This window comes from Danio rerio, chromosome 2 (assembly GCF_049306965.1).
Source record: "Danio rerio strain Tuebingen ecotype United States chromosome 2, GRCz12tu, whole genome shotgun sequence".
NCBI classification, from domain to species: Eukaryota; Metazoa; Chordata; class Actinopteri; order Cypriniformes; family Danionidae; genus Danio; species Danio rerio.
Genome location: NC_133177.1, coordinates 26,022,081 through 26,134,261, shown reverse-complemented (window position 1 = coordinate 26,134,261; position 112,181 = coordinate 26,022,081). Strand labels below are relative to the sequence as shown.

General features: G+C 36.0%; 3 protein-coding genes across 19 annotated transcripts; all 3 read right to left on the bottom strand.

Annotated features, from left to right (window-relative positions):
• Positions 1 to 4,149: 4,149 nt before the first annotated feature.
• On the bottom strand, positions 4,150 to 10,451 carry rab6bb (RAB6B, member RAS oncogene family b). Its single transcript, NM_001013467.1, is given in 8 exon segments — positions 4,150 to 4,490; positions 6,632 to 6,698; positions 6,910 to 7,003; positions 7,115 to 7,226; positions 7,419 to 7,524; positions 7,619 to 7,672; positions 7,766 to 7,824; positions 10,243 to 10,451. Coding segments are annotated over 8 exon segments (627 nt in total). The 5' UTR covers positions 10,313 to 10,451; the 3' UTR covers positions 4,150 to 4,425.
• A 2,126-nt stretch (positions 10,452 to 12,577) lies between these two features.
• espnlb (espin like b) lies at positions 12,578 to 40,632 on the bottom strand. Of its 8 annotated transcripts, none has more exons than XM_073925346.1 (10): positions 40,307 to 40,632; positions 39,838 to 40,028; positions 34,503 to 34,689; positions 32,175 to 32,357; positions 31,910 to 32,041; positions 17,683 to 17,793; positions 17,459 to 17,594; positions 17,238 to 17,362; positions 15,077 to 15,250; positions 12,578 to 14,983 (listed from the first exon to the last, which is right to left on the bottom strand). In XM_073925346.1, the coding sequence occupies exons 1-10, from the start codon at positions 40,598 to 40,600 to the stop codon at positions 13,496 to 13,498; spliced, it is 3,021 nt and encodes a 1,006-aa protein (XP_073781447.1). In that variant the 5' UTR covers positions 40,601 to 40,632; the 3' UTR covers positions 12,578 to 13,495. The 8 variants fall into 8 exon arrangements, with proteins under 8 accessions (XP_073781447.1, XP_017207109.1, XP_073781453.1 ...); XM_017351620.3 differs by having other exon boundaries at positions 17,459 to 17,591; XM_073925352.1 differs by having other exon boundaries at positions 17,683 to 17,790.
• A 3,002-nt stretch (positions 40,633 to 43,634) lies between these two features.
• Positions 43,635 to 111,775, bottom strand: kif1ab (kinesin family member 1Ab). Of its 10 annotated transcripts, XM_021467188.3 has the most exons (49): positions 111,663 to 111,775; positions 103,560 to 103,749; positions 98,765 to 98,838; positions 98,472 to 98,651; positions 98,316 to 98,381; positions 98,059 to 98,237; positions 95,445 to 95,556; positions 95,164 to 95,241; positions 95,005 to 95,070; positions 94,402 to 94,419; positions 94,238 to 94,316; positions 94,066 to 94,144; positions 91,491 to 91,633; positions 91,275 to 91,313; positions 89,287 to 89,420; positions 89,114 to 89,193; positions 88,951 to 89,026; positions 88,104 to 88,183; positions 87,166 to 87,356; positions 86,909 to 87,089; positions 85,722 to 85,794; positions 84,678 to 84,771; positions 84,397 to 84,545; positions 84,110 to 84,288; positions 81,468 to 81,605; positions 78,728 to 79,030; positions 74,661 to 74,779; positions 72,874 to 72,959; positions 72,626 to 72,761; positions 72,273 to 72,447; positions 71,105 to 71,195; positions 70,890 to 71,008; positions 64,075 to 64,130; positions 63,886 to 63,994; positions 63,692 to 63,758; positions 61,270 to 61,354; positions 61,042 to 61,147; positions 60,668 to 60,691; positions 60,406 to 60,520; positions 58,817 to 58,950; positions 57,744 to 57,805; positions 57,167 to 57,312; positions 56,872 to 57,057; positions 55,929 to 56,000; positions 55,515 to 55,630; positions 52,970 to 53,083; positions 49,788 to 49,980; positions 49,585 to 49,703; positions 43,635 to 47,544 (listed from the first exon to the last, which is right to left on the bottom strand). In XM_021467188.3, the coding sequence occupies exons 2-49, from the start codon at positions 103,663 to 103,665 to the stop codon at positions 47,502 to 47,504; spliced, it is 5,370 nt and encodes a 1,789-aa protein (XP_021322863.1). In that variant the 5' UTR covers positions 103,666 to 103,749; positions 111,663 to 111,775; the 3' UTR covers positions 43,635 to 47,501. The 10 variants fall into 10 exon arrangements, with proteins under 10 accessions (XP_021322863.1, XP_073781431.1, XP_073781437.1 ...); XM_073925330.1 differs by lacking the exon at positions 78,728 to 79,030; XM_073925336.1 differs by lacking the exon at positions 78,728 to 79,030 and having other exon boundaries at positions 55,956 to 56,000.
• Positions 111,776 to 112,181: the final 406 nt, after the last annotated feature.

Below are 112,181 nucleotides of genomic sequence, written 5' to 3'. Positions count from 1 at the left end.
CCATCATTTTCTTCCCCTTATTGTGATTCTAACCTGCAAGATATTTCCACTGTAATGATAAAGAATCATGGCATGTTTTTTAGTTTGTCTGTGTGTGCCCCTTTTGTGTGTACCTTGTAAACCTCAAGTTGTTAACATTATTTATACTGAATAGTATTTGCTGCTTGAAATCATGGTATCAAATGTTCTTTAATTGCTGAAGCTTTAATAATGATATTGTATAACCACAATATTGACTTAAGCTGCATTTTTTAAACGTTTAACAGATTTGATAATAAAAAAATGAATTTCTTTACTGTATATAAATGTTTAAAAAAGATTTGACAGCAAAAGCATTATGAAATGCCATGCAACACTTTACATTAAGGTCTCATTAGTAAATTTTAGTCAAGACTCAGAAAAAACTTGTTTATTATTAAAAACTTGTTTATTATATTTACTATGTTAATATTAGTTTACAAACACAGCACACATTTTTACAAATTTTTATTATTATTATTATTATTAACTCGATTTACAGTAAAAAATGAATCAATATAAAGTTTATCATTAACTGTTTGTGACCTTTTTTTTAAATGTATGTTATCAGATTCCTTAGAATCTATCTAAATTTTTTGTAATCAAATACTATGAGATTTAATAAGTAAAAAGAAATGAATATTCAATAAATATATCTATCTGTAGTAAAGGCCAGATTTAATTATTAAATTAGTTAAATTCTATGAGATTGGATTACTTAATATCCAGGGGCAAAATTGACGCAGTTTTTTATTAATACATTGGATTTAATACATTGGATTTATTAATATAACTACATAAACTACCGGTCAAATGTTTGAGGGTTTTTTTTCATGTTTTTTTATTTTTTTTAAAGAAAATTAATCTGTACTTTAAGGCAGCATTTATTAAATGCAAAAAAAAAATTAAATAAGTGTTAATTATTGATACAAATTTTGAGTAACTGCTTTCCTATTGTATGTCATTTCAAATTAAATTATTACTCCAATCATTATTGCTTTTATTACTATTACCATTAATTAATTAAAATATTTATATTAAAATTTGATTTCTGAAGGATCATGTGACTCTGAAGACTTTAGTAATGAAGCTGAAAATTCATATTTAAAATCACTGGAATAAATGATTAAATTAAGTTATTTTAATGTGCAGTAACATCTTACTATTTTACAATTTGTACAGTATTTTGATTAAATAAATGCATCTTTGGTGAGCAGGACAAGTTTATTTAAAAGCATTTAAAAATCCTATTGACTCCAAACTTTTGACCGGTAGTATACATCTTGTTCTTATTGGTTTCATTTATGTTTAACTTACAAATATCGATCACATGGAATTTATTAGCTCAATTATGAAAAGTATGGACTCCAAATGGATGGAAATATTGACATATTGACATATATTGAAATATTGAAATATTGACATTGAAATTACATAATTGTGTCACTTTCTCTTCGCTGATAAGATATACAGTCAGGTACACAATGTTCCTGTGTGACTCCAGGCGATACTTCCATGTTTCTTACCACCTCAATCTCGATTTTGCTTTTAAAATGGCGGCCGCGTGAAATCAGTCTATGGTCTGAGTCCCAGCTGGGCCAGGCGGCATTTCTGTGTGGAGTTTGCATGCTGCTTGTGAGTGTTCTCACGGAACACAATCTCACAGAAATTTGTAAGTTTTTGATTTAATGGCTAATTCGTATGAATTTGTACGATCTCATTCATACAACTTAGTATGATTTCCTTATCCCTTTTGGGTTTAGGGGTGGGTTTGGGTGCCACGCCTCGTTTTTACAATCTGAACAAATTTCTATGAATTACAATTATGAGTAACGTTTCCTCATGAGATCAGGCTGGAATGTTTGCACAGTATAGCTGAATTGAGTAAAAAACTGGCCTACATAATGAATGAATGTGTGTCAATGAGGTGTATTTGTTGCCTTTGCTTGTTTGTTAGAATTTGCTCTAAATTAAGCAGTTGAAGTTTTAAATATGATTTATGAATAGTATTAATTGTGTCAAATGATATTTGAATAAATGTTTTTGTGTACAGTATATCTGACCATTCTGTTCATTTTGATAATGGTACGATCGCTTTAATATAAGGGCCAGGTTTTGTTTAGTTTGAGAGTTGTTGTGTTTTGGTTTGTTGCCAAGAGGTTTTTTTTGTTTTTTTTTCTCCTCAGTTTCAAAAAAGTGTTTAGAAAAAATCCGGACATACACAAAAATATGGCTAAACGCAATATCACATATAAATATCACATTAGTACAAAGTGTGGTATTAAGACATGAATTTTATTGATTTTTTTTCAGACAGATGTCATGCTCATAAATGTCCTTACAGAGTGAATAAAGAGCCAACTACACTGCTCTACACAACCCTACGGCAACAACTTTGACAGATTCAATCCCATCCCGCAATCAGCGGCGACTTCCTGTTATCACACACAACCTTCCTCTTCTGCAACTCAGACTGCTGTGAACTGGCTAGATGGCGTGAACACGACTATTTAATCACCAATCAACATCATAAATCCGTCAGCTGTCTGGCCGACCGGTCTGTGACCACCTCTCAGTAACGTATGTGTTCTCAAGGTAGCCATACAATGAAAGCTTTGCATTGTGATGCCACAATAACAGAAGGCACAACTAGTGTACAAAAAGTGAAAGATGACAAAGCAAAGGCTAAACAGAGGCTTGAGAAATGTGAAAGATGACATACTTCGTGCCCCATCAATGCAAAACCTCCCCGCAATGAATATCAGCGGCTTTCTTCCAACACCAAACAATTCAGTCACAGTTTTTCCTCATGTCCAGTTTTCTTTGAATTAATAGAGTTATTGGCACCAGAAAGAAACTCGCACTAACGTTAAATATATTATAAATACCTAATATTTCCTAAATGAATCTCTATACAATCTGTGGTGTTAATCAGTGCATTTATGTAAACAATTCAAATCTAAAACAACAAAGAAAACTTTAAATATTAAAGATACTATGTTTCTCCAGAGGTTTGTAAACAACTCACATTTCTTGAACGTACTGTTGCGATAAAAGCAGAAGTGGACTTCAGGCGGGTACATTCTCTCAGCTCAGTGCTGTTTTAATAAAAAGGTCTTCGTGGATTCTCTGAGATGAAAGTGTTCACTTACAGCTAACGTTTTCAATCTTAATCTACACATCCATTCGACATGTGCGGGAGACTATGAGAGCTTCACTACATAGCATATATGACGTGGATACGACAATCATTTGTCTCTTTCCTTACTTCAGGATGTGGTGAACCAAACGTTTCCTTGCCATAACCCAGAACAAAGTGCATGTATTTGAAATGAAAATCTGTTGTTTCCTAAGGCTCACCTCAAACGAATGATCTCATTCTAACTGGATGCAAATAAATAATATCTTGAAAAAAATAGTTAAATCAACCCACATGTCTATAGGGTTTTATCAGGAGTGATAATGGATGAGTAAAACCGTATAAGGCAACAGCAAAATGCCCAAATCAAAAGTAATACTACCAGTGTATGGCTACAGGTAAGATCGAGAAAATAAAAGTGAAGCCCTTGTCGTATTGAAAAAAGAAGAAGAAGGAAACAGAAACGTTTGTACAGGTAAACATAAACCACCACTAAATGATGAATGTTCACAATAATATAAATACTATATACAATACAGTACCGCCTGGCGGATCTTAAGTGTATACATGAAGCTAGCAGGAAAATCCATTGGTACTTTGCAACAGTGCCGCGGCACTTTAAAGGTTAGCCGGGTTAATACACACACCTCTGGTGGAGGCCGGTACTGGATTAGCATGTAGAATGTACTGTATACACAGACCCACACTAAGACTTTAAACAGACTTCTCTCTTTTTTTTTTTTTTTTGAGTTTTTTTGTTTCATCATTAATTCGGAGATCTTCGTTTCATTACTATTAATGTGTTTGGACCAGAAGGACATGACAGATTCTAAAAGTTGTCTCACATGCATGCTATAGACGAAAGACAGTTACTCTGCCGTCCGCCTCAAATCTTAAACATATTTTTTTTTTTTTGTGAAGGCATCATTTAGTGCTTTTTTTTGTAATGTACAAAAATACAAAACATAACAACCCATAACTCACTCTGAATGTTTTTTTTTTTTTTTGGCCGAAGATGGTACACATGCCACTTCCCGTCTTATATGAATCTGTAAGCTAGTCACTTTGATTTACTTATGATATTATTTTGGCAATTGAACAGACAGTGTTGACTTTTTTTTTGTTCTTGCAACTGAGGAGTATAATTTTAGACCCATTCAGAGAGATGTAAAAAGCCTATATCCGATCATAAAGTTCAACTGGACGTGGACCCATAGGAAGCAACAGAACAAGCGTGTGGTGTTAATGAAGGTCCAAACCACTTTCTACTAACAGGAGCAGCCGCTTTCAGTGGCCGGAGGATCCGGCTGTTTGTCCAGCTTAATGTCAATCACTGGGAGAGAGTTGTGTGTCAAGGAAATCAAAAAAATTGTGTACAGTATGTATCATTAAATTACATCCAGTTGAAGTCAGAATTTTTAGTCCCCCTGTTTATTTTTTCCCCAGTTTCAGTTTAACGGAGAGAAGGTTTTTTCAACACATTTCTAAACATAATAGTTTTAATAACTCATCTCTAATAATGGATTTATTTTATCTTTGTCATGATGACAGTAAATAATATTTGACTAGATATTTTTTCAAGACACTTCTATACAGCTTAAAGAGACATTTAGAGGCTTAACTAGGTTAATTAGGTTAACTAGGCAGGTTAGGGTTTTAGGCAAGTTATTGTATAACGATGGTTTGTTTCGTAGACTGTCAGAAAAAAATGTAGCTTAAATGGGATAATAATTTTGACCTTAAAATGGTTTTTAAAAAAATGTAAACTTTTAGCTTTTATTCTATTTTTTAGCTTTTATTCTATTCTATTTTCTAGCTTTTATTCTAGCTGAAATAAAACAAATGACTTTCTCCAGAAGAAAAAGATATTATCAGACATACCGTGAAAATGTCCTTGCTCTGTTAAACATCATTTAAAAAATATTTTAAAAAGAAAAACAAAAATTCAAAGAGGGGCTAATAATTCTGACTTCGCCTGTATAAAGCGCAGCTTTATCAATATTGGTTCCTATTAAAACCATTATTGGGATCATTTGAATGAGTGATTTGTAAACTAGAGACTCACTCTGATCAGATCATTTGAAGCAATGAATAATTAACTGGAAACACATTCTGACCAGAGTCTTTAAATGAGTAAATTATTAACTAGAGCAGAGATGCCCAAACTAGGGCCTGCAGGCCAAAGTTGGCCCATGGTAACCTTTGAATTGACCTATCTGAGAAGCGAGTGAAAACGACAGGCATTAATTTATTTATATAGATTTAACAGATATTGATTTTACTGGTAAGCTGCAAAACAAGCTAACTGAAATCAAATGTGGTAAATGAATGAGATTTTTTGTTTTATATGTAAATAAAGTCAAGTACAGTGCAAAATACATTGGCAACTTGACTAGTGTATACAGCATTAAACTCCATTGTGTTATAACATACATTTCTTTATATTGTTATAAATTCATTATAAGATATAATGCATTAGGTAGAACGATCAATTTAATGTTAGCTATTTATTTTTAAGTATTATTAAATAAATTAGGAAATGATGGCAACTTTAATGCAATATAGTTTGCTATATTTACCTTCAGCCCACAACTCTCAAACAAGTTTAGTTTTTGGCCCATCATAGAAAAATGTTTGGGCACCTCTGAACTAAAGACTCAATCAACAGATTTTATTAGTATAAAAATATATATTATAAGCAGATTTGAATGAATTTATAAATGTTAAAACTAATACTAATAAATACTGCACATATATTGATGACTGTTAGTTAATTTCAACTAAGGCTGACAATTATAACCTCATTGTAAAATGGCTTACTTTTGTCTCTGCATCTTAAGTTGGAAAATAACACATACAGTAACTCTTTTAACCATCATAGATTCATTTTGAAAACGTAGCCTTATATACATTTCTGGAGATCGAGAATTATGTAGCCAGAATTACATATGTAGCCAGACTGAATTTTATCTTTAAAACGAACGCTATGGGGTTTGAGTCCGGAGAAGAACGGTTCTAGAAAACAGGTAAGACAAGCCAAAAAATCGAATAAACAAGTAAATAACAGGATAAGAATGAGGTCAAATCTGAAAACGTGGTAAAAATTAGGCAAGAGCTTTTCTTTTTCAGCATTGCTTTTTAAAACTGTTGGTTTGCTTTAGGAACGTGGGTGGGCAGGTCAATCTGTGCTTTTGAAAACACTATTGGTTGGTTTGGGAAAGGAGGAGGGTGAGTCAGTCGATTGTTCAGTCAGTCAGTTGAAAGTGGCCTCTGATGGATTTACGCAAGAAGAGCGGGCGCGAATGGCACTCAAGAGAAAAATCTGAGAAAAGCATACACAGCAGTGCTAAGACAAAAACTGCAAAAAAAAAACATAGCTCCTGGAATGTATTTGGCACTCTCCAGAAATGTATATAGTGGTACATTTTCAGAATGAGCATGGGTTGCTTTTAAGTGTCAAGCAGTAAAGGATACTTCCTTCTTTGTTATTATCATCCAAGCTCTCCATACCAGGCAAAGCAGCGGCCACTCGCCGAAACAACTGTTAAACAAAACAGAGAAAAAATATAATCAGACCAAGACTTTTTTTTCCAGAGTACCGCTAACGCCCTATGGGCAACAGCTCAGTGGCTAAATCAAATCTTTTTAGAGCTTTTCATGTGTCATGTTTCAGGGCACGAGCTCGATTAAATTACTCTATTGGATCAAGTCCATTTGCCATCGAGCCGACAACGTAGCGCTTTTAGACTCACCTGTTTAACATTACTGCCGGTCTTTGCACTAGTCTCGATAAACATCACATTCAACTCTTTGGCCCGCTGCTCCCCCTCCTCTATAGTGATTTGCCTATCAGAGCAAATATCATCATTATTTGTTACAATTTTGTGTACATTGTGTAACATATATAACTTAAAATAAATACTAAAAATATTATGTTAAAATTACAAATGACTCCACCTCTTTTCCTCTAGATCTGTTTTATTGCCCACCAGCATGATAATGACATCACTTCCCCTCTCTGTTCTGACATCATCAATCCATTTAGAGGTTAGCTGGAATGAATTGATATCTGGGGAAGAGAAGGAAAAATCTTACTCTAATTGGAGCCTGAGGCGCTTTGTTAAATGCACATTTCCATAACTGAAACATGAAAGCTGTATGTGTGTGTGTGTGTGTGTGTGTGTGTGTGTGTGTGTGTGTGTGTGTGTGTGTGTGTGTGTGTGTATGTTTGTGTGTGTGTGTGTGTGTGTGTGTGGCTTACTTGTGATATCATACACCACCACAGCCACTGTGGAGTCTCTAATGTAGCTCGGGATAAGACTCCTAAAACGCTCCTGCCCTGCAGTGTCCCATAGCTGTAACCTCACCTGCAAAAATACACAAGACATTATAATAACTGCGGACATGTAATGTAAACTAAACAAAATGCAGCTGAATATAATTAGTTAAAGGGCTTCTTACAGTTCGGTCCTCCAGATACATGGTTTTTGATAAAAAGTCAATGCCAATAGTTGCCTGTGATGGTAAAGCGATTGATAGTAAGATTAAAACATGAACAATCATAGCTGAAAAACTATATAGCGTCTGCACTGAAATACAATATTATACCTGATAAGTGTTGTCAAAACTGTCATACATGAACCTTGTTATCAGCGATGTCTTCCCAACTGTAAAATAAACCAACACAAAACAGGAAATCACATGCACTGAAGTGACTAATGACTTGTTTGTCCTGACACAACCCTAAACATTAAAATCTAGTCATTGAATTAATTTTCCTAGTACTGGGTTGCAGCTGGAAGGGCAACCGCTAGGTAAAACAAATGCTTGATAAGTTGGGACTTGATGAATAAACCCAGCAGGCACAAAACATCATAAGACGTTATTATTAGGTTAGATTTAGATTGTGTCAGGTAACCAAAATTCAACGTCTAACCAGCGTCTAAGGACAACGTTATTTTGACGTCAAATAACGTTGATATTTGGTTAATTTTAGGTTGTGTTGGAAAGTGACCAAAATCCAGCGTCTGATAGATGTCATAGTGGTAACATCCACCCAACATCAAGGTGTAACATGATTAGACGTTGATATTTGGTTGATTTTTGGTTGATTTTAGGTTGGACGTTGGACATTGACGTCGGCCTGACGTTGGGTGCTGACGTCAACCCGATTTTCATTTCCAAACAAAATCCAACATTTTCATGACTTTGGGGTACGTTGGGGTACAACGTCAGAATATGACATCATGTAGATGTCATGTGCCTGCAGGGAAGGCACTAAGCCGAAGGAAAATGACTGAATAAATAATTGAATTACTCTACCCTACAGCAAAACATCCTCAAAACAAAGCACAATCTCAACTTGCGTCCTTCATAAAGCAGCATGTTTTCTCACAGGATCACATCACACAGGGAATGTCATTGGAGTTCACTGTCATTAAATGGTGTGAAAATGCAGCAGTGCATGAAGTCACTGTGACAGCAAAATTTCTGAGGACATATTTCACACACTAGAGGACTTCTCTGTTCAGGTCGGTCTGGTCGGGCCTGTTTGTCAGGCTGAGACGAGATACTAAAATCATCAATTGCCACTATGCTGATAGTTATGCTGGAGCTCATAGAACGAGAGGGAATAATAGTGCCATTCTTCTGCGGCTTCACTGAAAGGACGATGGTTGTTCTGCTGATGTCTTGAAACAAGATCATACAAATCTGACCAGCAGTGAACTTCAGTACCATGGACAGCAGAACACAAGTGGTCTTCTGACTTTAAAAGGGACAGTTCACTTAAACTGTCCTCGCTTCCTCATTCCCATATTGCTCCAAACCTGTATGTCTTCATTTCTCAAGTCATTATGTGGAAAAAAAAAAACGTGGATAAAGAGTGAAACTGCCATTCCAACATCTCGTTTTGTGTTTCACAAAACATGAAAAGACTAAAACTATCTATTAATTATTTATTTTGAGCAAGGAATATTTTTTAGCAGATAGCCTCCATATGACCATATTTTATTTGCAATGGTTTTATGATTTCAATTGGATGAAGGTGTGTGCTGTTGGAGCATTTAGGTAATTTCGGTAATATAGTCTTAAATCTAATTAAAAATGATTCAAATGACAAATATAATACTGTTATACTGTATTAAAGGCCTTCTTACTGACTGGCTCTCCACATTCTCTATACAAACAAACATTGAATAGTCAAGACATAACCACTGTATTACAAGCTATAAGCATTACTATGTAATGTACAGCAAATATATGCATACTCCAGACGAAATATATCTCCAGGACACGTGAACTTAACGGTGACGCCATGCTTAGTGTTATTATTTTCCACGTTTGCATGTCCAGTCACCAAATGACAGACATGATCTGTAATGCCCGTCTCATTACATCTTCACAAACAACGACAGTGCCACTCATTAGACCATCATCATCCAGCAAAATGAACAAACCACGATATGCATTGCCATTTCTAGACTGATCTTACGAATGCTCAAGGAAAGATGCGTGAGGTTTTTATTTTTGCTCGGCTGAAGAATCCCACAGACACTGACTGCCAACCTGGGTGTGTCTCCAGTAGACACACGGGAAATGCAAAGCCTCTGCGCCTTTCTGTTTCGTGACACACTGAATCACTGGATGTTTACAGAAAGGTATATATAAATAAAGCTATTTCAATCTCTTTCGACTGAATAGCCTTACATATATCATTCGTTTTGAGTGATTTACAATGCGCTAGAAGAAGAACGATCAATAATATTATCAGACCTCCTGCCTCCACTGGAAAATGCAAGTGACAATCACAACAGAGTTGTTGAAAGAACGATTATATGACGTTATATTCACAGATGGGTGTTCGGTAGTGTAATGACGCGGCATAGCTATACATTTTCATGACTAATCAAAAATTAAACGAATGCAACCGACTTGTTTGACGGGGAGCGTTAACATCGCTTGAAATAACACCACGAACAAACACAAACACAAGAAGGCTCGACAACATACTAATGTACTTCATGCATGTGTTGAAAGGTGAATGGGTTCGTCTAAACCCAGTCGTGGCAAACCCAAATACTCACCGCTTTGCTCCCCTAAAAAAACAAGTTTGAATTTCCGTAAAGGGTTCCCAAAGTCACTTCCCATGGACATGATTGCTTTAATGACAAAGTTGTTATGGATTAATATGTACAGGTGGCACCAGTCTTGCGAGAATGCAGATGGATAATCTTCGGTCGCGAATCGATGGATATTGCAGTACTGCTCCGCGATGTCAATTCTCCGGCTCAGTGCGCATGCGCAGCGGCGGCGATACGCCCGTCTGATATCACTACTGTGTTTACGGAAACGTCCCTCGTAAACTCTGCTCGCGCACTAAACCGCAGGCCACGCATCCGTGCACAAATGTTTGCATGTCGAAGTGCAACACATTTTTTTATGTACTTTAAACGCCTTTTTGTGTCTTTTGCAGATAATTGAAGACTGCGTCTAGACTTAGCTTTCAGTATGTGTACAAGTGAGTAGGCTACATGACATGAATTATAATTGAAAGGAAGGTTTTGAACAAAATGTTGCAAACCCTTAATGCACATATAGGAAGGCAAAATACATTAAACTTAAATTACTTTCTACGTTAGACTAAATAACAGTAATATATAATAACAAATATTACCCCTGGTAATTTATTGTAGCTAGCAAAAATTATATACAGTAATTTAATATAGAAGCATAAAATATTAAACCTGGTCGTTTAATATAGAATTACAAATCGTATACACAGTATTAATAATAAAAGCATGAATATTGAACCTGGTCATTTATTGTATTAAAAATTGCAGTAGTTCATATAAAGCATAAAATAATGAGAATGGTTTTATCTACTGGGTTTGCCTTTGTAGGGTAAGTAAACTATATATATATATTTTTGTGTGTGTGTGTGTGTGTGTGTGTATAGCTGTCTTTTAACATTTAATTAAATGATATTACCTTGTAATTACAATTACATTCTATGCACCGAATATTTGTGTTGAGATCATAGTACCCTGAAAACTTCAGTGCATGTAATATACCCTGACAAGTCCATTTGCCTGCAGATTTCTCTGACATTCTCAACATCACACACACACAAAAAACATCCTTCTTGTTTGGTTGTATACCGCTGAATGATGCTCTCTGGATATAGCAACACATTACACAAAGGAGGAAGTGAGTCTGTTGTCAGAAAGGATATAAATACATAAATAAATGTTTACTTACTGTACTGTAATTAGACATGAGCCAGTATAGGATTCTGCCGGAATTATATCCTTAGGTAAAAAGGTCACGGTTCGACGGTATTGTAATTACTGCTCTAAAATAAGTTCTTTTTAAATGTCCGGGTAAAAAACAACAACCCTTTCCCTCTTTGAAAACAAAATAAATTTGATTTCGGGAAACATTTACAATATTTTGGAGCAGTAAACATGTTAGGCTAAATAATTAAAATAAACCAATGACTTCTGCTAGCTTAATTTGTCAAAAAACAGATTTCTTTACAGTTTAAAATGGCTTCTTTGGATATATTTTATGCTGGAGATACTGTTGTCCTAAAAAGCATAAGCATAAATAAAAAAATAATCTTACACATACCATAAGAAGGGTAAAATTTTGGCGGTTTTAAAACCTTTACTTTTCCAAACCGTGGTATACCTTGAAAACGGTTATAGTTCCATGCCTAGTTGTAATACATATGTGCAGAAACACTATGTAACTTAGCATATATGTGTGCTTGGAACTATACTATTGACTAGCTGTTATTGAATGAGTGTAAAAATGACAACATACAGCATTGTAAAAAAAAAAAACAGGACACTCAAATGTTTGTACTTTTTCTATATCGGTTTTGTACTGTATCAGAACTTTAATATCCATGAAGTATTTTTTTTTTTATCATTTCAGCAGTTTGATATCAAATAAGAGAGTGCCATTTTCAGGCCAAGAGATTGCATTAGCATCCCAGAGCAAAAGTAATTTCCTTAGCTTGAGTTAAGGTTTCCTTGTTTGTGTATTCTGTCACCAAGCTCGCTGAAGACATTACTCCCAATATATCTTGCTTCGTAAATGTATTAAGTGATTTGCTGCTTCTGTATACAATAGATATCTTATCCCAAGTGTATGTGCATTGTTCTTCTCGTTTGGACTATACGGTGTAGCGTTTCTGTTATATAAAGAGTGTTATACTCAATCCTATACATGTTTTATCAGTCCCTCAGGGTGGTCTGAACACCCCTGCTGGATACACTCACACACACACACGTGCACACACACACATGCATCCACACACATACACAGCTGTAAATGTATTTGAAGTACTGTAGAACTTTAAAGGAAGTTTATGAAAAGGTAGGAGAAGACTCAAAAGTGATTATTCTCATTAAATAGCACTTTCCAAACATCGGTTTATTTATACAAGAAAGGGCAGGCATCAAAATTTGTGGAACACACATAGCTGTAAACATTTTTGGCCAGATTCCTAACAGGTAATCATGGTATTTCTTTATGGTATGTTTTGCCTGACACAAAGTTGACGTTAGTTTATCTGTATTCAAAATGCTTTAAAATAATTAGAAATTATTTTGTATTCACAATAATTGCCTGTTTCTCAATTCCAAGAAAGCAGAGAACGCACTTGCGTTCTTGTGGAGACAGGTCTTGCCAAGTTACCTCGAAAGAAAGAACTCAGGAGACTGCGAGAACACAGAAAGCATCCTGTGAGAAATGAAATGCTGAGTTCTTCCTGATAGTCTCATGACCTTCATGCACATTTAACAGGAAAATTACATTACAGCATTCATACAGCGATTTATTGTTGTGTTTTTTTTTCTTTTTCAATGTATATAACATGCACAAAACCCTTACAAATATACTTTACACAATACAAATAAAACAGGTTTTAATACGAATTTCAACAAATAAACACCCTTAATGTGTTTATGCCTTTATTAAGATTTTCATGGTGATGTTTACTTTCACCATTTCATTTAGGGAAACTCCTGAGGTAAATAAGTTATAACTCTAACTCTAAGCTTTAATAATAAATCCATATAAAATGCTGCGCTTCCCTACTTTTTTATGTAGTCGCAATGCCTCTGGGTGCATCTTCGATATCAAGAACACATTTGGGAACTTTTATGCGTTCTTACGGTCTTGGGTTTTGGAACTGAACTTTGGCAGTTGATGATGACGTTACATGACAAAACATGTGGACGCAAAATTGCTGAAGAACGCATATTAAGAAAAGGCCATTATCTCAAATGCATTGTGCTCTAATGCACCATATAAACCAATTCAAAAAACTCAAAAATTAAACAACTCTGCTTCTTTCTCCTTCCAGAAGGTGAAACTTCGGTCAATGTATTTGCAAATTTCATCATTGTTAAACATTGAGAAATCATTGCTTCCGTCTCCATTGAGATGTCCTTCATCGTTTGGTGTGACATTCTCAATAATCACTTGTGGTACTGCATGGGAATCATTCACAGGCTCTTTAGAAATCCCACTTTCTTTTTTCCCAAAATATTGTGTTTTGATGTCCTCAAAACCATCTTTCCACTCACGTCTCCCAGCCTCAATGTCCCTGAGGACGGCCCGATGGAAGTCTCGGACCCTCTCCCAGGGAAAATTCCCAACGTGGTCAAACACCTCAAAGCACAGCAGGTGTCTCATCTTGCGCTCCTCAGCTGTGAGGTCCTGTTCGAGAATGTGAAAATAACCAAGCATGAACAGGTCAAGAGTCAGGCTGTCGTAAGCAACCGGAGCACCATCCACTCGAGGAAGGAACTGCTCGGGCGAATAGGTGACTCGCTTTCTCTGGAGACTCCGGATCTGTCGTGATGGGACGCCTGAGGTGACCCGTTTCCAGTTGCCAATCATCTTATCTATTGCAGTTCTTTGCCTATAGAGATGATACAGTGATCTTGTTCCTGGCTTTGAGACTGGAGCTGTTATTCCTTCTCCTGTAAGAGTGCCAAGCTCCTGTTTCATCTTGGCCCGCAGTGATATTGCATATGCAGACCTTTTCCAGTGGCTCAAAAACAAGACAACGATACGCTCCTTCCGCAAGCAGGTGGTCTCCATCACTTTTGCTGCATCTCTGCTTGGTGCCTGTTGGCATTTTATGGCACTGTCATGAAGGTGATTTATGTCGGTGCTCTGGATTGTCCCCATGGGCTGCTCACATCCATTTGTCGATGTAGACAGCTTTTGCTGCCTTGTGTCGCATGTGTTGTTTAAAAGCCCGGAAAATGGGTAGATGTTTCCTATTTGACTCTCAAAGTTGGACCTCAGGTTTCTGACAGAAACTCCTGACTGCTGGATCTCCAGTTCCACTTTCTGCCTTCGTCCTCGGATTGAACTTTGCCTCTCCGGCTGGTATGTAAAAACCGAAGCCAGATCTTTGTTTGGCATCTTACAGATCCCATCCTCACCGCTTGTTTCTGAGAGATTTGTCAGAAGCAAAGACATGCTCTTTACTATATTTGAGATACGGTTGTACCACACAGGAAGAGGCAGAGATTCCTCCATGTTTGGGAGCTGGGGGCACTGGGTGTTGACAGTGATATTCACGATGGGAGCAGGAAGGATGGCCCTGAGCTCTTCAGCCAGCCGGGCAAGCTCTAGTTCATAGGCCTGGCATCGCTTTTGAAGGGAGATTGTTTCAATCTGTCCCTCCAAGTAGACCAGGTCATCCTCAGTGAGCAGCTCTCCAAAGGGGCCCAAAATGACATTGTGGACTTGGGAATACCTCCAGCCATCCACCTCAATGTGTTTGCCGCTGATTTCCTGCTGTAGATGAAATTGTTGTTATTGTCTGATTGTATGAGTGTAAATATAGTAGAGATTATACAGATTAATGTGAGAGAGGTTTGACTGGTTTACTTTTTTGCTGTGGTCATCTTCATCCTGAAGTCGAGCCTGAAGCTTGCGCACCATAACTTGCCTCTTCCATTCAGCAATGGGCCTGCCGTTCTCATCATGAGTCGGGATCAGAGAATCAATGTCAGCAAGATTTGCCTCCAGTGTCACAAGTGGACCAATGTCGTTCTCTCCCTTCTGCGAACAGATTCATACAATTACATTTTCATGCAAGACTCATGCAAACAACTCTACTGTATCAGCAGTGGGAACTAAGCATTCTGTAACTAAGTAATTTTCCTCAGAAATTGTAATTTACTAAGTAGTTTTATAAATGTGTACTTTTACTTTCCCTTGAGTAGATTTTTAGTGCAGTATCTGTACTTTTACTCCACTACTTTCCTTCAACCTGCAGCCGCTACTTTATTATTTCTTGTTTATGGGGATTAGAAAAATTAGAAAAATCAGTTCTGTGATTCTTGTCCAATCAAATTACACATATAAGTAAAGAGGTAACTGGCATCATACTAAATTACCTCAAGACATGGGTGATTTATAATAGCAACAAACTGTTTGGAAGCATTAAAAGTGTTTAAAAAGATGTCCAAACAATTTACACGCATTGGCCCGGAGACTGTTTAGATGCATGTCACTGATGAGAAGATGATGGATGTTTACTGTATGATGATCTAAATGGCCTTAAACACCCAGCAGACACAAGACGTCTACATGATGTCAGATTGACGTTGGGCTCCAGTGTCTTGGGGACGTTGCATTTTGTTTGGAAAGGAAAATCGGGTTGATGTCAGAACCCAACGCCAGGCCGATGTCGGTGTCCAACGTCCTACCTAAAATCAACCAAATATCAACGTCTATTGATGTTACAGCTTGATGTTGTGTGGGCGTTACCACTATGATGTCTATCAGACATTAGATTTTGGTTGCCATACATGATGAATTAATGTCATTATTTGACATCAATATGACGTTGGTTTAAGATGTTGGCTCGACATTAGATTTTGGTCGCTTTCTAACACAACCAAATGTCAACATCATCTGATGTCATTATTGGACATCAAAATAACGTCATTAGATGCTGGCTAGACATTGAGTTTTGGTCACCTGACATCACAACCTAAATCTAACCTAATATTAATGTCTTATGATGTTGTGTGCCTGCTGGGCAATAACTAAATGCACTACAGAAGGTTACGTTTACACACAAATTATAAGTTATTGCATCTACTTTTCACAGTGTAATACTCACTACTCTTCAGTACTAGAAAGGTCTTTTTACTCATAGTTTGAGTAATATTTAGAACAGATAATCGGTACTCTACTTGCACAAGATTTTTAGGCAAGTAATGGTACTTTTACTTAAGCATGAATTTCACTACTCTTTCCACCACTTTGTATCAGTACCTTATCTCAAGTGCAAATTAAAAGATTTACTTTTAGTGAACATGCTGTAAAAGAGTCATTTTCAAGAACATGTCATATGTGTGCATTTATAATGCCACTTATTAAGAGCTCAAGTTAACATCAAGGATATATATTTGTGTATCTTTAATTTAATTAAAATTTTTTTAAGTTGCTTAATATATTTACTTCAGCTTTCTCAAAAATAAACATTCATGATCTTTAGGTTCATGCAGACTTTAAGTTTTTATACAGCACATTTAAAATGTGGTTCTTTCTAGAACCATTTAATAAAAAGGTTCTGCTATATTTACAAGCCAAATAAACCTAATTTGGTACTGTTTTAGTACTGTTTAGACATGGGTTAAGCAAAGTCAGTCCTGGAGGGCCGGTGTCCTGCAGAGTTTACCTCCATCTGTAATCAAACACACCTGCCTAAAGATTTCTATTGATCTTGAAGACACTACTTGACATGTTTAGGTGTGTTTGATTAGCATTCAAGCAAAACTCTGCAGGACACCGACCCTCCAGGTCTCAGTTTGGCCACCCCTGGTTTAGACCCACTTTTCTTTTCAGTCTGAATTACTCATTCTGGAATTCTAGTGTTAACAGTCCTTTGATTCAGAGGCTGAGCATGTCATTACAATCAAATGACAGATTATGATGAAACATATCTACTTTGGAAAAACGTGCACTATAAGAACGTAAAAGTAATTAATATTGTGTGATTTGATATTGACGTTTTCATGTTGATGTTATCGCATACCTGTACATTTGTTTGTCCAGTGAAGACCGCTGTGATTCCTGCTTGTCTCATGGACCTCATGGACTTATGAGATAACATGGCCTCTTCTTCCTCAAGGTGCTTCCTCATGTTGAATGAAGTTACAACTGTAAACCAAACACAGATACACATTTCCTTTGGATTAAGGAAATCTCACAATCGATCTGTGAAGGTTTCGGATCAACATTGTCATGCACTCATACCTGTAGAGGCCACTTGCATGTGCTGAATGGTTCCAGCTCCAGCTTTCTTAGCCTGCGATGAATCCAATAATGTAGATGAAGTTTCCAGACATGCTGGAGAAGGACGAGGCTGAGGGGAAACTTCATTCACCGGCTGCTAGGAACACCAAAACAGCCCACGCCATTAAGAGCAAGTGTGTCCTGTCATGTTTGCTTGATATCAATTTAAAATTAAAAATTATCACCTTGCAGATTTCCATCTTGCTTTTATGTTTCAAGTCCTCAATGTCCTGGTAGGGGTCGGCTGTGCTAAACAAGGTCCTTTCTTCCTCTATAAGAACAATGTCTGGAGACTGCTGGAGTAAAAAGAGAATGCAGTGTTTTTTTTTTACATCATTTTTTACGTCATTTTTACATCATACACATTTTTTTTTTTCACAGTGAGTGATGCAAAATGCAGTGATTGAACTAGGTATTGCACTTCTGGATCAAAACACCTGCAAACGCAGGTTGCCAGATTGATGTGAGTATGCCTGACTATCGAGCCTAAATGCTGATTTTAATCGTGTTCTAAATAGAAGCAAAGGCAAGCAATAGAAGGATTTTTTTTGTCCTAACCAACACCTGAAGTTTATATTTTAGAAATGGCTTCTATTTTTGCAGCTGAACAACAGAAAACTGACAATGATAACCTTAGTTACACCTCATGTGCTTTATTCAGTGTTAAATGCTAATAATGTAAGTTTGAATGACATTTTACATGACATTTGTTGCCATGCTACTAATAGCAGCAGCAGATCAGATCTTGAAAAAAAAAAAAAAAACTGTTTTAAATTGAACTTTAGAACTCTGAAATAATGCAAACCATCACATATCAGTGATTCAGCATGCACATTTAATGATGTTAAAGAGGTTTAATATGTATTAATTAGATTATAAAGCTTACTATTTCACGAGTGAGTGCATATCATGTGCTTCTGAATGGGTGGATTTAAATTTCTGTTGTGTTTCGTCTGGTGCAAACAGCCAAATTGCTCATTCACGAGTTCACACTTGCATTCGTTTAAGTATAAAGTATATTTGGCGTGCTGTCCGGGGGGAGGGCTCTGAGCTCGAGGAGACACCCAAACTCGAGCTACTCCCCTTATCAGGAACAAAGAGGAATCGGTATTCGAGCGAAGTGTCTAGCCCGGCCCCAGAACGCTCCCCCCGGGAATTCGATGCAAGAGGTGAGGTGACGGGGTGGTGGAGGGATGCTAAAGTCGTGAGATGCTGCAGGTAAGACAGCTTTGGTAAATATAGGGGTTTGTTTAATCACTGATTTGGTAATGGGTTGATTGTCGATGACGTGTTCGATACTGAAACTTCTGCGCATGCTCCTCCCGAAATTTGTTTACAAACATCACTCAGTGCAAATCTCGTCTTGTAGCATGTTGTTAGGGGACACAATGGTGTTGCAATGTAACCTGCTCTCCTAATGTTTGAGTTCATAATATTTATATTATTTGCTGATTAATAACTTCATGTAGAAAACTGCCTCTCATTTTGGAGTCTGCTACTCTCCACCAGCATTACAGTCATGCATACTTTGAGAGCCTTTCCGAATGAATGAATGAAATAAACGATTTTCCACCAAGGCAACAAGGGGTGCTGAAATATAATTGGCTAAAATGGCATTGGGGGGTTAAATCAGGGGTACTCAAACTTTTCAACCTGTGACCCCTAAAATAACAACTCCAGTGACTCGCAACCCCCACTATGCTCGGAGGGGGTTATGAGCATACAACTATTGCACACAATAGTGCACTACAGCAATAAGAACTATATAAACATAAGCATATTGGCAACACAAAAAGTGCAACAGTCTTACCACCATATCTTTTTTATAATCATTATTCATTTGTTTAATTTATTATTAACTTCACTTAATGAGAATAGTGAGCACAATGTTTTGTTACAAAACTATTCTTGCTTTAATATTAAAGGCACTTGGAGATCATCCTCCTTGTTCAGTCGTAGCCATAAATATGTGAGTGCCATAAAGGTGTCAAAGTTTCATATTATACAAAATCAATCTGCTGCAACTAACGCTATTGCTGTGATGTTAATCTAGCATAATAACCCCAGGGGTTGCAAATAACATATAATAATTGATAAAATGATCATTCTAATAGTTTAATAAAATATGTGAGATTTTTGGAAATCACCAAGCGACCCCTGCTCATTGTCTCGCGACCCCCAGGGAGTCCCGAACCCCTCCTTTGAGAACCACTGGGTTAAATGACCAAACCAAAGACAGATGTTTCAGCACATAACACAGACATTTTCAAAGCAGAATATCTGACTTTAGCATTGATTTTTTTAGACAAACAAGAATGTTCACTTAGCATGTTTCTTTATTATCTGCAAACATATTAATGTATTTTTATGCTTAAGAAGAGGCTCCTTTAAAGTACCATGTACACCCTGATCTGTTTTGAAGCCCCCTGTGAGGTGAAAAAAGTCATGAGAAAAGTGAAAGAGGAGCTCCGACTGTTTAGTATAGCAGACCTCCCAGTTAGTTAGCAAAGGAAAACTGCCTATAGAGTTCAGTCATCTGATCGGACGGTTCAAATGACCCATACCTGCAACTGCAGTGATTGACCTCTTATAGCCACTTGTGGACTCTGATCTTGCTTTCAAAGTTAGCTGACTATCGATTGTAAAATGGACTGTTTTATAGGTAATCTTGTTCTGCTGGTTTAATGTATGGTCGTAAGAAAGTAGCAGTTAAAAATGCATTAATTTATAATAAATGAAAAAATGCTGGGTTCCACACAATTTCGACATGTTGTTCCAACACAAATTGATTAAATTAACTTAATCATTCATTCATTTATTCATTTTTTTTTGTTTTCTGGTTAGTCCATTTATTAATTAGGGGTCGCCACAGCGGAATGAACCGCCAAGTTAACATAATCTTTTTTTTTTTACAAATTTCAGTGGACCAAACATAAAACATTTAAATAAGTCGTTTGAACAAGCAGGAAAATAAAAATAAAAATTGACTGATTAAATAGTTAACAAGTATAGATACAATATTTTATTCAAAATAAATGCTGTTCTTTGGAACTTTCTCCTGATTAATGAATCCTGAAAATATGCGCACATGGACAGAGGGAAAAAAAAGATAAAGTGTGAAGGTACTGTAGCAAATGTGTATAAATTTATATGATTTCATTTGTATAAAACCATGAACATTTTTAAAGGAGGCGTGCCTCCAAACTCCTGCCCTAAACCTACTCCTCATTGGGGATATGTAAATCATACTAAAGAATATGAATGAAATGGTAGAAATTAATACAACTAAAAAAATTACCTAAAAGCAACTAAATCAAAAGTTTAGATTGGTATAACCATGTTTAGCACTCATAATAAAACAGCAAATTAATGAAAAAAGGTGTCATGTTTTCAGACACTTTTATATTAATTTAGATGACAACATAATACCAATGTTTTAACTTCAGAAGAGTAAAAAGTTAACCAATATTTGGTGGAATAACCCAGAATATTTTATTTGTTTTTCTGACCAGTTGGCATGTTTGAGAAAAACAAATACTGTTAATGAAAATGTATTTGATATCTAGAAGAAATGTCATCAGACCTTTATAAAACACTACAAATGTTAATATTTAACTCAAACACATACTAAGCTGTCCAGCAAATCCTGAAAATTTTTAAGCAGTCTTGTAATTTTATCCATGGCGTTGTTAAATACAAAACAAGTAACCATATGTTATAGATTACACATTAGCTTCACTGTTAAAAGTTTCCTGTAGAATCTAAAGTAACTTGCTGGCAGCAGTTCACCAGTAACTTACTTTAAATCAGTTGCTACAGCTGCATTTATCTTGTTGTATATGTATTTGCAGAATTGCACGTATACATTTACTGTAAAATAAACAATAATTTTCACAATGCAACATTAAAATATTAATAGATATTTTTGTAATTTACAAAAACTGTGTTTAATATGTGTAATAAATGTATAATAAAAATGACATGACCAGATGTTTTAGCTTTTCTTTTTTCATGAGAAACTTTCTCTCTAATTTTCACTATTAAACAAAAACTTATTTTTATATTCTCAAAATTTTAATCCAACATTCATTTTAGATCTTCTAACAATAATCACAGAGAATGACCATGAAAAAGCATGTAGAAGCAAAACTTGCTATAGGTCACTTTTTAGTCATCCTACAAATTTGACATCATGCAGCAAAGTCATGAAAAGCTCCACAATTACCACAAACAAAGAACGGTTCTTACATAACAGCTGACTCTCAATGATTTTTTTAAATAGAAAAAAACAGATAAACAATGCTTATGTTATGTTATTGTAAGCAATCTGAAATAACTTACAGTCGTCCGGTCAGGTTTTCAGAAGTGAGTGTAAAATGAGAGCAAGCAGAATCACATCCGTGCTCCAGCCATCAGTGCCAAAAGCTTAAGTCACACTAACTGTCAGCTCAGACAGGAGGTCTTCATAGTAAAGTATGAATAATTCACTATTGGGATTAGGTGAACTGTTGTTTTTTTACAACTTTAAAGGTCTGAACGCTGCCACATGTTACTCAGCACACATTTAAACCTGTGTGTGCATGTTTGTGACGAACACAAACTTAAAGTGCTGAGCAGTAACTGCGCAAGTAATTTTACTTCACTGCTGTACTTAATTACATATTTTAAGTATCTGTACACAGTAAAAATGCTGGCTTCCACACAATTGATTTGTGTTGGGACATGGTGAAGGAAAGTTAACTTTTTTTTTTTTTTTTTACAAATTTAAGTGAACTGAACATAAAGAATAAAGCTGTCCGAAAATAGCTCAAGAATTGTCTTGTTTCAGCTCATTTTAGTTTGAACAAACAAAAAACGTCATGTTTAAGAGTGTACTTTTGCAGAGTATTGTTATTATTTTAGGAAACTTTTACTTTACAACATTCCAAAATAAAATATTGTACCTTTCAACTTTATGAATAGAGTAAAAAGTTATTTTGAAGGGGAGAAATAGGTGTCTAATTCATGAAAAAAACTAATTGGATAAGTTAACCTGTTAAAATGATTCACAAATTGCACTGAACAATTCATTTATAAATTAGACTTATATCTGTGAATGAGTTAACAGCTTATTGATTCAAATGAGTCTCCAGGAAATGATTAACTGATTCAAATAATGTATTATTTATAAACGTGATGTTTGTGCAAAACTTATGGAAGCGTACGTTCGACCCTTCCCACACAAAGGTTGCAAGAAACAAACCAGAAGTGAGAATGTGCACTGCTGTTAGACTTAACTAGTAAACATATTTAACTTAAAGATTGGGTTAAATATTTCCCAGAGATGGATTGCAGCTGGAAGGGCATCCACTGCGTAAAACATATGGATAAGTTGGTGGTTCATTCCGCTGTGGCAACCCCTGATTAATAAAAGGACTGAGCTGAAAAGAAAATGAATGAATTAATGAATGAATTGGGTTAATTAAACAACTTTGAATCATCTTGTGAGCCATAATCATTAATAAATAAATCACAATTTATTCTGGCTATGTTCACATCTATATTTTATAAAATAAATCCCAATTCAGAGTGAGTCTTAGAGTAAAAAAACTCACTTATTCAAATGATCTATTGAGAGTGAGTCTCCAGTAATTGATTCACTGATTTTACAAGCTTTATACACTTCATGTTTCTACTGGAGAAACTGTTTTGAGGTATCTGTAGAGTAGTCTTACCCAAGAGCTTAATTTGCGTTATTCGTACACAACTGCAAATTAATATAATGAAATGTTTCTATAATATAATGACAGGTACGACAGGAATTACTTTCATTGTACATTGTCCCCATTTTTCAAAAGGCTCATCAATCATTCAGAAGTTTTTTTAGTTCAAGAGTTCACACTTAGCTGATGACTGATTATAAACCTTGTTTGGCATGCTGTCCCGAGAGAGAGCCCTGAGCTCATAAGATCCTCGAGCCTGGGGCTCCCACCCGTTTGCAAGGCGAGAGGGGAGTTTGAGCTCAGGTAGATCTTAAGACCTCCCCTGCTAACAGCTATGAACAGATATTGATTGCTCTTAAAAGATAACTACTTACTAGGAGCATGTCTATGGTGCCGATTTGGATGAGTCAGTTAACTTAAGTTGCATGTTTTTTGACAGGGGGAGGAAACCAGGGAACCCGGGGGATACCCCCGTGAGGACGGGGAGAACGTGAAAACTGTATAGAAACATTGGCTGGCTTGGTAAGGACTAGAACTAGTTATGTTCTTGCTGTGAGGCAACAGTGCTAACCACTGGGCCACCGTGCCACCCATCTAGGAAAGGAGGAGGATTTGGGGTGGAAGGGGGGATTCTTCAAAACGAAGATGGCTGTCATATGGAACTTAGGGTGTTTATAGTGGCCTAGGAATCGTCTGATCGGTGAATCATAAATTGAATAATGCAAATAATGCCAGTAATCATAAGCACGTCATCCTCTCGAAATTAGTTTATTAATAAACTTCACGAAGTAAAACTGCACTACTTCCTATGGGGGTTGTGTTTAGGGGTTCGGGTAGACAAATATATTTTGTGTAGTATAAAACAAGTGAAAAACCTATGAAACGTCCTCAAAGTTCACACACAAAAAACTGTGTGTGCGTTTTAGTCACTAAAAACTGTGCTGCTCTGAATGTCTTGTAATGTTGTTAGAGAACGATTTTAATTCCACTGAGGGGCAAAGATCACAGAACAGGGCTTGATGGCAAATCGATATGGTGTGTGAACAGACAGTTCTAATCTCTGAGGCGTCACATTAGTTTTAAAGCGTAACTAATTTGCTGTTACGCAAATTTAAATGAGCTGCACTTAACTCCTCAGTGTCACGGGCACCAGAAGCGAGCGAGGAACGCAGAGGTCAACACACATCACTTACACACACCATTACGTATGCAGGACCAACAGATCCGATCACACTTCACGCACATTCTGTTTGTTGTTATGTAATACAGCTAAACTGCCTCATCCAATCTTTTCATTTGCTAGCATTTCATGTTGAATTTACAATATTATATTCATTTGTTTTCTTTTCGGCTTAGTCCCTTTATTAATTTGGGGTCACCACAGTGGAATGAACCGACAACTTATTCAGCATATGTTTTATGCAGCAGATGCCCTTCCAGCTGCTGATCCATCACTGGGAAACATCCATACACACTCATTTACACACATACACCCAATTCACCTATACCACATGTCTTAGGTCTTGAGGGGGAAACCGGAGCACCCGGAGGAAACCCACGCCAACACGGGGAGAACAAAGAAATGCCAACTGACCCAGCCGAGGCTCGAACCAGTGACCTTCTTGCTGTGAGTCGATTGTGCTACCCACTGCACCACCATGACACGCACATTATTATATATTATATTATTTTATATTATTATCATTACATATAATTGTCATTAGTCTGCTTTTATCTTCGATCACGATATGCATTCACCGTAGTATGGTTTCAATATGCTTCTGTGATGTCAAAACATTATTCCCATCCAGGATTAAATACATTTTTCACCAAAATCTTGTAATGATGATGGGAGATGGAGTCGGACCACACAAAGTCTTCTCCAGCACATCCCAAAGATTCTCAATAGGGTTCAGGTGTGGGCTCTGGTGGCCAATCCATATGTAAAAAGGATCTCTCATGCTCCCTGAAATACTCTTGACAAATATATTCTAATGACACTCAGAGTATGTAATCTTGGCCGTGCCATTAGGGAAGCAAAAAATGTATGGATTGGCCTGGTCATTCAGTATATTTAGTAAGTCAGCTGAACTCATATTTGGGGCACATAACATTGCTGAATCTAGATCAGTTGCAGCATCCGCAATCACAGCACTGGCCCCACAGGCTTGTATGACAGGCACTACAGATGATCTGTTGTTTTTTTATGTGGTTTTCTTAAGGCTTACACAGATGTTTAGTCTCAATCCCTTGGACAATAATGCATTGGACAGGTCTTAACACAGTTTTAGTGGTTTTTAGCAATCTCCTTAGCTTGCTTGAGGCATGTGAGTAATTTGATTCTTTTAAAACATCTTTTCCATGACCACAAGAAGTTCAGACATGGTTGTTTAGGAAATGAGAAGCTATTCTCTGCATCAGTTAGGGTTAAATAACTTGTTTCCACATGAAACATAATAATCCATCATGCAGTAATAATCCAATGGAGGCCTGTTACCTATTCGCTTGGTTAAATACAGTAGGTGTTATATTATATTATATTATATTATATTATATTATATTATATTATATTATATTATATTATATTATATTATATTATATTATATTATATTAAATTATATTATATATTTGTTTAATTATATTTGTTTAATTAGAAAAAGCCCCCTTATTCACTTATTTCTGAAACTTGTTGTTGATTTTTCAAATATGCATATTAAAACTGCCAGTTCTAGTTTGCATTAAGTCTGCCCTTTCCTTTATTAGTTTTCTGTGCTGCTAATTAAACTGATCTTATGTAATTACTCCTCCAGTAAACAATAATTATTGTCAAGATCCCCGCAGCACAGCACACACTCTCCTTAGGGGAGACCTGACACACACAAAACCAGCTGTCAGATCTGATCACAAACAAACCGAACTTCAACACACACAGACTGAACAGCGATTCTCTCTCTCAGTGACTTCGTACTGGATTAACTGAGCACAACCGAGTAAAACGGCCACTGACTGCGATTATGTGCCTCTGTCACCTGAGTCAGGGGATCTTGTATCCTTTTGGCCCCTGGGGCTCTGGAGCTCACACTGAGAGGGCCACGAGTGATAGTTGATCGGCTCTTCATGAGCCAACCAGACAGTACTTAGTGTCTTGCTAATTAGCTTGTCCCAGCATAACGTTTTAATACGCTGTCGTAGTTATGCTATCAAAAGAAAGGATGACGCTTGCATACTTTCCACTTCATTTATTAAACAGTGACGTATGTGATGCCCCTCTAGTGATGGAGGGACAGAAAAAAGTGAGCGCTAAAATACTTCTCTAATATTAGTACACTTGCTAAATATGAGCCAAGACAGTGAACGGGAAAAAAAAAAGTTTTCATTGTTTAACCTGAATTGTTTTGTTTATTTATAGATATTTAAATGTAATAAAGTATATATATATATATTATATATATATATATATATATATATATATATATATATATATATATATATATATATATATATATATATATATATATATACACACACACACTTTATTACAATATATCTTTTATTACATTTAATTATCTATAAATAAACAAAACAATTCAAATATATATATATACATATATATATATATATATATATATATATATATATATATATATATATATATATATATATATATATATATAGGCAAATTTCTAATCAGCCAATCACATGGCAGCATTTAGGCTTGTGGGTTATTTAAGTGATTTTAAACGTGCCATTATTGTTGGTGCCAGATCTACTGGGATTTTCCGTCACAAACATCTCTACACTCTAAGAAAAAAAGGTACACGGTAGTACAAATAATGTTACTTGGGGAACAGTTTTGAACCTTTGTAAAAGTTGTACCTTATATGGTACAGAAAATAACTCTTATGATACTGTTCTGTACCTTTTATGGTACAACTAAAACGAAAGTACAAAATTGTTCTCATATAAAAAGTACATAAGTGTCGGACAACTCCTCCTTTATTACAATATCTATGAAAATAAATGTGACTGAAAAGGCAAAGTGATTTTATGAGTAATTTCCATATTAAAACATGAATCATCATTTAACAGTATAAAAAGAAACATATAAACATTATCAATTAAGTTCTATATTACAATAATACAAACAAATTGTAAAAAATAAAACTATAGTTATTGTAAACTAAGCATTTAAGGCATTTTAATTAAATGTTTGGTAAGCATTTTTAACGATGTTACTGTAGGTACAAAGTGTCTTGTCACTGTGTTGTTACCTTTATGGATCAGATTTGTATTTTTGATGAAGGCACAATATTGTATCTGCAGGTTTTAAAAAAACAAAGGTTCGTTTGATTTCCCATGCTGCAAATTATGTCCTTAAAGGTACAAACAGCAATGGTACAAATTTATTTCTTTGTCTCAAAGTAGAATTCTGTTCCATAAAAAAGGTACTACCCCAGAGACAAGGGTTTGTACCTTCTTTGGTACAACATTGTACCATTTTTTTCAGAGAGAATCATCTCATAAAGCGCAAATCATCTCAGGTTTCTTGAACATGACATTGAGTTTACTTTACTTAAATGGCCTCCACAGTTGCCAGATCTCAATCCAATAGAGCACCTTTGGGATGTGGTGAAACGGGAGATTTGCATCTGACAAATCTGCAGCAACTGCGTGATGCTATCATGTCAATATGGACCAAAATCTCTGAGGAATATTTCCAGAACCTTTTTGAATTTGTGCCTCGAAGGATAAAGGCAGTTCTGAAGGCAAAAGAGGGTTCAGCCTGGCTCGAATAAAGTCGTAATAAAGTGGCTGGTGAGCGCATATATACTGCTGTATATAAATAAACAGAATAATAAATAATATAATAATAATATATTAAATGATAAACAGACAGTATATATAGATATACTATGTAAAAACTGTTATTTTTAAATGTGAATAATCATAAATAAACAATTCCCAGCAATAGCTAAATTTCTAATTAATAACAAAACACGTGCAAACACAACAAATAAAAAAAATCAAAACAAATATTTGTTTAATATATAACAGTTATTGGCATCGTTATGAATCCTTACTCGTATTCAGTATTGTACACCTATTACCAGTGAGACTCCTGCTTTGCATTCTCCACACCACCAGAGGGAGCTATCACCCGAATTTTCTGGTACAATTAAGACTACAGTCACATACCTGGACTGATTACACACCCAGTTGCAACACATTACTGACTCACATATAAAAACCACACACAGACAGAGTCAGCACCATGTTTTGATTCGCCACAGTGATCATTACTGAGCAATTTATCTTTTGTTTATTTTTGTATTTTAACCTGTGTTAAACTGTCTGATTGTTTGCTTCCTAGCCCGACACCTTTGCCTGTTTTTTGGATGTTGATATTTGCTGCCTGCCTCAACCTTTCGATGTACTAAGATTTATGATTCTGATATCAGCCTGATATCATAGTTGTAGTTGGAAATAAATTTAATGAATCCTTACTCCTCTGACTTTTCATCACATCATGAGACTAGAACAGAAAATTGTTCAGATCTCATTTAAATATTGAACGTAAATATGAGAAAACACATTGGCTAAAGTCACTCAGTCATTCATTACCATGTTTCTATTAATGCTGGGTTACTTTAAAAAGTTATTAATTACTACTTAAATATTTCAAATTGTATTTTTATTATTTTTCTAATTTCTTTGTCTGAAAACTAACTTAATTACTTGACTCAACACTTCAAAAATGAAATGTCAACACATAGACAATATAGCCTAAGTGAAACTTTTAATTTCTTAAATTAGAGTAAAACATAGCATTTTAGCTTAATTTAAACAGCTGCTGCTAAACACTTCAAAAAAGTTAAACATTGTATGACTCAAAACACAAAACAAAACGTTTCAAATGACACTATATTGAAATATTTTGATAACAATTTGCAGTAAGGTTGTATTAGTTATTTAATGCAGTAGTTAACATGATCTAATGGTGAACAGTGACTTTGTTCAGCACTGCATAATCATTGTAATGTTTACTCATATTCTAATCCATCTTCACAGTAAAAGCTTAATTAGTTAATGTTGCTTGCACAATAATGTTGCTTGTTACTTGCACAAAGGCTACACCAAGGGCGTTGCTAGACATAAAGCTCTACTGGGGAGCAGTACCTCCTCAAAAAAACTGTGTGTGTGTGTGTGTGTGTGTGTGTGTATATATATATATATATATATATATATATATATATATATATATATATATATATATATATATATATATATATATACACGCCGAAAAAGTTGCCGATTCATTCCGCTGTGGCAACACCTGATATATGAGGGACTAAGCCGAAGGAAAATGAATGAATACAAATACCCATATATATATATATATATATATATATATATATATATATATATATATATATATATATATATATATATATATATATATATATATATATATATATATATATATATATATATATATATATATATACACCTTTGAAAATACATTTTCATTTATCTATGATTTTCTTATTTTAAACTGTCATGTCGTTTTTATTTCATTTTAGTCTGCTAGAGTTAGGTTCTAATATATATTTTTTTATTTTTGTTAGTTTTAATTTGTTCAGCCTTTTTTGCAATAAAAATATTTCTAATAATTCTAACAGTAATTATTCAAATAATTCTAATGATTAATATATATTTTTTTAACAACTAAATTAATAAACAAAATACAAACAAATAAATATGAATTATTCAAGTAAATACAGTATTGCAATAAATAAAAATGCACTTATGTAACTTAATAGAAAATTTTTGCAACTAAATAATATCTACATATATTTAGCAGTGTATATATATACTGCATATATAACAGTATAAATTGAGACTTTACATAAGAAAACAGACTCTTACTAGGATATTTAATGGTCCATGGCATCTAAACAATGTAAATCCTCTGTCTTGAACAACAATAACCGAATATTAAGAATTAAAAAAAGATTGACATCATCAAAACCTCATTAGGCACTCGTGACCCTCATCAAAATCTCAGTCCAACCACAAAACCGAATTATGCAAACCTGGATTATCACACCACACACACTGACCTGTGCTGTATTATATATATTCTAAAACAAAAAACATATATATTTATAAATAAATGGCAGGACTAGGACTATAGTTATAGTATACAATTATTATTCAAAAATAAATAACAGAAAATAATCCTAAATGTAATAAATATATTAATGTATTTGACAATGGATTATATCACACGACTTAACAATCTGTTAAGCAATACTAAATCTTTGTTAATGTACAGTAAACTTACAAATATAGTAACATGTTAATCAATGCACTAATTAACATGAACAAATAACAAACTCAGGTTCACCACACAATCCAGACATTGTTCATTATTTGTTCTTGTAACTTTCTTCAAAAGAACAAATAATCATGTGTAAACACGTTTACCCTCAGCAGACGTGTATCAAATTATATTTAGTTATAATCACTGAGGTGTCACGATGACTCAGTGGTTAGCACTATCCCTCACAGCAAGAAGGTCGCTGGTTTGAGCCCCAGTTAGGCCAGTTAACATTTCTGTGAGAAGTTTGCATATTCTTCCTGTGTTTGCGTGGGTTTCCTCCCGGTGCTCCAGTTTCCCTCACAGTCCAAAGACATGCGATATAGGTGAATGGAAATGTAGTGTATGAGTGTGTGTGAATGTGAGAGTGTATGGGTGTTTCCCAGTACTGGGTTGCAGCTGGAAGGGCTGCATACAACTTATGCTGGATAAGTTGGCGATTCATTCCATTGTGGCAACCTCTAATGAATAAAGGGACTAAGCCAAAGGAAATCAGTACAATCAGTAATCCAGCCTTCTGAATAGGTCATTCCTGGGGAGAATATCCTGTCTTGTGTCTGATAAATAATAAAGAGCTTCATCAGCTGGGATGTTTCTCTTGGCCTTGGTGTGTTTTTCTATTTTTATTTTTAATTTTTTCTAAAAGCACTTAAAATGTGTTCGCTTTTGTCTATTTTCTAGCATGAGTCAGCCAACACAAGCTACTATTTTATAATCTGAAATATGTGAATGTTTCCCAATAGAGGGCAGTAAGAGTTTGCTATGCTATCATAAGATGGAGCATTAACAAAACAAGCAGTATTTATGGGTATAAAACATCTGGGTAAATGCACTTAAAGGGAAGTATTACAAATATTGAGTGTGAAAAGTGTTTTACCTTCTATTATAAATATGACTTTTAGTATGGAAAGTATAGATCTATTAACCATAATGTACATTTATTTTTTTCTCTGTGCTTTTTCTTTTATTATTATTATTATTATTTATTCATTATTTTACTATTAAATGAGAAAATGTCTCCCCTTTTTTATGCAATTTCACATGCAATTAAAATTAATTACAATTATTTTATTTTAATTAACAAAATTATTAATTGTTCTGTGAAATGTATTTTTTATATTATATTTATAATATTATATTTTTCTTTAGGCGAAATAATTCCTTATTTCTTTTAGTTTAGCTAGAATAGCTCTTGCTAGACCTGGAGATCAGATAAATGGATTCAGAAATGGTAAAACCCGACTATTTACCTCTCAAGAGTTGTAAAATAAGCATTTTTTTTTAGGTGGAGTGTTTTTTTAGTTCTGAAAAAAGTACTGATTATCTTACTTGAGCTCCAGCATCACGCAGGAAGTTGGCACAGTCATGATAGCCATTGTATTCTGCCAGGTGGAGTGCAGTAAACCCGTCAGAGTCTCTCTCCAGCGGACTGATGTGATTATTCAGCAGCACTCGACAGCACTGAGGGAACCACACATTACAGCTGTCATTCAAGCCTTCAGTCAAAGCACATCAGTCACTACTTAAACTCTATAATCATGTGAATGGCCTTGATAAGCATTAGTGATTTGTGAACAAGGAATAAAGCAAAAACCTCCAGCTCTCCATTTTCTGCTGCATCATGCAGAGGCGTCCCGCCCCAGTGGTCCTTCAAAACCTTTACCCCCATCAGTAAAAGACGCTCAACGATGCGATGGTGGCCCTCGCTAGCAGCAAAGTGTAGTGCTGTGGCTCCATTCTTATCCTGACAGGACAGATCCAGGTCTGTGAACGAGGCCTAAAGATCCATATCAGAGACAGAAACAGATAAACTCTTAAAGGGATAAAAATTGTAAATTGTTAAATGTTTAAATAATCATGTTCCAATGCTCCAGATTTAATCTATAGGCATCAAACCTCTCACAGAGTCACACGAGCTAACTGCTAATGGTGACTGTCCTGTTCCAAAGTGTTAGACCTCTTTTTTCAGTCAATCTGTTTTCTCTGTTAAGGGAACCAACTTGTGAAATGATTTACCTGTTAGCCTAACATTGGAAAGTAATATAAATATTTTTGTGGTGTTCTAAAAATTTGGTTTAAAACCAAACAGTTACTTTAAAACAGCAGTGTTTACACAAATACAGTGCATCTGGGAAGTCTTCATAGCACTTCAGTTTTTCCATATTTTTTATGATACAGCCTTATTCCAAAATTGATTAAATTCATTTATTTCCTCAAATTCTGTACACAATACCGAATACATGACAAAGTGGAAAAAGAGTTTTTGAAATTGTTGCAAATTTATTAAAAATTAAAAAGCTGAAAAAAAATCACATGTACAGAAGTATTCTCAGTCTTTGCTCAATACTTTGTTGATGTACCTTTGGCAGCAATTACAGCCCCAAGACTTTTTGAATATGATGCCACAAGCTTGGCACACCTGTCTTTGGGAATTTTGCCCATTCCTCTTTGCAGTACCTCTCAAGCTCTATCAAGTTAGATGGGAAGTGGTGTACAGTTATTTTCGGATCTCTACAGAGATGTTCAATAGGATTTAGGTCTGAGCTCTGGCTGGGCCACTCAACGACATTCACAGAGTTGTTGTGAAGCCACTCCATTGTTTTTTTGGCAGTGTGCTTTGGGTCATTGTCCTGCTGGAAGATGAACCGTCGCCCCAGTCTGAGGTCAAGAGCACTCTGAAGCAAATTTTTATTTAGGATGTCTCTGTACATTGCTGTATTTGTCTTTCCCTCTATCCTGACAGTTCCTGCTTCTGAAAAACATCCCCACAGCAGTTGCTGCCACCACCATGCTTTACTGTAGAGATGGTATTAGCCTAGTAATGAGCGGTGATTGGTTTTCTCCAAACGTAATGCCTGGCATTTACTCCATCAGACCAGAGAATTTAGTTTCTTATGGTCTGAGAGTCCTTCAGATAACTTTTTAACAAATTCCAGTCGGGATGCTATGTGCCCTTTGCTAAGGAGTGGCTTCTGTCTTGCCACTCTACCATACAGGGCTGATTGGCCGATTGCTGCACAGATGGTTGTCCTTCTGTAAGGTTCTCCTTTCTCCACAGAAGAAAACTGGAGCTCAGACGTAGTAAACATCGGGTTATTGATGACCTCCCTGACTAAGGCTCTTCTCTATAAAGGCTCGTCTAAATAAATAAATAGTTCACCCAAAAAAACAACAAAAAGGAAGGTAAACTGAACAATTTTGGAAAAACTGATTTTTTAAATTATTCCTACTACATTATAAATAAATGCAGGGCTCCACACAATCCATTTATGTTGTCCCAACACAAAATGATTAAGTTAACTAAACAAATATAAATAGATTGAACATAAAACAATTAAGTTGTCCCCCCATAATTCAATAATTGTGTTGTTTCAGCTCATTTTAAATAAGCAACTTGAACAGCAGCAAAAATCTTTGTTTTGTGTATAGATGGCAGTGACTGTTTTTTTCCAACAATCTTTAGAATATCTTGTTTTTATTTAAAAAGAAGAAAAAAATCATAAAAGTTTAGAACCACTCGAGTGTAAGTAAACAGTGAGATAAAAATTTTTTTTTTTAATTCTCAGATTACGTCGGTCTGTCTGATGTATTGGGCCTGGTTAACATAACATCACCACACCCCTCTAGTTTTGACAACAAACAAAAATGGTGAAGAGGAGGAGTCGTTAGGTTGTAATAACTCACCCTTTTCCCAATCTTTCTGAATGAAATGCCTAATCTACTACATCCAATCAGCTCATAATAGAAATAATAAGCCACGCCCACTGTTTTCTTATTTAATATTCAATTTCTCTAGTAACTGCATTACAATACAGAAAAAAAACAGTCGCAGCTTCTAATTCATGCAGACTCTAACACTCAAATATATTCAATAACACTAGAGGGAAATCATCAGAGAGCGAGTGTAGCTGCTGAAACTCACCAGCCAGACCACCAGTGCGTAGTGTCCCATGTGGGCAGCCGCATGTAACACACTCATGCCATCTTTGGCCTGAACATGGACGTTGGCACCACAGTCTTTCACCAGGTATTCGACCACATGCAGATGCCCCTCCTGACAGGCCAAATACAGTGGAGTGGCTCCGGTTCCTGTCTGACAGTCCACACACCTGCATTCAAAATACAAATCAAGACCATATTAAAAAGTTAGGACACCATATGAAATTCCAAATTTTTATCAGTGCAAATACAAATTAGATTATCTTTGGCAGATTTAAAAATTTGGAAAATAAAACCTCAGGTGAACAACAACGTACACAAATCGGTTACTTTATTAGGTACAGCTTACTAGAGCTGGTTGGACCTCCTTTTGCCTTCAGAACTGCCTCAATTCTTCATGACATAGATTCAACAAGGTACTGGAAATATTCCTCAGAGATTTTGCTCCATATTGACATGATAGCATCACGCAGTTGCTGCAGATTTGTCGGCTGCACATCCATGATGCAAATCTCCCGTTCCACCACATCCCAAAGGTGCTCTATTGGATTGAGTTCTGGTGACTATGGAGGCCATTTGAGTACAGTGATCTCATTGTCATGTTCAAAAAACCAGTCTGAGAGGATTTGTGCTTTATGACACGGAACGTTATTCTGCTGGAGGTAACCTTCAGAAGATGGGCACACTGTGGTCATAAAGGGATGGTCATGGTCAGTAACAATACTCAGGTAGGCTGTGGCTTTGACACGATGTTCAGTTGGTACTAATGGACCCAAAGTGTGCCAAGAAAATATCCCCCACACCATTACACCACCAGCACCAGCCTAAACTGTTAATACAAGGCAGGATGGATCCATGCTTTCATGTTGTTGATGCCAAATTCTGACCCTACCATCTGAATGTCGCAGTAGAAATCGAGGCTCATCAGACCAGGCAACGTTTTTTTCAATCTTCTATTGTCCAACATTGGTGAGCCTGTGTGAATTGTAGCCTCAGTTTCTTGTTCTTAGCTGACAGGAGTGGCATCCAGAGTGGTCTTCTGCTGCTGTAGCCCATCTGCCTCAAGGTTGGACGTGTTGTGCGTTTAGAGATGCTCTTCTGCATACCTTGTTGTAAAGACTGGTTATTTGGTTTACTGTTGCCTTTCTATCAACTTAACCCATTCTCCTCTGACCTCTGGCATCAACAAGACACTTGTGCCCACAGAACTGCCGCTCACTGGATATTTTCTTTTTTCAGACCATTCTCTGTAAACCCTAGAGATGGTTGTGTGCCAAAGACTATAGAATACACCAGACGTGACACTCATATGGTTTTTAATGGGGAAAAGAGTAACAGTCAATATGGTGAATAAAGCCCTGCCTTCTAGGAAAGGAGCTAATTATCAATAGCTTATTTTATTGGTGACTCCTAGTATGAAAATTATTTGTAAGCTAGACAAGCAATTTTTCCAGAATTTGATGCTTCCTCATTCAAACAGAATGCCTGAGCATACTGCCCGAAAGGCAATTCAAAGATGACTGTTGAGTCAAATGACTTACCTTAAATCACAGGTGTCAAACTCAGTTCCTGGAGGGCCGCAGCTCTGCACAGTTTAGTTCCAACCCTAATTAAACACACCTGATCAAGCTAATTGAGTTTTTCAGGTTTGTTTGAAACCTACACATATGTATGTTGGAGTTGGGTTGGAACTAAACTGTGCAGGGCTGTGGTCTTCCACGAACTGACACCTCTGCCTTATAGGGACTTTTGGGTGTGTGTTAATGCAATTCCCAACCAGCAGCTAAAGCTTAGCTAAAATTGGGTTATTCAACAGGACAATGATCCCAAGCACGCCAGCAAATCTACAATAGAACTGAAGCTGAAAAATAAATTAACTAGTTGTTACAATAGTCTAAAGCTTGTCCTGACTGCATTTGCTAAATTGGAATGGGAAGAGGTAACCACAGTTTTTTTTTCTCACTATTTATGTTGTGCGTTATGTGTGTGATGTGGTATATACTCTATAGTGTAAATCTATTACGCTGCACAGCAAAAAATGGGGCACTAAATTTGCAGTAACTTAAACATCAAAAAAATGAATTCCAGAATGATCTGAGAGACTGAGAAGCTCATAATTAAAAATTATTACTTTAAGTCAGTACTGCTAAAGTGAATGCATCTGAATGCATCCGAATCATAGTGTGTCCTATCCCTGCAGGGACCTTGTTGTCAAAACACATACAAAAACATGTCCAAAATGCAAATAGATTTGATGTTAGTTGACCATCTTGATGTCAAAACAACTTCAAATTGACATTAACGTTGGCATCAAAAACATGCCAAAAACCAAACGATTTTGGCTGTTAGTTCAGTCAGATACATAGACATTATTTGCATATACGGTAAAAGTAGCTATTAAGAGGAATAAGCTCTGCTGCATCATTAAGTATGAATTGGTGTGTGCAGATGTACAGTAAACACACACAAAGGTGGTGACATGTGGTAGGCAAGAGGCTCCTCATGTATTATAGAGTATGGAGCCCAGATGGTGGGCTTGACATGTGTCAGATGACCTTTCCCCAGCCTCCCCGAAGAACACAAGCTCAAGAAATGGCAACGTGACTCTTAGCTGCTGCCTGTGTGTAATCATGACTCATGGTTTGGTAAACACATAAACACACACTACAGTCACACGAGCACATGGGAGCATCTAACAATAGAAAACCAAACTAAATTAGATGTTTCACTACAATAGAGGGCCTCTAGCAAACAGTTTCACAAATATTGTAGCTTTTCCAGGAAGGAGTAGCCAAGTAGTGACAGCATTACTGTATGAAACAGTCCAGTTTCTATGGAGGACATAATGCAAAGGTTTGTCAAAATATAGCATAAAGTGTACAAATGAATGAGCATTAATTATGTGATATTATGTAAAGGTCAAATTTATCAGCTACTAAGACATTATGATATAAAACATAGAAATTATTGATATCAGCGCAGCACAAAATATAAAAAATATATCATTATCTCAATAACAGTACTATCACTATGATTTGTATTGTAGCAAGGCGTGATTATTACATTTATTTTACGTGCCAAGCAGATGGGGCCTTATCTTCTTACCCGCCTGTCCAATAGGGGAACCTAGAGCTGAAAATAAATACTAATGGTGGGAGTAGAGACAAGAGAGAATAAAATGACAATAGCCAATAGGAGTCAGAATATCTTCAACCATTCATAGTGTTTTAATGTTTACATCTTTTTTTTTTTACCTAAACTACATTTTAATTAAATCAGAAACAAATATATAACCTGGTTAGTTTAGTATGATCATTCCATAATTAAAAAAGATTATAAATATTGGATTTATGTGGAGCACGTGAAATTTCACAAGAAATAACGCAAATGCTCAGCAACAATATTGCACACATCATATTTTCCCTATATTTTTGTTTCCCTAATAGAAATTGAATCAATTATGAGATAAAATGAAATTCTGAGATATTAAATCAATGTTGAGATAAAATTTTACATTTTGGTTAAAATACTATGGCTTATTTCTGACTAAGAATCTGTTCTAAGTAAAAAGGAATATTTTTTGTATTATTTTTGTCTCTTTTTTTTGCTTTTTATTAACAATTGTATTTGTATTACTTAAGGTGATATTAACTAAAATTATTCTCATGTGTTTGTATGTTTTGCATACTAATGAAGCATTTTTGCAGAAGTGGATAAATCTGATAGAAATGCAAATAGAGGACTGGAGAATAATTGACAAGTGACAAATTTCCCTAGACTCCCACCTGTTAATATCAGCTGCCTATATGAGTCAGATAATAAAAAATTGTTGCACACCTCCTGAATGTAACTCTTGCATTGCACTGAAGATTACAGAATTCTGTGAATTGAATTATTAATTTGTATCTAATAAATTACTAAGATTTTTGACATTGAAGAAAACCTTCTCCTGATCTTTTTTATTGAACACGCATCAAATTGAATAAATATTCCAACAAATCTCAAAATCTGTTTATGTTTATATAAATATTTATACAACTGTTCAGTCTGGTTCTTGAATTTGATTGGCTGATAGCCGTGCAATAATCTGCAAATAACAACATAATGCACTGTTGAAGCTTTTTCAGTCGAGAATGTAGTAGTTTAGATTACTACGATGCGGTTTATTTATAAGGATAGTGCCTATGTTAAATATTTATAAATTCAGAACATCGGATTCAGTGCTTCAGCTGCCATCAGCCTGTCTGAGCAGACCAAAGAAAGTGACGGTTGACAGTCCGCCACAAGATGACGACAGAAACCGCAAAATAAGTCCGTGAGGGTGAAAACCAGCATTTTCTCAGCGTTTCTTTCAAACTACAGCAGAGCAAATCATTATAAATCAGGTAAGTGACATTCTAAGTCGATCTCTCTCTTTTGTATGCTGTATTGCTGTATTTATACAACAGAAACTGGTAGTGTTTGCTTTGCTCTGGCTTTTTCAGGGTTAATTACTGTGAAATCCTGATTGCAACAGAGAAATACTGGGAAATCTCTGTAGACTGATGGCATTTCATGCCGTTCAGCCTTATATTCTTAAATTGTCAGCAAAATCACCTGTTTTGTCATGACTTTAGACATTACGCTAGAGAATCATTCAAACATTAGCTCTAAACTGACATTTGAGAAGTAGCAACGGTTTCTGCTGTTCTGCCATCAGCTGCACATGTGAATGAATGGCGGAAGAAAGTAGTTCCTAATACAAAAGGGTTTTTGAGACTCTCTGTGTTTGATTTTTTTTTAATATACACAATTATGCCATCAAACTGTTGTATAAACACACTGGTGGGGACACTAAATAATAAAATTACTGGTGGGGACACTAAGTACGCCTGCCACCAGTGCTGATATACAGCCACATGGCACAGCTACTCATGTGATATTGCTCATATATACATAACAAGATATAAATACATATCACGATATCCCAAATGCCTTAATTTTCTTATTTTTATTCATTTCACAAAAAGCTTAAAATAGTGCTTTAAAAAAGTAAAATAAAGTAGATGCTAATGGTCTAATCCTATTCAGTGATCTATGCTAAGCTAAGCTAAATGTGCTCCTGCCAGACACGGAGTTTCCCTGAATGGATTCAAAACCGGTAAAACTCAACTGTTTAACTCCAGGAGACTTATAAAATGAGAGCTCATTTCCAAAAACAATATTCCTTTAGGGACAGTGGCCCTCCAGAATTGAATGGTCTTATCCCGATTCTAACTTGATCAGACTAAATTAAACTTGTAGTGTGAAATGTACTTATGAATGAGTGCGAGCCTCACCGTGGAGAGCTGGACATGAGCATTTTGAGGGAAGTGAGGTCTCCGCTGGCTGCAGCGTAATGTACAGGTCGAGCTCCGCAGTCGGTCTCTGCCTCTGTGTTACCACCTTCAAACAGCAGCCACTGCACTGCCTCCGCATGGCCAAACCTGGCAGCCAGATGCAGAGCAGTCGCCCCCTCGCCATCACGATCCTGTAGGCCAAAGCAAAGACACATGTCAGCCTGCAATACCCAGTTTGAATAGCTCTGAATTATGAGCATAGTAAGTAGCACATCACAATGACCTTTCGATACCATGATGAGCTATTATGCTGTCAGTGATATTAATAAAAGAGATGCTTCTTTGCTTACAGTGTCCATCCATCATCGATGACCTGTGTAATTGACAGTGACACAGCAGACCGTACTCAAGAATGTCATCAATTCAGCTGTCAAATGAAATTTTTCTCTCGATATGTCACACCGCTCACCTCAATCCCACACGTCTCCTGTTTCAGCAGCCACTGCAGCTCTCGGATATGCCCGGTGGCAGCAGCATCATGGGCAGCTGTTGCTCCGTTCTTCGTTCGGGTGTTGCATTGGAAATAACCTTCATGTACCAGAAACTCCAAGCAGTCCAGTTGTCCATTTCGGGCAGCATGATGTACAGGTGAGGCTCCTTGGGCATCAGTGATAGTTGGACTGAGGCATCCAGACACATGCAGGGCCCTCAGAGCCTCCACATCCCCCTCTCGAGCGGCCTGAATGGCTTTATGTAGAACCATGTTAGACCTAGAATGGTCAGAAAAAAAGTGGCAGGGGTCCTTGGGCTGCACCCAGCTTTCTGTCTCTCTTGCTCGCTCTCTAAAAAGATACCTGAGCTTGCTGACAGATGCGCATGGGAGAGATGAAGGGGGTGGATAAGCACCGAGCCAGAAATGTAACGAGAGCCTTCATGCGAAAATATACATCTGCTGTTATTCCCAGATCCAGTAACAATGTATTACTTTGAAAAGTTAGAAAGAGAATGGTAGATATTTTCAACTAAAATGCCTAATTGATGTTCTCAAATGATTTAAGAATTATTCATTTATTCATTTTCTTTTCGGCTCAGTTCCTTTATTAATCAGGGGTCGCCACAGCGGAATGAACTGCCAGCTTATCCAGCATATGTTTTACCCAACGGATGCCCTTTCAGCTGCAACCCAGCACTGGATAACATCCATACACTGTTGCATTCACATTCATTCTCTTTGGCCAATTTAGCTTATTCAATTCACCGATAGCGCATGTCTTTGGACTGTGGGAGAAACTGGACCACCCGGAGGAAACCTGGGAGAACATGCAAACTCCACACAGAAATCCCAACTGACCCAGCCGGTTCTTGCTGTGAGGTGACATCGCTACCCACAGCACCACCGATGTAGGTATAATCGTGTTTTAAATTGATGATTAAATTGCTGATTTAGAAGGTGATTTACTTCTTTACTGAGTAAGCACTAAATACAGTACAGTAAGAGGTTTGATTGCAGATCTGTTACAACTCATTTTAAATAACTATTGTACATCATATAGATCTAAGATATCTAAATCGGGACTCACAAGCCAAATTTTGGCCTAGCTTTTTTTTTTAAAGAGGTTTAGAGGTTTTCTTTTTATTATTCATTGGTTTACATGGATTCTTGAACTAGCTTTGGATTTGAAACATGGTGTGAACATAGCATGTACAATTTGGCAAGTTTTACCCCAGCAAATATTTTTTTAAAAAAGATGTCTAATAGAGATCTAAACTTACAGTAGACATCCTAGTGAATTTCAAATTGATGCCTAACAATATTACACAAACAGACCAGACAAATGTAGCCTTACTTTTGCCAAGGTGTCTGTTTGGATGTCAATTAGAGATCTTTTAATGCACGCACACAAAATTCTTGCTGGAATGCCCAACCATCCTAAATTAGTTTATTTTCATGGTCTACTTTAGATGTTCTGTTAACTTTGCAAGTGCATATCTAACATATTATATTATATATATTAACATACTAACTCAAACTGACAGTGCATTCTGCAATATTCCACAAACAGTACCCTATAATGACAATGTGGAAGAAGTTTGTTTGAAATCTTGGCAGATTTAAAAGCTCAGGAGCATCCTTTTTTCCACTGATCATCGTTAAGATGTTTCTGCAACTTGAAATTGTCCGCTTGTGGTTAATTCAGTTTAATGGACATGATTTGAAAATGCACAAATCTGTCTCTACACAGTTTCACATTTACAGAGCATATCAAGTCAAGCCATGAAGTACAAGCAGTTCTCTGTAGAGACAGGATTGTATCAAGGCAACTATCTTTGCGGAAATCCACCAATCAGACCTCCTCTGTAAAAGGCCTGTATTGAAAACAAAAATCACTGATCTGATGAAGCCAAGATTGACCACCTGGCCAATATTCAATTAAATTCATCTTTATTTCTATAGCGCATTTACAATGTAGATTGTGTCAAAGCAGCTTAGCATAGAAATTCTAGTAAATTGAAAATGTGTCAGTCCAGTTTTCAGAGTTGAAGTTTAGTTTAGTTCATTTTAGCGTGGTTTAATTTACACTGATGAAAGTCCAAACACTGAAGAGCAAATCCATTGATGCGCAGCTCCACAAGCCAAAACCAAGAGAGCCAGTGGTGACAGCGGCGAGGAAAAAACTTCACCAATTGACGAAGTGAAAAAACAAAAACAAAAACATTACTACAGTAAAGCATGATGGTGGCAGCATCATGCTGCGGGATGTTTTTCAATGGAAAAACTGAGAAACAAGTCAGTATTAAGGGAAAAGCGAATGCAGTAATGTACAGATGAATGTAGTGATGTACATTATAGCTTCAGAGCTCTCTGGACCTCAGATTGTGGTGACGGTTCATCTTTTAGTCAAAATAACAAAGTGGTGGCTATGGGACACCTTTCTGAATGTCGTTGAGTGGCCCAGCCCGAGCCCAGACCTAAACCCAATTGATTGGGGAATGCCATTCCCCATCAAACCTAAAAGAACTTTACATGTACTGAAAAAGAGAATGGGGGAAACTGCCAGTTTGATCCAAGCTCGAAGCAGGTTGGGTGGTGTAGGACAGGCAGAGTTACATTGGTGCCATGACGTGGATGGGAGTGAGGTTTAGGGGGGTGAGTGTAGCAGAGGCCAGCAATGAAGTACTGTGCAGGTAAACCTCACTCCTCTAAACCAGAAAAGGTGCTCTAGCGACAGACGCTAGAGGCCATGGTCTTTAGCTTCCTTGTTAGAGCAACCAACTCCCATGCGGAGAGTAACCGGTTTGATCCCAGCCTGGAGTGGATTTGGTTTTGTAGGACCGGTGGGGTTACATTGGTGCCGTGACCCGGATGGGAATTAGGTTGGTGGGGTGTAACAGAGGTCAGCTAGTAAAGTGCTGTGCTATATATATATATATATACAAACTTCATTCATGTTGTCTTTACTGGATATTCTTCTTATAGTTTTAAGAAAAATTAAAGACTTTTAAAGAACATGAAACAAATGGCTCACTGAAAAACATGTAGAATTCAATCAATCATGCACTTGCAAAAAAAAAAAAAAAAAGTAACATGAAAATAAAGTTTTAGCTGCTTTAGAGTATTAATTACCATATAGTTGCAGAGTTACTGCTAAGTTAAACTGCTTATGATCAAAACCTGAAATTTCGTGCATCACAATTTGCTAAGTTTACTCTTACTAATGCCATCCAACATGCAGGCGATTTTTCTTCAGCACAAGAGTTTTAACTGAAACCACAAAGAAAAGAAGTCGAGACTCAAGAACATTGCGCGTATTTCACATTTATTTCACACCTGACAAAGTGTTAAGTGTCCACAGACATTAGAAGACACAGTTCCAACACTCAAAGAACTTGAGCACTGAATACACTACAGCCCATTCATTATGGTATAAAGTGGTTACTGCTGTGTGCTAGACCACAGTTGGGTTTATATACAGAGCAAATCAACAGAAATATAGAAGCAATTACAGTAGGTACACTTAGTTTATATTGACGTCCTTTTTTAAATCTGAAATATTCATATGGATGAAAGATGTTCGTTGGAAAAGATGTATGGCGAGTGGCAACACAAAGAGTGAAAGAGAGAAAAAGAGTCACATTATCAACTACAAACCCTAAAAATCTCATTTATCTGCATTATATATGTACTGTAGGTTGACAAAGTCCTGGTAAATGCTTTGTTTTTTTAGGGCACGTGTCAATGCGAACACTACATGCTCATAGTCGACTGTGATCCTTCAGTTCAGTAAAATAATACGACTGAATCTATTATTTTCTTGTAAATGCTACTCTTATACTTTAAGGAGGTAAATGAGATACATTTCATTTAAAAGCTGAATAAATATGTACAGCATGCTATCATATACATAGCATTGTCAAAAGACAGAAATGGATTTTAAAACATCAGGGCACTGGGAGGTATGACTGTCAACGTTAATGTCCAAAACTGAAAGATTTCTCCTTAAATTACATTTCAGATCCATGTTCAGAGTGAGAGTCTTCTACTGCTGCATATGAAGAAACCAAAGTTGAGAGGTAAACAAACACCACAACTGCTGAAATGTCTTAGAAAGTACGCTCATTATTAAATATCACTGCTTTGTTTGTGCTCTTTGGGTTGGCTGGCCCATTGCACATAACACCAATCCTCAATCAGCATGAGCAACATGCTAAACGGCTGACTGACCAATAGCATGAGCTCAAATCAAACCAAGTAAGAGATTTATGAATTCAGCAGCAAATGGTGCTTTTCTATACTTACTGTAGGTCTTTATACAGTAGTTACACAGCAAAGAGTAATGAAAACAGGTCTATTTCAATACGCTGAGACATCTCTCTAAAAAAGTTTACCTATTATATAGGGAGACACAAAACGTTTGGTAAAAGACTTCTTGTTATATGTAACTGGATCTTCTCTAACACTACATCATCTCATTGCCATCTCACAAGGAAAACACCATGTTGGAGGACTGAATACAGAGTTTATATTGTAACATGTAGAAATGGTTTGGAATTACTTAAATATAGCAGCTACATTGAGGAACTACACTCTTCAAAATAAAAGTTCAGCAGGAGGCCATTTTGGATTCCTGTAAATTCTGTGTGAAGCAGACGTTGGTGAGACTTTTATTTCAGCATATTGATGTACTTCCAGCTGAAACGGAATCTGCTTGTTAAGTGTGACGTCACGCAAAGTGGCTTCCGGGTCTATGCGCAATATCAAACTGTATCAAATGGTAATAATAAACGTTTACTAAGCCAGCGGTTCCCAACAGGGGGGTCCCGGCCCACAAGGGGGCCTCAGTGAGCTTTGTGGGGGGTCGTATCATATTTAAAAACCTCTTAGCAGTGTGCAATTAGGAGAATGATCATGTTGCTTTAGCTCATTTTATTCCCTAACTCAGTGGTCCTCAACCATCAGTCGGTGGATCAATTGGCACCGGACTCCACAAGAAATCATTAACTGAACAATCTTTTATTTTGAAAAAATGACCGTATTCTCTCGTTTACATTTTCGGTCCGTTTAGCACCCAAATTTAACCCAAAAGCAGCAAAATGAGTAAGCAACAGACATCTTTGGAAAGTTTCTTTGCCAAAGGGGAAAAGGCCAAGTGAAGAAACTGCCAAGGAATGGATCTGCAACCCATTTGTCAACAAATCAGGTGAATTCAGCATGTTTGTGCAAGAAGATCAACTGATGGAGATCACAAATGACGGCGGCCTTTCAGGGGCGGTTCACATTTTTCGTATTTCTAGAGTTTGTACAAGTTTGTTTTTTTCCAATGGAGGTGCGCGGCTGAGATATTTTACTTTAAATACCATGTAAAGGACTTATTATTTACCATAAAAGTGAAATTACTGAACCTACACACAGGAGTCTAATAAAAGTGCAAACAGCGTTTAGGTTTTGGTATCTGAACACTTCATGTGTATATCCAGGCAATGGGTTATATGCACACAGACTTTTAATTTTAGCCAGCCAGCATAAGTGCTTCCAGTAAAGTCTTTCCATTAGAAAATGGCCACATTTAAGGTCTAATTTCTTTAAAAATCAGTGATCTTCACTGCCTGATTGATAAACGATATTAAGTGGGCCTCAGACCAGACAAGAAGCACAGCATTAAATTTCATTTGCCCCGCCATGTGTTTAAAGTATGATAAAAAATGGTTTATTTTACCCCAATATTTTACCCCAATATTTTTAAAGGAGTTTCTGTGCTCGCCTGCTGATCCTGACACCGCTAGCACAGTCTTCCATCTCGTTTTGCGCTTGAACAACTAAATGAATGCTTAAGTCTATTTAACTGAATGCATTGTAATAACATTACAAAATCGAAGCTGGAAAAGAAACCTTATGAAGCGGAAAATATTCACATTATGCTTCATCAGTGGCTGAAAAACACTTGCTGTGCATATAACCCATTTACGTCATTCTGAACTCAGAGCCATCATTCTGAACAGCAGGTCAAATATTGTACACTTACTTTTTGGCTCAAACTGATTATATTTTAGGGTGAACTTACATAAAACTTTATTTTGAAGAGTGTAGATGCAGATTTTCTGAACCTAAACCTCCAGCATTTCAAATGACATCTTTATTAATTCAAAAGTTTAAAATGTACTCTGATGTATGTGTTAAGTGTAAGTTCAGCATCAAAGCGTACTAATTTTGTGCGTGAAAATAAGCAGATGAAAAGTAATAAATAAATAAAAAACCACCAAATAAGCTGATTCTCTTAGCAGCAGAGCTCTTGTGCAAACGAATCAAAACACATCTGCTAAATAAAGCTCATTATCAAAAGTGCAAGGTGAGAAATTATTTTTGTAGCGTACTACAAATAGTGGACTCATGTTTATAAAACATACAATGCTTAATAAATAAGTGTAACGTAAAAGATGTAATGTAAAAAAAGACATTACTAATGGAAATTAAAACACAATTAAACCTCTGTAAATGGCAGATGGTTTTTGATGAAACATTAGACAGTTACCTCTTTCAGTCTAAAATCCATCACCATGTCCACTGCATAAAAGGCCATCTGCAAATTAGCTCCCTTCAAAAAGTATAATGATCAAAACCAAGAGGCAACAACCGAGCCAGGTAAAAGCACTTGAAATCTACTCTGCAGAAGCACACACACAAACAGATCATTGAGTCGCATTTACAAATGAATGAATGACTTTAAAGGGATAGTTCACCCAAAAATGTACATCTACACACTATTTACTCACACTTAAAAGACAAAAGAAGATATTATTAAGAATGTTTTGTATTTATTTTTCCCTCAAACATCTTCTTTTATGTTCAAGGGTGACGTTTTTAGGTGAACTGTTCCTTTAAGAGTGGGGTTTTGTGTCTAAGAAGCTGTTTTGCCATTCTAGCTATGTGAGTGGGAAGTGCAGTATATTTCGATAGTATATTATGAACGTACACTAAATAGGGCCTGACACACACACATAAACTCACACTCACAGTCTGTGGTTGGCATGGACAGACGGGCAGGGCAGGCAAGAGGCAGCTGTGATGACATGGGGATTGGGCACTTATGATCACATGACCTAATTACACCACAACGGCCTGTTAGCTATCTGTTTATGGATTGAGCCAGAGGGAGAAAAAAACAGGTTCACATCCTCATCTGTCCTGATTTTCTTCTGGAAAGCTTAGACCTGTGGGTAAAAAGAAAGAGGTTTGGTCAACTTTTGTGTGAATACGTTCTACAGTATAACTTATATAACATACAGCAGGGAAAATAAGAACTAACATGTCATGTCTTTTCCTGAACTACTAAAATGTATTTAATACTTTATATAAAAGGCTTTATTGGTGATGACAGCTTAAAGTGGACTCTGTAAAAATCTTGATGGTTCTGTGGGTCTCGTCTATCAAATCTGATTTTTAATTTGTATTTTATATTGGATTTAAGTCAGTTGATTGACTGGGCCATTCTACAGCTTGATTTTCTTTCTCTGAAAGAATTTGAAAATTTCCTTGGCTGTTTTGGATCATTGTTTTGCTAAAATGACCACTCTGGTTTCATATTCTTCATTCTAATAATGTGAATGTTGGACTGAAGCACCTAATATTTATTTACAATGATAAAGGGCAGGGTGTTGCTGAATAAGTACTAAGAGATTTCAGCTGCTGTCTGGGCTTTCGCTGCTTTTCTACACCTCCCTTTCTTTGCATGTTTAATATTTTTTTTCCTGCTTTAGGTTATTTAATTACACATAACTTCATTTGTAAACTAATTTATAAAGTTTTCTTTGCATATATGGATTTCTTTAGTTATTACCAACATTCGGGGAAATTTTCAAGTCAACAGCACGTTTAGAAATATGTTTTCTGAGAAAAATAGTGACATGTTCAATACTTATTTTCCCCGCTCTATGTTGTCATGAATTATTGATCAAATATTTTTACAGTGCTTGTTTCAGACATTTTGGTGCAATTGATTGTATTACAGGAAATTACATAAGTGACAACTCTGTAGTGGCTGAATTGTCTTTTATAGTTACATGAACAGACAAGAAAACCAATCTTATTATATCCTCTTGAAAAGAGACATTTTTATCTAATCAGCTGTTTGAACGAATCAGCTAACAAGCCATGTATTTTTTATTGCCACCACGTTATTATAATAGATTGTCATATTCAAACACTTGTGAGAAAAAGAAAAAAAAGATAAATTTCATCTTATGTATATGTACTGCATATTATACTGTATATGTCATAGGTATAAAGTAATGTGTGCTTATGTTTTTTGTGTTTTTTATCTATTTTACATTAAGCATTGTGTACTATTAGATATCTTAATTTCCTTCGCTATTATTAATGTAGCGGACTAACAATCAATCTGGACATGAAGAACGTTGGTACATCCTTTGAGGGCATCTTAAGTATAGGATTTCTGCAGGTTTCTTCAAGTCAAATTTAAGGCTTTTTTAGACCCTTTAAGACCATTATGAATGAAATTTTAGATAGTGCTAAACACTAAGGTGTTTTTCCTATTTCTGTAATAGGATATATATATATATATATATATATATATATATATATATATATATATATATATATATATATATATATATATATATATATATATATATATATATTAAAAGAAAAGGTTTTAACATGGATTATTTGTTATTGTGTGTTGGCTCGATTGGGTAGCTTTTCTTGAAAATAGGAAAATTAAGACCTGTTTACATTATTTAAGATTTAACACTTTTTTTTAGCAAATTTAAGACTTTTTAAGGCCTACATTTTTATTTTTGAAATTTAGGACATTTTAAGAATTTTTACAGTGCTCAGAATATATAAGTACAGTACTTAAGTAAAATGAAAAATTAAAAATTTTGCTGAAATTTTGTAGGTTGTAATTTATTTTTGCAATATTTTGTTTGACTTTTATTGTATTATGACTTTTATTGTATTGTATTATTTATCTTTTCATTTCTTAATATGTTTGGTGACTAAAATATTATTTTAATAAATAAATCTTTTTAATAAATCTGTTTTGTTTAAATGCACCAAAAACCATTGCCTATATTCACTGAGAAATGGAAAAAATATTCATTTTCAAAATAGGGTGTACTCAATTATGCTGAGCACTGTACAACCCCGCAGATATCCTGTAAATAAGACAGCTGCATATTCAATAAATCCTGCACTACAAAACCTACAAATTCAAAATTGATTTGGCATACCTGATAGTTCCTGCCAGCAGTGGGTTGAACGCGTACAGCCAGTCATGCATCTCTTTGTCATTTGTGGCCTGGAGGAGGATGTTGCGGTGCTCAGTGCACACTGTGAAAGTGTTAGGAGCCTGAAAACAAAACAACGCTTGTGTTTACAACTACAGCAGACCACGTTACGCAGTAGTTGTGTGTATAATGTGAATGTGTCTTACCCTCATCAAGGTGTGATGATCTTCGCTGTACTCCACCTGAGCGGAGGACAGGTTGATGATGGCTCGCTCCACATAGTCTCTCTCGCTGCGGTACAGGTAAACGTACGGCCGCCGCACAACAATGTACCGCTTCACCCAGCCACTGGTGTGAGGCTCCAGAAAGTGCAGATAACCTTTCTTTGACACAATGGGGCTGTTTGCATAGGAAAATTACATATATTACATTATTTACGGTACAGGGCAATCCGTTTCAATCAGGATTTTGAAAGTTTTCACAGTAGTGAGTCTGCTCAGCATAATTACATTTAAAAGAACACTCCACTTAAAAATATATAAATAATAATTTCTATAGGCTTATTTTACCCCTTATGAATGTTTTCAGCTGACCTCTGAGTCTAGCTGGAGCACTTTTAACTTAGCATAGATCACTGAATCGTAATTTTCATGGAGCAACCATTGAGATATTTGTGAAAGATATAAACATATTTATAGAACATTTTTACTTTGGTGCAGATACTGAATGTATCTATTTGTTCTGGACAGATGGAAGAAATTGCACCTGCTTCAGCCATGGTACAGCAGGTAAAGCTCCCTGATAATTACAGAATGGAGTATTGACCTTACTCCTTCACATACTTCCAGATTCAGCCAGTCTCATTCACTTCTATTTACTTTAAACTGTAAAAAAAACAGCTCATTATGCTGCTTAATGTTACAAATCTGTATTTTCTTATATGTTATTTATGTATTATCATGAACACAATTGTTTGTAGCGTAAGTAGTTAAACCGTTTTCTGCCTGGTAATACCCCCCCCCCCCCCCAAATGTAAATGAAACGTTATTTCTAAAACAAAGATGATAGTTTAGTTCTGAGTTGCAGAGTAAGATTAATAGTTCCAATCCATATCAACCTAGAAAATAGCTAATTTAGATGATGTAACTACAGAAGGGTCAAGTTTTAGTAAAAGTATCTAAACTGTTTGGTAATATTTGAACGAGATGCTAATAGTCTAATCTAATTCAGTGATCTATGCTAAGCTAAAGCAATAGTGCTCCTGCCAAACCCGAGAAGAGAAATTATTAGCTGAAATTATTGCTTAACTCTAGATGACTTGTAATTGAGCCTATTTTCAAAAATAATTTTAGTGTTTAAGTGTCTTTAGTGCTGCTTTTTAAAAAGTTTTTTAGCTGTATAGTTTTGGATTTTAGCTGTATAGGTTATGGATTTTATACTGACACCTAGTGGTGCAGACCAAGGGTGTCGCTAGACCCCACTTACTGGGGCACATGCCACAGTAAAAATCACCTGTGCCCCAGTAAATTTTTTGCAGTTAACGTTACATGTGTAGAAAGTGTATTAATCAAGAGTAGTAATCCAAAGATGTTATTCTATATGTGCAACCAAATCACCACTTGCGAAAGAATGTAGTTTAATTGAAAAAAAACTGACATATGCAGAAAAACATTTAGGGGCTTAAGTGGTTGAGAGGGGCCCGTGCCCCAGTAGAGTTTTATGTCTAGAAACACCCCTGGTTGGACGCAACTTTACATAAACTGTACCCTTGTACAAAAGCACTGATAGGCCAAAACATTACGATCTTAGATATATTTGATTAGCTCGTAACGAGGCAAAATATTAGAGTCTTAAAAAATAAGCAGTTCTCATATTCAACGTGTTGACTCCGGGTGAAATAGACAGGAGTAAATATTTGAGTGACTTTGCCAAAGGTTAAATTGTTATATTAATTGTGCAAGCAAAAGTGTCGAAAATGGACAGTAAATATATCCAATACTGTTTACATGATGATGGTTTATACATATTTTTTTAAAAGTAAAAATTAATTTAATGCATCTCAAAATTAATGTAAATACTATACACATACAGGCCATAGCCAGTGGCGGTTTGGGTGGTTCAGAAGACTTAGCCCTTACTGACAAAATGTCCAGAATTTGTCCCGTATATGAGCTCATTTGTCCTATTTTGACTGCCATGCTAACATAAATAGTGAAAATTACCCATCGAAAAAGGCTTTAAGATCAAGCAGAATCCTATCCAAGCAGAACAAATATTTTCATTTTACAATCTGCCATAAGAGAAGTCTTCTTTCGCTACTGTATTGTTTTTAAACAGAGAAATGATTTAACAGGTAACTTTATTGCTAAATCTTGGACATTATTCCTGAAACAAAAAATGAGCAATGAAAAGGTGTGAAGCACCAAAAGCGGCCCATATTGTAATTGATTTGAACACTATTTTGGTTATTATTGTTATGCTTAAATTTTCAAAGGTACTTTTTTACAAGAGAGGCAAGAAAAATCTGTGAAGCTTTACATTATTATTATTATTATTATTATTATGTTTTAATTATTTTTCTATTCAAATGGACAAATTGCGATGTTAAATGGGCTACAGTTAAATGTTAAATGGGCTACAGATTTTAATTCTAACTTTATAAGATTCATATTTATTTCTAATGATATATGATTGATAAATTTGTACTATTTCATATTTCTTTATTATAAATCTTTAGGAAATATTTTTGGTATATCAAATGTGTGTGGTTAAGATGACTATCCGGCAAGCTGATGCAGATAACAAAAATGCATAAATGTACTTATTAAATCTCATAATTAAATAAAAATGTGGTGAATTTTTTAGATAAAAGGATCATTCCTTTTACCAGGCTGGCTACGGCCTGACATACTGTGAGTACAGTTGGATTTTTGCAACTATTTGTATTTTGCAGTAAATTATTTATCCACAAGGTGGCAATGGTGCTTTCAGGTTGCTGACTGACAAGAAAGTCAAAGGAAAATGTTACTAATAAACTGATTGGAATCCCACAGAGATAACAGATGCCAAATAATGCAAGTAATAATGTAAAGAGGTTATAAAAGTACCATGGTTTTTACTAATCTATAATGAAAGAATGAAAATAATGTTTATATGTGTTATAATGCATAACTAGAAATTGTGGACAGTTTTTACATCAGAAGGGGTGTTGAAAATTGTCACAATGTTATTGTGTTTGACTGAATTATACTTTGAACAAAAAAGTGAAATTAGCTATCCTTTGAAAGACTGTGTGTGCATAAAAACAAAGAATAATTTGCCCTTTAATGTCCAAGTGTGTTAGGTGATGATGTCATTTCTAAAACAGTGTTTCCGGGTGCTGCAGTACCTGACACGAATCTCCTGGATATTGGGGATGAAGGTGCAGGTCCTTGGTTTTCTCTCAATAGGACTGAATGGATCGAGATCAGGGCTAGAAGCACCAGAGTTAGCCTCAGCACCTCTGAAAAAAATATCCACACAGAAAAGGAGTGTTAGAAACCAATAATGTGATGTATAGAGACTGAAAGTGTAGACTGATTCTCAAAAAACTAATAGGTTTCAGAGATAAGGCTAGTCCTAGACTAAATTGCACATTTAAGCTGTCTAAACTGAGAAAAACTTACTGTGACATATCTTAAAATAAGTCAATGACATTGTTTTGTCTCAAGAGGCACACAAACCCACAAGCAGTATACTATAAATGTACTATTTCTGAGTAAAATATGCTCTTTAATAACTCTAGCTTATGCCAAATTATCCCCAGTGGAAAAAAGCTAAGTACACTTACAGCATAAACCTAGAAGGCTACTTGTTATCTATCTTGTCAGATTGTCCTACCTCCCATTCAAAAAGTAAGAAGCACATGTTGATGATGCAATATGCCACCCATCAGATTTTGCTACCAGTGTAAATTTTAATGTGGAGAAGTGTGATATGAAGCTGTAATATCGCCCTAACCTACCTTATCCCTAACCTCAACCTCAGTACCATTTAAATACAGTGTTAGTAGCACTGTAATCTTATAGGTAGGATAAAATATTAGGACACCGGCATTGGCAATGATTGTTGGTCAGAGAGTATTTGTATGTTTACTACTGTTTGTGCATTTGGAGGTGTTAAATGCAGAGCCCAGGTTCTGAGTATGGGACGCCATGCTTGGTGAGGGGGCCACATGTCATGACTTCTTTCCTTCCTTCACAAACTAATTATTTACTAAAGTGAACTGCTAGTGTACTCAAAAGTTGACTTGTAGTACAAATAAAAAAACATAATTGCTGACTATTTAAGCACATATAATTTACTAAAGTTACACCGGTTTCACACCGCAAGCGTGAGCGGCACGTGAGCAGTGCATAAGTGTATCTACAACATTACTGCAGTGGCAGACTCATGATTGTATTTACACAATGTTTGAGCATGCTTGTAGCTTGTGATGACCCCAGCGACTCCAAAACATAAAGGTTTTTGTAAATCTACAATTAAAACCTGTAACCTACTTTAACCTACATATAAAAAGCTATACATTTTTTTCCTAATTTGTAAATTATTAATCTGAAAGAAATTTTATGTAATACTGTTTATTATACATTTACCATAAAGTGAATGTACAGAATTCTCAACCACTGCAAGATGTAAAGTGAACTCAACTGATTTTGCGAGGGTATACAAAAGATTTAAAAAATTATATTTTGCTTTCCCCTCTTTTATTTTTTTTCACCATAAAACTGAGCTGTAAAGCAGCTTATGCCATTTTTGGCCATTTTGTATTTGCCATACTAGCACTCAAACTTAAGAATTAAAAACATGTATACAATGCATCTTCTGCAGCCTACATTTATTAAATAATCTAATTGTCTTATGACAAAATGACTTTCTGCTTATTCTGTGTATTTTGTACTTGTTTTGTGTATTTATAGAACTTTTTGTATGAAATCATATTATTTTGGCCATCACAAGGGTGCTGTCACTTTGTTTGAGAGTGAGTAGCAAAATGAGACTCTATTAGGCGCCAAACTGTTGCTCCCGGTATGACCACTAATTTATTGACATACACGCCAAAGGAAATATACACTGCTCACAAACCTCTCACACTCAGAGGTGTAAAATCCGCTTTATACTTATAGCATACTTCAATACATTTTAAGTCAGAATTATTAGCCCCCTGTTTATTTTCCCCCTAATTTCTGTTTAACGGAGAGAATATTTTTTTCAACACATTTCTAAACATAATAATTTTAATATCTAATTTCTAATAACTGATTTATTTTATCTTTGCTATGATGACAGTAAATAATATTTGACTAGATCTTTTTCAAGACATTTCTATACAGCTTAAATTGACATTTATAGGCTTAACTAGGTTAATTACGTTAACTAGGCAAGTTATTGTACTGTATAAAGATGGTTTGTTCTGTAGACTATCGAAAAAATATAGCTTAAAGGGGCTAATAATTTTGTCCATAAAGTGGTGTTTAAAAAATTAAAAACTGCTTTTATTCTAGCTGAAATAAAACAAATAAGACTTTCTATAGAAGAAAAAAAAATTATCAGACATACTGTGAAAATTTCCTTGCTCTGTTAAACATCATTTGGGAAATATTTAAAAAAGAAAAAAAAATCAAAGGGGGCTAATAATTCTGACTTTAACTGTATATACTTTTACATACTAAAAATGGGGCCAATTAAGTCCTACTTACAAGTATAATAGTTGTACATCAATGTTAGTATACTTACTACATTAAGCATACTTAATTATATACTTAAGTGTACTTCATACAGTGAATTTAGTGTAGTATGTATTCTTAGTACTTAGTAAAAGTAACTTAGTAAGTGTACATTTATTTCGAAAGGGTCAGCAGGAAGGAGCCTGGCTGTGTTGTAAATGCACTAACCTGAGGTCTGTGCTGTAGTGACCGTCCAGCAGTGATGGGCAGGTGGAGGAGGGCGTCAGAGAGCTTAGAGGTGAAGTAACACTGTCTCTTAAAAGAGACGCGGAAATCTCTGACAGCTAAAACAAAGAACACCACCAGATGATGAAGCTAGCAATAGATTAAAAAATCTCATCCATCAAATTGCAGAAAATGCCATGCTTACCAATGCCAAGCAATAACAGTACTACACTAATCATGCTGCTCTACCCTACATGACTGAATTAGAGAAGTGGACAGAGATTTTTTATGCCACTTTACATGGCACAAGAAATGACACTGAGAGAGACATAGAAAGAAAGAGAGAGTGACATCTGGTCTGCATGGGCGAGAGAATGAGGCAAGGCCTGGGTGAACACTAGTGCAGTAAAGGCTCACCTTGCTCTCACTGAGACTGCTGCTCACCTGGCTGTACTGCCTGTTGAAGGTGTGCATGAGCAGTCGCACACACTGAAGAGACAAAACACAATAAAGGACATTAAGTAAACACACTGAATTTTTAACATTTCAGAGTTATGAGTTATGTTTAATATTATAGCACAGTGATTAAAGTAATTGACTAAAGCTGAACGAGGCAAGATTTTAACACAGGGACATGAATTACAAGATTTGAAAAACAAGGATGACAATTAAATGAACGAGGAATTGTAATTAACAAATAAATATATTGTATTCATTATAAAATAAAAAAATAAAATAAGTCATTGATATACTTCATTAAAATATAAATGTGATTCCGGGACTTTTATTTTAATTTTTTTTTTGAAAATTAAATTAAATAAAAAATTTAATAAAATAAAATATAAAAATGTAATTTAATTAAAATTCAATTCAATACAATTAAATTAAATTCAAATTAAATTCAAATTATATATATATATATATATATATATATATATATATATATATATATATATATATATATATATATATATATTAATTAAATTAAATTGAAATAAAATAAAATAAAACATAAAATTATAATTTCATTTAATTAAAATATAAAACTTGTATTTAATTCAAATTAAATTCAATAAAAAATAAATTAAAATAAACGTAATTTAAAATTAAATTAAATGATAATTTAATTTAATTAAAATATAATATAAAAATTTACTTTAATTAAAATAAATAAAATAAAATAAAATAAAATAAAATTAAATTAAATTGTTATGAAATGTTTTGTGTAACTGTCTTGAAAATTAGTGTAATCTTCATAAGGAACTATTTCACCTTCATAAATGAAATCACTGAAATTACTGGAGTAATAAATAATCTTTAGTAATGTGACATGTTGTGGATATATGCAGCAGATATTCACCTTGGCAGCCAGCTCCCTCTGCCTCTCATTGGGACTGTCCAGACCCAGACTCATTACTGGGCTGATCATGGGGCTGTTGGCCTTCGGCGAGTCCAACAGATCTTTGCCATAGAAAGAGTCCTGTCCCAGCAGCAGAGACGCTTCCAGTTTTTCTCTCAGCAAAAGATAGTGCCTAGTCTTCTCAACCTGTAAACAAACAAACAAACAAACAAACACTTCCCCATCATTTACTGAAAACAAGTCACATTATCCCTAATATAAAAGGCATTTAACATCAAAAAGAACCATATTTGACCTCTTGTAGGAGGCTAAGTTTCTCCAGCTCCCACTGGTGGTCCAGGATGAGGCTGTCGCTGCGGGGTCTCCACCCTGCCAGGTTCTCCTCACCACGCACATACGCCACTGAGGTGTCCAGCACCCGTCTGCGCCTCCTCTGCATACCTGCACCATCACAGTCAATGAGGAACAACAAAGTCAATCACATATAAAGATTTACAGTTGAAAGTTAAAATTGCTTGCTTCCTGTGAATTTTTTTTTTCAAGTATTTCTCAAAGATGTTTAGTAGAGCAAGGAATTTTTCACAGTATTTCCTATAATATTTTTTTTCTTCTGGAGAAAGTCTTATCTGTTTTATTTCAGTTAGAATAAAATCAAATGTTATTTTTTTAAAACCATTTTAAGGTCAATATTACTGGCCCTCTTAAGAAATATTTTTCAATTGTTTACAGAACAAACTATTATGCTTAGAAATGTGTTAAAAAAAATCTTCTTACTGTTAAACAGAAATTAGGTAAAAAATATACTATAAAATTCAGACTTCAACTTTAAATGTGCCTAAAAATAAGGTAATTTGTAAAATAGTATAACTTACCAGGACTTCCGATGTCAGCCAAATGGCAGAGGCTTAATTCATACACTCCAGTCACACAGTTACTGAAAAACAAAAGAGCAATGGTGAGTTTAACAATCTATTTCACTTCACTACTGCAATTATAATTCAAGCAGAAAACTGTCTGCAGATGACTCTGAAGAATTTCAGGTACATTTCATTTATTTTCCATTCAATTTCCTTAAATTGGAATGATAAACAAAACAATATATAATTGACATTAAATGAATCTGTCATTAATACATTTGATAGCTAACATTTCATAGTTACTAATTGTTGTTCAAATTATTGTTAAACTAAAACTAACACCACTGACAATAACAGCGTTATCCACTATTTTGAGTTTTAGCTCGAGATGCTAACCTCAAATCTGAGATACCATATGGCATGTCTAAAACTAAACAGTATACATTTTCATCATATTGTTGTTAAAAAGTGAATGAGAAATTAACTGAAATGTCACAGTAGAATCATTAAAAAATAACTACTTGAAAATGTATTTAAGTTAAAATGAAAGTTACAACTGAATTTAGAAATAGTTTTGAAACAAATCTTTGCACTTAACAAACAAATTTAAACATGTAGGCCTGATGGATGTCTTCAGTGGAGTAAGTTTCCATCGTTTCCTTATCCAAGAAAGTAAAGGAGTAAAGTAAAGAGAAAGTAAAGAGGCAGAATGGAGGAGGCTCGTTCTTTATCCTTGTGCTGCATATGGTCTAGTTAACTGTTTTCTTGCTTCAGTTTTTCCACTTACAAAGTCCACCATGTTTATAGCAAATGCGCCATGATGTGACGCAACTGACTTTTAAAGGGAATGTGAGATGAGACTCTGATTGGTTTAATGCACGTTATGCTTAAAAGACAGGCTTTGTGCCGGGGCGCAAAGCAAATTTTTCCATCCTTAAAATAGCAAATGTGGATTCGGACATGCCCTTAATGCTTTTGCGATATGCAATTTAGACTTTGCGAAAGTCTAAATCTTTTGCTGAAATACTAGAAACACCCAGACATAAAGTCTTCAACATGGCAAAGGAAGGCCAGCAATGTTTCCTTACCTCTCTAATGGCCTAAAGGCACCAGTGCTGAAAAGGTTTCGAATGGATCGAGATGCAGGCAGTTTAGCATCTCTGGAGTAGAACACCATGCAGAAATCCTTAGTGACCACAGTGGGCTGAGTGCAGTTCTCCATCTAGACAACACAAAAATAAGTTCATGCCGCATCTTATTTCCTGTGATGAAAATTTCTGAAGTGCAACCATATCTTAAATGCAGGAGTGAATACTCAAATGTATTGCTTTTGTGATTACCAACAAAGACTCACTCTTGAAATTGCTATGAATGACGCTGTGGTGACAAATGCCACATTCTTTGCCATCTTGTGCATTTTGCCTCCTCTTTTTTTAGTCCAAAGTAATATTAAAGTAATCAATGATTCAATAAATTTGATTTGATGACTCAAAGCTGCTTCAGATGTTACAATGTTTATTGAGCATCTTTTGAGTTGTGGTTTGGGTCGGTACAATATACATAAAGCAATCAAGTTTGAATTATTAAATAAGACAGGTGAAAACTATGATATATTGGCTTGTAGCTCATATTGGTTTCTAGAAAGACATTTTTCTATTTGCAAAACCTGGTTGGGTTTGTAAAAAAATAAAAGTTAAACAAAATATTAGTGCTGTTATACGAGTAATCGCAAGTAATCACATTCAAAATATTTGTATTATGTATATTTATATATCATTTGTATTAGATAAAAATATTTAATTTATAAAAATAAATTAACATTTTCTCAAACACATACAGTTGAAGTCAGAATTAATAGCCCCCCTGAATTATTCGCCCCCGTTTATTTTTTCCCCAATTTCTGTTTAACAGAGGGAAGATTTTTCAACACATTTCTAAACATAATAGTTTTAATAACTCATTTCTAATAACTGATTTATTTTATCTTTGACATGATGACAGTAAATAAAATTTTGCTAGATATTTTTCAAGACACTTCTATGCAGTTTAACGGCTTAACTAGATTTGCTAGGTTACATAGCCAGGTTAAGGTAATTATGCAGGTTACTGCATAATGATAGTTTGTTCTGTAGATTAACAAAAAAATAAATAAATAGCTTAACTAAGACTTCCCCCAAAAGGAAAACAATTATCAGACATACTGTGAAAATGTCCTTGCTCTGTTAAACATCATTTGGAATATATTTAAAAAAGATTAAAAAAACAAAACAAAGGGAGGCCAATAATTCTGACTTCAAGTGTACATGATGTACAGTGTGTGTGTGTGTGTGTGTGTGTGTGTGTGTGTGTGTGTGTGTGTGTGTAAATTGTATTTTGGATGCAATTAATCGTGATTACTCTTTTTGACGGCACTAAATATAATAAGTGATTAAAGTTGCATTGTATACAATGGTTAACGAATTTCTTTTAAGATAAAAGGCTCCAAATTGCAATGATACCCTTTTTGAATCATGGCCATAAGCAACTATAATCAGCATGAATCTAAATATAGTTAAAGCTAAACTTGTGATTGTGTAGTGTAAATAAACCATGATTAGTTTATATTACTTTAATGTAGTTCCAACATCTGCCACATTGATTAAATCAAACAACTTGAGGATGGAACAGTTTTCCTCACCTCCAGGTAGGCGGAGAGAGTGATGTAAATTTTCTCTCCATATGGAGTGACACGGTTGAGCAGGAGAGAGTTGTGCATCGAAGAGTCCCATGCTGCCTCGAAGCGGTAGAATGTCCTGAAAAGTAGTAAACAGCTTACAATTAAATTTGTGAGTATATATACTGTAAATATTTTAATCTTTTTGAATCCCTAAGATGGGTCACAACGAGAAAATTATACACAAAACAATTCTGTATTCTGAAAAAGAAAAAAAAAAACATACCTATGGTCACTTCCCAATGACACTCTGACAGGAAACAATAAAGACATTCTCGTGTTAGTGGGTTAAAATTGTTAGTTATGGTTATTAACAAACATTTTAAGTTATTAATTGACATTTATGCTAAATTTTATACAGCAGTTTATTTAAATACTGTAATGTAACCCCATCTATGCAAAAATGGATTAAAATATTTATGTTTTAACCACATTGTAATTAGTACAATATTATATATATATATATATATATATATATATATATATATATATATATATATATATATATATATATATATATATAATTAGCAATATTTTAAAAATTATCACAAAATTAAAACATAAACATGACAGATCTTTCTTAACATTTCAGAGGTGTACCTATCATCATAAGTCGGCCGTATGTAGTTTGAAGACAGGATGTTGAGGGACAGGATGTTGGGGTCGATGATAGTCTCATCCGCCTCGGGTGTGTTACGGATGCGCCCTAAAAAATGGAAGTAATGCTAAGTCAGCTGAAACTCTACCTGAATATTTGTCATTACATCTCCTTTTGTCCTCTGAGCTTCTGATAAGCTTTGAGAGAGAAAGAGAGGAAGAAAATCTAACCTATGACAAGTTCTTTAACTTCTTTCCACTCAATATCATTGCCGGTTTCATGGGCGATAGTGACTGTAATTCTCCTTTGGATGCCCTATGGAAAAAATAAGGTTAACTCACTTTTTTCGACAGAAAGGAATACTTTTGCTCACAAAGCCTGTTTAAAGTATATGTAAAGTGAGAGTAAAAACATGTATTATTGTTTCGGTATGCTCACACAAGAATACTAGGAAGAAAGATTAATGTTATAGCAGCTAATAAATCAGTGTCCAAAGACCGTAGCAGGATAATGTAACAGTGAATAGCAAAAACATTACAAATGATGATGACAAACAGAACAGATAAAAAAAAAATACTAAGTGACAAAAGAAACACCCTAACTAGATAACTAACTAGATAAAAAGGAGGAAAGCTGCTGAATAAAATGAAAATTAAATCAAAACTGGTAAATATTTTAGAAAAAATTTAATTTGAATTAATTAATCAAAAAATCCTTTACAACAATCCTGAAACATATCACTAAATATTGTGTATGGTTTGGAATATTAATGCTGAAATTTTAGCAGGCTGTAAAATATCTGTTAACAGATGCCCACTGTTTGTAATTTTTAGGAGTTTTCCATTTATTTTTGTTTATTAATCCATGTATATGCTTTTCCATTTTCTATTTATTTACCTCGATCTCAGCTATGACAAATTTTGAGGATGAAAAATTAAGTCTGCAGTTTACCAAGGTGACTTTTATTGATATTTTTAGTAGACTGAAACAATATATTGTAGTATTCACTGGCCACTTTATTACATACACTTGTCCAAATTTCTTATCAGCAATCACATGGCAGCAACTCAGTGCATTTAGGCATGTAGGCATGGTCAAGACGATCTGTTGCAGTTTAAACTGAGCATCAGAATGGTGGAGAAAGATGATTGAAGTGACTTTGAATGTGGCATGGTTGTTGGTGACAGATAGCCTGTTCTGAGTATTTTAGACACTGCTGATCTACTGAGATTTTCACACAACAACTATGTCTAGGGTATACAGAGAATGGTCTGAAAAAGAGAAAATATCCAGTAAGTGGCAGTACTGTGAGTGCAAATGCCTTGTTGATGCCAGAGGTCAGAGAAGAATGGCTAGACTGGTTCCAGCTGATGGAAATGCAACAGTAGCTCAAATAACCTATCGTTACAGCCAAGGTATTCAGAAGAGCATCTCTGAACTCACAACACGTCCAACCTTGAGACAGATAGGCTACAACAGCAGAAGACCACACCGGGTGCCACTCCTCTCAGCTAAGAACAAGAAACTGAGGCTACAATTTGCACAGGCTCACCAAAACTAGACAATAAAAGAAGGAAATGAAAAAACGTTGCCTGATCTAATGAGTCTCGATTTCTACTGCGACATTCAGATGGTAGGGTCAGAATTTGGCCTCAACAACTTGAAAACATGGATCCATCCTGCCTTGTATCAATGGTTCAGGCTGCTGGTGGTGGTGTAATGGTGTGGGGGATATTTTTTGGCACACTTTGGGCCCATTACTAACAACTGCGCATCAGGTCAACGCCACAGCCAACCTGAGTATTGTTACTGACCATGTCCATCCCTTTATGACCACAGTGTGCCCATCTTCTGATGTCTACTTCCAGCAGGATAACACGCCATGTCATAAAGCATGAATCATCTCAGACTGGTTTCTTGAACATGACAATGAGATCACTGTACTCAAATGGCCTCCAGAGTAACCAGAGCTCAATCCAATAGAACACCTTTGGGACGTGGTGAAACGAAAAATTCGCATCATGGATAGGAAGACGACAAATCTGCAGCAACTGCCTGTTGATAGCTTGTCAATAAGGGCTAAAATCTTTGAGGAATATTTCCAGTACCTTGTGGAATTTATGCCATGAAGGATTAAGGCAGTTCTGAAGACAAAGTGGGGTCCAACTCACTAATAGTAAGGTGTACCTAATAAAGTAGCCGGTGAGTGTATATACAGTATGTAGAATAAAATCTATATAGTAACAGAAAAGTGCCAGCACTGCTTTTTTGTAGCATCATTTACATGACCAACACAAACTATACTGTTTCAAACAACTCAAATTTATCGATAAAACATGTCAGAGTAAAGATCAAGCTCTCATAATGCAATTTAAGAAGGTAAATAAACAGAATAACAAGCTCGAGGCAAATGCTAACAAAACAGGTATTTTTAAAAAAGCAAACATACATTACATTCTAACATAATTAAATGCAAAACAGCTCCTTTTAACTAAAATTTCACTGTATGTGTTTTATTATTGGTGAGTCTGTAATACTTCTTTTAAAGATACAGTATTACCAAATCTTTCCAACCCCAAAACTTTGAAAGGTATAGATATAATATGTCAGTATTACCATAAACTAGGAACAGAAGGATGGATTTATGTGTACCTGGTGCAACAGGAATGTACCATGGCAGGGCATTCCACCCCTGTGATCAACAACAGCAGGGATGTAACTGAAGAAGGACACAAACAGGTACAAGGGTTACATTATATATGAATAACCAGCCATACATGCAGACTTCAATGAGTAACTCACTGGACACTGATATACCACAAGCCATGAGTTCATCAGATACTCACTCCCCGTTGGCCTCCAGCTCACAGATCTCAAAGAAAGCCATAAGGTCATATTTGCAGTGGCAGGGGCCTGCGGTGGAGCGGGCGAGCGTGCTCAGTTTGGTGGCGGGCACTAGGGGGAGACAGACGTGATTTTATATACCCAGACAGACCAACAGAAATATACATGAAATAAAAAAAAACTCAGCTCACCTGGCTTTGACAAAGGCATAACCCTGGGAAACTGCCTTCTCATAGGACGTAATGAACTAGGAGAGGAAACATGTAGTTATATAAACTATTTAATGAGGTAATGAGGTGATTTTTTTTTACAAAATTAAATAGAAGAGAACACACAATTTGTAAAAAGTAGCTTAAAGTTGCCAAAAGTAGCTGTAATGTAGGTAAAATGTTCCTATAATGAAAATCTGGATATACACTCAAACATTGTTTAGATACACTCGAATAACTATACAATACTAATGTATAGAACATACATTATATACACAAAAAAAACTACAAATGTGCTGAGTCAACGCAATTCTTGAGGTTTTTTTAAGATGATAATTTAAATGTTTTATGTTCAATCCACTTAAATTTATAAAAACAATTAAGTTAACTTAATTGAATTGTATTGGGACAGCATTTTTTGACAGTATACCAAGGAAAAGCATGGAAATGCCATTTCCTGAGGCTCACTTTTTTTTCCTCATTCTCATGTAACCCCTACGAGTGTAAAATCCCAGTGGAAAAACATTCCATTAGAAACAAAACAAAACACACAGTTACGTTGCACATATGTTTCATCATTAATATGTTGAAATAATACAAATTTCCCCTTGTTTATCTAAGTTTATATTAAACGATATTAAAACGAGATCAAATAGTTCTCGAGAGCTCCCCTGAGGTAAAGGAAGAAAGGAGGAGAAGTGGTGGATGGGGGATTACTTCGGAAAATGAAGATAAGGAAGTCATTTTTAGCTGGGCTACTTAAAGTGAGTTAGGATCAATCTAACTAGTTGAATTAATCTAAACAAACTAGTGATTGTAGATGAGAGACCAGCTGCGGTCAATCATATCACATGCTCCTCTCGAAATTAGTTGGTGAAACTTCACTTCAAGAGTTCATACTTAAATATTGTTTGGCAAATGATAGAAGGTTTGGCATGCTGTCTCGGGAGAAAACCCTGAGCTCTGAGATAATTGAGCCCGGGGCTCCAGCCTGGTCGATTAAGCATGTAAGGGGAGTATGAGATCAGGTAGTTCTCGAGAGCTCCCCAAAATGCTTAATGACTTAGGACAGGTCAAAGAAACTCCCCAAAAGGCAAGGGGAGAGAGCTGAGTGATACTCAGAGCTGGAAGGAAGAAAGAAGGTTAAATGGCTGGGTCATGCCCTCTTTTGGGAAGTCGATGTGGCTGGATAATGCCCCCGCCCTTGAGAGTATGATGTGGCTGAATTGAGCCCACACCCTTGGGCACTGGAATTAGGGTCTGCTGGTGAGGGTCTTCTGGGCCTCTTTGAGATGATTGTAGCTAAGGCTAATGTGGGATTTAAAGATGTCGAAAGACCACCTTCCAAGTGTTTGTATGTGCTGTTGTGATAATCCTTTGTGTGGTGCTGTGGTGGTGGCTCCGATTCTAAATGAGTGGCCTGAATGGTGGAGGACTGCTTTTAAGTGTTTCGTAACCAAAAACATGTAACTGGGGGGTTTCTGTCATCTATGAAAAGAGGGGAGAGGGGACTGAAACTAAAGACTATAGAATACACAAGACAAGTCACTCCTAAACTTTCGAATGGGAAAAAGTGTAACTGTCAATATGGCGAATGAACCCCCGCCTTGTAGTACAGGAGCCAATCAGTGATCACTATATGGTGAATAAAACCCACCTTCTAGTACAGGAGCCAATTAGCGATCGCTATAGACTAGGGCTGCACGATACATCGTTTCAGCATCGAAATCGCGATGTGCGCATCCGCGATAGTCACATCGCAGGAGGGTGCGATGCAAAAAAAAATAATTATATATATAGGCTATATGTATTATGGGTGGAGCAGAACCCGAATACGGTATTCGGATAAGCACGAATAGCTTGTTTTTTACCAATACTTATTTCGAACAAATACTTGAAGAATGATTTGTGTTCGGGGAACAAGAAAAACATTATATCAAAAAGCTGCGTTTCCTCATGAGACCGCAGTGCATGCCCGCATGAGTGAGTGAGTGAGTGAGACGTTCAGGAGTCGGAGGCGGGGTGGGGCCGGGGAAAAAAGGTGACTGAAGCATGCTGCTGTTCCACAACAGCAACAGAGAAGGCTTGGCAGAGCGAAAAATACTGCATTACTATTTTTAATGATATATATTTATGAATGATTTATAATTTTTTTTTTTCATCATACTAAAATAACACGTGACAGAAGTTCACTCAAAAGTGAAAGTTCTTTCTGTCATTAATTACTAACACTCCTGTCATTACTACTTTCAGAACATAAATTTTAATATTTTACCATATGAAAATGCAATGCGGTTATGAAAATTGTGAAATTAAAGCAATAGTGCAGAGATCTGGTCCCCGCGTCAGGTCAGGGTGCACCTGTAAACTTTCAAACAAAGACGCGGAGGTGCACTAAACTCACACGGGAAAGAACTGGGCATTCAATTCATGTTTTAGTTAAATAATTCTTTAAATACAGCTCTCTTGATCCTCGAAAGGGGAAAAATGCAAAAGAAATTTGTCGTTAAATTAATTTTAGCAGAGACGCAACTGCCTGTCATTTTCACATTCGTTTTTCAGTTAGGGATTAGGTCTATTAACCTAATAACAATGTTTTGTTGGACACTGTAGTCTACACAATAATCAATATTATAATTTATTATATACATTATTATTAAAACTAAACTATACAATTGATAAAATAAAACCCTTTTTATTGTTTAATTGCTTTCATTTTGACACCGCTAACAGTTGTAATAAAAAACATCACATTATGCAGAAGTTAAAAATACCTTTTGAGTTTAAAGATGATCAGCCTGCCAAGTCAAGTTTACACTGTCATAAATGAAATAGGTAGCATGATTGAAGGGGATTTGCCCAGCACACAACCTCTCGCTGCAGGTAAGCTGAATGATAATCTTTAAAAATATATATGCAATACAAAACTTTTAACATTTATGTTTTTTTTTTTAATAAAAAGAAAAGAAATCAGGAGAGTAAAATATAATTTAAACCACTGGTCTGGCGCTGATACTTTACTGTTTGTAGCGAGAAGAAGAAAAAAAAGCAGAAAAAAAGCACCGTCTCCCCAGATGAAAATCTGGGGATTTTTTTTAGAAAAGATCATGACATTGTGAGGCGTTTATCATACAACGCAGTTCACAATCATTCATATTAACTAATGTTAATTCTCTCTAGACTTTGTTTTAGGGCTTGTTCTTGTCGGCGCAATAGCCTCGGCTTATTGCACGTACGAATCCGATTGTGAAGAATGATTAAGCGCTTGCATTTTTCATTGCATCCTTTTCGCAAGTTATTTATCTATTTATTTTTTTAAAGTGGTGAGAGCATTATTTACTGGCAAACATGTTCCATGATCTCATACATCAACAAATAAAGTAGCCTACCTAAATTAATTGACCTTTTATGTAAAAATTAAGGAATAACTTAACTTAATTAAATATTAATAAATAAAACATCTGTATAAACGTAGGCGTACGTGTTTATTTTTGAACTTTCGTTAATAAAACACAAAACTGTTTATAAATATTGTAGTTAAATATTAAATAACTTTAACTGCTTGAAACCGTATAATAATAATTAAACGTGACATTTTTTAAAGAACTTAACAAATAGCCTAAATGGCACTTTACTAATCAGTGTAATAATAATATAAATATTAATAATTATAAGTAAAAAGTAAATATTAACCTAGTAACAATATAAGTCAGATGTTTAAAAAAAACAACGTAGGTTCTCTCCACCTTTTGTATTCATATTTTAAATTATTTGCCAGAAAAACTAACATATTGACTTTGTCCGGTTTAAGTGAAGAATGGGGTTATAATGTTTCCAGCAATACACTGTCAGACGGTGTGCTTGTAGCGAAAATGCACAGACAGGCTACTTTTTCTCAACCATGCTATAGGGCTTCTTGTTTCTGTTCCGCCGCCCGCATTACTCGCAACGGTTTCTCTACTCTGCGAAGCGACGCGTTCTTAACTAACTAACTTTTTCCCTCGCCGTCAATCGCCACTGGCTTGCATGATTCGGGACCCATGGATCTGCGTGTCGATGAATTTGCTCTTCAGTGTTTGGACTCTCAGCAGTGAATATTAAAACACACTTTAACACTTAAAAAACCCCTACAAAAAGCTTAATCTAAATTAATTCGTTCACCTTTCTCGGTCGGCATGAATCCAAAATGTTCCCAGATGTAAGATTTTGTTTTCTAACAAGATTCATGGTTGAACTTGAACTTGCTGAATCGCGCCTAATGTTATATTCTAACAGATATGTAATACTTGGCAACATAACAGTAATTTGTGTTTTAAAGTGCGTGACATCACGTACTACAGCCGGTGGCAATGGACAACTGCGGTGGCAACTGACCACGGCGGTGACGCGGTTGTCTCGGTGACCGTCACAGCCCTAGTCCTAAATATATATATATATATATATATATATATATATATATATATATATATATATATATATATATATCGCAGGGAAAAAAAATATCGCAATGTCAATTTTTTCCAATATCGTGCAGCCCTACTATAGACTGACAATTCTCCGGGGGAGGGGCTCGAACCAGATGTGAGTTTCTGCAGATTTTGTGTGATACGAACATTTAGAAATGAAACTAATTAGACAGTTGTGTGTTTAATTTTTATTGGTTACTTGTAAAATGAAATGTAATCGTAAGCTTGACAAGTAGTTTTGAAGAATATGATGTTTCCCCATTCAGACTGAATGCCCGAGCATACTGCCAGAGAGGCGTTTTAAAGATGGCCGCCAAGTGACTTGACTTGTCTTAAAAGGACTTTGCTAAAACCTAGTGTTTTTCTATAGTGTAGGTATGCTAGGAATGTTTGGAATTGGCTTGTAGGGGAGGAGATGTTAAATATGTAGATGAAGTGTCCTTTCCTGGATTGATCTGTTTTACTTTGTTTAATGAGGAAGGGTATTATTTCCTCATCAATCAAAGTTAGATCTGAGAAGGTGGGGTGGATACTGGAATCAAATGTACATGTTACTGTGATTTTGAAGCATCTGGGAAACCCAAATGGATGCCTTTAATAAGAGGGCTGGTTTGTGAATTAGCTATCGAATCGCATGTGGAGCCATACATTAACTCATAAAAAAATTGGATTCCACTTAGAAAGCTAGATGGAGATATGTGATGAAAGAAGTGATTGTAAGTAGGGAACAATTAGGGAATGTGGTGTGGTACAGGGAATGGAAATATTTGAATGCGTTCCATGCAGTGAGATATGATTGTAAGGTTCTGGGAGTTCCTGCTTGTAAAATAAGAGATATGGATGTTTGCTGCAGGTTGTGCATGGGATGATTTATGGGAATATCATCTCTGAATAAGGAGGGATGGGAGTCGGATGCAGCTCTGCTTCTGGAGCCAGTTGTCTGAATCTCTGATAGGATGAGGTTCTTGATAGCATTGGAGATCGAGGGTGATGAGTGAAGAGATGGATTCATAGAGTTTCAGTAATTCGTAGTTATTTTAGCAGCTAGAGATGGTGATTCCGGCGTCTAGGGGAGTCTGGCGAAGTTCGATGACTGTCATTTTGTTGGATGTGAGAGAAGATGATTTGACGGAAGCGTATGATAAAGCAGGAGAAGGTGGGTGGCGGTTTGAAGTAGTGGGAGATGGAGATTATAAGCAGCGTTGTGTTCTGGCGGAAGTGGAGCGTATGGGCCTTCGGCCTCTTACTGGGGCCTCGGTCTTGGGCTGACATCCAGGCTGGGCCGGGTGTTGTTGAGGCGGGGCTGGTGTTTCGGGGAAAGCTGAGTTTTCATTTCTGTCCATAACTGCGTTGTTGTTGCTAATGCTGTTATTGTTGCTGCAGTTGTTGTTGTTACGGGAAAAGCTGAGTTTTCGTTTCTGTCCATAACTGCGTTGTTGTTGCTGCTGCTGCTGCTGATGTTGTTGTCGGTAATGAAGGTGGTATTTGCTGTTGAAGGTGTATAAGAAGGTTGGTTTTGTGATTGGCTTTTGAAGAAGCTGGAGTTTGTGGAACAGTCCACTAGGCTATATGAGATTTTTCCTGACCATGTAAATCAAATGCAGATTCGCCAGGTCTTCAAACATTTCTGAAATGTCTAATGCTTTAAATCACTTTAGTCACGTGACCTGGATGTTTCGGATTATGCTTCTGTGCAGTGCAAGAGAAACACTTGCGCTTCGGGATCCAGACGCTGTGTTAAACATGAGTTTAGTGTCAGCCATCCCTAGTGGCACAGCGCTTTGCATCTGGTGTGTGATTGACTTTAAAAAGTTCTTAACCAGCCATCTGTTCACACACAGCGCATTAGAATGCAAAATGCTGGACACACTGATTATACATTTATTTAGTGCTACCCTGAAGAGGCATAAGGTCTGTTTAAATGAAGTAGCATCAGAGCAGAGATCATTAATATTCACAACCGTTCCAAATACCTTCTCACACTAAATATCTTACTTTGACTTTTGACTAGAAATATGGTCAAAATGGAGCTTATAGTAATTCATTTGTTTATAAATGAACAAGATTTTTGCACTTACCCAAGCCACATACCTACCATGTAGATATCAGAGAACAATATAACTTATTGAATCAATGCACTTTATGGCACTCATTTCATAACAGAAGCACAGTCAGATTTAAGATTAAAGTAAATGAATCCAAGTCAACTCAGCTTTATATTCAAATCTCTTTTTTTCCTAGCTCTATTCAAACCACAGAGACTTTAAAACATAACATAACAACCTTTTATGGTGACTAAAAAACATTTTTATAAAGTAATCTAAAACCTACCTAATTAAGTCCTTGCAAAGAGGAGGGAAGGGTTGTTTCTGGTAGTGGCCGAATACTTCAAAAACGATTGGCTGACTTTTGATGTATTCCACAAAGGACTTGGTGACCTCCACAGTTATCTGCAATAATAGCAAAGCACATATGAATGTATGCTTGATTTATTTCATATTTGAATTAATTGCTTTTTTAGTAAATAACATAAAGGTTGTGATTACATTTTGAACGTGGTAGAATCCCAGAGGAGGCCCTCGACCAGTATTCTTTAATGGCTCAGTGGAAAATGCCTCGTCATGCCTGTGAATAAAACTGATGGGAAAACACAGGGGGGATGAGTTAATATTGCATCAGATGATCTTGGATTAGTGTATGTAAAACTATGATTTCCTTTTTTTCATGATGTTTTTGAATGGCAACTTTCAAAATATCTATATAAAATGTTTCAAATTTGTAGCATTCTGCAGATCTACTGAAAATGTGAAAATTAAACAGCACAGATTCAGCAGCTCATTTAAAGCAAGACTGGAAAAAGTTTGATCTGATTACAAAAGCACAACTTTAAACACAGGTGTAAACAACATCTGAAAATTTCTGAGCTTATCTACTTTTAACCATTTACAGACATAGTCAAATGCTTGACCAAATTGCTTTCATACTGTAGACGTCCATGTAATGAAATAAGTTGCAAATGCCAAAAAGACACCTTCTATCAGCCAACTGTGGTATTGAAGCACACTTGTCAAACTGAATTTTAATTTTTCCATCCAAAATCTTAAGTTTATTTTCAAATAAAAAATGTTAAATGAACAATGTTCTCATATGTAAAATCCACATTGTTCTCTGATACTAATAGAAACCCACAGCAGTGTTTTTGACTATCAGAGCTTAAACAAACATTGCTGCTCTTCTTATCATTTTCTGTAGTCTTCTTTCAAACCCATGGTGTATATTCTGCTTTTTGGCAATATTGAAGTCAGCATGGGGGCGACGAGGTGGCGCAGTGGGTAGCACAATCGCCTCACAGAAAGTAGGTTGCTGGTTTGAGCCTCGGCTGGGTCAGTTGGCGTTTCTGTGTGAAGTTTGCATGTTCTCCCCGTGTTCGTGTGGGTTTCCTCCGGGTGCTCCGGTTTCCCCCACAAGTCCAAAGACATGCACTATAGGTGAATTGGGTGAGTTAAATTGTCCGTAGTGTATGAGTGTGAATGAGAGTGTGTGGGTGTTTCCCAGCGATGGGTTGCAGCTGGAAGGGCATACGCTGCATAAAACATATGCCGGAAAAGTTGGCTGTACATTCCGCTGTGGTGACCCCTGATTAATTAAGGGACTAAGGCAAAAAGAAAATGAATGAATGGATAAATACAACTTACTAGGGGTAGATCTACTTACTTGAATTGGCAGAAGATATCTGCATACTCAGCAGAGATGCTGGAAGCCTGAAGCACTGTGACTCTAAAGGTGAAGTTGCTGCCAATTTTTAAGTGCTGAAGCGATTTGTCTTGAGTCACATCTAGAGGACATTCTAGAACACCCTTCAGAGGACTGTCAGAAATATCTGGAGAGACTAGATAAAGCAGTGCATGAGAAAACAGATCTGATTAGAATACAAATAATAGCTGACTCTTATCTGTTTACACACATACTACTGCTTCGAAAGTGAAATGGTAATTGGGCGTGTTATTTTATCTTTGGCAATGCATAAATTTGTTATACGACATTGTGCATACGACATAACTCATTACCTAAGCAGGTGTTGTTGTTGACCTCATCTGCACTGAGTCCCAACTCTGAGTTTTGTCCTTCTCCTTCAACAATGCGCAGCTCCTCTTCAGATGTGTGTGTTTGAGACATCCCACTGGTGCATGCTTCTGTCTGAAACTGAGCAGAAGAAAAAAACAATTCTTGTATCATCTAGAAAAACGATGTAATGCCTGCAAGGCCAAACTACTAAAAAGATAATTGTAAAAATAAAATGAGAGGCACAACCAACCTTTTCAAACGCCTGATCCTCAAATGAAATCTTGGCAGTTCCTGATTGTCTCACACCAGAACCATAATCAGGAGCTTCTTCATCAGCTGTGACAATAAATGAAGAATTATAGCTGAATGTTACAGAACAGAGTATGATTTACTCATGAAAAATTAATGAAAAAAAATATATATATAATTGGTCTGAATAATAAGCCCTGTGGTATTAATTTTTCTTAAAAGGCACCTATGATGAAAATCATCTTTTGTTAGCTGTTTGAACAACAGTGTGTCTAAAGCCCCTTTCACACAGTGATACCGGTAAGTATCTGGAAAATTTCTGGAACGACTTTACCGATATATTCAAAAAAGCGCTGTTTACACAGGCGAGGACGTTACGGAAATTTTCCAGAAAAGAGCATTTACACATTCATTTCAAAATACCGGTAAATTCTGACATCATTCACCACAAATGAGCTTTAAACGGCTGTGCTTGTATTTGTAAACATTTGACTAAATTACAAACTCTGTGGATGATCAATATTGTGAACAACTTTCGCAGGATCACTTTCGCATGTCGAGATGTTTATAATATGTGCGTGTGCTGGCGCTTACAGGCTGTTTCACAGGCACACGCAAAGCTTGAAGGTAAACAAACAACGGCTTATCATAAGCATCTCATCGATGATTATTTACACAGTTGGCATTAAGAAGAACATATAAATGTGATCTGACTAACTAGCAGCTAAATGTGTCTGGAAAAATGTTCAAAGGCTTTTATTCTCCTAAACCGCGCGGACGTAAATGCGTCTGACTGTTGTGATTGCCGGTAATGTTACAACTTCTCTTTCCGGAAAATAGCCAGAACGAATTTACCGGTATTTTCCTGTTCACACATACAACCTTTCCGGAAAATTGCAATTTTCCGGAAAGGTCTGTATGTGTGAAAGGGGCTTAAGTATATTGTGTGCACAGTCATAACAGAGTGATATAAACACAACAAGTCTCCTTTTTAAAATTAGAAATAGAATCCAGTTGCAGTGATTTTGAGGCCCACCGCAACGTGACGTAGGAGTGCGGTTTTCCCTGCCCACAGTAAAAACACTATCTAATTCTTAACCGCTTTAATCACCACAGTTGCATGGTGTCAGTAAACACTAACATGTGTGTGTGTGTGTGTGTGTGTGTGTGTGTGTGTGTGTGTGTGTGTGTGTGTGTGTGTGTGTGTGTGTGTGTGTGTGTACTGCAAACAGCCATTTTGTGAGACTCATCATTTTGGAAAGGCTAATATAAAGGAGGGCTAAATAAAGAAAGAAAGAACAAATAAACGAATAAAATAAAGAAAGATCGAACGAACGAACGGAACAAACAAATGAAAGAAAGAAAGAAAGAAAGAAAGAAAGAAAGAAAGCAAGAAAGAAAGCAAGAAAGAAAGAAAGAAAGAAAGAAAGAAAGAAAGAAAGAAAGAATGTTTTCCAAATATAATAAAGACAATAAATCTATCTCAAAAATCTGTGGTACTTTTGGTAATATAATCTGGACACGGAGCAGCAAAATAAATAAATATATAAAATAATGACTAAAGATAACAAACAAATCAATAAACATTAAAAATACCAATGAAATAAAAAACTTAATAGGCCTGAATACTGAGCCTTGAGGTACTTCTTTTACCATTACAAAAATGACTAACAATACTGCTTTACTATTAATTATTCATGAAGCTTAATATGCCTTTTAGGATATCCATCAATATCAGTTCCCAGTCAGTTTTTTTTAAATCAAGTTAAATCATGAGGATGGTCTTACCTGATATGGCTTGTACTGCCACACGAAGAAACCCTTTGACCTCGCCTTTCTCACTTACAATGGCCACACGGTGCACTAACGGCACGGGGTACAGAAGATTACTCAGATACACAAATGCCCTGGGGGAGAAGAAGGAGAGGATGATGGGAAAAAAGAGGAGAGCCAGAGAAAATAAGAGGGATTTGAGACAGTTGATGGGGTGGAAAAAAAGAAGAAAAAAGAAGATTAACAATTAATGGAAAAAGAAGTTTAATGGGAAAAAATGTCAGTGAAGATCAAATCAGCCACACTGCCACAGGACAACACAACATCTGACACACACAAAAAAGCAACCAAACAAGAAGCTGCTCTAGCGAAAGCCAAACAGTGCCCTGTAGGTCTGCAGCTCATCTGTAACTAGCCTATTAGATCCATCATTCTCAAAAAAACGATACACAAAGTGATGGTAACAAGATTTTTGGCCTCTGTGGGGGTTGGTGAAGTGTTTCAAGAACATGCATATAGAGGAGAACTGCATCATAAGCTAGTTTACAACATATATTTTGACTTATTGATTGTCTAAATAGCCAAGTCAGACATTGTTGCACATTATATTAGCCAAGTTTTCAAACTGCTTTGTCACACATTTAGATTTTACGTGGATTCAGTAACTGATTGAAAGTATAAAATACTGTAATGATCTACGTCTTGTCTACATTTAAACTAAATTCATTCATTCACTTCATATCTGCCATCTTGATCCCAACGTGATGCTGGCCAAAGCTTGATTTGTGGGTTCAAGAGTGGCAGGAGGCGTGGCCAGAGGGGAGGAGCTTTCGACAAGATTGGTGAGGCGCAAATACAGCATGCTCAGATAAACAAAATGTTTTAGTGAGAGAAAATAAACTCCAAATTTGGCTTGTTGGGCCAAATGCAAACTGGAAAGCAAACAATTAAAATGACATTAACATACATGAGTTTGACCTCCATCAACTCAAAAGAAAAAACACAAGTTAAAAAATCTTGTATGTTGCATGTGCGCAGGGAAGTGAGAGTGTGAGAGCCAATCCAAAACCGTGATACAAATTTGTAGCTCTGGCATGCCTGATTGAGACTGCTGTAGTCGAAACCAGCTCTTTCATCTTGAGCGCTGTATGCTTTTCAGACAGAACAATCAGCTGATTTATGAAGATCACACAAACAACAAAACTTCTGCAGAGGACAGCCATTTCATTTCAGAAAACAGCAGACAAAAAAATCATTATGCTGCCAAACAATGCTGTATCGTTCGAAGCGAGCAGATTTGATGTGAATGGCTTGTTCTGTGCAGAGCTACCCATGTTCAAATGCCTTCATGTTGCCCATTGTAGGACACACATCCATTAGAGATCTGTCACCAGTGGTCTATTGTGATTTTCACAGTCAGTATTTGACTTTGCTAATACACACTGTGTGCTCAATTTCCTTTCATTCAGTTACTGAATACTTTGAAAACACTTAAATAGTCCTTATTAATACTGTATGGAAAAAAAAGAATGTTTATGAATAAGATTTTTTTATAAAACAGTAAAGAGACCTATCTATCTATCTATCTATCTATCTATCTATCTATCTATCTATCTATCTATCTATCTATCTATCTATCTGTCTGTCTGTCTGTCTGTCTGTCTGTCTGTCTGTCTGTCTGTCTGTCTGTCTGTCTGTCTGTCTGTCTGTCTGTCCGTCCGTCCGTCCGTCCGTCCGTCCGTCCGTCCGTCCGTCCGTCCGTCCGTCCGTCCGTCCGTCCGTCCGTCCGTCCGTCCGTCTGTCCGTCCATCCATCCACCCACCCACCCACTCAATCACCCACCCATCCGTCAGTCCGTCCATCTACAGTATCTATCTATCTATCTATCTATCTATCTATCTATCTATCTATCTATCTATCTATCTATCTATCTATCTATCTATCTATCTGTCTGTCTGTCTGTCTGTCTGTCTGTCTGTCTGTCTGTCTGTCTGTCTGTCTGTCTGTGTGTCTGTCTGTCTGTCTGTCTGTCTGTCTGTCTGTCCGTCCGTCCGTCCGTCCGTCCGTCCGTCCGTCCGTCCGTCCGTCCGTCTGTCCGTCCATCCATCCACCCACCCACCCACTCAATCACCCACCCATCCGTCAGTCCGTCCATCTACAGTATCTATCTATCTATCTATCTATCTATCTATCTATCTATCTATCTATCTATCTATCTATCTATCTATCTATCTATCTATCTATCTATCTATCTATCTATCTATCTATCTATCTATCTATCTGTCTATCTCTGTCTATCTATCTCTGTCTATCTGTCTGTCTGTCTGTCTGTCTATCTATTATTACCTAATTCTATTGTATAATTCTCATTTTGTATTTTCTGTTACTTTATTTTATTTTCTTATTTTTTATTTACAAAATAAAAATGTAATCACAAATTAAAACTTTTAAAAATGTATTCATGAGCACTAATCACGAAAAATCATTTAATTGTAAATTATTAACTTAGTTAATCATTGATATTTCAGATAATTATAATATTTGCATATTTGCTATTCATTTATTTTTTATCTAATTATTTATTTACGTTGACATTATAATGCATCACTGTTTGCATATCTACACACATAATAGTTCATTCATTTTCTTGTCGGCTTAGTCCCTTTATTAGTCTGGGGTCGCCACAGCGGAATGAACCGCCAATTTATCTACCACAGTTTTACGCAGCGGGTGCCCTTCCAGCCGCAACCCATCTTTGGAAAACATTCACACACACTCATACACTACAGACAATTTAGCCTACCCAATTCACCTGTACCACATGTCTTTGGACTGTTGGGGAAACCGGAGCACCCGGAGGAAACCCACGCGAACGCAGGGAGAACATGCAAACTCCACACAGAAACGTCAACTGAGCCGAACCAGCAACCCAGCGACCTTCTTGCTGTAAGGCGACAGCACTACCTACTGCGCCACTGTGTCGCCACACACATAATAGTTTGGATCTAATTTCATTATGCATTATTATTTTATCATCAATAAATTAATTATGTTTTCATAATTGTTCTGTTACTAGTAAACATAGTCTATTTTATTTTATTATTTTCAGGCTAACAAAATATTATTAATCATGTTGTGTTTCTTTGATTCATTTAGAAGAAACTGGATCCAAAATCTTCTCACAATTTTTATTGATAAGATTAATAATAATAATAGATTATTGATAGATTACTAAATTTTCTTACATATTTATGTTGCCATAATAGAATAATCACAGTCCTTTGTTTGTTTGCTTATTTATTCAAATACAGAAATAGTAAAAAAAAAAACTGTTTAAAATCATCTTATTATTATTCATTTATTCATTTTCTTTTCGTCTTAGTCCCTTTATTAATCAGGGGTCGCGAGAGTAGGATGAACCGCCAACTTATCCAGCATATGTTTTACGCAGCGGATGCCCTTCCAGCTGCAACCCATCCATGGGAAACATCCATACACACTCATTCACACACACACTCATAAACTTTGGTAAATTTTTAGATTACCTAATTCACCAGTACCACATGTCCTTGGACTTGGGGGTGAAAACCGGAGCACTTGGAGTAAACCCACCCAAACACAGGGAGAACATGCAAACTCCTCACAGAAATGCCAACTGACCCAATCGAGGCTCACACTAGCGACCTTCTTGCTGTGAGGCGAACGTGCGAACCATTGCGCCACCGCGTCGCCGAATATTATTATTATTATTTTTTTTAATTATTATTATTAAATGCCATCCCAATAAAATTCACAGTATAATGTAGAGCACCAGAAGAAACACAAATATGATTTAACACAGTGTAAACACAGTGTAAAAAATACTGATTGTCATGAACATTTGCTTGAACTGAGATAACTAGAAAGCATTTACTAGGAACTAAACAGAACATTATCTAGCCAGTATCTACAGTGACCCCTGTCTGTTTACCATTCATCTGTTTGAATGTTCCAGCAGCAGCCCCTATCAAGTGTTTGCGTGTGTGTCTCAGTGTGAAAGAGCTAGTTTCCTCTGACAGCTTTGCTCTTGAAACCTCACCAACCTTCCCACTAAACTGAACAGAGGCCAGCGGTCGTAAAAGGGGTCCTGGCCATCGCTGACACCTGGGCAGCGCTCGCCCACACCATCATCATCATCCTCCTCCTCCTCTCTCCCAAGCTCAGAGCCATTGTCTTCCACAAAGATCTCATCGTCCAGGTCCTCCAGCTCCTCCTCCTCCACCTCCACCTTCCCATAATGCCGCTCATCGGCGAGTTCGGTTATGTCAGAGTCAGGGTCGGAAAGGGTGGGGGAGAGGGTAAGGCCACTCATGCGCTCGCTCATGCACGTGTTGAGAATGGGAGTGCTGGTGCAGCCGGAGACATGGGAACTGGGTTAGTACAACACCACACACACACATGCACACACACGTCAGAGGCTTCGCTGTGTGGGGGATTCTGTAATTGCAGGTGCATTTGGTGTTGTTTCTTGATGTTTTGAAGTGGTTATGTTTTCAGTTATTTGTAAACATTCACTTCAGGGATCACAAGATGCTGTAGGTCATAATGATACAATCATTTCTGCAATAAAAGTGTCATATAGCTGACAATCGTGATTTCTAACCATTTGGGATTTGTGTAGTTCGACTGGTAGATTGGTTCAATCCACAGAAATGCATGCATTGTTAAAATGTGTACGCAGAACAAACTGCAAATCATTTTATGAATATTTTATGCCAAGAAAAAGTTGTATATAATGGAAAATGTGTTTTTTTTTGTGTCAGAATTCGAGTGTATTGTCATCATGTATTGCTGTGAGATCAAAATATTTTTAATATAAAGAAGGTAACATTTTTACTATATTTTATCTTTAGTCATTATCCTACTTCTACAGCATTAAATTACCTAGAAATGTATTTTTGCTGATAAAATGTTTCCTAATATTATTTTATTATCAATTTATTTAATTATGTTTTCATAATTGTTCTGTTATTAGTAAACATAGTCTATTTTATTTTATTATAGTTTCAGGCTAACAAAATATTATTAATCATTTTGTGTGTCTTTGATTCATTTAGAAGAAACTGGATCCAAAATCTTCTTACTATTTTTATTGATAAGATTAACAATAATAATAGATTATTGATAGATTACTAAATTTTCTTACATTTTTTGTGTTGCCAAAATAGAATAATCACACTACTTTGTTTGTTTGTTTGCTTATTTATTCGATTACAGAAATAGTTTTAAAAGAACAGTTTAAAATCGTCTTATTGTTATCATTACTATTCATTCAATCATTTTCCTTTCGGCTTAGTCCCTTTATTAATCTGGGGTCGCCACAGCGGAATGAACCGCCAACTTATCCAGCATATGTTTTAGGTTCTACAACATTAAATGACTTAATTCATTTTTCCTGGTAAAAATGTTCATAAATCTGGACTTAACTGTGCTACCGTGCCTTTCTTTGTCATTATCTCCTACAGCATATAGGGTTAGGGTTAGGTAACTGTCCCTTTTCCTTGCTGATAGTATCTAAAGCGTTGAAAGGTATGTGTGCTAAAAAATATATATAATTTTACATATATAGAAAATATTTCAATCTTTAAAGTTCTTAAACCAAGAGTTATTTTGAAAAAAAAACGTCAAAACTGTTACCAGAGCATCTAAAGGAGTACAGAATTTAATACTCATCACACAGTAGTCTTTTATTTGTGAACATGACCTCTAGCATGTGTAGTTTTTGGCCCAAAAAAAGTTTAAAATGATCCAACCCAGGCTCATTGGAATTATGTGTCCAGAGCTACATTTCTAAGAACTGAGAAATATGTATTTGGACTACCTGTTCTTGCATTTCTTTTTTCACAAATCCACTAGAGCCCACTGTGTACATTTCTGACAATCTCAAATATGCTACTGGAGCACGTTCTCTCATACTTGCCATTTCTTGTTAATCCACCAGAGGCCACTGATGTACATTTCTGCCAATCTCAATCTTCATCTTGTGAGCATCTGTGCGAGAGAAGCCAGCCAGACTGACCCTTCCACCCCCTAACCATATTGGTCCCACCCAACCAATAGTGTTTTCAAAAGCAAACTAGAAGAGAAAAGCCTTTTATCACAGTTTCACACTGCTTTTGCTTTGAGTTTCATTTAACCTGGTTTTTTGAACCGTCCTTCACTGGACTTGAAACCTGGTCCTGCTCCACTCTATCTTCTAAGTCCGGCGCTGTAAGTGTCGAGCTACCGAGCAAACCAGTCACACCAGAAAAACTGCCCATATGAAGATAACCCTGGGCACATATTCTCTGTTCTCAAAAATGTTGCCCTGGGCACTATTCCCAAAAAGCCTGAGTCAAAATCATCAGTTATATTACTGTCAAACTCTGCTACTAAAGTAGATTAACAATGCTGACGACATTTACCAGAATCGCCAGTAACATGACATGATTCATTAAACTGAATAGGTTTTCAATAAGATATTGAAAATAAATCATTTTTGTAAATTTCTTTCCTTAACCTTTTGAAACACAAAATATATGTTGAATTATAGAATCACCCATATGTATGTGAAGGTAACCCAGCCTTGATTTTCCCAATCTGTGTTCAGCTAATGCTCTAGTGCTTTTTGTGAGCAGTGTCCAAGTCCAAAGTTTGGCTGCCCAAAGCTCTCCATTCAACTCAACAGTGAAGGAAACCTTGTTAAAAGCACAATGCAAATCATAGGTAGTTTCCAGTGATATTCAGTGGGGATAGCAGCATCCACTTGGCACAGCATGTGAGTCCGACATATTGCATACTCACCGACCAACCAGACGGAACCATGGAAAGCGGTCGTAGAAAGGGTCGCCACCGGACATGATATGATCACAGTCTTCCACAGCCGTACTGGGCACTTCTGCTGCTCGGTCATACATTTCTCTCATCAAATCTAGTCTTTGTCTGCAGAGATAATAGCAATGTTTTAGCTATTTTAAAATAGGACATTCTTTTTTAAATATATCATTTATCATAGGTTGCACTGTTTTTGAAAACATTTACTGCACTAGTCACACCATGGGCCCTATCATACACCCGGCGAAATGTGGTGCAAGGCACGAGGCAATTGTTATTTGCTACTTTCAGCTCGGCGCAAGAGTCGTTTTGATGTGTTACGCCATGCTGTTTAAATAGCAAATGCATTTTCACTCATATGTGTGCCCATAGGCGTTCTGGTCTAAAAAAGCAGGAGTGTTTTGGTGCGTTGCTGGCGTGTTGCTATTTTGAGAAACTATAATAGTCTGTTCTTTAGACCAGAACAAAGCCGGTCTATTGTCTGGGGCAGAGTGCACCTGGCTTACACACTGTTTTATACTCACAAGATGTAGAGCAATACGCAAATATCTTTACATATGAAAAAGATATAAAATATTAAGGATATATATATAGGATATAAAAAGGATATATATAGGATATAAATATAAAGGATTAAAATATTACAAAACATATTATTTTCTAGCCTACATGAATTTAAAAACCACTGATACTTTCTTTATCTCGGGAGGCTTTTTCAGTTCATTCAATTTGCTTTTGTATAATGTTATCATTATTAGCAGTATTATTTATTATATGCATATTTATATTTGTTTCATAAAAATAAGCTTAGATTTGTCCACCGATCAGGTTTTAGACCATATGGAGCACAGCATGTGTATTAGGATATAACTCAGGTTTTTGAACACACTTCGTTATTTTTGTAATTTATTAGTTTGCTAGAAATTAGAACTGAATTTAGGCTAATTGATGTCTGTGCGTACAAGGTTTCCCTATCCACGAGAGCGAAAGTGAAACCAGATTATGAGATGCTCAGTTTTTCCACCTACATTTACTTTACGTCGTGTAAATAGCAAATGCGCTTATGGCGTGACGCAACTGGCTCTTAAAGGGAATGGGAGATGAGACTCTGATTGGTTTATTCTCAAAACACAGCTATAACTCATTAAGAAAATAAACTCAACCATTTTAGACCATGCGCCACGGCGTAAAGTGGATTTTTCCGTCCTTATATTAGCAAAAGAGCATTCTGACACGCCCTGAAAGCGTTTGCGCTCTGCGCTTTGCCAAGGATCGTCAAAATAGAGCCCTATAATACAGTGAACCAATTCACTGCTGAATCATTTGACCCTGAACTAACCAACTCATTAGAAAAAGGAACATATTTAGTAGCAGCGTTGCATCTTTTAACTGGTCGCTTAATTCTGATTCATAACTGCAGTGCTTGACACACTTCTGTGGGCATTACATGCACATTATGTAGAGCTGAAGTCATAAGCTCTTCTTTGAAACTTTTGTTTCTTTTTTCAAATATTTACCAAGTGCTTTTTAACAAACACATTTTTTACAATATTTTTAATAACAATGTTTTAAATAATATTTTTAATAGCTGTTTTCAACTTAATATTTTTTTCAAATATTTCCCAAGAGCTGTTTAACTTTTTTTGAATAACTTTTAATAACTGCTGCATAACGCAGCAGCACGAGTGGTCTTCAATGAACCTAAACGAGCACATGTCACTCCGCTGCTAGTCCGTTTGCACTGGCTGCCAGTTGCCGCTCGCATCAAATTCAAAGCTCTGATGTTTGCCTACAAAGTGACTTCTGGCCTTGCTCTTTCTTATCTGCTCTTACTTCTGCAGATCTATGTGCTCTCCAGAAACTTGCGTTCTGTGAATGAACGTCGCCTCGTGGTTCCATCTCAAAGAGGGAAGAAATCCCTTTCGCGAACGCTCACGCTCAATCTGCCCAGTTTGTGGAATGAACTCCCTAACTGCATCAGAACAGCAGAGTCACTCGCTATTTTCAAGAAACGACTAAAAACTCAACTATTTAGTCTCCACTTCACTTCCTAATCTGCAATTGCCTCTCTGAATATCACACTAACTGTACCCAAAAAAAAAAGAAGAAAAAAAAAATACTAATACTACTAATACTTTCCTTCTTAGACTTTACAGACCTGAAACTCGCCTATAGCACTTATTCATTGTTGCTCTTAGTTGTGTAAATTGCTTCCTTGTCCTCATTTGTAAGTCGCTTTGGATAAAAGCGTCTGCTAAATGACTAAATGTAAATGTAAATGTAACTATCTTCTAGTACCTACTTTATTTTCCCTCTGCCATCATGACAGTACATAATATTAAAACAGTTCATTATATTTTATTAGTATTTTGCAAGATAATAGCAACCAGCTAAGAGCTGGTTAAAGAGCTGGCTAAATTTTTATTCCATTTATTATTCCAACCAAACTAAAAACAATATGACATTCTACAGAAGAAGAAAAATATTTTCTGAAATACTGTTAACATTTACTTGCACTGTTAAACATCATTTGGTAAATATAAAAAAAAAAAAATTATTTCAGAAGAGGGTTAATCCTTTTTACTTCAACTGTATACTTAACCTCATTGTACCTGAGTTTGTCTAGGGTCCAATAGTGTGTGGCACCATTTTTCTGGTCCTGCACCTCTACTGCTACAATGGTGCGAGGAAACAGCCGTTTCTCTCTGTCTTTGGCTATGCTGGGTGGCAGGAGGTCAGGGGGCAGCGGGGAGTACAGCGTGTCTGTTAACAGCACAAACTGAAACTGAACCTGCAGACGAAAGAAGCAAATGTTAAGCAAATTCATTCTTGGGAATTCAGTGGGATTCAATAAAGTCTAACACAACCATTAGGATTGCCGAAAATGATTTTGGCGTACCTTTTTCTTCAGCTCCACACTTATGGCATTAGCCTCCTTGAGGAAAATGGCATTTCCCCAAAGCAGGTCTCTGAGAGAGGTGAACTGATAGAAACGCCATTTCCTGAAAGCCCAGAGGGCTAATTCCGTCTCTCGCTTTGTCCATGGGACTGCAGGAGCAAAAATATAAACCCATTTAAAATGAGGTTAAGCATCTAAACACTCTTTACAGAATATGACCACCTGAGATGTTTGACATGTCTGGATCAGATAATGCCTAGAAGTCTTAAACAGTTACCCACCTTCATCTTCTAGCTCCTCCTCCTCCTCTGTCGTTTCTGGGTAATATCTGGAGTTGACCTGTTTCTGAAGAGCTTCCAGCTTACTCTCATAGTCCTAAAAAAAACAATGTTAAATTTGCTTTCATTGCTTATTTTTACATTGTCAACCAAAGATAATAGACGGAATACCTGGAGTAATAATTAAATAATAATAAAAACACATAGTTCACCCAAAATGAAAACAGCAATTAAGAAAGCATTTTATAACAGTGATGTGCCACAAGCTCTTCAATTCGGTGCTTAAGTAAAGTCATGTCACATTTATCAGTCAACCTGTCCTCCAATCTACTGTATTTTTCTGTTATTTTGCTATTATTTTACAAATCATGGCTTAATTAGTGCTCTGACTTTTACTTTAAGTACGACAATACATTACTTTGAGTAATCCTGGTTTTTCTAAAGTTTTTTTTTTCACTTGGTGAAGTTTGTTTCTTGCCGCTGTTGCCACTGGCTTGGTTCGGGACCTGTGGAGCTGCCCATCGTTTGATTAAGTAGAACTTTTTCTGAGTTGAGCTGCTTTGAATTTAAAAAAATTATTGGGGAAACCCACATGAACCCACGTGCAATCTCATAAAAAAGAAATATAGAGCAGGAACTCCCAGCTGGGACTCGAACCATACCCTCTTGCTGTGTGCTGATCAAAGCAAGCAGCTTCACAACATTAGACAAAAACAGTGTCAGTATATGTAGAATTATATTTCAATTTCAACTATGCATTTAGTCAAGGAAGTCTGACCCTGATGAACTGAGCAAATAAAATGAACTTGAGAAGATTTCTACATCAAAAAAAGGCAGGGCGCCAGGGCATCAACTACCTATTATGTGATCACCAAAGACCAACGGTAGTTTAGATGTATTTAGAAGCTGTTAGTCTGTTTCTGGAAAATTTGTTTGTTTGATAAGAAGTTTCAAAATCCTGAAATGAAGTAAACGAAATATTTGTTTTGCCTTTATGCCTGACAAACTAAGCAACTGATGGCAGAACAATAGTCTAAAATGACTAACCAGTCTCTGCTGCTCCAGAAGGTTGCTTGCTTCTTCTCTCTCTTTACGATACTGGTCCTCCAGCTCTTGTAATCTGCAAATGACACAGGCACCAATGTAAAACCACAAAAACTATCAAACGCAGGTGATGCCTACAAATTGTGGGTGCTCTTTGATATAATTATAAAGGATGATAAAAATGTAAGTTATACAGTTGGAGTCAGAATAGGGTATATGCCAAGCTAGAGTTTTTCCTATACTGATAAACTTCCGGTGACCTGTTATTGTGGACTTTTTTCCATTTTATCTGGTTCCTTTTACAGCATCGAAGTTGTAATGTCATTAAAATACATTCAGTTAAATAAACTTTGCCATTCATTTAGTTGCTCAAGCGTAAAACGAGACAAAAAGCCGTTTACTCGCACTCGCCTGTCAGGAATTGGCAGGCTAGCGCAGAAACTCTATTGAATATACTGGGGAAAATAAATGCTCATATTATAAAGACATGGCGGGGGAAAATGTAATTTAATGCAGTGCCTCTTGTACAATCTGAGACCCACTTTATATCGGATATCACTATAGTGGAGATTGCTGAATTTTTAAGAAAACAGACCCTAAACGCGCCGAATTTTGCATTGGCATACAGTTCGCCAGAAGCGCTTAACTCAGGTTACTGGCAAATTAAAAGTCCTATTAGAATGCTTCAGCATTTACCCTATTATTAGCCCTCCTAAATTATTAGCCCCCCTGTATATTTTCCCCAATTTCTGTTTGACAGAAAGAAGATATATTACTTTCAACACATTTCTAAACATAACAGTTTTAATAACTAATTTCTAATAACTCTAAATATCTCTTTTATCTTTGCTATGATGACAGTGCGTGCTATTTTACTAGATATTTTCAATATACTATTATTTAGCTTAAAGTGCAATTTAAAAGCTTAAGTAGGTTTATTAGGCACGATATAGTAATTAGACAAGTCATTGTTTTATAGTTCGTTCTGTAGACAATCAGAAAAATATTGCTTGAGAAGGCTAATAATATTGACCACCTTTAACTGTTTTATTTTTTTCTTAATTTCTTAAACTGCTTTTATTCTAGCTGAAATAAAACTACTTTCTCCACATGAAAAAATATTATAGGAAATACTATGAAAAATGTATACTAGTTTAGAAGCACAAAAGTGCCACGAACAGAAGTGCTACCTCTGATCCATCTCTTGCTTCATGTCAATGCCTTGTTTCTCCAGTAGTTCTCTCTGAGCAAAGGCCCAGTCCACCGGCTCCACTGGTGTGTCCGCACATGGAGTCCTCTCTCTGTCTTGCCTTGCTTGCTCTGGGTCATTGAAGCGGAACACGTGGCTTTTGCCCATAATGATACGGTTACCTAATAAAAATAACAGAGGGGGTTAAGACATCCAAAAAATTGTTTGATAGAATGAGACTGGAAACAGATAAGCTACCTGATTTGAGAACTGTGGGCTCTGTAACTCTCTTGCCATTAACATAAGTCTCTGCTCCCTCACAAGGCTCTAGGACCACCGTACCCTCTCCAATGGCATTTGTGGTACTTGTGAAGATACAGTGTTCGTCTTTGATGAAGTGGCCACTTAACACAATGTCCTGCCGACTGCTGGCATCCTCACGACCGACCCTGCAGAGGTAAACGTCTTGTCACAGCACTTAATAATAAAACCCAAGCATGCTCTTTTGTTCATTTTGATTTGAGTTTATATTGTCATGCGAGTCATTTTTAAGAAATAAAGATAATTTTTTAATCCATATTCTGATATTATAGCATTAAATCTCTTTATTGCATTTTCTACTACTAATCATAGATGTACTGTATCAGGCCTTCTAACACTAACAGCTTCAATTCCATTATCTTTTTCAGATTAAAAATGTTTCATATTCTCAATCCAACACTATTCTACTCTCTAATTTATCTTAATCATTTGTAAAGTTCTACAATAAACATTGTAATATATTTTGTTGTATATGTTCTTTGTTGTATGCAAAAATATTGTAGCTTTCTATCAATAACACTCCCATTTCTGTTTTCAAATCTATCATCTGTCATGTTTTTCTTTAAAAAAAAAAAAAAAGAAAAAATATATTAAGTGACTTTGGATCAAAACATCTGCCAAATGATTAAATGTTATTACTTGGGTTGAACTAATGCCATTGTTAAGGTTAAAGCTGTGTGTACAAGTGTTGAGGAGCTAAGCATTATTAGATGGACATTTTTTTGTTTATTTGTTCAAAATAAAATGACAAAATATTTAAAAGTTAAATAAAGCAACTTAAAATTATCCAATTAAAAAAAATTGTACTTCAATCATTTAATTTCATATACTGTATCTGCCCTTTGTAATGTCTGTAAAATAAACAAAAGTCTTACTTGGTGATTCCATCTTTAATGTAGTACAACAAGCACTCAGACATGAGAGGATCTTCATTGAGGTTGACCAGGTGGGGAGTCTGAAACAATCAAATCATAAAGATGTTTGTTGAAGCACACAGTTAAAAACCTTAAAGTACAGTTAAATTGATTTAAAAAAATTTCTTTAAGCAAGACTTAAACTTGATTTTATTCTTTTTAAAGCAACAAAAGTCCTTCGGTCATGAGCAGTCAGCAGTGCCGTAGCGCAAAATGCGGGGCCATTTATTCATTCATTTGTTCATTTTCTTGTTGGCTTAGTCCCTTTATAACCCGCAAACTTATCCAGCATATGTTTTATGCAGCGAATGCCATCTGCAACCCATTACCAGAAAGCACCCATACACTCTCATTCACACACATACATTACGGACAACTTACTTTACCCAATTCACATGTACCGCATGTCTTTGGACTTGTGCGGTAAACCGAAGCACCCGGAGGAAACCCACGTAAACACTGGGAGAACATACAAACTCTACACAGAAATGCCAACTGACCCAGCGGAGGCTCGAACCAGCGACCTTCTTGCTGTGAGGTGACAGCACTACCCACTGTGCCACAGCACCACCAAAATAATCGTTTAATCTCGATTAAAGTTTTCATAATTATTAGAGGCCAAAATCTAAATTGAATTTCGTCTAATTGCACAGCCCTACCTCTTCGAGCCACAGTTTTAGCCCAAAATAATCCTTAATTGAATCCTGAAGAACTGTTTAGTGATTTAACTCAGTACAACACACTTTATTGACATTTAACATGTATATGACTTTACAAACAATTTTTAGAATTGAAAAGAACATTTTACCTTTTTTGGCGAAAAGACTCCAACCGTTCCTCCATCTTCCCTCATCGCCACACCCATTTCAGCCAAAAGTGCCTCCCTAATGACAACAAACAAAGTTTTATTTTTGAAAAAAATAGAATAATTTCAGAAACATTTCCAAAGTCTAAATCTCTCCCAGCAGTACCTTTCCATTCTAATGGCCTCAGTGCGGCGAAGCTTCTCTTCCCAAGTTTCATTGAGCTCCGCGATTATCTTCTCAGTTTCCTAGTACGAATAGATGTCAATGTTAAAAAGATCAGCGCTGGCACTTATTCATTTATACCATCCACCCAGACATCTCCTTATCCACTCTCTTACCTTCAGCCTCTCGATGGCTTCCTCGCTTCCTGGGCTGAACATGATCCGGTCATGCAAGCTGCTGATGGATCCCACTCGGCTGGTCAGGGCGGACAAAGAGGGCGAGGGGCTCATCCCAGTCATGGCATTGGTCACTGTGGAGAAATCACCCCTTTGATTGACAGCCTGGATGCTACTGATATTAGCCTTGTAATTTGACAAGTCTGGGCAACAAGTGGGAACAACAGGTTGGAGAGTCAAAGGAGAAAGTTGTGGTAAGAAAAAAGGAAAGCCATGGAAACAGAAAAGAAGGGGAAGGAGGCAGAGTAGAAAGAGTCAAACGTAAAGATAAAACAGCCAATTAAAAAAGTCATAAAGCTGCAGGACACAACGGCATCAATTTGAGGACTTCAAATGCTGTTTTGTTTTTCACGTCAATCAGAGCATCGAAGACATGATCTGTAATGGATTTTTCTGCCATGCCTCAAATTCACCGGACCATGCTTGAGATAATGAGCATGGAGATGATCTGTGACTGCACAGACCGCATGCCTGTGCTTCACTTAGAGGCAAATCCCAAGCAAACCTCTGGAGCGCTTCTGGACCATCAGAGCAGCAGCGTAAGATAATTATGTTGCCTATCAGGCTAATTAGTTAATTAAAATAAATTGATTAGAAACTGCACAGCATAGCACAGCTCTGGTGGTCCAGAGCTTCCTGCTTAGCTTTCACAGGGGTCGGCAACATTAGCAAGGGTCAATATTGGCACACGCTTTGAGAAATTACAGAGGACTGACTGTAGTATCATTTGCCTGTTATTAAATATTGAGTTAAAAAATTAAACTCTAATCTTTAATCTGTTTAAAAAACACCTGTAAAACAACAGATGCGACTTTGAGAATAAAAATGTTGTCTAATCAGAAAACAAATTTGTGTTTCAAAGAACAGGTTTTTGAAAATGATGCAGTACCATTCTATTAAAACACAATTTTCCTAAATCCTTGACTTAAGTAATAGCAGAATGGTTTGTCCTAACCACTTCATTAATGCTAGATATCTTAATATCTACCTATAAAGTAACTGGAGGAAGGGAGATGAAAAGAACTGTTTATTTAGTTTTAGTGTCAGTTTGTTAGCTAGCAGTTTAGCAAGCTGCTAGTTATACAGCTAATAATGTAAGCTAACTTAAGCACTAGGAATAGTTAGCGTAACTAGCAAAATCCCTTAGCTTGTTTCCTATCTTCAGCTATGAAACCAAACCAAATCAATAACAACAAATATAATGCTTTATTTAACCTTACCTGATATGAAGTGTGCTGTACATCCTAGCATTTTTATTATCATTTTTTTGTTAATTTTGCTTCTTTATTTGTGCTTAACCATAGTTGTTGTTTTCTTTCTTTTCTTTTTTCCCATCTGGAAGCAGTTATGTGTATACATTTTATACAGGACCCTGAATTCTTTCTATTCTGGCATCCAACAACACAATAATATGACATTTTAAGTATTCAAATAGGCTTTAGGTAACCACAAACAATAAGGAAAGTTTACCAGTTATGTTTTGTGCCCAGTGCTGTCTGAATTTTAAATGGAAACCATTTATTTTTCATTTATACACCTCTATACATGCATGTGGCATCTGTGTTGTGTATTTTTATGTGGTGATGTGTTGTGAAGCCAGAGACAAATTTTTACAGGGTAAACTCAACTCAACTCAAATATGTGCTGCTTTGCAATGTCCACCTCCAGTTTTCCCTTTCTTCACCTACAGCTAATTCTGTGATGTTAATGTAACATTGCCACTAAAAGGACCTACAAGCATAGAACTTAAGTGAAACAACATGGCCTGGCATGCATAACACAGCATTTTAGTCACTATTACTGATCTTTGTGAATTAAAAACTGATCCACATAACAGTGTCAAATATTTGCCCTGTTAGTCCAAAAAAAAGTTGCCGACCCCTGGGTTATCACAAGCTGTGAAGCATTTAGCATGTCACAATACACACATTTGAGAGCAGATATCCCTGGAGCGTGTGCACGATATGCTGAGAGAGACAAAGAGAGAGAACAAATCCTTCAGACACATTCCTAGAGCTGTCTGACCCTCGCGTTCTGATAATGAAAGCTTACAGACAGTGTGCTTCATTTTCAAGAGAATTTGAAAGAAAATTGGTAATTTTAAGGAACGTTCCACAGACTGAAGTGTATTACAGGCGACTCACTCTCAATGATGTCTCCGAGACCCTGAGCATAAAGCAGATCCTTCAGACGAGCCACCTCTTCCTTCAGCTCACGCACCAGCCGGTTGTTGGGGTCTTCGTTGATGACGGCGTTGCAACGGATCTGCTTGGCTCGGTCAGCATACCTGTGACAGTGATACTGCTATTACTGTATCTATCCAATACACTATCTGATTTAGATAAACATCAGAAAAGAAGTTTGATGATCAAAATGAGCATTAACTCATAAAAACATCTGATGACATCAAGAGGAAATACAAAAAAAAATCTAATGTCAATTTTTTTAAAGGGCATCTATTATTCCCCTTTTTCATGAAATTTAAAATAAGTCTCTGATGTCCCTAAGTTGTGTATGTACAAAGGTTTCAGCTCAAAATACCCCACAAATCATTTTTATAACTCTTTGAATCTGCCCTTTTTATGCTTTGATGCTGTTTAGGTGACTGTCCCTTTAAATTCAATTGAGATTGTGCTCTTTTCAAAAGAGGAAGGAGCAACAAATACCTATGCTTTAGCACAGTGGCATATTCAAAACAGAACTAACATTATCTGTAAAAAAACGAAAAAGCCAAAAGAAGTGGCTCAGAAGAAGGCGGATATTGGAAACAACAGTGTTAATTTGTGCACCCAAAAACTCAATTATAATCCTGTTATGCTGAGTTCAGATTGCATGACTGTAGTCTCAATTTTGACTTGGCCACAGGTTTTGAGAAATCGCAGACAAATGCTTGAAACCACAGGCAAATCAGTACTCATTCAGGCGGATAAAAATCTCACAGTGTGAACTATCAAAGACGCCATCTGAGAGAATCGCAGATAAATTGTCAACACCCTAGAGATATTTGGCATGCTAAATATCTGGACCTGCCGGCGATTCAGATCATGCCGTGTGAAATTCAGATCATGCTGTGTTCTGATTGAAAATAACATTGACGATAACCTACAGCTAATGAGAGAGAAGCTTCCATTAGTATGGGTATCTGCAGGCCAGCGGGGGGATGGGGGGAGGTTAAGATGGCTTCTTTTCAGTCTATTTGGATCCAAGAAATTAAGGAAAAACTAGTGGAGATTTGGCAGCAGCCCCTTTGTCTTGTTGATGTGTCATCTGAGCAATACCACAACCGGGTCGGAAAAGAAAAAAGTTTGAGACAAATTACTAATTGCCTTGAAGACCCAAATGAGAAAAATAAACACATTTTCTACCCCACTAAAAGCTTCTTTCTCATTATGTAGTTAATAACAAAACATATACTACGTGACCTTGCATTATTTCCATGTTATTTCTCGTGTGTGTTTGGTTGTCAGACATAGTTTGTGGATCAAGACAATGTTGTCGTCGATTCTTCCAATTGTAAAGTCGAGTAGTGTAAAACCCCCTGTCGCCAATCCATCCTACAGTGTATACACGGCAGCGACAGAACGCTACCCTGAAGAAAACATCTGTGACACAATTACTTTGAAAATAGTGCAGTCTGAACTCGGTCTTCAGTATCAGAAATTAAATTTTAGCAGGTAGGGTGGGAAAACTCTAATGGTGGATGGCTGCTTCTTACTCAGGGCTGTCTATGCTAATGAGGGAGCGATTGCCACTAATGGCCGGGGCTTTTCCCCTCCAATGACATGTACAAAAAGAGAATGCCAATCAAAGTGTCTCAGCAGACTGTTTTTATGATGTGTGATTATAAAATAAATTATTTATTTATTTTTAACCATTTGAGGCTGGCTATATTCTCACACAACTGTGTTTAAACCTCCTATAAAAGTGATTTTTTGCGTAATAGGTCCCCTTTAAATGATATCATGATGAATTATCATTTCAGAGTGGATCATCTAAGCGCAGAAGAGTGGCATCTGAAACACTGAGAGGGAGCAATCACGTAAATGCATATAATACTTCCAGCTAGAAACATGGTATTATTCTTAATTATTTTAACCCACCAAAAAAAAAAAAACATCTTGCTGCTACAGTACAACAACAAAAATTGCAGCTACACAATGTACAGATGACAAAGCATTGAAAAATCGTAAATAAACAAAACAAAGGGAACAAAACATATAAAAATGCCCAGACCTAACATTACATATTAGAAAACTCAGCATCACAGGCTTACAAATAGGTCTTAGATCATCCGATATGGACACCATTTCAGATGTATTACTGCTAATGTAAACACATTACCACAAAAACCACACCAAACGCAATTTAAATGTTGTAAAAGTACCAATTCATTTACCAGAATAACAACCTGACAACCCAACTGTGAGCTGCAGTTGTCTTTATGACATGTGGAATCTCTTTTACATTGGGCTGGGTGAACGCACCTAAAAACCAGTCAAAACAGACTGTCCTTAACTAAAATATTGCTATTTTTGGAAAATGTATTTCTAAATAGCAATTTGTTTGATTACAATCCTTTTTAACATTATTGGTAATCAGAGGGAGTGTCATCCCTGGCACAGGTGGACTATCCCTTCAAATGGAAATGAAACAAGTCTTGTGTGTCACCTTAGGTCAATCGTCTAATATACAGACTTTATGGCATTATGTGGTTCTTACCTGAGTGTGCTGAGTGTTTCGTCGTAGTTAATATCAGCAGGGCTTAGAGCTGCTACCATAGCAGTGCGTGAGTTTCCTCCTAAGAAATGAAAACCAAGACATTTTTGATTATTGACTACAGTGTTAAACCCTTACACCGATAATTGCTAAGAAGGTGCTTGAACCCTCATACCAAGGTTTTCTCTCAGAAGCCATGTCAAAACGGAATCTCTGTATGGAATAAAGCTCTCAACTTTCTTCTTCTTCTTGTTCTGTTGGGTGAACAGAAAGGATGCCAATTTTTAAAGCTGCAACCATAATGCTTGATTAATGAAGAAAGATCAAACCGATCCTCACCTTGTTTGGTGCGGAGTCCTAAAAAACAGAGGAAAGCATTTTTAAGCATTTTAAATGTTACTAACACTCGTTTTCACATTTAAACTGAAATTCAGGGGGACACTTTATTTTGATGGTCCATTTGAGTATTAGTAGACTGTCTGCTTAATATGTAATGCAATGTGTATTTATTTAGCGCATTTATTGTGTATGGCCATACACCCGAAGCACTTCACAATCATGAGGGGGGTCTCTCCACACCACCACCAGTGTACAGCATCCACTTGGATGAGGCGAGGGCAGCCACAGGACAACAGCGCCAGTGCACACACCACACACCCACTATTGGGGGAGTGGAGAGACCGTGATAGAGCCAATTCGGTGGATGGGGATGATTGGGAGACTATGATTGTAAGCCGATTGAGGGACTTTGGCCAGGACAAATGATACTGCTCCTTCAACAAACATTTAACTGACTATAACATGATTATACACATGTCAACATACACTAACCCTAAACCCAACCTAACAGTCTACTTATAATCTAATGAGAATTAGTTGCAATGTAACTTAAATTCAACAAACGGACCATCAAAATAAAGTGTGACCAAATTCAGTTCTTACCATCTCAGCCAGTGCAGAGATAACTTTTCCGAGTGTTGTTAAAGATTTGTTGATATTGGCTCCTTCCTAGAAAATGGACCAAGCATGTAAGTTTATCGGATACACTAATCTAAAATTTCAAATTCTCATGAAACTCGGTTGAACTCAGTGTAACCCCACCTTAAGTCTAGTGCCTTTGGCTCCAGTAGAATCAGCCCTTTCGCTTCCTGCCAAGTCGACCAGGCTGATTTTGCTGACCTGTTTGAAAAACAGAAATGTTGTGTCTCAGAACGATAAAGCGCTCTAATGCACAAACACTACCAGCAACTTCAGTCTCTGTCAAACTGCCAACATACATCAGTGATGTTCCACCTGCAGAGTCCACTCACCTGCTTTTGCATTGTAGACTATTTCTGAACATTCTCTCATATAGAACAATGCTACACTACAGGACGGCTTACCTTTTCAGTGGTGTTTTCACTGTCGTTGTCATGTTGTTTCTGTGTGAAGATGATGTTGAATACAGCATGAGAGCGGCTGCTGGTCTCGTTCATGTTGGTGGCTGCCACCGTTCTGAGAGCAAACAGAATGGTGTGCAAGAGTGGTAAATATTTTTTTGCAAAATATTTGTAAACATTTTTTAGATTTTTTTGTATGTAGTGTATATGTGTGAATGATTGTGAATAGATGTTTCCCAGTGATGGGTTGTGGCTGGAAGGGCATCCCCTGCGTAAAAACGTACTGAATAAGTTGGTGGTTCATTCCACCATGGTGACCCCAGATTATTAAAGGGACTAAGCCGAAAAGAAAAATAATTAATGATGAATGAATTTCAAACACAATGGTAAGTCAAAGTGCTTTACATGAACAAGAATAAAAGAAACAAGAAAACAAACGATTAACAGAATTAAAAATGATTAAAAACTAATTAAAATGTGTTAAACAGGTTATAAAAGAATGAAAAGAAAAGACATAATAGTGCAATCTGTCGGACATAGCACAGTGCTCATTCGGTAAAGGCACAGCTAAACAGATGTGTTTTAAGCCTTGATTTGAATGTACCTAATGCTGGAGCACATCTGATCATTCTGGAAGCTGATTCCATCAATGGGGACGTAGTAGCTAAAAGTGGATTCATCCTACTTTGAATGAATTCTTGGAATTTCTATTTTACTTGATCCTAATGATCTGAGGGATCTGTTTGGTTTGTATTCATTGAGCATATCTGTAATGTACTGATTGTCCTATAGTCAACATTACACATTAGGAAATATTGACCATATTTGGAATGGTTAAGAATATTAATGTGCTCTGTTCTAATTCTCAGCAGCTTGTGTCAGTGCCTGTTTACACACAGTGAAACACACATTAAAACTAATCATCAAACATATTTAAGCTAAGTAGATAGCAGAGGGCATGAAGTTTAAGTGTATTATAAATGGTTAATGGAAAAGATGGGCTGTGGTTTCCATTCTGTGCTTAAAACTGTTTGGAGTAAAGATCTAAACTGTACATTTAGCAATGAACATTAGAAGAAATTTTCCAAAACTGTAATGTCAAGAAAGAGGACGCTTAATACAAATAGAAATTTTGAATTGTTTTTATTGGACCCCGAGTAGGCTTTTTAGGCTTGGGTTGAAGGACTCTGAATGCTGGAGATGTGAGAGCGAAGAAGGAGACTTGACGCATGCCCTGTGGTCCTGTTTTAAAATACATTCAGGATGTTTCTGGATGCTGCTTTACATTTTGTCCTGAAATATATGTACTGGGAGACCCATTTGTGTTGGGGTCTGATGTGAAGATGTCTAAGTGGATTCAAATAAGTATTATAATTGGAAGACAAATCATTATGAGGATATGGCATTCAGCAGGTCCACCATCATTTCAAGAATGGTGTACGGAATTGGGAAAGGTGCCAGCACATGAAAAATTATATATATACTGCTTGATAAATTGGATGTTCATCAGAAAAAAAAGGGAAATTATTTGGCATTTTTGGAGGATGAATAAGGTTACTGTGGTGAGACGCACGGTAAAAGTGTAATTATCTTATTTCATTTATTTCTGTATTAATATTATTGTGTTTTAAATTATTTTTTTACTATTATTATTTATTTAATTTATATTATTTATCTATATTTACTGGATTTATGATAGCAACATCTAATTACTGTAACTGCCACTGTTGAGAAGGAGAGAAAGGGGGTCTTAAAATAATGTAAAAATGTGTAAAACAGCAGTACTGTTAAAGAAAAAAATTTGATTAATAAAAAAAACGTATATTAAGTAGTTTACATGTGTTTGTTGCCTTATTACAAACATGCAAATGAATTTTTTTTTTGCCTAAATTTAAGGTTTGACATATTCCGCCTTTTTGTTAAACTGTTAAAGCACCTCATTATTGATTTTCTGGAGCTCAACCACAAGTAGTGACGCTACTAGTCTAACTACATTTCGCGGTAGCCTCACTACTTTCTAAATCAAACAGGTTTAATATAATATTATAGTATATAATTATAGTATCATATCCTATAATTAGTTTCTGTGTAGTACAGTATATTATTGAATATTTGAACTGAACAATTCTGCCTCAAGTTTCATTAACAGCTTCATTGATCAATAAGATGATTAACTTGGATTTAAGTTGCTTTGATTTAAAAATGAAAATTGAAAAAAATGCTTAAATGTAGCTAAGCTACATTTTTGCCAAGTAGATTTTAGTTTAGGTTGCTACATTTCCCAGAGGGTAGCTATTACTGTAGTTAAGCTACATTTTAAGTAGAGTATCTAATAGCTTAGCTCCCTACATTTTTCAAGTAGCTTGCCCAACACTGCACTACAACAACTGTCAACACTCTTTCAACAGGTCAATGATTTCCTTCTAAAGATGGCTACACATTTTAATATTTCAATTGTTTTCCTATAGTCATGTCTTTTTCTGTTTTAGCTTAATTGAAAATGTAAGGTGCAGTAAAGGTTTCCTCTCTTCTCTTCTCCACTAGGTAACAGACTGAATTTATGATCTATATCATGAGATATAAAAATGGATGGATTGTCCACAAAAATATCTGTCACCTGGCTTTGTTTCCAGAATCCATCAGGTCCTGGATGTCATTGTAGGAAGTAACAGCCAGTTTTGACAGGTCCTCCACGTAGGGTCCCATCAGAGGATGCTCTCGCACACGCAGATTCCCCTTGTTCTTTGGGTTCAGAAGGTCCCGTACGCGCTCACAGTAGATCTCCATGTAACTCACCTGAGAAAACAACAATAATAACAGTTACTTCAGTTTCATTAGTAAGAAAGCAAGTTACTATAATTGAGTTTCTCTTACCTCAACCGAGTATGACATGTTGTTGTCATTATTGTCATTGATCTTGGTAAACAGGTCCTCGCAGAGCTGTCACAGAAAGATTAAGCATTAAAAAATGTTTCTAAAAAGCTAATTACAACAAAAGCAGTAATAACAGATGCTATTATAGAGTACTACCAATGGGATGATGCCTTCTTGGTCTTTTTCTTGCTTGCCCATCATGGTATATGACTTTCCAGCCCCAGTTTGCCCATAGGCAAAGATACACACGTTGTATCCCTCGAAAGCATGAAGCAGCATTTCCTCTCCTATGTCTCTATATACCTGCTTTTGACATGCATAGTTCACATCTTCTGGCTGTTGAAGACAAAAAAACACAAGGACATCGTCTTATGTGTGTCTAGAACAGCTGTCGGTATTATAGCAGAAGTCAATAAGTAAATATGTTTACAGTTAATTAAGAAACTCACGGTTGTGTGTGACCAATAGGAATAGTCAAAATTGAAGCTCTTGTTCTCCTTTGGCTGTTTTGGGTTTAGAATTGCTAGAAAAGAAAAGGTACATGTCTATAAGGATACAAGCAAATGAACAAAATGCTCGACAAAGAGTTAAATATGTATATTAAAAGAAGCAGCTCAATACTGCTATCTGTTATCACATTTGAATGACTGACAATGACAAAATTTCATTCCAAAGTAGGCATGTCACAATAATCAATATATATCGTGCAATATTTGGAGATGACCTCAATCATTTTGCTGTTTCAATATATATTTACAAATTCACAAATATTGTTAAACCCATTTTATAATGACATCTACATTGTTTATAACGCCTTTATAACGTAGTTTATAATTGGACAGTTACCTAATAAGATATTTAATAGTCTATATAATAGGACATTTATCTTTTAAACATCAAATTATAGAATTTAAATAACCGTAAGAATGATACTGTAGGTATTTTAAAGTGTTTATTGCTATTTGCATAATTATGCTGTTATATAATAAGTAACATAAAATTATCTCAAAATGACAATATATCACTAATCGCAACAATTTTTGTGACAATATATGTCGTGGTTTTTTGTTTTTTCTCTTAATGAATCAAACTCAGACTGGGGGTTATGAATATCAGAAGATTATACTTTATTGGAATATTTTCCAAAAAAGCAGATATCACACAACACAAATTCCTTATTGTGACAGGCCTATTTCAAGGTATTAAAAATGTGAATAAAAGTCACTTTAGTTAAACTGCAGTTAAACACCTAATGTTGTCAGAGCAGAGATCAAGGTCCAATAATGCAATTCAAAAGCATAAAAAATACCATGTGAGTCACAAGTGCAATTTATTTTTACTCTGCATAAGCAACTTTTTTCCATCACACTCAATCATTTGTAATTTTAATCATACTCAGACCTGTCATTTGCTGTTAAAAAAACGGATAATTTCTAAGAGCAATTGGCAGAGACAAAGAAACTTGACTACTTCTGTAAAAACATTATTCCTGTTGAAAAGTAGAATTTACTTGAAAAAAAAAAAACAATATTTTGTTTAGCAGGCTGAACATAGCATTTCAAAATATTACTTTTTTTTATTTACAGATTTCTTATGAATAAAAATTAGTTTTGAACAAAACTTTGTTTTTAAAATGCTAAAAACAATCTTACCAACTATTACCAAGAGTTTACACTCCCCAAAAAAACTATATCTAATATTATATAATATAAATTACACTTCATTTAGACCAATAAACTTTGAAATCTGTTGATTAGACACCAAATATTAGATCAGATACTGGTGGCTGTACCAAATATTAAGTACAAACTGTTACATAAAATAATAATTATTCAGGTCCAAACAAACCTAAAATGTGAAAGTAAAGTTTTAATGCATATTGAGCTGTAGGAAATATTTGCCACTGGTAAATTAGTTTAGTTCAAGGGATGTATAGTTCACCCCAAAATATAGTTTCTTTCTTTCGTTGAGCACAATCCTCCTAATGACGTCAATAGCTACTAAATAGTGTTCTTCATAATATCTTTTTTGTGTTCAATAGAAAAACTAAACTTATATCTAAGAAGTCTTAAATTTGGAACCACCTGAGGGTGAGTAAATGGTGAGAAAATTGTTATTTTTGAGTGAACTATCCCTTTAATATTTTAAAATTGCTGGTTAAAGAGCCCCTATTATGGGTTTTTAAAAATGGCCTTCCATGCAGGGTGTAACATAGCTCAAAGTGAATAAAACATCCAGCTGATGTTTAAATCTGAAAGTGCACCTTGTAAAAATTGTTTATCTTTAATAAAAGATTCGACTCAGAGTCGTTTTAAATGATTCATGTCTAGATCTTTTGACTGTTTGCATCGACACAAAACAATACCAAATATGTTCTGTGCCGGATCAGGTAAAACGTGAACGCACCTTTCCCTTTAAACGCTAGTGGAGTGCAGATGTGTGGGACTGATCATGAGTTCTGCTGGTTAATGCAAAAATCTACCCTGCAATGGGGGATTCGTCGGCCATTTGGTGAAGGAAGAATCAGAAAATACTATTGATGTATGGGACTTTGTCAAAGCTTGACAAGGACTTCATCAGTATACAGTTCATGAATCAGTTTCTTCCTCAAATTCACAAGTGTAAGTGTGATTTAAATGGTTGCCTCCTTGTTTTCTCTAGCTTGCAAAATATGTGTTTTGTTACTTGTAATCAATCCATGCGACTTGTACTGTATCTGGTTAACTCTTTATATTTACACATCACATCTAAAACCACGTTGAAAACATGATATGTGCCGATTTCTTTACAGATTTAAATGCGTTTGTGAGCTTGTGATCCTCTGCCATTTGTTGTTGCTATGGCCACCGTCAGTTGTTCCTACACATGTGTGGCGGTCAAGTTTCTAAATAGTTCAGCTTTTGCCACTGTGTGCATTAATACTGAATATGTGTCTTTGTTTTTACTTATGGTTAAGAATACAGCAATATGCTGGTCTTAAACTGCACTGCTTTAATGCACTCCTGCATTAGACTCACACATACTCTGCACTCTGACTACTTCAAAAATGTTGATAAGCCGTGGTGGGCGTTTCTCTCTGTCTCGAGCTGAATGCAGTTGACCAATCGCAACAGACTGGGTCATCAGACAAATCAGCGCAGATTAGCATCAAGCTAAGGAGGGGTTTGGGAACAAATTAATCACTAAACGAATCATATGGGAGTCGTTAGGGTAATTAGGTAAAAATAAATGCATATTATAAGACAATGAAAGTGTTTTTTGACCTTGCATGCATACCAGCCTGTTGCTGGAGACACCCAAACCAAAATATTATTTTTTTAATGCATCATATGGGCTTTTTCAGTCTATCTGTTAATTTACAAAATTCATGTTAAAAAGACGTAATTAGTATCTAAAAATAGCCAGCAATATATTCTGCATTGCTAATGAGCTCTATATGGCTTTATATTTGCATATGTTGTCATGTTTGAAGACAGATGAGTTGTGAATCTGAAAATGAGGTCATGAACCTCCAGCATCCTCTGAACAGCACAAAGCTGTGCAGTGTGTCTGACCTCACGCTCTGCACCAGCTGACTGTTTTCCCACTCACACTGCAGGCTGAACAACGGGACGCTTTACAGTTTTCTGAGCTGCTCTGGAAACAAGAACTGGAAATGCCAATCAATTCTTCTTCCGAAATGGAGCAGAGCTTCTAGCATGCAGAACTTTTTGCTGCATGAACTGAGAAAACTGACTGATCTCTTATACCTCAAACTCCTTTTAAAATCTGTACTATTAAAATCCACGTCCTTATTTTGGGACCCACAGGATCATTATTTTACAAAACAATCATAACAGTCATATAAAAAAAAAAAAACAGACAATATTTTATAGAAGAGCAACTTCCAAAGCTTTTAATGTTAGCACTATTTGCCATGTTATTACTGCATTTAATTCTTTCAATTTTTAAATGACACCTGGAAAAACTCTGGAAATAGACCACACTGGGATTAACAGTTTAAATAAATTCCTTTTGAATTAAAATAAGCACATTTATGACACCCTTTTGATTAAAAGCAACATCAAAACAGTGCAGATTTTATTTTGAAAAGTTCAAAGACAAAATAAATTCCTTTTACATGCGTGAACTTTCACTTTCAGATAAAAAGGTCATTCATTTTCATGCTACAAAATACTGTACATATAAGACCTTTGAGGGAGTTTGGGGACATTGCAAATTATTCCTATATTGTGGTTGAGTTGGGAATGAAGTTGATTGATGGTCATAAATATTGATGTAAAATACTGAGAAGCTTTTGTTTTGTTTAGTTCTTTGTTTTGTTGTTGTTTTGACTTCTGTATTATCTGAGTGTAAAGTTAAAATGCAATAAAGATCATTTATTGATTCATTTATTTATTTTTAGTTTTGTATTTCAAAAATTTCTAAATTTCTAAATTAATTTAATCAATTTTCAAATTTCAAACATTTTACTACAATTTTATGTCTCAAAGAAAAGAAAACATGAAATAATTATCTGTTTTCAAGAGTTTTAAGTAAAACATTTGAATAAAAATAAATATGTTTTGTTTCACTAGCAAAAAAATGCATTTTTAGAATTATTGTTAATTTCTCATTCTCATTATTATCAAAAAACTATATATTTTTATTAAGAGCAAATTATTTTGCCACATTTCTTGTATATTAGTGACTGTGATGTTAATGTGCCACTTGCAGCATAATAGACAAGATAAGGTGATCAATAGTTGATTTTTGTCCTCATATTTAGTGTTTAAGGATTAATATTGCTAACAAAATACTACAGTTTTATAGTTGTTGCTAAAATTCATTTTTTGCACATCTACTAAAAAAGTATTTTGTTATTAAGATCCAAACATAAAATTTTAAATCAACAAATATGGTTAAGATATAAGTACAAAAAGAAATATTCTGTTTTTAGGAAATAAACATAAAACACTGCATCTGATTAGGTTATTGACAGCACATCTAACCAATTAAAACAAACCTTGACCAAAAAATAAAACAAGAACCCGTCACCTTTAACATTTCATTTTCAAACCTGTATGCGCTAATATTTTCTCTCATTGGGGTGCTGCTAATGAGAGACTCTGAAAATGAATATTTCATCACAAGCATGAATTATTATAGAGTGTGCTGTCAATCATCTCCGACTTAAATGAGATCCGGAACAGGTGTAGGAAAAATGATGGATAGTGAAACAGGATGTTTTGAAAGAGAACTCACTGGTGGTGTTGCCGGACATCTGGATGATACACTTGCTGTCTTTGCCGATCTCTCGTGAGTTGAAGGGTCGGACCCTCACGGCTACTTTGACCGAGGCTCCTGCCATGGTGAAATCTGAGTGCTGGGGATCTGCTACTACACAGGATCTTATGGACCGAAGCCCAGCCTGGAATCAGAGGCCGTCTGCCACCTGGAAAGAAAGACACTGTTGTCATGATATTGGAAAAAACTGACATTGGGATGTTTTGTTCATATTTTGAACAGAATTTCACCAGATGGTGTGAATAGCTTGAATAGTTTACAGTTTTCTGGGCCGAGTATGAACTGGAGAACAAGCTGTGTGAGAACGAATTATTCAGGTACAGAAATAAAATAATCAAATGTAAATAATAATAATTCCTCCCATTTATATTTTTCTTTTTTGGACATTGAAAGTGCTTTTGGTAGGGGAAATCTCCTCATCCACCACCTGTGTGAAGCGTTCACCTGTCCTGGATGACGCGACAGCAGCTGTAATGCGCCAGACTGCACACCACACTCAAGCTGATTGGTGTCGAGTGATGAAGCCAATTATGATATGGCCATGGTTAGGAGGTGATGGACAGAGGACAGTGGGCCAGGATGCCCGAGTTAAACCCTTACTCTTTTTCAACGGACATCTTGTGGTTTTTAACGACCACAGAGTCGAGACCTCAATGTAACATCTCATCCGAAAGACAGCACTCACTGACAGTATAGAGTCCCCATAAATACACTGGGGCATTAGGACCCACACAGACCACAGGCTGAGCACCCCTGCTGGTCTTACTAACACCACTTCTAGCAGAAACCTTGCTTTCCCATGTGGTCTCCCATCCAGGTACTATCCAGGCACAATCCTGCTTAGGTTCATTGGGCAACTACGTGAGAGTTGCAGAGAGCTAGCTGCCAGCTTGATGAATAACACTATATAGTCTTCACTGTGTAAAAAATAAACAATCTTTGTTAAAATGTTATAATTTACAAATGGTTTAAATACACTTGAAATCTTACAATCATAGGCCTTAAAAACAAAGCAAAGACGCTGATGAGAAACTTTCCCTTAGCGAAGGTTAATGGTCACAATTTGCATCCTGGTCAACTTTAATCCCACTCAAATTTCCTAATGGATGAATAAACTAAAACTGAACTGACAATCCAGATTTTGCAAATGCGGAGTTGCATATTCCGATATCGATGATAAAACAATATATTGTACAGGCCTACTCAGGGCCAGACTTAGCAATTTTGGGGCTCTAAGCAATTCCAGGTATGGGGCCCTAGCATTTAAAATCAAGACATTCTCTCTTTATATATTTTTTTCTCTGTAGATTTTGTTTTGTTTAAATAAACTTTGTGTTAAAAATAGTACTATATTTTAAATGGAACCATTATCTTTTTAATGTAAAATTAATCACAATAAATTCACAAATAAAAAACAAGTTCGCAAACTTATTAGGCTACAGTTACTGTATTTATTCATTCATTTTCCTTTGGTTTAGTCCTTTTATTCATCAGGGGTTGCCACAAAGAAATGAACCATCAACTTATCCACCATATGTTTTATACAATGCCTTTCCCGCTGCAACCCACAGCTGGGAAACATATATACACTCTGACATGCACACACATAAACTACAGACAATTTAGTTTATTTAATTCACCTATACCACATGTCTTTGCACAGTGGGGGAAACCAGAGCAACCCTGAGGAAACCCACACGATCACAGGAAGAACATGCAAACTCTACACAGAAATACCAACTGGTCCAGCTGGGGCTCAAACCAGCAACCTTCTTGCTGTGACTGAGGTGACGGTGCTTACTACTGAGCCACCGTGCCATCCAGGTTACAGTTAATTAGCCATATTTCAAATGTAATTCACAATCTACTAAACTAATCTTTTCACCATTTCTCATATCAAATGAATAATTGCGGTTTGTGAATCTGTAACCATCCCTGTTCACTGGGAAATTTCGTTTATTTGAACAGCTCTTATCGTCTGGCAGGTGTTTTGGCTAGAAAGCAGGAACGTTCCACTATTTATGGTTGTTGGTTTTGAAAAAAGCAATAACGTTAAAATAGTAATGCTTATAGACAGATTTTACAACATAAGATAGAAAGTATTTAAAAGAGCTATATGATTAATACAGGCTTCTTTGCATTGGATTAAACCCCCTAAATTCACTGGGCCCTACACGACTGCTTACCTCGCTTATTGGTTAAGTCTGACCCTTTAGGTTGTTAGTATCCGTATGTTAGTCTGAATGATATCTATAAGCTAGTGTGCTACAAAACAGAGACATAATTTGCACTTAAAACATAAAACTGATATAAACATTCAAAGCTTGCCATTTGACACTTGCGCATTAAGGAATCAAAGATTTTTTCCCATCACCTCATACTTCAGTTTCTTATTAAACCAATCAAAGTCTCTCTAGTATCTCACATGCTTTACCCACTTCACGTTTGCTTTCCATTTATTGCGCTTGAGCTCAACCACTCTCACTGGCAAAGCTGTGAGAAAACAAAAACGCTATTGGCTGTTTTTTAAAAGGGAGGAACTACTCTGTTACACATCTCTTCATGTTTAAGTTAAAATTACATCAAACATTAAATTAAAAAATGCACATTTTAAAGCACTTCACAGGACCTTTAATGGCAGTTAAGCATGCATAAAATCTCCTTCATGTTCATGAAGTGTGTCATGTCGTGACTATAAAAGTGTCTTGGCAGTCTTATGAACACCCCTCTTAGTAAAGATTTATACAAGGTCACTAAGCTCACTCTACTTTGAGCGTTACAAGCAAGAATGAAACAGATACATGTTTAATGATAAACCAAATTCCAAATAGTTAATATTATCATTTTATTAATCATTCATTGCATATTTAATTGCAGTGATAAATAAAAACTATAATTAATTTACAACCCCTGAATCAACACTTATTGTGCAAAAACCAGGCTACAAATGACCTAAACTTTTTAAATGTGAAATGATTTAGAACGGCAATTCACCTCAAGAGATAATTAAGGAAATCCCCATAAATCTGTTCAGGCGATTGAATTGGCTAAGTTACGCCATTGATAATCTAATTTAGGTAATGGAGCCTCTGATATCCAGACCATGACTCATCAGGACTTTTATCACATTCAGTAGATTACTGTACTCACGTGAACTCTAAAACTAGCTGAAACAAAACCGCCTTGCAAACAGTTATTGGACCCATACTGTATCTGTGGATTATTAAAAGAACAAAAACAGCCTGATAAAATCTGAAGCTATACTGTCAAGTCAGCAGACAAAATGAAAGAGATTCACACCAAAATTCATTCATTCATTTTTCTTTGGCTTAGTCACTTTATTCATCAGGGGTCACCACAGCGGAATGAACCACCAACTTATCCAGCATATATTTTACACAGCTGCAACCCAGTACTGGGAAATACCATACACTCTGACATGCACACATCACACATACACTACGGCCAATTTAGTTTATTCAATTCACCTATAACGGATGTGTTTCGACTGTGGGGGAAACCGGAGCACCTGGAGGAAACCCACACCAACACGAGAACATGCAAACTCCACCCAGAAATGACAAATGGCCCAGCCAGAACTCGAACCAGTGCTAACCACTGAGCCACTGTCACCCTCACACCAAAATGAAAACATAATCACTATTTTCTAACCCTCGAGTCTTTCTAAATATTCATGAGTTTCTTTCTTCTGTTGAACACTGAGGTGGATATTTTGAAAAAAGCTAAAAAACTGTAACTTATTGACTTCCATAGTAGGAAAAACAAATACTTTTGAAGGCCTTAGGTTTCCAGCTGTCTTCAAAATATCTTCTTTGTGTTTAACAGAAAAAAGTAAGTCAAAAAAAGTTTTTAACAAGTAAAGAGCAAGTAAATTATGACAGAATTGTAAGTTTTAGATGATTTACTAAGTTTTTAGTATTTATTTAAGGCTAAGAAGCCCACTAAAAGCTATTAGAGCTATTTAAAGTCATTGTTCAGAAAATTTACTTCTCATTTGTCCATTTTTTTTTGCTCTTTTGTGTAAGACTTTTACATTTTTTAGCATCTCTTGCTGAATCCAAAACATAGGCTGTTTCTCAATTCCAAGAATGCAGAGAACGGACTTGTGTTCTTGTGGAGACCGGTTTTGCCAGGTGTCCTCGGAAGAACGAACTCAGGAGACCGCAAGGGCAGAGAACGCGTCCTTTGAGAAATGGGATGCTGCGTTCTTCCTGATGGTCACGTGACCTTCACGTGTTTTAAATGAAAATTATTTAAACATTACAGCATTCATACAGCGATTTATTGTTTTTCCCCTCTTCAAAATATATACTTTGCATTAAAACATTATAAATATACTCTGCACAATATAAATAAAACATTTTAAAACGAATTTCAGCAAACAAACACCCTTAATGTGTTTATTCCTTTATTAAGATGTCCATGGTAATGTTTACTTTCACCTTTTTATTTAGAGAAACTCCTGAGGTACATAAATGATATCTCTGAACTTTAATAATAAATCTAAATAAAATGCTGCGCTTCCCACATCCAGTCGCAATGACTTCTGGGACTTCCAGAGCGAGTTCGGTGCTCAAGTCTGCATCAGTGCGTCCTCGATATCAAGAACACATCCGGGAAGTTTCACGCGTCCTCCGTACTTGCGGTCTTGATTATTGAAACTGAACTTAGGCAGCTGATGATGACGTTGCACGAGAACACGAGGACGTAAGACCGCTGAAGAACGCATATTGAGAAACAGTCATAGTTTTAGTGCTAATAAACAGAGGATTGGGCCATTAATAAGGCAGAGAAATAAAAAAAAGACTAAAGCAACTGTTTACTCATTCTGTCATCATTTACCCATCCTTCACTTAATGCAAAGCTGGTTGAGTTTCTTTATTCTGTTGAACATAAAAAATATATTTTGAAGTATGCTGATTTAAAGTCAAACTGTTCCAAAGTCACCCCAAAGTATTTTTTCTTTTATATGGCAGGTTTTCAACACTCTTTAAAGACTCTTTCAATTGGTGGTTTCACATTTGCCAAACAAACCGTGCTAACCGGGCAAACGAGACAGGTTCTGAAACAAAAGTGTAGGTGTGAAAGCACCCTAAATTCAAATTTTGTCACTGTTTTGGGGCACACTAGCTTATAGATATCCTATAAAAACTAATAATACTAATACCAAAATCTAAAAAACTTTATTTTTAATTTCATTGACCTCTAAAATATATTTTATTGTAGACAAAAGAAAAAAAATTAAAGTTTAAGAGTTTGGAACCACTTGAACCCTCAAGAAGTAAATCAATTTTCATTTTTGGCTGCAGGACAAATGCAAACATGTTTCTTTGACAAGTTTTGACAAAAAAAGAGAGCATCTTTTAGCAGTACATTATTTAGTATGAAAACAACAAATTAGTTTACATTCTTTCACTATATATGCTAGTAGTTTGTAATGAACCTTAAAATGGACCCTTTTCACAAGACTGTTATGACGTGTTTGACAGCCATCATAATCTTAAATCCTAGAAAGTTTTTAATATTTTGATTTGTAAAAAACGTATGAATTTCAATGTATTTATGTATGTATTATATCATTGTGTCAAATTACAAAAAAATGAATTACGGCTAATGCAAGGTTTTTGTACTGCAGTGTCTATGGGGTTAAGAGTAAATTTGACGTTATTCTCTCCTCTGGCTGCTGTCATCAGTCTCACACTTTTGTCCCCCTTTTTCTGAAAGTGATAACACCTTAGTGCGTTTTTCTTTTAGTTATTTCAGCAAATAAGGTTGTAAAAATATTATTTGTTGTACTCTTCCATTCAGTGTGCTCTAAGTTTACCTTACTATGTCACCTTCTGTTGCTGTGAAACCTGGAAATGTGAAAAGGGTCTATAGCTAAAAATGTTTGCCATAGTGAAATTACTATAGAATTTTCATTAGCCAATCAGAATCAATCATTCAGCAGCACCTCCATATAATATAACCTACTGTACAATCCTCCTGCCATTCTATACAGTATATGAGAATAATGTAGTTTATGACTAATGAGTGATCTCATGAAAAGGGTGATGCTATTGTATAGTAATATGCTACTGTAAACCTCACACACAAAGGGTATATCATAGGTAATCAAAAGAATTTTGGACTTTTCTTAAAAGTTACTTATATGTCTACTTTTATAGGCTCACATAATTTATGAATTAATTACATAAATTCACTTTCTTATGATCTTAGATACTTTTAAATAAATATTTTGTTAAAATATCAGTTTCAGTTGCAACCACATATTGACTGGGATTATGTTTACAGATATGATCTGTCACATTGACCTAGTTGAATCTAAAACTGGCATAACATCTGTTAAAAATGACCTACATGTTATGCAAACATTCTTGGGTCCCCCAAATGACAATTTCAGACTTAAACTAATTTTAATTGTAGTTTGTTTATGAAGATGTGAACGACATAGCATCTAGCACAATGACCTCCATGCTACAAAAGACAATAAACAATATAACTGCCTGCCCTACTGTTATTAATGGTAGCATATATGTTATTAGTATTACTAATTGTATAACCCATTTAAAGACAGACATTTAAAGTAAAAAATAAATGTGGGTCAAAATATCTGTAGTTTTTTTATGCTAAATAATATTAAATCTTGAATTAGAAAGAAAAAACTTCATAGGGCATCGATTTAGCCTAAAACTATAAACTTAACTAAAAATAACTAAACTATATAATTTATTATAAAAAAATACATAAAAACAATAGTTTTTTTCTAACATCATATGCTAAACTACACTGTTCATTATTAAGATGATTATTTGGCAACATTATGTGGGATAGCCCCGTTAAAAAAATGAAGCAACTAGGCTACATAAAATAAGCTTAAAAATAAGCTGTGAATAAATTTGACAGCATTTGACTACAGACAATTTATTTATCTAGAATCTAAGATTACGCTATCTGCCAGCCTTCGAGCAGAAATGCGTTGTGTTTGTACACAATGAATGTTATTTTTATCATCAACATAACTTCCAGTGCTCGTAGTAGAGTCTGCTGAAAATGGCTGCCCTGACGGCCAGCCGCTAGTCATGATTCAGCTCTGATGGACGGGCATTTGCGTCAGCTGCAGCCCACCGGCAAAACAAACTAATGAAGCCCTTTCATCGGTCATTAAGCAAACGAAGGAGGACAGGCAGCGATTCTAAACAAGGTTATGATATAAATGTGTATCCCATCTGCTTATATTCAAAGAGCAGCCTCTGCGTAGATGCTGAGGTGCGGCATTAACAACCCAAACAACACATATGGGCTAACGTTACACGCAATTTGAGCGCACAAGATTCTAAAGAACGAAACACCTATCACGATTATAATTAAATAAACATAAAGTTAATCACCGGTTAACGTAGTACCAAATAATCGTTAATAATACGTGTCGCATCACAGTTGTTTTGGGATAAGATGACGCGTCTGTTACTATGGCACTATTTTCTCAACAAAATACAGTCAAATATACTGAACTTAATTTCATATTATGATATTAAATAAGTTATTCATTTCTTGATGTCTTTAAGATTGAAAGCATCTGAAAAGGTCCTTATTTCGTGACTTGGCCTCACCCCGCCAACATAAACAGCATCCTTCAGCACCATGGCTGATCGCAGGACTGTCAATACATGTAGAAAACGCAAAAATAACGATGCCATTCAAAACTAATCATGCCATTAATAGAGATGCTATTTAAACAACAAAATTAGCATCATGACACTAAATCAAATTTAAACAAATAGTTCTATCTATCTATCTATCTATCTATCTATCTATCTATCTATCTATCTGGATATAGAACTATCTTTTTTATGAAGACCGTTTTTATGTTCTCCTCAATATTTTGCTTGCTGTTTTTGCATTTCAACAACCTCGAAATGGTGTCCGGACAAAACAACAACGGAAACAGTGCACCACCCTGTTCTCATTCTCACAACAGTCATGAAAAAACACTGATTATAAAACACGTAACGACAACAATCAAGATCTGTCGATTACCTGATTCCCGAAGGTAATATCCTGCTAATGTTGCGCACAGCAGCGGGTTATTCCATCAATCCGCATCCATCCGCGGTCTCCTTCCTCTCCCAGCTGTTGTGTTTTCTCACTGTAGCCTCTCCCTGCTTCAGCACCATCAATGCAGGTGGAGCCCCCGCTGGCAGGACCAGGGCCTGGTGCGCAGTGGCGGTGCGTCAGGACGGGATGGGTGGGGGGGTTTGCGGGATGAGCCAACGGGATGATGGAGGGAGGGTTCGTGGATGTGCGGATTAGACAGAGAGAGAAAGTTTTTTCAGCCTAACACAAAATGGCTCTTATGGTGGAGCCAAGGATGCTGATGACGTCATGAGCGAGGAGCAGTGATGAGAGAGGCGCAGACAGAAAGGATGGGTGTGATGTGTGTGGGGGGGGAAGAAAAGACCGTGGTCATGGATTTGCTTCCGTGTCCTCGAGTATAGACCACAGTGTTGAAGACATAAAGAGCTCATCTGAAATTCTAAGCGTCTGTGATTCCGTATG

Coding starts and splice junctions, on each gene's coding strand:
- espnlb (XM_073925346.1), bottom strand. CDS start 40,600: ATGGTTCTACATAAAGCCATTCAGGCCGCTCGAGAGGGGGATGTGGAG. Junction 32,358..34,502: donor ACGCACTGGTGGTCTGGCTG/GTGAGTTTCAGC, acceptor ATGGATCTTTAG/GCCTCGTTCACAGACCTGGA. Junction 15,251..17,237: donor CTGGACAAACAAATGTACAG/GTATGCGATAAC, acceptor ATCTGTTCGCAG/AAGGGAGAGAACGACATTGG.
- kif1ab (XM_009298520.4), bottom strand. CDS start 103,665: ATGGCAGGAGCCTCGGTCAAAGTAGCCGTGAGGGTCCGACCCTTCAAC. Junction 89,194..89,286: donor AAGCCATCGAGAGGCTGAAG/GTAAGAGAGTGG, acceptor TATTCGTACTAG/GAAACTGAGAAGATAATCGC. Junction 61,148..61,269: donor AGTTAAAGAACTTGTCATAG/GTTAGATTTTCT, acceptor TCCATTTTTTAG/GGCGCATCCGTAACACACCC.